Source organism: Salvelinus alpinus, chromosome 30 (genome assembly GCF_045679555.1).
Source record: "Salvelinus alpinus chromosome 30, SLU_Salpinus.1, whole genome shotgun sequence".
Lineage (NCBI taxonomy): Eukaryota > Metazoa > Chordata > Actinopteri > Salmoniformes > Salmonidae > Salvelinus > Salvelinus alpinus.
Window position 1 is genome coordinate 9,802,348 of NC_092115.1, and position 118,695 is coordinate 9,921,042.

Sequence of the window (118,695 nt, forward strand, 5' to 3'; positions counted from 1 at the left end):
CACTCTGATATTTGTGGAAATGTGAATTGAATGTAGGAGAATATAACACCATAGATCTGGTAGAAGACAATACAAGGAAATAAACATACGTTTTCTGTTTTTATTGTTGTTGCATCATCTTTCAACTGAACAAGAACAGGCAAACATTCAGATATTATGCTGGGGATAATTTTGATGCAGAACATAAGATGGCAACAGTATTAGAAAAAAGTTTCAAAAAGATATCTTCAGGAACGAGTGAGCTACATGACATTGAGCATGTAGTCACCCAGGTGTCCCACACAAGTTGCCCAAATGTACCCAAGTGGCCAAATTGGTACAGTGATACATTTTGAAGTAAATTACTATATACAAAATACTAAAATGCTATTCTAACACACACCCCAACAAAAAATAATAATAATATGAAAATTTGAAAAATAAATAAATAACAAGGGTAACTATTTACACACATTCAATGTATAATATACAATATTGTGAAGACCCTCAGTCCTCTACATAATATTGTTCTGCTGATGCCATGCCCAATAGCAGTCTCTTTCTGCTGTAAAGCAGAGGGTTACTGAACAGGTGGTGCAGGTGATGGGGCATTTCCTGTGACAAAGCACACATCGACGCCTCCCCACTGTGCCCTTTTTGCCCTGAGGCACATTCATGCCTGCAGAGATGAATCTGGGCAGGTGAACAGCACTGGTTGGAGCAGAAGGGGCAGAGGTAGAGGGGGCATAAGTAGAGGGGGCAGAGGTAGAGGGAACAGAGGTAGAGGGGACAGAAGGTGCTGCAGTAGACTTGCTGTAGCAAGCAAGCTCCTGGATGAGCAGCTCTCGGAAGGCTAGCTGTGAGATGTGGGGCTGTCCACAGCTCTTAGCCATTTCCTTCTGGAGGATGAAGGAATTCACCACAGCAATGTCAATGAAGTGATAGAAAAATGTCTTGTACCATTTCATTGTCTTGTGGAGCACATTGTAGTAGCCAATCAGTGCATCTGACAGGTCCACACCTCCCATGCTCTTGTTGTAGTCCTTGATAGCTAAAGGAATGGAGCCATTTTTGGTGGTCCATGCCCCGGCATCACACGCCTGATGACATGATCCCCACTGAAGGACTTGTGGATAGTGGAGCACATGACCACCTCTCTGGTATCCATCCACTTCACAAACAGCAGGCCGTCTTGGCGAATCCATCTCATGGTCCCCCGCTCAGCACGCTTAGGCATGTCGTTCACCTTTGTCTTCGGAAAGCCCACTCTGTTGGTCCGAATGGTGCCACAAGCCCACACTTCCAGCTTCCTCAGGTCTGCAAACAGGGTAGAGCTAGTGTAGAAGTTATCCACAAAAGGTTTGTAGCCCTTCCCTAGCAGCTGAAAATCTAATAACTGCATAACGGAATCATAACTGAGTCCCTTACCGGTCGCAAAACTGCTCTTCCCCTCATAGACAAAAAAATTGCACGTGTATGCACACACAGAATCAGCCAAAACAAACAGCTTGTAACCCCACTTAGTTGGTTTGTTACGCATGTATTGTTTTAGGAAAATTCTGGCCTTTGAGGCTACCATCCTCTCATCGATGGACAGGTTCTGGGCAGGCTGAAAATAAGTCTTGCATGCCTCAACGATGCTGGGGTAGAGAGGTTTTATTTTGCAAAGCTTATCAAACCTTGCTGTGCCTCTCTTCTTCTCGTTGTCCTCATCAACTTCTGGGTCACTGATGTGAAGCGCCCGTGAGATTGTCAGAAACCTTTTGCATGACATGACAGTGGAGGGGAAAGGCAGTTGATAGAGGGGAGCAGTTTTCCAGTAGTCTTTCAGGGTTTTCAGCTACACAAGACCCATGTAAATGACCATTGACAGGTAACAAAAAAGATCTGACATGGAAATGGGCTTCCATCCCTCTTTCTTGCCTGCCTGCTTCCCTGTTCAACACCAGGGAATCAACAACAGATGAGGTGAAAAACAGCTGAAAAAGTTGCATGGGGCTGTACTTGGATGTCATATCCAGCTGAGGGCCTGATGGCCTCTTTGGTCTGAATAATGGAGGTGGAGGCGCCACATCCTCCTCCAGCACAGAGTGCCAACGACCCTCCTCCTCTCTGATTGCAGGTGTATCTCTTCCCCATCTCCGCTTCTTTGTCACAGACTTCACACCTGGCAGGGCGGGGGTAGATGTGGAGCCTGGAGACAGCAGGGGTCCGGCTAGATGAACGAGCTCCCCTGGGGGATGGGCAACTTGGCAGTGGGGGCTCCCAATCAGAATCGGAGGGACTGTGAAATAAAGACACAGACACACAGATTATATATAGAGTAGTGAAACAAAATCATTTTGGGGATCTGTGGTTCTATTCCATATTTAGATAAAATACATGTAAAAAATATCTCATATATACAGACACACAGATTATATATAGAGTAGGGAAACTAAATCATTTTGGTATTATTTTCAAACAACGGCATGAGAGTTACTTACCAATCGAGAATTGCGTCTTCTCCATACAAAAACATATCCTCAAATTGGGAGTCCAAACTTGACACACAATCTGATACATCTTCTTGTAAATCTGTGTCACTTTCTCTATCAATCTCGTCAATAATTGCATGTAGATCTGTATAGCTGGACTTTGTCTTCGATTTTACAGATTTACTCGCCATAATTCTTTCAATAAAATAACGGAAAATGATCTCTACTCAATACTGCTACGCGCAAACAAAGTGGCTCCTTCAGGTAGAAATTTCAATGGCGAATGTCTGCGTAACGCACGACTTTCGTTCAAGACCGGGTCTTCCCGGATATAACCATTAGATATTGGCATTTACCTCAGCTCATTGGCTCTCTACCAAGCTAGATTTCAAGACGATCAGTGGTCATTGTGCCAAAATACAGTCAATCAAAGAAGCACTGGTCATATCATTGGCGCGCAATGAGGTCATTGTTTGATGTGTTCAAATCAGTTCCTTTCGGTCAATATGTCCCGTAAAAATAACCATCAGGTATGGTTGTGTTACTAACAAACAGAGGATTGCAATGAAACCCACCATGACTAGATACACGTACATTTAGTGTGAGTAATTACATCGACTATTTCGTCGAAAGTTGAAGGAGTCGGAACTCATGACACAAGCCGTTTACAAAATGTGTCGTGTTATGCTATAAAAATGGATTTAATCGAACAAAACGACCATTTATTGTGAAGATTGGACCTTTTGTATTGCCAAAAGAAGAAGATCTTCAAAGGTAATTGATTATGTTATTGCTATTTCTGACTTTTGTGACGCTACTGCTTGGTTGGAAAATGCTAGTTATACTTGTGTGTGTGGCGCGCTGTCGTCAGATTATCGTAAGGTATGCTTTCGCCGAAAAGCCTTATTGAAATCTGACACCACGGTTGGATTAAGAAGTATATAAGCTTTTAAATGATGTTAGATACATGTATTTACAAGAACGTTTAATACTACGAATGGTGTATTTAGAATCTTTGCGCTATGCTATTTCAGCGTCCCACCTAGCCTAGAGAAGTTAACAAACTAGTTTTGGCAAGTCGGTTAGGACATCTACTTTGTGCATGACACAAGTCACTTTTCCAACAATTGTTTACAGACAGATTATTTCACTCATAATTCACTGTATCACAATTCCAGTGGGTCAGAACTTTACATACACTAACTTGACTGTGCCTTTAAACCGCTTGGAAAATTCCAGAAAATTATGTCATGGCTTTAGAAGCTTCTGATAGGCTAATTGACATAATTTGAGTCAATTGAAGGTGTACCTGTGGATGTAGTTCAAGGCCTAGCTTCAAACTCAGTGCATCTTTGCTTGACATCATGGAAAAATCTAAAGAAATCAGCCAAGACCTCAGAAAAAATATTGTAGACCTCCACAAGTCTGGTTCATCCTTGGGAGCAATTTACAAATGCCTGAAGGTACCACGTTTATCTGTACAAACAATAGTATGCAAGTATAAACACCATGGGACCACGCAGCCATCATACCACTCAGGAAGGAGACGCGTTCTGTCTCCTAGAGATGAACGTACTTTGGTGCGAAAAGTGCAAATCAATCCCAGAACAACAGCAAAGGACCTTGTGTAGATGTTGGAGGAAACAGGTACAAAAGTATCTATATCCACAGTAAAACAAGTCCTATATCGACATAACCGAAAGGCCACTCGGCAAGAAAGATGCCACTGCTCCAAAACCACCATAAAAAAGCCAGACTATGGTTTGCAACTGCACATGGGGACAAAGATCATACTTTTTGGAGAAATGTCCTCTGTTCTGATGAAACAAAAATAGAACTGTTTGGCCATAATGACCATCGTTATGTTTGGAGGAAAAGGGGAAGCTTTCAAGCCGAAGAACACCATCCCAACCGTGAAGCACGGGGGTGGCAGCATCATGTTGTGGGGGTGCTTTGCTACAGCAGTGACTGGTGCACTTCACAAAATATATGGCATCATGAGAAAGGAAAATTATGTGGATATATTGAAGCAACATCTCAAGACATCAGTCAGGAAGTTAAGGCTTGGTCGCAAATGGATCTTCCAAATGGACAATGACCCCAAGCGTACTTCCAAAGTTATGGCTTAAGGACAACAAAGTCATGGTATTGGAGTGGCCATCACAAAGCCCTGACCTCCACCCTATAGAAAATTTGTGGGCAGAACTGAAAAAGCGTGTGCGAGCAAGGAGGCCTACAAACCTGACTCAGTTACACCAGCTCTGTCAGGAGGAATGGGCCACAATTCATCCAATTTATTGTAGTAAGCTTGTGGAAGGCTAGGATTAAATGTCAGGAATTGTGAGAGAAAAAAACTGAGTTGAAATATATTTGGCTAAGGTGTATGTAAACTTCTGACTTCAACTGTATATATTTTACAGTAATATAATTGCCCAGAGAAAGAGATTGTGTACTACATTTCTTTTCTCAAAAGATAGGATGTCAAAATTATTGGCACCTCTGTTTTCAATACCTTTCAATACCTCACCTTGTGAGGATAACAGCACTGAGCCTTTTTCAGAAATGTTTTATGAGATTGGAGAACACATTGGAAATTCACCATGTGAAGAAGGTGGATCTTTTGACTTTTATAGCAATAGTGGTAAATGAAACCGCTCAAGTTGAAAAGAAGACAAGAAAGATTGACATCGTTGTTTCTATTGTTTCTGCTGTTGAACGGTTCCTTGGATTAAAATATTGAATGTACTTTCTCGAGCGGCCCTATCCTCTCATGCCCCAGAGTAGGGGGTTACGGAGGTTTTGACATTTGTTACGTATAAAAATAAATGTTTTATTAGTGTGTGTGGATTAATGACTTTTTTTCCCATATCTGTAATGGAATGTATACATTTTTGTTTTACCCCCATCCAGTTGGTGGCGGGAATACAACATTAGTTTTGGTCGCTACACCATAAAACCTTAGAGAAGAAGACTGGAACTGAATCCGTTCGTCGACAGGGCTGCCTGAGGAATGTAACCTATTCGGAAGATGGCGGAGGCGGATGTTTTGTTTGAATCAGATGGCGCGTTGAGTGGATACAAGTGAGAAGGAATGGATTACAGTGGCAAATAAAAAAGGAAACAAGAGAAGGAAAGTGGTCGTGGAGTCTAGTAAATCCAAGCCTAGTTTTGACTGTTCTTTAGTCTGAGTTTTGGATCAAAAGAGAAACCTGGGAGATCTGTTTTGAAGTCTCGACGAAAATCATAGATGCGTTAGATGAGGTGGCGTCAGTGAAAATAACAAGAAATATAAATATATATTTTTTTGTATGTCCAAGGAGCAGAAGGAGTGTGCTTTGCACCTGAAAAAGATATTGGATTTGAATGTGTTCCATGTGGATCTGCGATGCAGGGCACCTATCAAGTGGGTTATCTCTGGAGTGGTGCTAGAAGTGAGTTCAAAGGATGTAACTGAAGAAATAGATGCAGTGGTTGTTGCACGCCAACTGACCCGTATGGTGGATGGAGTGAGGAAGCCCAGTGGTTGGTGCAGGCCGACTGACCCGTATGGTGGATGGAGTGAGGAAGCCCAGTGGTTGGTGCAGGCTGACTGACCCGTATGGTGGATGGAGTGAGGAAGCCCAGTGGTTGGTGCAGGCAGACTGACCCGTATGGTGGATGGAGTGAGGAAGCCCAGTGGTTGGTGCAGGCTGACTGACCCGTATGGTGGATGGAGTGAGGAAGCCCAGTGGTTGGTGCAGGCCGACTGACCCGTATGGTGGATGGAGTGAGGAAGCCCAGTGGTTGGTGCAGGCTGACTGACCCGTATGGTGGATGGAGTGAGGAAGCCCAGTGGTTGTTGCAGGCCGACTGACCCGTATGGTGGATGGAGTGAGGAAGCCCAGTCCATCTAGTATTTTGTTCTTTGAAGAACATGTGTATATTTGGGTTATGTGAAATATCTTGTAAGAGCCTTCGTGCCCAAACCCCCTGCAGTGTGATAAATGTAAACTGTTTGGACATGTCAAGTGTATGTAGATGGGAGGAGCATGCACCAGAATTCATGAAGTGCCCTGTTAGGGTAAAGGAGACCGAGGTGGCAAGAATTAGTCCTGCGTGTCTCCTATCCGGAGGTGGTCAGAAGAGTGGAAGAAGGGAGTAACGTTGAAGAAACCATGGTAGTTAGATTAGAGACTGTCGTGGAAATATTGAATCAAATATTTCTCAGATATCAGAGCTTGTGAATTCAAATAGACTTTATTACAAAAAGTAACAAAGCCGAGCAATTCCATGGAAGAACTGCCTTCTCTTGTTACAGACCTCAGGCTTTTATAGGTTTCCACTTTCAGATAACACACATGGTCACTCCCCTTTATGTAGATGATTAACACCCCTTGGACTCTTGCCACCATTATCTTTCTGTCTCAATTCATGCTTATTTACAGATTATATTGGTGGCGTAACCATAGCAATGATACAAAAAAACAAGACGCACGTAATGCAGGTGTCTGTCTAATGATACTCATAGGATTACATAATGCCTTCCCTAAGTCTGTAATGGCACAGACATACATATATAATACAATCATATGCCTGAAAGCCAGTCACAGGACCAGGCATTGACTTCCCTCAGGCCTACAACTGCACAGGCATATATTTTCTACTTGTGTTCTGTTTTTACATGTCTCGTGATTAACTCCATGTCGACCCAGCTCTGTTCAACTGAGTGCAGCCTTTATTCTGGTGGCACATGTTTATTAATTAATCTTATGTTGATTCTGCTTACTACTTCTGGGAGAACAGTCTAGATACTGGAAAATCACCCCTAGTCATGAATTTTCTCCTGCAAGACCTCAGTAAATGTTGCTCGCCAACCGGATCCTGACACAATGCATGTTAAAAAAAAGGTGGACTTTGTATTGTTTATTGCATTGGTTATAAACTGTACAGCGCAAACAAATAAGACATCTGGGAAAACAGGCATTGTGAGTGCGGCTGAATGTTTTTTAATTTATTTTACAGCAGAGGTATTACAAGGAATCTTGTCTATGAATGCTCTGTCTACACAGGCCCCTGTCTAGGGATGTGATTTGTTTTATCACTGAAGGAGTGCGGTGGGCCTTTTTTAAAATAAATGTTATTTTTGTATTGTATATGATTGTGGTATTATAACCCCCCCTTTCCCGCAATGGATTTTTTTTCTTCCGTTCACTACCCGTACAGTAGGTGGCGGCAATAAACCAATAGGTGTAGTCTGCCGTAAAAGAACAAGAGAAGCCTGCGTCATCACGTAATTCTGAAGTGAAAAATAATGGCGGCTCTTGTTATGGGATGGGATAGTGCATGCATGAGATAAGTCTTCAAAACATTTTTGTGATAAATCTTTCCGGGGAAAAAAAATCCGTTAGAATAACCAAGGTGTCAACGTAACAAGTCAGAATGGCTCACCGATACCTCCGCTTGTCAAGAGGTGGCAGGAATCTATTCAAAATGTTGCTGCCTTCAAACGTCAGGACATCTAACGTTAGCTGTGCACGACTGGTGAGTTGCAATCTAGCTAACGACGTTACAACATCAAAACAAACCGTGCTAGTCGATTCTTATTGCGTGACAAGGCATTACGAGTTTGTTTTGGGAATAGGCAGTCTTTACATGTCGTCTGTTTGTTGAAAATCTAGATACTGTCCTAATCCAACATTATTTTGCCCAACAAAACAACCTGTCATTCTAGCTAGCGTAACAGGCCTGCGAATGACATTGCCGTGGTTCGATAACACAGGGCGAGATTACATCATGAATTCAATTGTTATTTAACGTTAACTAGTCAACTATCGCGTGTTAAACCAACGCTACAACATGTCTAGCTATTTTAGGTAACGTTATGTATGCACGTGTAGTGACTTTGTATTTGCCAATGTTAAAATACGGACTACGCCGGGCACGCACGCATGGTGATTGTGTCCTTCCACACCAGATGCGATCAAGACACGCAGGTGGAAAGATCACAAAGAACTCTGAACGAATTCATTTAATTTGGGGACAGGTCGAAACGCATATGAAACATTCATGGACATTTAACTAGCTAACTTGCTGTTGGTAACTAATTTGTCCTGGGATATAAACATTGGGTTGTTATTTTACTTGAAATGTACAAGGTCCTTTTTCTTGCTGGATCTTTGTAGAATATCAACCCATTTTGAGTCACACAAAAGTGTGTGTTCTCTACTCCTACAATTAATCCACAGACAAAAGGGGAACAACAGTTAGTTAAAAAGTGATCTCTCCTAGTAAGGTCTTCTTTCTATTTTATGTGGTGTTGGCAACCTGCTGGACTGTGGACCTCGTTCATCTTTAATTAAATCACCTAAGCGGGTTTATGCTCCTAAAAACCAATGAGAGGAGGCAGGACTTGCAGCGCATCAAGCGTACCAAGTTCTATTTTAGCGCCTGGCTATGCAGATGCTCACGAGCAATTTGGATGAAATGATTGAATAACATGTATGTGTACATTTATTTTTGCAATGCAGCCAGTGTGGTCAGGATGTTGTTCAACTTGACAGTTCAGTGAATTTTTAAGATTTCAGAGCGATCATTAAACTAGCTTAATTAATGACGCTTCAGTTTTTTTAATCTCCACCTATTTTATGTTGTAGTGTTACTCTGAGAAATGACAGTAGGCGCACCAACAAAAAAATATAATGGTGCAATATTTCTGAAGTGTATTCCATGACCTTTTCACATGCACTTGGTTTCTATACCTAGTACTCAAGTAAAGACAAGTGTTTCTCATCTTTTTAATTGTATTTATTTCATGGTATCCAATTGGTAGTTACATTCCTGTCCCGTCACTACAACTCCCATACGGACTCGGGAGAGGTTTGTCCTCGCAGCCGGCTGCGACAGAGTCTGGAATCGAACCAGGGTTCTCTAGTGACACAGCTAGCAACTGCGATGCAGTGCCTTAGACCACTGCGCCACTCGGGAGGCCCGTGTTTCTCAATTCTAACTATTCCAACACTACTACTACTTAGATACGCCAATGGTTTAAAAACTAGACCTAGTTGAGCAGTTGAAAGTGTGCTGCTGTTTTGAATCGATCAAAACGTTTAAAAGGACGGTGGTGCCCACGGATGGAGTTGAGGAAAAAGTGTATTTATTTAGTGCACCATTGCTTTTTTCCAAGGATTCTGGTTCTGTATGGCTCAGTTGATAGGGCATGGCGCTTGCAACACCAGTGTTGTGGGTTCGAAGAAGCCCTGGATCGTCCATACGTAAAATGAATTGCATACATGACTAAGTAGCTTTGGATAAAAGCGTCTACTAAATGGCATATGTTATGTTGATTGTCATCTTTCATTTTCAAGGTCTCCAGCCAAGCAGACAGCCAGATAGTACTTGAAAGGAGGACTCTGTTTGAACATGTGTTAGGTGCCTATCAAAGACTCTGCTCCAAACCACCAAAAGGTATGTACCTCAACGTTCACTGTATTCATCTAGCAGATTCCCATTCTTTCTGATTATGTATAACACAAAGCATAATGTATGTATGGGTCATTAAAATGAGAAGTTTTTCATGCTCATTTATGATTTTGTGCGCTCTAAAGTTTGGTGTTCTTACGTCAGGATTTGAAAAATATTTCCCCAATGGTCCGAAAAATGAGCCGAAGAGCAGTGAATCCAACCCAACCAGTGGAGAAGCCAAAGGTAATTTAGACCACTGACTAAATATACTTTCCCGTCCTATGTTGTTAGCTGGCTAAGACCTACTGAACACTACAGTGCATTTGGGAAAGTATTCAGACCCCTTCCCTTTTTCCACATTCTGTGACGTTACAGCCTTATATTAAAATCTATTAAATAAAAAAACAATCCTCTTAAAAATAAACAAGGAGTGCCCCATAATGACATCCCAATACCCCATAATGACATCCCAATACCCCATAATGACATCCCAATACCCCATAATGACATCCCAATACCCCATAATGACATCCCAATACCCCATAATGACATCCCAATAACCCATAATGACAAAGCAAAAACAGGTTTTTAGACATTTTTGCACATGTATTAATGTATTCAGACCCTTTGCTATGAGACTCAATTGAGCTCTGGTGCATCCTGTTTGCGTTGATCATCCTTGAGATGTTTCTACAACTTCATTGGAGTGGTACGTTCAATTGATTGGACATGATTTGGAAAGGCTGTCTATATAAAGTTCCACAGTTGACAGTGAATGTCAGAGCAAATCTGGGGATGGTTTATCTAAACATTTCTGCAGCATTGAAGGTCCCCAAGAACAGTGGCCTCCATCATTCTTAAATGGAAGAAGTTTGGAACCACCTCTTCCTAGAGCTGGCTGCCTGGACAAACTGGGCAATTGGGGGAGAAGGACCTTGGTCAGGGAGTTGACCAAGAACCTGATGGTCATGCTGACAGAGCTCCAGAGTTCCTTTGTGGAGATGGGAGAACCTTCCAGAAGGACAACCATCTCTGCAGCACTCCACCAATCAGGGCTTAATGGTAGAGTGGCCAGACGGAAGCCACTCCTCAGTAAAAGGCACATGGCAGCCCGCTCGGAGTTTGCCAAAAGGCACCTAAAGACTCTCAGACCATGAGAAACAAGATTCTCTGGTCTGATGAAATCAAGATTGAACTCTTTGGCCTGAATGCCAAGTGTCACGTCTGGAGGAAACCTGGCACCATCCCTACGGTGAAGCATGGTGGTGGCAGCATCATGCTGTGGGGATGTTTTTCAGCGGCAGGGACTGGGAGACTAGTCAAGGTCGAGGGAAAGTAGGAAAGTACAGAGAGGTCCTTAATGAAAACCTGCTACGGAGTGCTCAGGACCACAGACTGGGGGCGAAGGTTCACTTTCCAACAACAACGACCCTAAGCGTACAGCCAAGACAACGCAGGAGTGGCTTCGGGACAAGTCTGTCCTTGAGTGGCCCATCGAGAGCCCGATCGAAACATCTCTGGAGAGACCTGAAAATAGCTGTGCAGCGACACTCCCCCTCCAACCTGACAGAGCTTGAGAGGATCTGCAGAGAAGAATGGGAGAAACTCAAGACTGGGGGTATTGTGTGTAGATTGAGGGGGGAAAAAACAATTTAATCAATTTTAGAATAAGGCTGTAACGTAACAAGATGGTGAAAAAGTCAAGGGGTCTGAATACTTTCCAGAATGCACTGTATGTGGTGATTAACAAAATGTTAACTTTTCCAGTATTTAGATGAGCTATGTCATCATGTAAACGATATCTATGGAAGCCTCTGTGAACTACTGCACTACACCAATTCCATGTTCTAAACAGAGGGTTGACTTCGGTTTTAGGCTGAAAACTGATGTGTCTATCTGCCTTCTCAGAGGCCAAGCCAACTACCAATGCACAGAAGGCCACTGGTAGATCTAGTGGAGGAGGAGGAGGAGGTGGTGCCTCAGGCGGAGGAGGAAAACGAGGAGGCAGGAAGGATGAGTCCCATTGGTATAGCCGGCTACAAAAGGTGAGAATCGACACCTGAAACCTGGTCGGAAGTTGACTTAATGATTTGGGTATTTGGAGCATGCTAACCAAGGTCTTACCACTCGTACCATTATTTTTGCACTACTATTAGCATCATGTCAAACTGTTGTAAACAAAACCCAACAAGACAATACAGTGCACAGAGCAAACAGAGCAAATGAGACAAAACGATACAATGAAATCGGTTGTTATTTCGAATTCTTCCGCAACGTGTTTATCCTTAGGGTGATGTGCCATGGGACGATAAGGAGTTCCGTATGTACTTCCTGAGTGGTGCTGCGTTTTGGACCATGGTTACGTACTTCTTTTTTTTACGGGAAGGCGGGAGAGAGGTCACTTGGAAAGACTTTGTCAATAACTACCTCTCGAAAGACGTCGTAAGTACTCTATTAGTATCATTGATAGGGAAAATGGTGTGTAATTTTTTTAACAATATAAAAAATCGTGTGTCAGACTCGAGGTTAGGTGTTCGTTTGCTTGATGTATGGTGTGATGATGATGATCTGATGATTTGTCCACTGCTGTTGACCATCTCACATTCGGGGACTTGAATTTGGATCTTTCTTTTTCTCTCTAGGTTGACAGATTGGAGGTAATAAACAAACGCTATGTGAAAGTGGTTTTTACACCCGGAAAGACTCCAGTTGATGGAGTAAGTTAAATATTTATACCCATATAAAAAATATAAAAAAAGTATGCTTGTGTTCTCTTCTTCACTTGTTAGAACAAAGGTAGTAATGAGTGGTTATCAAAAAGAAAGGAGGACCAAGGCACTCTTCATATAATTCATTAAAATGCCTTTATTAGTATGGCATGTTCAATAGAAACAGTTTTTTTAAAAATCTGACGCGTTTCGGATTTTTTAAAACCTTGTTTCTATTGAACATGCCATACTCATAAAGGCATTTTAATTAATTATATGAAGAGTGCCTTGGTCCTCCTTTCTTTTTGATGACCAATTTACCCCTTTTCCCAAAGAGCACCTTCTGTCTACCAACATGTACTATAGTGTACCTTAGTAGCGCTTCCCTTCCTCCTCTTTCTAGTAGTAATGAGTGGTTTGTGTTTTGGTACCCAGCAGTACGTGTGGTTCAACATTGGCAGCGTGGACACGTTTGAGCGGAACCTAGAGACAGCTCAGTATGAGATGGGTATCGAGGGGGAGAACCGTCTGCCAGTGGTGTACTCCGCTGAAAGCGACGGGTAAGTTGGACACCAAATGGACTGAAATGGGAAGAGATCGCCTTAATAAGAAATGCTCCTTTTCCGTTAGGAACACGGCCCAGCTCTAATCCCAGTAGCACATCTGTCTTCTCCCCGCAGGTCGTTTCTGCTCAGCATGCTGCCCACCGTGCTCATCATCGGCTTCCTGCTCTTCATGCTGCGACGGGGGCCAGCGGGAGCTGGCCGACCGGGCGGCCGGGGCATGGGAGGACTATTCAGTGTCAGCGAGACAACGGCCAAGGTGTTGCGCGATGAGATCGACGTGAAGTTCAAGGACGTGGCAGGCTGTGAAGAGGCCAAGCTGGAGATCATGGAGTTTGTCAATTTCCTCAAGAACCCCAAACAGTACCAGGACCTGGGTGCCAAGATCCCCAAGGTGAGACAGCAGGAGAGACCTTTACTTATAAGGATAAAGAATATGTGAAAATTCCACTTAGCCTATCGTAGGGCAAGGTGGAGCTACCCCCATATTGCCTATACATATAAAAAATCTGATATCATCAGGGGATAGGGGCAGGGGGTTATTTCTAGGAGTAAGTAAGCAATGAGCATGTTCCAGAGGGTCGATATGTTATAGCAGTCTTCTGGGATATGCACAGCATGACTGCAAAACCGACATCCTGGAACACCACCAAAGTCATACTCTTCTATGTCACAGGGGGCCATCCTGACGGGACCCCCTGGCACAGGGAAGACCCTGCTGGCCAAGGCCACCGCCGGAGAAGCCGACGTCCCCTTTATCACCGTAAATGGCTCAGAGTTCCTGGAGATGTTTGTGGGCGTGGGCCCCGCCAGGGTAAGTGACAACACTGTGGATCTTGGTGTCAGTATACTTTGGGTTGATGGACATTTCTGATTGATTGCACAATGTATTGTTCATTTTACCATGTCAACTTTTTTTTTTTTTTTTTTTCTTCATCAAAGCTTAACTGTGTTCCAACACTCTTTCATTTGAATATCCACCTGACAAAGGGAAAGGACAGCTATCCAATTCTTTCACATCTACCTGCCCTGTCGAGTCCCGCCCAGTAGTGCCTCACCCTGCTGTTAAAGGAATTTTGATTCCTGTTTATCAACCAATTCAATTAAAACATTCTGCCCATAAATAAGAATTTGTAAGATAATTATCAGCCAAATGGACAGAAAACCAGTCTTAAAATCAATCAATCAATAGCGTTTATTCTCGAGAGTACTGATCATAATACATTTTACATCAGGTTATATAATAAGAATGATGTCATAGGTTTTAATGTCCAACCTCCTCGGATACAATGGCAATACAGTTCGAGTTCTCATTACTGTCTGCCACCTGTTCAACTATCTACAACCAACTCAAGGTCTTTCCCCTCCCTGGGTAGAGACAGAATGTCCTGTAAGGAACACAGCATTCCAGCCTGTCTGAAGATAACTCCATTCTTTCTAATAAGGAACATATTACACTCAGAATTATGATTATAATAAGTTTCATTCATACAGTAACGTCTAAGTCAAATGTATACATATTTTAGTCATTAAACACAAAAATCCCGTAACACCTGCCCAGTAGTGCCCCGTCCTGTCAGCCTTGCCAAGTGGAGCCATGTCCTAATGTTCATACTCACAATTCTTGACAGTTGCGTCTTGCTCTCGATTGGAAGATTTCTGAAGCAGGACTCCAGTTTTAAAAGCAATATCAGTGATAGGCTTGTGCGGTATCCAGAGTATAATACCTGCATACTGACCTTTATACCATCCCAGTATATTGGGTGATACCGGCACTGAACACAAGGGGCGATTTTTATTTTTTTACATTTAATTTAAAAAAAAAAATTATCCGAAGGTTAGCAATGCAAACAAGTACATGTAAAATACCATAGCGAATGCTAGTTAAATGCTAACAAACGCATGTGAACATTTTATATAGTCTCTTGCAACTATTTGCAGGACAGACATCCCAGCTCATAAAGGTAAACGAGTAACAAAATTTTTTTAGCGTTTTTCTGCATGCACAAAACAAATATTAGACAGTATGGCTCTTGATCCAGGAAGGGTTTCTCTGCTGTTACCAATAGAGGAGCTTGTTAGCAGGAAGCTAACCACGTAGCTAGATAACTAGGTACTAAGTTGGGCAAACCAAATGCACGACTGCAGAGCATCTAGCACATTTTAGAAAGTTAACTTATTAGTTCTAAGATATCTAGCTGGCACACATTTAGTTGTGAATTCCATTTTGTAACTAGATAACCATAGTGCGTGCTGCACAATGGTGAGTGACTCCCGAGGCTCTGGTCTTTCGTCGTTGTGTACTTGTAAACAAGCAACATGTGACTGGGGGCTACCGGTCAGCTTCATAATGTGGCAGGTGAAATGAAGAACGCGATCTGCTTTATCTCCTAACGTATTGCACAAGTTGACTGCAGGTATTTACTTAATAAAAAGTAGCTACAAATATTAAGATTTATTGAACTTTTTAAATAAATAGTTTCAACAGTATTGAAAAATCCCGTGGCTAATTCCAAATACCCCGGTATATACGGTATATACGGTGTACCACCCAAGCCTATACGCGGTGTAACGCCAAAGCCTAATGTACTCTGGTTTTTATTCTCTCCCTGCTTTGTGCTTTCCAGGTTCGAGATTTGTTTGTCATGGCCCGTAAGAACGCCCCCTGCATCCTCTTCATTGACGAGATTGACGCAGTAGGGCGCAAGCGAGGCAGAGGGAACTTTGGTGGTCAGAGCGAGCAGGAAAACACCCTCAATCAGCTGCTGGTCGAGATGGATGGTGTGTATCGCTCAGGGTCAAATGAACTGAAGGCTCAAGGCAAAACATGTATAGTTCATCAAATCCAGCCCAACATTTTGCAATGACTGGGGCAATAAATGCCCCAGCAAAATACGTAGTCCACTCATTTTGCGAGGTCTGTCTCTACACAGACCACCGCAGTAGGGATGGACACGGCTATTTGAATATCCGAACATACTTTAGTATTCAATTACTTGGGACAGTATTCATTTTTGAGAAAATAGGAAGTGAAAGTGGGGAGATTTTATTCAATGCAAGAATGGAATTCAAATTACGGAATTAAGTTGGCTACAATGATCAACCAACATTCAGACTGTTGTTTCATATGAATGGAGTTGTAGACATTGGACAGGGAGCGCAGTAAAATGGCCTCAATTAGCCATGCTACTTTAGCTGGCTACCTGAGCTGGCTGGCTGGCTGGCTAACTTGGCTGGCTGGCTAACTTGGCTGGCTGGCTAACTTGGCTGGCTGGCTAACTTGGCTGGCTGGCTAACTTGGCTGGCTGGCTGACTTGGCTGGCTGGCTGACTTGGCTGGCTGGCTGACTAACTTGGCTGGCTGACTAACTTGGCTGGCTGACTAACTTGGCTGGCTGACTAACTTGGCTGGCTAACTTGGCTGGCTGGCTGGCTGGCTAACTTGGCTGGCTGGCTGGCTAACTTGGCTGGCTGGCTGGCTAACTTGGCTGGCTGGCTGGCTAACTTGGCTGGCTGGCTGGCTAACTTGGCTGGCTGGCTGGCTAACTTGGCTGGCTGGCTGGCTAACTTGGCTGGCTGGCTGGCTAACTTGGCTGGCTGGCTGGCTAACTTGGCTGGCTGGCTGGCTAACTTGGCTGGCTGGCTGGCTAACTTGGCTGGCTGGCTGGCTAACTTGGCTGGCTGGCTGGCTAACTTGGCTGGCTGGCTGGCTAACTTGGCTGGCTGGCTGGCTAACTTGGCTGGCTGGCTGGCTAACTTGGCTGGCTGGCTGGCTAACTTGGCTGGCTGGCTGGCTAACTTGGCTGGCTGGCTGGCTAACTTGGCTGGCTACTGATTGAAATTATAATTAGACAAGTGTTTCTTAATCCTGGTCCGGTAGACCCAAAGGGGTCCACATTGTTTTTAGTTTTTGCCCTAGTACTACACACCCGATTCCACTAATCAAAGGTTTGATCGTTGATTCAGTGTTTCCCCTGGTATTGGGCGTGGCCAATTCCACGTTCTCCAACCAACATTTTTATCGGCCACCCTCTTGGCTACAGAGACATTTTGCGGTTTAATGCTAATTTCCTGCAATTCTACACATCTTTTCATGGGGCTGGGAGAATGTAATGTCATTTTTAAAGCTACTTTCCTGCAATTCTCTTTGTTCGTATGCTATCTGAGTGACTCAAACATTATAACGAAATAACTGGGGGCCCCCATGCCAAATTTTTGATTCTCTCTCAAAGTATTTTTGTTAGTTCTCTAAGATGATCTTATAAAAAAATAAATATATAGGTTTATCTTTTCTACATACTTTTATGTACATCTACAGATTGGTGTCTGTTTGGAAGCACACCACTGGTGGGAAAATGCACATTTTCTTTATGATTTTTTGAATATTCTGTCACCAGTTGGATGGGAACCTAGCTACTGACAATAGCTAGGCCCGCTGTTGCTAAATGAATATAGGGGAAACACTGATAATGGAATCAGGTGTGTGTGTTGCTAGGGTATGCAGCCCTTTGGGGTCGACCAGGATAAAGAAACACTGATTTAAACAGAAAACGTATGACACTGCCATCTACCTTTTCCCCTCTGTTTCCAGGGTTCAACACAGCAACCAATGTAGTAGTGCTAGCAGGTACTAATAGACCTGACATCCTGGACCCTGCACTGATGAGGCCCGGACGCTTCGACAGACAGATTTACATCGGTACGAGCCCATCGTTTTATTTTATCATATGCCCCCTGACTGCTTGGGTTTCCTCCTGTTCTGGATTAATGTAGTTGTTGGATATGGTAAAAAAGAAAATATGAATCCACTGTAATAAAGGAACATTTAAGTTGTACTATGGTTATCTGTTAATGAACCACAGTGTAATGATGATCCTATTACCACAACATGTCACACATCATTACCTATCCAGAAGCCTGAAATTGTTTTGTTTTTAGTAGTAATTGGTCAACCTTTAGTTGATGCTAAAACAAATGACTGACCAAGTTAGGAAACTGTGGAAAAAGCTTTTAAACATTGGTAACATTGTTTTCGCAGGTCATCCTGACATTAAAGGCAGATCGTCCATATTTAAAGTGCACTTGAGGCCTTTGAAAATGGATGCAGAGATGGACAAAGAAGCTCTCGCCAGGAAAATGGCTGCCCTCACCCCAGGCTTCTCAGGTAGGTTTTTGAGGCACACTGAGGATGCCATCCTAGACAATGGTGTCAGAACTGCCATCATTGGGTTAATAGGCCTAGTTAAAATGATCAAACTGTTACCATATGGTTGACAAACCATATTCAGAATGTCATATACTGCATACCAGGGTTTAAGTTAGCTGGTAATAACCAGCTTTTGCCCATTAAAAAAATGAATTAAAGCTACAATATGTCACTTTTTGGGCGACATGATCAAATCCACATTGACAGATCTACAATTCAAATGTCTTTCTCATTGAAATCAAGTCTAAGAAGTGGTAGATCTGTTCTATGTAAATGTTTTTTTAATTTCGGATTTGTGCACTAGCTGAAAATACAATATTTTTGGTTATGGAAAAGATTTTTCACAGGGGTACAATGATTCTCTACACTGTACTTGCTTTTATAATAAAATAAAAAACTTACACTGAAATTAGGTAAACTATTAGAATTTTAGCAACCAGGAAATGGCGAAGCGATTTCTGCACGGTACATCTTTAAAAGCCGATAAATAAAACTGTAGCAGGCCAAATTTTGCATATCATGCATCCCGATTGCTCGCTTCAGCACCTTCCTCTCACTCTGTGCGCGCTGACTTAGGTGCATGCTGCTGTAAGAGGATGGGATGCCTTTTTCATTGAAGTAAAACGAAAATGAGAGAGTATGCCTACAGTGAAAAGCCTACAAGGGGAATTTCCTTAAAGATACGTTTTTAATACTGTAGTGAACAAAGATGGGAAGAATGTTGGCACGGCCAAATCCAGGCTACTGTGCGACTCGCTATTCCGGTAGGATGCAATTTAACTTATTTTTTCTTCGTATTTATAATTTTGTATTACTATTGCTGTATATCATTGTTATTATTGTAGACCTATTTATTAATTAAAACCAGTCTTTAAATATGCACAGTGGGTTTTGTTTCATTCTGTTGAGACAATTTCCTTGGCTAAATTAAACTTAATCAGTTTTTTCTTTATTTTGTGCTCTGTATTTAGGTTAAGATGGGTTGTAAAGTAGGCCTGTTGTCAAATGAGTAGGCCTGTTGTCAAATGAGTAGGCCTGTTGTCAAATAAATATTAGCATATTACTGTCATTTGTTGGGTACGGTAGGCACTAACTAGCCTTTCTTGGTAATTGCTAATTGCCTGTTCAATACTTTTGTGAAGGTTTATTAAACCAGTTCGTAAATGTTTTGTTTCAATCTGAGCCATTTTCTTTGGCCAAATTTAAGTTCCAACTGTAATGTTTGCCGCAATATAATATCCTACTCGTATTTTTCCTATAAACAATGGCTTGACTCACCCTAATAAAGTTTAGAAACATTTGTGAAGGTGTGGCTCTTAGCCTGTTATACTGCAGTCCTATGATATGAAGGCCATTGCACACCGTCGCACCAATTGACTCCCGACAGTTGAACTTGAGGTGAGGAATGTTTTAGTTACACCAAAATCTTAAAATATAATGCTTATCTTCATTAAAAAAAATAGATTAATTTGCGAAGTAGCCTCCTGTACACCTATATCTGTATGACAGGCGCAGCAGTCGTATGTCGGTGTCGTAGCATGCCGCAGACATATATCTCTCTCTCTCTGGTGCTAGGTCTAAGCTTCTCTTCCTTTTTTATATTTATTTGTTAAATATCAATATCCTACAGTGGACTCCTAAGTCTGTATGCAATGCCCTGCTGCATTTAGCGTTCAAATATCCGACAGCTGAACCTTGAGGTGGAAAATTGTTATTTTAGGAAAGAAAAAAACAATAACGCAATAGGCTAAACATTTTGTAATGCTGCACATCGAAAACACAAGGAATAGTGTTTTTGATAATGGCTGTTTTTAAGGACACGTAATTATCTGTTTTGCGCTGGCTGCGTGGGTGGACGCCCTAGTTAGTGCATTACAGATCCAATGCTTATGGATGACCAGTAAAGTGCTCAAATGTCAGTTAATTAAAACATTTCCCGGTCACTTGTCCGGCGAAAACCCTGCTGCTTACATACATACACACTGTATAATGTTGCATTTTCCCTGTACATTTTCATATTGATATTTGTATACAAAAATAAAATACGAATTTGTGAGGTCTTTCTTACAATGCTCATATAGATATATTTTTTGCCTTTCAATTTTAATATGCTCGTTGAAAACTGCTCTGGATGAGGCTTAACTATAAAAAAAAAAAAAATAATATCAATTTAAATTCTATTCTGTTTTGTTAGGTGCTGATATTGCCAATGTGTGCAATGAAGCCGCGCTGATTGCTGCTCGCCACCTAGCGGACTCAATCAACCAGAAGCACTTTGAGCAGGCCATCGAACGCGTGATCGGAGGTGAGCGCATACATATACAAATGAACACATCCTGATTTTGCTACATACCGTATTAAGCCACTCGGGTCTCCCAAGTGGCGCAGCGGTCTAATGGCACTGAATCTCAGTGCTAGAGGTGTCACTACAGACCCTGGTTCGATTCCAGGCTGTATCACAACCGGCCGTGATCGGGAGTCCCGTAGGGAGGCGCACAATTGGCCCAGCGTATTATCATTTTTTACTCCTTTTTCGTAGTATCCAATTGGTAGTAACAGTCTTGTCTCATCGCTGTAACTCCCGTACGGACTCGGGAGAGGTGAAGGTCGAGAGCCGTGCGTCCTCTGAAACACAACCCAGCCAAGCCGCACTGCTTCTTGACATAATGTCCACTTAACCCAGAAGTCAGCCGCACCAATGTGTCGGAGGAAACACTGTACAACTAGACCGTGTCAGCGTGCGCCAGGCCCGCCACAGGAGTCGCTAGAGCGTGATGGGACAAGAACATCCCTGCCGGCCAAACCCTCCCCTAACTACGCTGGGCCAATTGTGCGCCGCCCCATGGGTCTCCCGGTTGCGGCCGGCTGTAACAGAGCCTGGACTCGAACCAAGATCTCTTGTGGCACAGCTAGCACTGCGATGCAGTGCCTTAGACCACTGCGCCACTCGGGAGGCCTAACTTGCCTAGTTAAATAAAATAAAAATGTGTAACATGTATTGGCTACTTACAAGCTGTGTTGTCAAGACCAGCAAACCATAGAGATGCAAGGAGCTCTAATATGACTTCTCTGTCAATTGTAATGTGATTTATTAAATTTCACCTGAAATTTATTCAACTGAAAGTACAATGTATTCTAATCTATATGATCTAATTGAACTAGTGTGGCTTGATACATCGACTGGACTTTTTACACAGCAACAAAGATCAAACGTCATTGATTACTCACTCCTTCTGTTCTACCTTCTTCATTCAACCTTTCCATATGAATTTGGGTACCTTCTTTGTCATGCAGATTGTTTTGATAGTCGCACAGGTAAGTCAAGTACTTTCTGTTGTTGAATGTACAGGTCTGGAGAAGAAGACTCAGGTCCTGCAGCCTGAGGAGAAAAAGACTGTAGCTTACCACGAGGCAGGGCACGCTGTGGCAGGCTGGTACCTGGAGCATGCTGACCCTCTGCTCAAGGTAGATTCTAGTCACTACCAATATTCTACCTGCCCCTCTATACTGGTAAATCCTAGTCACTACCAATATTCTACCTGCCCCTCTATACTGGTAGATCCTAGTCACTACCAACATTCTACCTGCCTCTCTATACAGGTAGATTCTAGTCACTACCAACATTCTACCTGCCTCTCTATACTGGTAGATTCTAGTCACTACCAACATTCTACCTGCCCCTCTATACAGGTAGATCCTAGTCACTACCAATATTCTACCTGCCCCTCTATACTGGTAGATCCTAGTCACTACCAATATTCTACCTGCCCCTCTATACAGGTAGATTCTAGTCACTACCAATATTCTACATGCCCCTCTATACAGGTCATTGTTTTGACCCAGTCGTTAAAGCTAATCATTCTATTCATGCGATGTTACTATACTAAACAAATCATTATCATGTACCTAGCTAGCAGAGATTCAATGAGGATGAACTTGAATAAATAATGATTTAATAAATAGGCCGCACTGTGCTGGTTAATTAATTAACGGAGTTCTGAGTGTTTACGGTTTCCATGATGAATTATTCGTTTTACGTTCATTCTTGGGCTACTGGCATGGGAGATATTACATTTGTAAAATTATACATTGTTGCACAGGTTATATGTAGATCTACGTACAACCGCCAACTGTTGCAAACCAAATGGTGGCGTGGACAAATGTGTAGATGCCCCCGAGATAGATGAAGTTTATGAATTCCCTGCCTGGGCTGCGGGACAGTGGAATTATGACATTTAATACATGGTCATGGTATTTTGTGGGAGTTGTCCAACCAATCAACATCCAGGATCCAAAAAACACTGTTTTTATAATATTTACGCTACACCGGCTGGCTTTGGTGAGTTGGATGGTCTTTACCATGCATCCTTAGAAAAAGTGTTATGTTAATATTGACGGCTTTGTAAAACATCAGTCGGACTAGCTCTAGAGAATATATGCATACTTTGCAAGATATTAAAGGGATAGTTCACCTTTTTTTTTTGTTGACATTTTAAGCCCATATCAGCCAGATTTAATACTGGGTGACCAATAAGTGCCAGGCTCAACTTACCACTGACATTTTGTCCTCTCTCCAGGTATCCATCATCCCCAGAGGCAAAGGGTTGGGCTATGCCCAGTACCTACCTAAGGAGCAGTACCTATACACCAAGGAGCAGCTGCTGGACAGGATGTGCATGACGCTGGGTGGCCGCGTGTCTGAGGAGATCTTCTTCGGTCGCATCACCACGGGGGCCCAGGACGACCTCAGGAAGGTCACCCAGAGTGCATACGCCCAGGTCTGTCCGTCCCCGTCCGTCCCCACCGCCAGATTTGTTAGCGTTTTATCTGTGTTTTTCACAGGGCTAGTACACAATGGGTTTATGATTGGGTAAGACGGTTGTACTAATCTCATGAAGGTGTGTGTGTGTCACATTCCAGTTATTTTTGTTGTTGAAGTAGAGTGGATTATCATATGACATTTTGCATTTTATTGAGACAGTAATGAAATGAGAGAGATACATTCAAGTGGGAGAGTCTGTGAGAGGGGAGGACATGAGGATGGACCTCAAGTTTCCGGTGGGGAGAAGCATACACTGAGTGTACAAAACATTAGGAACACCTGGTCATTCTATGATATAGACTGACCAGGTGAAAAGCTATGATCTCTTCTTGACGTCACTTGTTAAATCCACTTCAATCAGTGTAGATGAAGAGGAGGAGACATGTTAATGAAGGATTATATGTGTATGTGTGCCATTCAGAGGGTGAATGGGCAAGACAAAATATTTAAGTGCCTTTGAACAGGGAATGGTAGTAGGTGTCAGGCGCACCGGGTTGAGAGGTGTGAAGAACTGCAATGTTACTGGGTTTTTCACGCTCAACAGTTTCCTTGTGTGTGTCAAGAATGGTCCACCAACCCTGGTCTTTTGGGTTGTGAACATGTACCCAGACCATGGTGCCTGCACACATTATATATATTTGTTTAATTAATTGAATATACTGAAAATCTCAGTCTGTGGTATTAGGACATTCCAATAAAGTGTTACTCTGTTTCTATACCATTGTTTATACAGATCGTGCAGTTTGGCATGAATGACAAGGTGGGCCAGGTGTCCTTCGACTTGCCCCGGCAGGGCGAGATGACCCTCGAGAAGCCCTACAGCGAGGCCACGGCGCGCCTCATCGACACGGAGGTGCGCAATCTCATCCGAGAGGCGTACGAGCGTACCCACACCCTACTGGCTGAGAGGAAAGACGATGTGGAGAAGGTACGTGTGGGAGCAGGTGTGGTGGTAGGACATAAAAACACTTACTCGTAAGGCTTACACTGTCTCACACAGACACAAGTACAAATAATACATTTACCTTCAATGGTTGCCTGGTCAGGTGGCGCAGCGTCTGCTGGAGAGGGAGGTGCTGGACAAGAAGGACATGGTGGAGCTCCTGGGGGTGCGGCCGTTCGCTGAGAAGTCCACCTACGAGGAGTTTGTGGAGGGCACGGGGGGCATGGATGAGGACACATCCCTGCCTGAGGGCCTCAAGGACTGGAACAAGGAGCGCGACAAGGAGGAAAGCACCGAGGAACAGGTGGCCCGACAGATCTCCGGAGGAATGCCCTTCTAACTGGGACTGCTTGGCCTCACCGAGGGTTGTTTTTAGTATGAGGCTGTACTGAGATTAGAACAGGATGGTGGAAGGATGTCAGTAAGCCCCACCTAAACGTTACCTGACTGAACCATGCCCAGGATCCCTCTGATTGGTCAGTTGCATCCTTTGCAATGGTCTGGGGGGTGTATTCAGCGAGATGAAACATTCTGAACGTTGCAGATAAAAATGTCACACAGGAGTTAAAAGTACTGTCATGGTTAGAGTAAACAAAATATATCAAATCTTGTGGGTGGGAGGGGGGGTTATTTTGGGTAAAGACACTAGGCCACACATCTAAAACTAAAAACTATGTACAAAATATAATAGACCCATTTTTTTTTTAATAACTTACCTGTTTCTGGCCCTCAAAATTGATTTTGACTAACAAATGGTCATAATAAAATAAAATCTGTGCAGCCCTCAGTTGAATTTCAAAATCCCAATGTGGCCCTTGAGCCAAAAAGTTTTGCCGCCAAATCTAAGAACGACGTAAATTGCAGTCATGATTTTTTTATTTTTGTGTGATTTAACCTGTCATTAATAAAGCTATGTATTCCCTGTTCAACATGGAGGAATAAGCATATCTGTTCACCACCAGAATATTTGAGCAGAGTTGAGCAGTTGGAAATCCCACTCATCGCTCACAGATACAAAAATAATGTGTTTCTCTCATCTCTTGATGATCAGGTAGGCTACTTCAGTTGTAACTGTGGCTCTGTAGTGCTCACATTTTACAGTTGATGGACAAATCTAACACTGTTACACGGAATCCTTTTGTTTTCTTTATAAAAATCTATAACATCTCTGTTGCTACTACATGAGCTCATTCGTTGTCTTGCCATCAATTACACAGTCGACTCATATCCACATCTCTGAGCATTAGTAGTGGAGGTAGGCTAAAGAAATACATAAGAATAGGCCTAATTTTAAATAAGTCATGAAGGACATTTTTTAAATGCTGCCCAGAGCTCGTGGCTGAGCGGTACCGGAGCGAAATTGGAGAGAGTGAGAGAGAAGTTCCCGACTTTTATTTTATTTTTTATTTTTTTAGATCCGCTGCTTGCTCCAGCCAAATTACGCACGTTCTGCTCCTCCCTCCACTCTGCTCACATCCTCTGTTTTACAAAGTACATTTCTGTCTAACTCCACCCAGCCGGAACAGGCCCCAGAGAGACTGACTAAAATGCAATTTTTCCAGGGATTGGATGGGAGCACTGCCCTTGATCTTCATGCCTTGAGGCCCCCTTGAGTATAAGGCATGCTGTGTGGGACACTGGAGGAGTGGGTCTTTAGAAGAGTGGGAGGGGAGACTTAAGTTTTTATATAGTATTTAACTATGGATTACTTCAATGACCAAAAGAAATCTAGAATCCGTCTGGCTTTCTAAAGAACGTTCACAGAAGTGTAGCTTGGGGTTGTTCCCTTGTTTGGAAAAGAGGATTGTACATGAGATATTAAAGCCAAGGTTGCTTGTATAGATTTTGAGTAGATGGCAAAATGACTGAAATACTCCAGTAGTACATGAAATGTAGAAGAACAAATTATGTTCAGGAAATAAAGAAATTATGCTTTCAATCCCCCCCCATGAATCTTTACTTCTGTGAAGTGGAGTCAAACTCAAACTAATTGATATATGTGAAGATTAATGTCTATTCACTTTAATCCAATTCGTATTCTTACCGAAAAAACTGACCAGGGCGATGGGTGAGTGATTCATATAAGCCTAGTTCAGTTGTTTCGTATTTCAAATAGGCTGCAGTAAACTAAACTACTACCTTGCATTCAGTAATTTAATTATTCCCGAATTTTCTCCCCAAACAAAATTTTAAGCCAGTTTATATTTTCACAAGACTATCCACATGAAGACCACCTATTAATTAGAATATTCAGACTCCTACATTTTTACCTATTAATTAGAATATTCAGACTCCTACATTTTTACCTATTAATTAGAATATTCAGACTCCTACATTTTTACCTATTAATTAGAATATTCAGACTCCTACATTTTTACCTATTAATTAGAATATTCAGACTCCTACGTTTTTACCTATTAATTAGAATATTCAGACTCCTACATTTTTACCTATTAATTAGAATATTCAGACTCCTACATTTTTACCTATTAATTAGAATATTCAGGCTCCTACATTTTTACCTATTAATTAGAATAATCAGGCTCCTACGTTTTTACCTATTAATTAGAATATTCAGACTCCTACGTTTTTACCTATTAATTAGAATATTCAGACTCCTACGTTTTTACCTATTAATTAGAATATTCAGACTCCTACGTTTTTACCTATTAATTAGAATATTCAGACTCCTACGTTTTTACCTATTAATTAGAATATTCAGACTCCTACATTTTTACCAATTAGAATATTCAGACTCCTAAATTTTTACCTATTAATTAGAATATTCAGACTCCTACGTTTTTACCTATTAATTAGAATATTCAGACTCCTACATTTTTACCTATTAATTAGAATATTCAGACTCCTACGTTTTTACATAGAAAAATGTAAGCGTCGTTGAGACCACCTCCATTTAATTTAGGATCAAACTGTGTTGGGTACATTGTTTGATATAATTTAAGACTCTTAATAAGTTTCAGGAAGTGGCCATTAGTAGCCAACTTCTTGAGGGGGAAGTTGACTGCCCCGTCCCGGACCTCCTCTCTACCCAACCTTAGGCCTACAGCAGCACCACAGTCAGAAAATCCTAAGGAGAGCATGATTGTACATTTGCAACATATTTCCAGTTAGCTACTGGAAATTAATTTGCACTCATTTGTATAGGGTTTTCACTTTGTTTTTAAAAGGGTAAGTTCATCAAATGTATGTTTGGGTCGAACTTAAGTTAATCTTAACTGAATGAACATTTACCCTTTTAATGTAGTCAGTCCAGTTTAGATCATAAAAGCATATCATGGACACATTCATCCAAAAACACAATCAAGATTGCTTTCACTTTTTAATTACCAAGTACTCATAAGTCTGTAGCATACCATTCCTACTGAGGCAGTTTTCGGCAAAACAATCACAGGTGTCGCATGTGCGCTGTTGTGGGGTATACAAGGCCGCCGGGGCTGCGCTGAAGTGGTACTCCTAAAAAATTACGGTTGGCAGGTCTGCATCACATCATACGTACCTCAGTGCTGCTTGTAATCATCAAATGTTATACAACTATTGGTGAACACTTCTCCAGCAATATTCATGAACGCCAAAAGCTATCCATATTTATGCCACCACAGTGCAATGCTACATAGTCGTGTCTGTCGTTCTGTTTTTGTTGTTGGTGTGGGCCGTTGGACATTATGGAATATTATCAGTAATCAGCCAAGACAGCCTTGTTATTGTCGCTCAAACTCTCATTGTAGGGTTATCTAATGTGTAATGTGTACATTTTGTATTTTGCTCAAATTTTTTTTTTTGATGCAGTGTGAACATGACAATTATATACTGATCAAAAATATAAACCCAACATGTAAAGTGTTGGTCCCATGTTTCATGAGCTGAAATAAAAGATCACAGAAATGTTACATACGCACATCTTATTTCTCTCAAATTTTTAACACATTTGTTTACATCCCTGTTAGTGAGCATTTCTCCTTTTGCCAAGATAATCCATCCACCTGACAGGTGTAGCATATCAAAAAGTACACAACACAATGCCACAGATGACTCAAGTTTTGAGGGAGTGTGCAATTGGCATGTTGACTGCAGGAATATCAACCAGAGCTGTTGACAGATAATTTTATATTAATTTCTCTTCCATAAGCCACCAACGTTGTTTTAGAGAATTTGGCAGTATGTCTAATCGGCTGCACAACCGCAGACCACGTTTAACCACGCCAGCCCAGGACCTCCACATCCGGCTTCTTCACCTGCGGGATCATCTGAGACCAGCCATTCCGACAGCTGATGAAACTGTAGGTTTGAACAACCTTAGAATTTCTACACAAACTCTCACCAGGGTTTTGACCTGACTGCAGTTCGACGTTGTAACCGACTTCAGGGGGTTATGTGTCGCGCTGCATGAGGCAAATGGTGGTCACATCTGATACTGACTGGTTTTCTGATCCACGCACCTACCTTTTTTAAAGGTATCTGTGACCAACAGATGCATATCTGTATTCCCAGTCATGTGAAATCCCATAGATTATATTTTTGTTCAGTATATTTAATCACAACATGCAACAATTTCAAAAGATTTTACAGAGTTACAGTTCATATAAGGAAATAAATTAGGCCCTAATCTATGAATTTCACATGACTGGGAATACAGATATGCATCTGTTGGTCACACATACCATTAAAAAAGGTAGGTGTGTGGATCAGAAAACCAGTCAGTATATTGTGTGACCACCATTTGCCTCATGCAGCGCAACACATCTCCTTCACATAGAGTTGATCGTGGCCTGTGGAATGTTGTCCCACTCGTCTTCAATTGCTGTCCGAAGTTGCTGGATATTGGCGGGAACTGGAACACGCTGTCGTACACGTCAATCCAGAGCATCCCGAACATGCTCAATGGGTGACATGTCTGAGTGTGCAGGCCATGGAAGAACCGTGCCATTTTATCAAGTTCAAATTAAATGGAAACCCTCTAGAAATGTTGAGTGCAAATGATTATATCACTTTGTTTTTAAAATAATGATCATTTAAAAATGGATATACAATTGAACAATTACCCTTAACGTGTCCGGTTTAGATCATAAAAGTATATCATGGACACAACTTCATCCAAAAACACAATCAAGATTGCTTTCACTTTTGGGACGAATGTATTTATTTAAATTAACTGATTTCCTGATATGAACTGTAACTCTGTAAAATCTTTGAAATGGTTCAGTTTTAAATATACTGAAAGCAAAGATTTTACAGAGTTACAGTTCATATCAGGAAATCAGTTAATTTAAATAAATAAATTCGTCCCAAAAGTGAAAGCAATCTTGATTGTGTTTTTGGATGAATGTGTCCATGATATGCTTTTATGATCTAAACTGGACTGACTACATTAAAAAGGGTAAATGTTCATTCAGTTAAGATTAACTTAATTTTGACCCAAACATAAATTTGATGAACTTACACTTTTAAAAACAAAGTGAAAACCCTATAAAAAATGAGTGCAAATTATTTATTTCATTTGAACTTGATTTTACATTTTAACCAAGTCTTAGAATTGCTTTCTCTCTGATATTAGCAGGATACGGCACATCATTTGTGGTGGAAAACAGTGAAGGACAGCCATGATATAATGGCATCTCAAAGTGCGATGATGGCTCCAGCCCCTTTAATTCAGGATGTCATGATTGGACAAATGACTTAAGACAAAGCAAATAATCTACTCATATTCAATCAGAACAAAAAACTAAAAAGTTATATATTTTTGGGAGATGAGGGCTATACTGAATTCTCAACCAGATACAATTCTAATGTCATGCATTTCACTAACAAGGCTGCAAATTAGACAAAATGGACCCATAGCGCCAACTGATCTAAAGTCAATGGTGTCAGGATATATTATCTTGGAAGAAACGCCAAATAACAACAGTCTGAAGATTGCGAACCTATTTTAAAAAAACGAGGTAAAAACGAGAAAAATATAAAAAATATAAACAATTTTACACTTCATCAAAAAAAAATATAGAAAAGTTTGAATAAAATCTCAAAGTAAACTATATTTCCCCCAAAAATGAACATAAAAAAAAGATTCACTAAAAACTATTACTTCTAACAGTCAGGGAAAATCACATTCAAAGCAGTTTTTTTTGCATGGAGGAAGGCATGATTCTTCATATTTACCATTTGAATATGCTCTGTCTACATCTGGAGTGTCAGTGGGGCACATACTGTACTGTGCTATCACTTAAAGGCTAATAACAAATGGTGTTTATGAGAGGCTACTCCTGTCATCTACTCTAGCATTTCCCTGATTGTTTATAGTATCCATTTACATTCAAATGGACGGTTGATTAATTACATCATCCATTCCTGTTGGGAAGTCACAGTAAATTTCCAGGTCTCTACAATCTGTGAGAGAAGTATCTTGTCTGGGAAGGAGGCCTCCACGTCAGGCAGGACTTCTACTTCTTTGCGGTCCATGTATCCAGCCAACGTCTCTTTGACACTAACAAGGTAGATTGAGAGAGAGAGAGGAAAAGTCTTGTGATTTCAGACCTCAGACTATTTATTTTATTTCACCTTTATTTAACCAGGTAGGCTAGTTGAGAACAAGTTCTCATTTACAACTGCAACCTGGCCAAGATAAAGCAAAGCAGTGCGACAGAAACAACAACACAGTGTTACACATGGAATAAACAAACGTTCAGTCAATAACACAATAGAAACAAAGAAAGTCTATATACAGTGTGTGCAAATGGCATGAGGTGGTAAGGCAATAAATAGGCCATAGTAGCAAAGTAATTACAATTTAGCAGATTAACACTGGAGTGATAGATGAGCAGATGATGATGAGCAGATGAAGGTGTGTAAGTAGTGATACTGTTGTGCAAAAGAGCAGCAAAGTAAATAAAAACAATATGGGGGATGAGGTAGGTAGATTGGATGGGCTTTTTACAGATGGACTATGTACAGCTGCAGCGATCGGTTAGCTGCTCTGATAGCTGATGTTTAAAGTTAGTGAGGGAAATGTAAGCTCCAGCTTCAGTGATTTTTGCAATTCGTTCCAGTCACTGGCAGCAGAGAACTGGAAGGAAAGGCGGCCAAAGGGGGTGTTGGCTTTGGGGATGACCAGTGAGATATACCTGCTGGAGCGCGTGCTACGGTTGGGTGTTGCCATCGTGACCAGTGAACTGAGATAAGGCGGAGCTTTACCTAGCATAGACTTATAGATGACCTGGTGCCAGTGGGTCTGGCGACGAATATGTAGCGAGGGCCAACCGACTAGAGCATACAGGTCGCAGTGGTGGGTGGTATAAGGGGCTTTGATAACAAAACGGATGGCACTGTGAGAGACTACATCCAATTTGCTAAGTAGAGTATTGGAACAGTTTTTACCCCCAAGCCATAAGACCCCTGAACAGGTAACCAAATGGTTACCCGAACTATTTGCATTGTGTGCCCCCCAACCCCTTTTTTTACGCTGCTGCTACTCTCTGTTTATCATATATGCATAGTCACTTTAACTATACATTCATGTACATACTACCTCAATTGGCCCGACCAACCTGTGCTCCCGCTCATTGGCTAACCGGGCTATCTGCATTGTGTCCCGCCACCCGCCAACCCCTCTTTTTACGCTACTGCTACTCTCTGTTCATCATATATGCATAGTCACTTTAACCATACCCATATGTACATACTACCTCAATAAGCCTGACTAACCGGTGTCTGTATATAGCCTTGCTACTCTTATTTTCAGATGTCTTTTTACTTTTGTTTTATTTCTTTACTTACCTACACACACACAAACCTTTTTTTCTTCATACCATTGGTTAGAGCCTGTAAGTAAGCATTTCACTGTAAGGTCTACACCTGTTGTATTAAGTATTTCACTGTAAGGTCTACACCTGTTGTATTCGGCGCACGTGACAAATAAACTTTGATTTGATTGGAAGCTATTTTGTAGATGACATCGCCGAAGTCGAGGATCGGTAGGATAGTCAGTTTTACTAGGGTAAGTTTGGCGGCAGAGTGAAGGAGGCTTTGTTGCAAAATAGAAAGCCGATTTTAGATTTGATTTTGGATTGGAGATGTTTGATATGAGTCTGGAAGGAGAGTTTACCGTCTAGCCAGACACCTAGGTATTTGTAGTTGTCCACATATTCTATCAGAACCGTCCAGAGTAGTGATGCTATTCGGGGGCGGGCGGGTGCGGGCAGCGAACGGTTGAAAAGCACTATATTGTTTAGGGCTTAGGCCCATTAATTAGACTAATGCATACATGCACAAAATAATTATACTTTTCCCCTTTTTTATAAAATTAGTGAAAGTTCATTTTTGGAAGTTAATAATTATACTTTTCCCCTTTTTTAGAAAATGAGTGAAAGTTCATTTTTGGAAGTTTTAACTTATTTTCAACTTTCCCAGGGTGCTGTAGCTTCCTTCAAAATAAAAAAAGTTATTTAGCTGGTGTCTTTGTGCTAACAGACGCAAGCCGTTTCTACTAGCATTGCTACCATAGACATTTGAAATAAGAATGAACAGAAAGGGTGTCTCCTTTTTAAGTCAATGATGCCATAATGGGTGGACTGGCAGCCATTTTGAGTGTACCCATGACAGGAAGTAAAAGCAGTAAGTGTGCCCTTCAATCTGTTCTGTGATTTATTGAGTCAACTCAACTGACAATAACTGGTCGTTTGGATCCTGGATGCTGAGTGGACGAGCAGCTTCAAGCCGTGCTGTATTGGCCATCACAGACACACCTATGCCTGCTAACAGTTCCATCTGAAAATGATCACTGTGCCTCCTTAAAAATATCTTGTTCATGTTGCTGTCCCAATCATCTCCTGTATTTATCAACTTCCTGCCTAGCATTTAGCTTGGTACAACGGGAGTTAACCTCTAGAAGTCTAAGCAGTTGGGGCGGTCATACCATGGATTATTTAGCAGTTTGATTTTTAGTTTTAGGACCCATTTAGGTATAAAAGAAAATCGAAATACATTTTTAAAAATCAAATATTGGCCTTTACTACTATAGTCCATAGAAATGCATTGAATAACACATTCATAAATGTTAAAAAAATACAGTCCAAAAAGGAATAAGATTTTGAAGTGTCTAAGATATATAGGATATATAAGAAAGCTCAGGAATTCTGAAAAAATGTTGGACATTTTTGTCGTCACAAAACTACTTCCATTTGTTTGTATGGGTTACCTTGAGACGAGTCCTGTGACACTTATGGGGGTCGTAGAGCTAAACGGAAAACAACATCGTGTTCATGAGAATCTCCCCTTTTCAATGAGTGGTCATAACCATTCAGAGCGTACAGACGTTTTCGTGAGAAAACCGATTTTCGGGATGTCTCATGGTCTGACAAACACAGCTGTATCTCGATCACCTTCCACTACAGAAGCGGAAGGCCGACATAGGTGGATACAGTGGATTGAGACACAGCCCATGCAAATCAGGTATCTCAAGCTTAAACTGAGGAATTTTGATGGGGATATTTTTTATTATGTTACTTAGATTGATGCACCGGTGCGTCAATAGACTCCCTTAGGGATTAATATAAGCCTCACTGTCTGCCTGTCCAACCTCGGAAACAATGTTTTGATCTCTGTAGTACCATACATAGCTAGCTAGCGACAAGAACGTTGTCCAGCCTGCATAGCAACCATTTTGTTTAGAACGGACGACCAGTCCTTTTGTATAGCAACTACGCAAAAAATAATTAACGACTGGTTGTTAGTTATTTTAGCCATGTTGCCACCAATTAACGACTGGTTGTTAGTGATTTTAGCCATGTTGCTACAGACGCGAGTCTGTAGCAACATGGCTAAAATAACTAACAACCAGATTTTTGTCCGGACTTTATCTTCTGGTGAAAGAATGAAATTGTATGACTTGACCTTTCAAAATAAAATGTATGAAAATATGTAATTCATTGTTATTTGAATATGATGGTCACAGTTTTATAAGAGCTATCGTGCCGTGGCTGAGATATTTGCGGGCTATACTCGGTCTTATCTCAGGATGGTAAGTTGGTGGTTGAAAATATCTTTCTAGTGGTGTGGGGGCTGTGCTTTGTCAAAGTGGGTGGGGTTATATCCTGCCTGTTTGGCCCTGTCCAGGGGTATCGTCGGATGGGGCTACAGTGTCTCCCAATCCCTCCTGTCTCAGCCTTCAGTATTTATGCTGCAGTAGTTTATGTGTCGGGGGCTAGGGTCAGTCTGTTATATCTGGAGTATTTTTCCTGTCTTATCCGGTGTCCTGTGTGAATTAAGTATACTCGCTCTGATTCTCTCTTTCTTTCCTTCTTTCTCTCTCTCGGAGGACCTGAGCCCTAGGACCATGCCTCAGGACTACCTGGCCTGATGACTCCTTCCTGTCCCCAGTCCACCTGCCCGTGCTGCTGCTCCAGTTTCAACTGTTCTGCCTGCGGCTATGGAACCCTGACCTGTTCACCGGACATGCTACCTGTCCCAGACCTGCTGTTTTCAACTCTCTAGAGACAGCAGGAGCGGTAGAGATACTCTGAATGATCGGCTATGAAAAGTCAACTGACATTTACTCCTGAGGTGCTGACCTGTTGCACCCTCTACAACCACTATGATTATTATTATTTGACCCAGCTGGTCATCTATGAACATTTGAACATCTTGGCCATGTTCTGTTATAATCTCCACTCGGCACAGCCAGAAGAGGACTGGCCACCCCTCATTGCCTGGTTCCTCTCTAGGTTTCTTCCTAGGTTCTTGCCTTTCTAGGGAGTTTTTCCTAGCCACCGTGCTTCTACACCTGCATTGCTTGCTGTTTGGGGTTTTAGGCTGGGTTTCTGTACAGCACTTTGAGATATCAGCTAATGTAAGAAGGGCTTTATAAATACATTTGATTTGATTTATCGCGCCGGGTCGAACGCCGCCATTTACCCGTGACTGTATTCATGATACAGCACGGCCACTTGTGCCTTATTGCTTAAATTACAAAAAATACATTCCATTGCATGAGCCACATCAGTTAGCATCATTTGATAGAACATTCCAAAATACACAAATTATTGCATCACAATACCAGGCAGCCATTGCAAGTGTACCCATGAGTTTACCAATCAATTGCCAGGGTTAAAGCTTCCAAGTCCGTTCTGTTCATTCTTATTTCTATGATTGCTACATACTCGAAAAAATGTTAGCCACAAAACAAGCCAAACTAGATAAGTGAACTATCCCTTAAAAAAGTTAGAATGAGTGAATATCGTTGCATGGTTTGGAACCTATGATTTGACCCAGAGTTCCTCCATGGTTGCCATTTGACCTCACCTCCAGTTTGGTTTGTAGGTGTCTGAGACATGTGGTTTCCCCAGATTCAGCAGGAGGAACTCGTGCATCTCCAGCAGCCAGGTGTCAACGTGACCCTTGGAGATGAATCCTTGGAGCAGTCTCTTCTGTTCCTCCTCCAGAGGCTGCTGGTACTCTGCAGACACCCCAGAGAAAGGGTCCTTGAAGAGGAGAGAGGGAGGAAACTCTCTCAGCTGTACAAATACTAACTTAACATTTTACAATGTAATACGTTTGAATTTAAAACATTGAACCCTCTCTCAGAAAGAGCTCACACAATTGACACAGTCACGTTGTTTTGTGGATGATTGTGTCATGTTTTGTGGATGATTGTGTCATGTTTTGTGAATGATTGTGTCATGTTTTGTGGATGATTGTGTAATGTTTTGTGGATGATTGTGTCATGTTCTGTATCTCGTTGGTTGGTCTGAACGTGTCTTACCCTCTTCAGACTCTTCAGCATGTTCTCTGATTTGAGGGAAGAGAGGAGCTGCCACAGAGCCACACAGTGCTTCAGACTGCACCTGCCCAGAGCCTACAGAAACGGGACCGCATAGAACACACGTTACGAACATTGAAAACAATTCACCACTTGCATTTAAGGTAGAATTAGCGATGCAGAAAATAAATAAAAAAACAGCAATATCTGGTTGATTTCTAAACAACTAAGAGCGTTGAAGTGCGAGGGCTAAACCTCTCTGCTGTTTTGGTTCACGTTGTAGCAGAGTGAATCGCACAGCCGTGCACATGCACAGATACTCTGTGTGACTGTGAGAGAGAGAAGTATCGCATCACGTTCATCTCAATGTCTGCAGTGCTGTTTGTGACATCATCCTGTTGCCGAGTCTCAGTTTAAGTTGATATTGACCAAACCAAGTCATGTGTTTCATGTAATATCATAAATGGTGTGGCGGGGCTGTGTCACCTTTAGGATGTTAGAGTCCATCTGCTCGCCCATCTTCAGCATGTTCTCCAGGTAGCAGACCAGGGGCATCTGGGAATCTCCCCCAGTCATGGACAGGAAGCCCAGAGCCAGCTCCACAGCCTTCAGGGCTTCACACACCTCACTGTACGACTGCAGATCCCTGGACAGGGCTGTGAGGGTCAGGGATGGCAGATGCTCCTAGAAGAAACAACATTTTAATATTTTAATATTTTTTGTAAAGTGAAGTGAATAATTACATGCCATATTAAGAGTATAAACAGAAACAAGTTTGATGATGAAGAACAACTTGCCTGAGACACATTTCCTTTCACCATTTTGAAAATGATGTCATAATCTCTCTCGTGTCTGGTGACCAGAGTGGGGATTCCCTGAAAGTCAACACATTGGTTCAGTCAGTGAGTGCCATGTTACCTTCCACTAATAGTCCAATATTCCACTCAGATCTGTGAACACTGAAAGGGTAGGAAACTATAGAAAGTGACTAGGGACTGAAATGGAACCAAGCCCTGGACTTACAGTCAGTGTGATGAGAGGCTTGCCCTGCAGGAAGCGGGTAAGAACCTGCTGCTGGATCTTGGGCAGGTCGTACTCAGACAGGGTCTCCTTGCCACGCTCCAGGCTGTACTGACAGTTAGACAGCACCAGGGGCAGCAGGTCCTTCTCCAGCTCATAGCGGATCACATGCAGCTCTGTCAGCTCTGACAGGCTCACCTTGTAGCTGTCGATGCAGAAAGTAACCACCTATTCAGTCAATGGGCTTTAACCTATTTCATTTATACTGTTCATTGCTTTATTAATTGCTTCCCATATTTTGATCATTAGTCCACTGTTAATACAATCCCCAATTTTTCAATATTAAGCACTTTTCAGTGCAGAGCGAAAACTGTGGTGATGATACAAATGGTCATTTGAACAAATGAACAAAATCCTAACATATCGTTTTGAGTAAACAATCTAATTGAAATCAAATGTATTTATAAAGCCCTTTTTACATCAGCAGATGTAGTACTTATACAGAAACCTAGCCTAAAACCCAAAACATCAAGCAATGCAGATGTAGAAGCACGTTGGCTAGGGGAAAACTCCCTAGAAATGCGGGAACCTAGGAAGAAACCTAGAGAGGAACCAGGCTCTCAGGGGTAGCCAGTCCTCTTCTGGCTGTGCCCGGTGGAGATTATAACAGTAGATGGCCATTTAAAAATGTCTCTTTAAGTAAGTGTTCGGTGGAACTATCTCTCATTCTTCATTAGTGTACCTGGTGTCTTCCCCAGTGTGGCGGTCCACAGAGTGCACAAGCTCATTGTGAAGGGCCACCAGGTGGCTTAGCAGAGCCGTGGAACACAAGCCTGGACCCTGGCGCCGCGGCAGGAGGTACTGGAGGTCACTGTCCAGGTCCAAATCCTCCTTCCAGAAGTCCTCTGGGATCTTTATCTCATCTGCACACACACACACACACACACACACACACACACACACACACACACACACACACACACACACACACACACACACACACACACACACACACACACACACACACACACACACACACACACACAATGACAACGTTCATTATTCACAGACAGGAGCTGTTAAAAACACACACTAAACAGTATATTCTTGTTTTTGACTATTCCTTCTGGTCATAAGGGCAACCTGCCATGTTTTATAGAGGACAGGGTAACTCACTGGTGGCTACAGATACTCTGAGCAGGTTCCATGTGTTCAGAAATATCTGGACTCGCTTCTCGTACCACACTCTCATTGGTCCTGTTAGAAGATAAACATTTATTGAGAACAGTTTTTAAGGAAATCTATATGAAATTGGGCAAATCGTCAATAACTCGGCTGGTAACTGTGTTGCATAGTACCAAGGATGGATTGTTACGATGCAGTTACCTGACTGTCTTTGGATGAACTCTCTGATGGAGACATCCATCAGGTCTGATGAGTTCTGGAACTTGTTCACCAGACTCTTCTGTAGGGCCAGGATATCAGGAAGGAACTTGACCAGCCGAAACTCCGCCTCCTGTTAAATCACCAAATGAATAAAGCAGCCGATCATGTGATTTAAAAATGTCCCAGAATCACAAAGAAACCATTAAAATATGCTGTTGACATTTTACCACATACAATAGCAAGAAAGAGCACATATTTCATAATAATAATAATACATACTTACAGAGCGTTTACGAAAAACCCAAAGACACTTCATGACTGTTTACCTTCTGTAGGAACCTCCAGAGTAATGGCAGCTTGTCCTTTCCGTCATTCTGCTCTACGATGTGGGTGAGGCTGAGTAGGGACACCCTCTCTCTGCAGCTCCAAACCCCTGAACAGTGGACCTGGGAGCCCTGAGGCAGGGAGGACAACGGACACTCGTCCCCAAATGTCACCCTCATGACGAAGTTAGAGGAGACACGGGAGTCGTCTCTGATGGTGGCGTTCACCTCCCTCAGCTGCTGGTCAAGGTTCTGTGATGACACACACAAATGGTTGTCATTGTCCTTGTCAAAGCTGGAATAGAATATCTTTAAATCACGCTGTACAGTACTAGCCAACTGAAAATATTATCCAAAAAGATTCACCTTCAACTGAGGAGTGATGATGTCAGTAGCAACAGTTGTCTCCCAGGTATTTCTGGCCTCTTTAGTTGAGAGTTGGGGATCATTGTCAGCCGGCACTAGAAACAAAGACACGACGAGTCAATGATGGGGCTACTAGTGTGCTATATAGTCTTTTTTTTTTTATAGCTTTCATAATTGTAAACAGCAGAGTTCAGCAGGTACTCGCACTTAAGCCATAAAAAGGAACAAAATATATACTAAAACATAAAAATAAAGCTATTTTGTTACTTTACAACGGCACTTTGTGTTTTCTTTCCAGCATGGGTTTAAATTAAGTATATTTTACATCCCGGCCGTCTTGTTTTTTTTCTCCTTTTTATGGCTTGAGTGTGAGTACCTGCCAAACTCAAACAATTCCCTTTGAAATGAACGTCCTTACAGTGATTGGTCGGTGGTGGTTCCAGAATGGATCTGACTATCAGGTGGACGGTGGTGACCGTGTCATCAGTTCCCTTCCCCAGGGCTTTGGTCAGCTGATCCATGTCTTTCAGCAGGTGACAAATCAGAAATGCGCAGGCGTCCTGGACTGGAGGCTGTATGATCTGCTGGATGAACTAGAAAGAAAACGGGGAGATTATTGCAGGAAAGAATACAAGAGGGTGAAAGTGCAAGGTGCTGTAAAAACAAACCCCCAAAAAAAGGAGAATACGCTTCAGCCTTTAGTTAAAAAGTTCTACCCGATGACATCATCAAAAGTTAATCACTGTTTTAGAAAATGTTTTTTTTTTTTTCAAACACTATGAGATTCGCGGTGACGTGGAGAGCATGAAAACACACCGGCTCTGGATAGAAACTTGTTGCAGGTTTTGAAAATCACTGTTTTAAAAAAAAAACTTTTAATCCTACCCTGTGATGTCACAGAGAAGTATTATTTTAGGACCTCCTTATCTTTTGAACCACAGATCATAGAAATTGTGCTATTTTCACATATTGTAGATGTTGGTTAGGTGCTGGAGATAACGAATGAGGTTTAAACGTGGCATAAATGTCCTTTAATACTAATTAAGTATATTAGCATACATTGGTTAGGTGCTGGAGATAATGGATGAGGTTGAAAAGTGGCATAAATGTCCTTTAATACTAATTAAGTATATTATCGTACATCTCGGCCACGTTGGGTCTTTCCTTTTTGTGGTTTTAAAGTGCGAGTACCTTTTGAACTCTCTAGATATTTTTTCTCCTACGTACCAGCCACCTTTCATTCTAGCCTGAGCGCAAACCTTCATACTGACTTTCGTGGAGAATATTATTGTGAAATACTGCCTTCTATAAACTTCTTTGGATTTCATTACAATAGAACATTTGAAATTAGTCAAATAAAACTAACAAGCTGACTGATGCTACATCTACACAGGTCTTATTGTGAGCTATATAACTGAGTAAACAATGGTACACAATTTCAATTTACTTAAGGTAGGTTGTCCAATCAAAAACGCATATTTTGACCAACGGGTAAAATAATATGTTAATTGTGAGGATCGGTGCTGTTCAAGATGAGGAGGACGATATTTTTTTTTTATGACCATGGCCTTATTTCTATTACAGCGTATTGGATGAATGTCATTCGTTTTCCATTCACCCAGTTCAATGTAACATCGATTGGTTTAGGCTGCTACATGATACTCGATTTTCCCTATACCCATCATGAGGTTGCTACAACCTAGCCTATGAATGAAATTTTACAGCGTAGGTGCAAAGGTCGAGAGAAACAATTTGAGTAATGAAGGTGACAGTCAGTGACACATTCAATACCACCTTGCACTCTTGCCTGCATCTAGCTAATCTAGAGTGTAATCATTAGTCCAACATTTGCAAACAAGAGTTTCTATTGGACAAATTTAGGTATGTTTATCCCCATTTCGTTCCTTATGCTTCCATTTAAGAAATGTTTTTCAACAGAATCTGTTGAATGAATACACCCCTGATCACACGCAAACACAGTTCACTTACATAGCAGCCACATTCAAACAGCATAATTCCTTCTCGCATCGACGCACTCTCCTCCTCTCACCTTTTCCCTTCGCTTGTGGACTTCAGTGCACAACACATCAGCTGTCTGGGACCTTTACAAGCCAAACCTTCATATCCTAACTGCTAAACACAGCCTACATCGTTGTCACCATATTAGCTAACGTCATAGTCAACATAGCTACGAGAACTAACGCGTTAGTAAACCCGCTACAATCTTGCTGTACAGTGTACAGTCAGCAAGCAGTTTAGCAGTTACACCGGCGGGCCCTGGTGGCAATACATATATAAAACCAAAAGCTTACCTTGACTTGGAAAAGTTTGAGCCGGGTGTTTGAGTAGGCTAAACTAGCTAGCTAAGTAATTGGAAGAAAAAAATACAACGAAATCTCTCTATCTCCTTCATTTTTTAAGAAATGAATTTGTTCAAAACTGTTCAACTATTCTCTTTATCACTCTTTGAGTCAACTACTCACCACATTTTACGCACTGCAGTGCTAGCTAGCTGTAGCTTATGCTTTCAGTACGAGATTCATTTTCTGATCCTTTGATTGGGTAGACAGTTCATGCTGCAAGAGCTCTGATAGGTTGGAGGATGTCCTCCGGAAGTTGCCATAATTACCGTGTAAATCTATGGAAGGAGGTGAGAACGGTGCGCCTCCTAGTTTTTATATTGTAGTCAATGTATCCAGAGGAGGATGGAAAATACCTGTCCTCCGGCTACACCATGGTGCTACCCTACAGAGTGCTGTTGAGGCTACTGTAGACCTTCATTGCAAAACAGTGTGTTTTAATAAATTATTTGGAGACGTAAAAATATTTAGTATAGTTTTATCTAAAGGATAACTTTTTTAATGTTTCACTATTTTTATGGAATTCACTGAAGAAGATGGTCCTCCCTTTCATGCTCTGGTATAGATACTCCTCTAAGAAAACCAGTGGTCCAAACCTCATGTCTCGATCACAATCTGTTAAGAAGTTAATGGAGTTTTTACCCTTGTTGGAAGGCCAGAATTAGGGGGACTAAATCAAATGGGTCCAGAGAGAAAAAAAGTGGTCAGAAATGTTGAACATTGTATTGTGTCAGCTGGGCTGGATTCTGTGCAAGAATTAAGCCTGACAGGCTCACTTTCCTGTTGAACTCGTTCTTTCTTCTCGAACCCACAGGACATTAAAAAATTGTGAGGTAAGATAGATATCGATTTTGAGACAAATTATTTAATGTTCTTTTTCAAATATTTCTCACAAAAACAAGCGTATCTCTGAAATGTCAACTGAGCACTGAGCGTATACCAAGCTTTTTATTTTCAAAGCCTTTTACATTTAATTCAGCTCGTCATGCAAATTTTGCTTTTAGCGACCTGCAGAAACAACTTTGAAGGCGAATACCCCAAAAATATAAAATCCTCAAAAGTTATTACTAGAAACCTGCAGAGCTCGATAAATCAGATTTATAATGTTATGAAATCCGACTTTAATGTTGATGATAAGTTCAAGAAAGAACCCACTGAACAATTAATAACATGAATTATCATATTTCTATTGGTAAAATGTATTTTATAATACAAGGAAGTGGAATTTCATCACCAAAGCAATCACTCTGGGCAGCGTGGGTGGACTCCCTACTTAGTTAAGGCACTGTTCTTTCACACACTGGACCCATTAAGCTAGAAAGAGTTGGCAGCCTTTGGCAGACAAGATGGCCTACCTGTGGCTGCTCTGAGGCCCCTCTCAGCATGCCCAGGTGGGTGAGCAGTCTGACCAGGATGAAGGGGGTGAGGGACATGTTTTTGGTGTCCAGGGTGTCTGGGTTGTCCCTCCTCTGAGGGTCTCCCAGGATGTGGCCAGTCCTTGTGAGATCTCCCCTAAGAGGACACGTTCAGTTATTAGTCATGACATGTGATCTGGAGCCATGTATCAAACGTATCAGAAAACACTCTTAGAAAAAAAGAGTTCCAAAAGGGTTCTTGTCTTCATAGGAGAACCCTTTGAATAACCTTTTTGTTGTTGTTCCAGGTAGAACCCGTTTTGGTTCCAGACAGAACCCTTTGGGGTTCCCTTTAGAACCCTCTGTGGAAAGAGTTGTACATGGAACCAAAAGGGTTCTACCTGGAACCATAAAGGGTTCTTCAAAGAGTTATCCTATGGGGCTAGATGAAGAACCCTTTTTCTAAGAGTGTGGGAGTGCTGATCTAGGATCAGGTCCCTCCTGTCCATATACTTTAGTTTAATTTTAAAGGCCAAACTGATCTTAGATCAGCACTCCTACTCTGATGCTTTGTCAGTAATATCAATGTTGGGCCCTTAGAGAGCTGACTTACTGCTGTAGCTCCATCTTCTGGAAACCAGTCAAGGGAACATGGTTCTCCCCTCCAATCTCCGCCCCACACTCTAGACATTTTGCCTTATGGGTGGGTTGACCACACTGCAATAGAGTGGGTAAATCAGTTGGCTGTTTGCTTAGCTAATGAACATAAAATATTAAACTAACGTAATTTTACATGAAGAACTTTGCTTACCTTATCCACAACACAGGGGTGACCATTCGGACAAGCTGTTGAGATTTGAGTCAAAACTGAGCTTATACAGAAATGTCATTGTTTTTGACCTAAAATTATATTAGCTGAATCTGAAAATAACAATCCATTTCCAACAGTAGATATCCATAACACAGTTACTGTCTATATGCTTCCGGTAGCACGATGTTAACAAATAACATTTCACAGAGGTGTACCTCCGATGATTTACTCATAATTCAAGTTACAGTACAAGCGCATCTCAGGTTAGGATTCAACATGTCTGTACTTACAGTACCAGGAGAGTCCATAATCCACTTTATTCTGTGTTATAAGGCTTTGAGCGACAGCCAGCATGTCCTCAGGCATTGTGGGTAGAAATGCACTCTGTTGGGGTAGACATAACCAGATAAAGACAACTCTCACAGTCAATAAGGATAAGGAGAAAGTCAATGTAAGGAGAAATAACAAGGAGAAAGTCAATGTAAGATATTGACAGGTGCTGATGAGAATCATACCAGCATATTGTTGGGAGACAGGCCAAGCTGCTGTAGTGGTGTGAGCAGCCCTTCAGTCCCAGTGAGCAGCACAGCAGACATGTGGACAGCCAGCTCTATAAGGGTGTGCTCCACACTGGACCGGTCTGCCAGGACACTCAGTCCTCCCATCCTGTTGTGAACCAATTCTTTGGCAAAGTCCCTCACTTCCCTGCGATTTAGGTACCTTGATCCCTCGATGAAGTCCTCAAGTGCTTTGCATTGCTGGAGGAGTAAAACAAGACAAGCCATTTTGGATAAGTGTAATTGGGATTTTCTGAAGTCTACAAAAGTCAATATAATTCAAAGTATAACTATTATAACATCGAAATCGGGAATAGTTTGCCAACTCTATTGTTAGTTTTGGGCTAACAGTTTTCCCTCTGATGTGGAGTTGAAGGAGATGGAGGCTTGTGTTCCTACCTTAGGGGCGGGGTAGAGACTGTGTTCCTACCTTAGGGGCGGGGTAGAGGCCTGTGTTCCTACCTTAAGGGTGGGGTAGAGGCCTGTGTTCCTACCTTAGGGGTGGGGTAGAGGCTGTGTTCCTACCTTAGGGGCGGGGTAGAGGCCTGTGTTCCTACCTTAGGGGCGGGGTAGAGGCCTGTGTTCCTACCTTAGGGGCGGGGTAGAGGCCTGTGTTCCTACCTTAGGGGCGGGGTAGAGGCCCGTGTTCCTACCTTAGGGGTGGGGTAGAAGCCTGTGTTCCTACCTTAGGGGCGGGGTAGAGGCCTGTGTTCCTACCTTAGGGGCGGGGTAGAGGCCTGTGTTCCTACCTTAGGGGCGGGGTAGAGGCCCGTGTTCCTACCTTAGGGGCGGGGTAGAGGCCCGTGTTCCTACCTTAGGGGCGGGGTAGAGGCCCGTGTTCCTACCTTAGGGGCGGGGTAGAGGCCCGTGTTCCTACCTTAGGGGTGGGGTAGAAGCCTGTGTTCCTATCTTAGGGGCGGGGTAGAGGCCTGTGTTCCTACCTTAGGGGCGGGGTAGAGGCCTGTGTTCCTACCTTAGGGGCGGGGTAGAGGCCTGTGTTCCTACCTTAGGGGCGGGGTAGAGGCCCGTGTTCCTACCTTAGGGGTGGGGTAGAAGCCTGTGTTCCTACCTTAAGGGCGGAGTAGAAGCCTGTGTTCCTACCTTAGGGGCGGGGTAGAGACCTGTGTTCCTACCTTAGGGGCGGGGTAGAGACCTGTGTTCCTACCTTAGGGGCGGGGTAGAGGCCCGTGTTCCTAACTTAGGGGCGGGGTAGAGGCCCGTGTTCCTACCTTAAGGGTGGGGTGGAGGCCTGTGTTCCTACCTTAGGGGCGGGGTAGAGGCCCGTGTCCCTACCTTAGGAGCGGGGTAGAGGCCCGCGTTCCTACCTTAAGGGCGGGGTAGAGGCCCGCGTTCCTACCTTAGGGGTGGGGTAGAGGCCTGTGTTCCTACCTTAGGGGTGGGGTAGAGGCCTGTGTTCCTACCTTAGGGGCGGGGTAGAGGCCTGTGTTCCTACCTTAGGGGCGGGGTAGAGACCCGTCTTCCTACCTTAGGGGCGGGGTAGAGGCCTGTGTTCCTACCTTAAGGGTGGGGTGGAGGCCTGTGTTCCTACCTTAGGGGCGGGGTAGAGGCCCGTGTTCCTACCTTAGGGGCAGGGTAGAGACCCGTCTTCCTACCTTAGGGGCGGGGTAGAGGCCTGTGTTCCTACCTTAGGGGCGGGGTAGAGGCCCGTGTTCCTACCTTAGGGGCGGGGTAGAAGCCTGTGTTCCTACCTTAGGGGCGGGGTAGAGACCTGTGTTCCTACCTTAGGGGCGGGGTAGAGGCCTGTGTTCCTACCTTAAGGGCGGGGTAGAGGCCTGTGTTCCTACCTTAAGGGCGGGGTAGAGGCCCGTGTTCCTACCTTAAGGGTGGGGTAGAGGCCTATGTTCCTACCTTAGGGGCGGGGTAGAGGCCTGTGTTCCTACCTTAGGGGCGGGGTAGAGGCTGTGTTCCTACCTTAGGGGTGGGGTAGAGGCCTGTGTTCCTACCTTAGGGGCGGGGTAGAGGCCTGTGTTCCTACCTTAGGGGCGGGGTAGAGGCCTGTGTTCCTACCTTAGGGGCGGGGTAGAGACCCGTCTTCCTACCTTAGGGGCGGGGTAGAGGCCTGTGTTCCTACCTTAAGGGTGGGGTGGAGGCCTGTGTTCCTACCTTAGGGGCGGGGTAGAGGCCCGTGTTCCTACCTTAGGGGCAGGGTAGAGACCCGTCTTCCTACCTTAGGGGCGGGGTAGAAGCCTGTGTTCCTACCTTAGGAGCGGGGTAGAGGCCTGTGTTCCTACCTTAGGGGCGGGGTAGAGACCCGTCTTCCTACCTTAGGGGCGGGGTAGAAGCCTGTGTTCCTACCTTAGGGGCGGGGTAGAGGCCTGTGTTCCTACCTTAGGGGCGGGGTAGAGGCCCGTGTTCCTACCTTAGGGGCGGGGTAGAAGCCTGTGTTCCTACCTTAGGGGCGGGGTAGAGACCTGTGTTCCTACCTTAGGGGCGGGGTAGAGGCCTGTGTTCCTACCTTAAGGGCGGGGTAGAGGCCTGTGTTCCTACCTTAAGGGCGGGGTAGAGGCCCGTGTTCCTACCTTAAGGGTGGGGTAGAGGCCTATGCTCCTACCTTAGGGGCGGGGTAGAGGCCTGTGTTCCTACCTTAGGGGCGGGGTAGAGGCTGTGTTCCTACCTTAGGGGCGGGGTAGAGGCCTGTGTTCCTACCTTAAGGGCGGGGTAGAGGCCTGTGTTGTCCTACCTTAGGGGTGGGGTAGAGGCCTGTGTTCCTACCTTAAGGGTGGGGTGGAGGCCTGTGTTCCTACCTTAGGGGCGGGGTAGAGGCCTGTGTTCCTACCTTAGGGGCGGGGTAGAGGCTGTGTTCCTACCTTAGGGGTGGGGTAGAGGCCTGTGTTCCTACCTTAGGGGCGGGGTAGAGGCCTGTGTTGTCCTACCTTAGGGGCGGGGTAGAGGCCTGTGTTCCTACCTTAAGGGCGGGGTAGAGGCCTGTCTTCCTACCTTAAGGGTGGGGTGGAGGCCTGTGTTGGCTGCTCGGTACAGACTGGTGACTTCTCTGAAAAGAGCCAGCAGGATATACAAGGTCCGCCTCCTTGCAGGTGCAGTACATCTCTACAACAAAACAACACACAAAGCTGAGGACAAATTCACCAAACATCCATAAACTCTTAGGTTAGAAATAGTTTTAATAAAACTAATACACACACATTACATACAGTGGTATTGAGTTTAGTGGAGTTAAAGTAATACCTGGCAGGTATCCTCAATCTCCTGCACACTGTCCTCTAGTACTGCTTTGGCAACAGCCTCGCGGATATCCTGGTAATCGTCTCCATAGACGAGATACTGGTCCATCTGGCCAACATCTTCATTCTGCATACAAGACGATGGAAGACCCTGATATCTATAACATCGTCCTTCACAGTACTAGCTAGGAAAATACACATATGTTGTATCTAACCCGCTCAGGTCCTCTTTAGAAACATGTTTGTAAACACTAAGAGGACAGAAAACAGGACCAATGGGTGTTTTCAACAGTTTAAAAAAAAATGGGGTTGTATGAAACGTTTCATGAAACCCTGTGATGTACCTGTTGCTGCACCTCTTCAGGAAAAAGCCACCCGTACTTCTCTGTATCCTTCAGCATCCTCTGGACATACTCTACACCTTGCTGGCTGCTGATGTTGCGGATCAGATAAACCCGGTACCAGTCGTTCTTACTCTCCTTACACAGGCTCCTAACAGCACACAGGAACTCCTCGACCGCATCCTGAGGATTTTCACATTCCCCTGCACACAATGTGAGGAATCGAGGTCAGATCTTGGATCAGTCAGTCAAAGAGATTGCAAGTGTTCCTTATAAAACATTCCTTATGAAAAAAACAACATATAATTCATTTACACCAACAAGCACAATTTTTAAAGCAACAAGGATCAGAATTCGTGACGCCATATTGACTGAGTGTTTTTTACCAGACTGTGTGCTATGGAGCAGGTGTGCAGCCGTGTCCAGGCATAGACGGACCCTCGCGATCTGTTGCAGGTACTCTATTGTGACAGTCTCAGCCGACGCAGTGACAGAGTCCAGGAAGTGACTCAAGAACTCAGTTTCTTTCTGCAGGTAGGCCTGCTGATCTGCAGGCTTCTGGCATTCATGTGGCTTTCTGTCGAACATGGAGTCCTGCAGAAAAACAGTTATAAACATCTCTTCTATTTATTTAACCTTTATTTATCCAGAAAGTTCCGTTGAGGTTAGAAGACCTCTTTTACAAATAGAATAGTGATAGCACTCCATTGATTTAGGGTGAAATCCTGTCAGATCCTACCTCAAGGCAGTTGATGTAGAGCGCATAAAGTTCATTTTTATCCTCAGCCTCTAGAATGTTGCTCTCTTCTATCAATGTCAAATACTGCTGCAGATATTCTTTGACTTCATCAAAGCTAAAAACACAACAACAAAAAAATAGTTAATTTACCAAATGTTTGATAACATCTGAAACAAACTGAATTGCGTTGCTGGTTACAGCAGCATTGCAGTGATACACTACATGATGAAAAGTATGTGGACACCTGCTCGTCAAAAACATCTCATTCCAAAATCATTGCACTTAATATGGAGTTGGTCCCCCCTTTGCTGCTATAACAGCCTCCACTCTTCTGGGAAGGCTTTCCACAAAATGTTGGAACATTGCAGCGGGGACTTGCTTCCATTCAGCCACAAGAGCATTAGTGAGATTGGGTACTGATGTTGGGCAATTAGGCTTGGCTCGCAGTCGGCATTCAAATTCATCCCAAAGGTGTTCGATGGGGTTGAGGTCAGGTCTCTGTGTAGGCCAATCAAGTTCTTCCACACCGATCTTGACAAACAATTTCTGTATGGACCTCGCTTTGTGCACAGGCGCATTGTCATGCTGAAACAGGAAAGGTCCTTCCCCAAACTGTTGCCACAAAGTTGGAAGCACAGATTCGTCTATAATGTCATTGTATGCTGTAGTGTTAAGATTTCCCTTCACTGGAACTAAGGTGCCGAGCCCGAACCATGAAAAACAGCCCCAGACCATTATTCTGCTTCCACCAAACTTTACAGTTGGCACTTTGCATTGGAGCAGGTAGCATTCTCCTGGTATCCGCCAAACCCAGATTCGTCCGTCAGACTGCCAGATGATGAAGCGTGATTCATCACTCCAGAGAACACGTTTCCACTGCTCCAGAGTCCAAGCTTTACACCACTCCAGCCGACGCTTGGCATTGCGCATGGTGATCTTAGGCTTGTGTGCGGAATGCTCGGCCATGGAAACCCATTTCATGAAGCTCCCGACAAACAGTCCTTGTGCTGACGTTGCTTCCAGAGACAGTTTGGAACTCGGTAGTGGAGTGTTGCAAACAAGGACAGACGATTTTTACGCGGTACGGGCTTCAGCACTCAACGGTTCAGTTCTGTGAGCTTTTGTGGCCTACCACTTCGCAGCTGAGCCATTGTTGCTCCTAGACGTTTCCACTACACAATGATAGCACTTACAGTTGACCGGGGCAGCTCCAACAAGGCAAACATTTTACGAACTCACTTGTTGGAAAGGTGGTATCCTATGACAGTGCCGCGTTGAAAGTCACTGAGCTCTTTAGTGAGGCCATTCTACTGCCAATGTTCGTCTATGGAGATCGCATTGCTGTGTGCTCGATTTTATACACCTGTCAGCAACGGGTGTGGCTGAAATAGCCGAATCCACTCATTTGAAGGGGTGTCCATATACTTTTGTATATATATATAGTGTATAAACAACACTTTTTTTTCTGGTTCACTCACGTGTACTTGAGCAGAAGCTTGAGTATCACTGATCGCACCACAGGATTCTTGTCCATAGACTCATCAAATGGTGAGAAATCTTTGGTGTGTATCTGACTTTGTGCTGGTACAAATATAATACAAATCAGAACACAGATAAAAACATTTTACTGAGCCACAATCTTCCCTCCGGTCTGTTTAAATGCTTAAAATGTCAAAAAGAATACAGGAACAAACGGAATCTAAACTCTATATTTTTGACTAGTGTGTTTGTGTGTGTGTGTGTGTGTGTGTGTGTTATTGCATGTGTGTGTTGAGGGTACCTCTGATGAGTGGGATGGGTTCTGTCTCGACCATGAGGAAGGACAACAGGTGCAGGATGACACCTTTTGATGGGGGGATGTTGTCCTTGAAGCACACAGTAGTGACCAGGTCTATGAAAAACGCATTGCAACTCTGCCTGAACTGGGCGTTTAGGGTGATGCAAGCTCTGCAAAACCATAATAGACAGATTTATACAGATAAGACGGTTACAGGGAAAGACATGTCCTTTATCATTGGCTATCCAGTTTTTTTTTTTAAAGGGTAAAACACACCCACCTTATGTCCTCAGACACTTTGACCTGGAAGTCATCTGGGAGTTCGTGTTTGCACATGGGGCAGTACATTTGGCCTGTGTTGAGACATCCTCTGACACAGGTCAGACAGAAGATGTGGTGACAGGGCAGGTCCACCGGGTCTTGTGGTTCCCCCATGCACACACGGCACTGGAAACCAAACCTAAGAAAAAAAATAGCTGGCGTCATTAAACATCAAATTCTGTATACAGCTTATCAGCCACAGCGAATAATGTAGACATATAATATGAATAGCTTTTTACACTAAATAAATTATATCAAATAGACTTACTTGCAAATCAGATCACTTGCTTTTTGCTTGCAAGTCTTCAGTACTGTGATGATGGCCGCAAATGGTTCCTCCGATTTTACGTCTGAGTTTTTTGCCAGAATCTGCCACACGAGATAATTAGCAGTCACATATTAGTTAAAATGACATCCAACCAATTGAGTTGATTTCAGTCCAAAAAATATATAATAATTATTACACAGTTGTCGCCCATTACTCCCATTGGTTTTCAGCTAGTGGTGTCAAAAGTTAGCTGAAGTTCCAGGGTTAGGAACAGTTTAAACATTCACTTGTAAAATACTGAATTTATCCTTTAAGCAAAAAGTTCAATGTAATGAGAAAATTGCAATACGTTAACATAGTTCAAGAGTTCAGGTTCACATATACATAGTTTAAGTCTGACGGGTGCTAAACCTGAAATATGGGATGGAAATAAATATACAAGTATAAACAAAGCACAAAATGTAAATCGGTGGCATGTTGACTTAAATAACAAAAATATATTATGTGAACTCACTTTGCCTAAGGTACGAGTGTGATCAAGGACCAGAGGCTTGAGCTCCCTCTCCTCAGACTCAAAGCCCAGCAGCATGTGTTCCACAAACAGAAAGACGATGCAGATACGGTTCCAATGATTACTAAAAACACAAAACAAACAAGGACAAATCTTTACTTATTCTGGAGGAATTAGCCATATCTGGGAGAAAGTTAATTCAGACAAACAATTACTTAGCTTATATATTATATATATATATTATTATATAAATATATCAGTACCAGTCAAAAGTTTAGACACACCGACTTATTCAAGGGTTTTTTCTTTAGTTTTACTATTTTCTACATTGTATCAAAACACAAACACAGACATCAAAACTATGAAACAACACATATGGAATCATGTAGTAACCAAAAAAAGTGTTAATTCAAAATATATTTTATATTTGAGATTCTTCAAAGTAGCCACCCTTTGCCTTCATGACAGCTTTGCACACACTTGGCATTCTTTCAACCAGCTTCATGAGGTAGTCACCTGGAATGCATTTCAATTAGAGTTACCTCGCTACAGAGGATACGTTCATTAGAGAGTTAACTGCACTTCAGATTGCAGCCCAAATAAATGCTTCACAGAGTTCAAGAGACACATCTCAACATCAACTGTTCAGAGGATACAGCATGAATCAGGCCTTCATGGTCGAATTGCTGCAAAGAAACCACTACTAGAGGAGACCAACAAGAAGAAGAGACTTGCTTGGACCAAGAAACATGAGCAATGTTCATTAGACCGGTGGAAATCTGTCCTTGTCTTTGTTTGACGCAGAGTAGGTGAAGAGATGATCTCCGGGTGTGTGGTTCCCACCGTGAAGCATGGAGGAGGAGGTGTGAAGGTGTGGGGGTGCATTGCTGGTAACACTGTCAGTGATTTATTTAGAATTCAAGGCACACTTAACCAGCATGGCTACCGCAGCATTCTGCAGCAATACGCCATCCCATCTGGTTTGTGCTTAGTGGGACTATCATTTGTTTTTCAACATGACAATGAACCAACACACCTCCAGGCTGTGTAAGGGTTATTTGACCAAGAAGGAGAGTGATGGAGTACTTTATCAAATGACCTGGCCTCCACAATCACCCGACCTCAACCCAATTGAGATGGTTTGGGATGAGTTGGACCGCAGAGTGAAGGAAAAGCAGCCAACAAGTGCTCAGCATATGTGGGAACTCCTTCAAGACTGTTGGAAAAGCATTACAGGTGAAGCTGGTTGAGGGAATGCCAAGAGTGTACAAAGATGTCATCAAGGCAAAGGGTGGCTACTTTGAAGAATCTAAAATATATTTTGATTTGTTTAACACTCATTTGGTTATTACATGATTTCATATGTGTTATTTCATAGTTTTTATACTACAATGTAGAAAATAGTAAAAAGAAAAACCCTTCAATGAGTAGGTGTCCAAATTTTTGACTGATACTGTATATTTTTTGTTATTGCTTTTTGAATATCATGGATATGCTTGCTTTACTACTTCATTCCAACATGTGTGGATGGACTAGCACCTTGAATTCAGAACTTTATACAGTGAAGGTTTTCACCTCTTTCGCAATGCATATTGACTTTCTTAAAAAAAAAATTGAACAAAGAAAGTCAAATGGCCCTCTGTAGTCTTTCAAAGAGACATTTCCCTCACCAGATGTAGTCAAACAGTTCCCGGCTCCTCTCTCCATACTGCTTCAGGCTTCTCTGGGAGCAGACCAGCTCCATAGACCCCTTCAGTCTTTTCACCTGCTTCAGCCAGTCCTGGCACTGGGCATCAGAGTCCAATGCAGGGGGTTCCAGGAGCTCAACACAGGCAACTGCTGCATAGACATCCATAACCTGGCAGAGGAGTGAGACAGACACATGGTATAGTTACTGGCATGTTTACTATGACATTTCTATCAGCATGTTGGCAGTACAGTATATACTGTACTACTAGAAAGAGGAAGAAGGGAAGCACTACTAAGGTACACAATAGTACATGTTGGTAGACAGAAGGTGCTCTTTGGTAAAAGGGGTGAAGTAGTCATCAAAAAGAAAGGAGGACCAAGGCACTCTTCATATAATTAATTAAAATGCCTTCATTTGTATGGCATGTTCAATAGAAACAAGGTTTTAAAAATCTGATGCGTTTCGGCTGCATGGCCTTCGTCAGGGAGTACTCCCTTTGATGACAGTACATACTGTAGATAACCTGGTAAAAGTTCAACTACCATATATACTGTATGTTCAACTACTATCATACATTCATATATACTCTATACAAACATTTGGCACATAAAAAACATGATTTCTCATAACTAAATGTGGCAGTGTGTAGAAAATATATGCACTTAGCATCTCTGGGCTGTCTTTCACTAGTGTGATTCTTACTCTGTGCTGTCCTTCACTAGTGTGATCCTTACCATCTCTGGGCTGTCCTTCACTAGTGTGATTCTTACTCTGGGCTGTCCTTCACTAGTGTGATCCTTAGCATCTCTGGGCTGTCCTTCACTAGTGTGATTCTTACTCTGGGCTGTCCTTCACTAGTGTGATTCTTACTCTGGGCTGTCCTTCACTAGTGTGATTCTTACTCTGGGCTGTCCTTCACTAGTGTGATTCTTACTCTGGGCTGTCCTTCACTAGTGTGATTCTTACCATCTCTGGGCTGTCCTTCACTAGTGTGATTCTCTGCAAGTGATGAACCACCTGTGGTTGCAACGACATCATCCTGGTGAGGTTGTGCAGACGGGTACGGTACATGTTGTAGGCAGTGTGGATCAGGGGCAGGGAGGGAATCTCTTCACTTGGAGCTTTTCGTCGCCTCTGGAGCTCATTCACACAGCAGCTCAGGGCTTCACACAGATGCTGGGAAAATAGTATTACATGTATTCATTAGGATCACCTAATTGATGGGTAGCCATATTATTATCATATTTGACAGTAAATAAAAAGGACCTTTCTATAAATGGAACCTAATTGTTTTACTATTTGTATGTATTGAAAACATGATGATGTTGCAAAGGCATACCTTTAACTCCGCCTCCGAAGCCACTTTCATCGTCATGGCAATGAAGTCTTGCAGGTACCTTTGGAAAAATTCCCTCTGCAGTTTCTCACCCGATGTAGCCAGATACTGACCAAGGGGGATTTTCTCAAAGAACACCTCGACACGTCCTACCAAGAAAAAAAAATGTAAAAGATTGAGTTTATACAACTAAATACTGTAAGTAGTCCCACATGAGAGTTAAGAAATACACATTTTTACAAATAATGTATTACATTTGCATAAGCTATACAATTGTTATCTAAATGTATCTTTCATTTATTTTTTTAAAGTTTGAATTAAAGCATTAAATTATTTACCTCTGGTCTGCTGAGTTTGAATCAATAGTTCATCCAGGATATCTCTGATCCTCCAGCTAAAGGGCATAGTGCAGCACATGGTCCTCTCAGCTGTGACATGGCTCTGCACCAGGATGGTCTTAGACTCAGAACTGTGGGAAATGGGGAGTTTGTGAGCAGTGACATCTACCTGTTCCACTGAGACACAACACAGGCTACATAAAACCTTACACATCATACAAGGACTCCAGGCAGTCCAGTCGGTTTCTTAATCCAGTATGTGTATCATCACACATAAATCACTCACTTGAGATCAACGTTAGGAATATCAAGCATCTCGTTACTGCCGAATATCTTCAGCCACAGGTTTCTGACTTCCTCCCCACTGTTGCTGTCCAGCAGAAGGTCAAGATTACAGTCCCTGTCGATGACTGAGATCAACTGGGCCAAGAGGGGTGTGACCACTGCTTGGATTTTCTTCCATAGAGTTTGTCTGTGGAACAAATACAGTATGAACTGACTATACTTCTGAACAATGACAAGACCAAATAACCATTTGAAAATGAATGAAATTATAGATATTCCATATGCAGAGTAGTGCAGTATCATTGATTAACATACGTGAAGGTTCCCCCCTCCTGAAGAGCATCGATGTTGGATGCCTCCGTTAACACCCAGTACTTGGGGGAGGGGATGTTTCTCTCACGGTTCTCCAGAAGAGAGTGAAGACGGCTTCTCAGGGTTGTCAGGAACGTAGCTTAAGGGCACAATACAGAGATCAAGCATATAAATTCATGTAAAAGCCAGTTACCTTTAGTTACAGTATTTACTTGCTGTTACAATCTGAGATAATTGTTCGTCACAGACGTTCTATTTTTTGATTTAGAGCCCCTTTATAATAAAAAGTACTATAGTATTCACTGTAGTATTTTTGCGGATTTGACTGTAGTATACCGCAGTATTTACAGCTAAATATAGTATAAATTACTGTAGTAAAAGAAAAACTGTAGTAAATACTAGAGTAATGAATGTAGTATACTGTAGTATTTACTGTAGTGTTTTTACAGACATAAAAAAGTGTTTTTGCTTACTTTACTGTAGTATTTACAGTTAACTATAGTATAAATCCTGTAGTATAAGAAAACTGTAGTATATAGTAAAGTATTTAATGAAGCGGATTCCACGCTTCAAGAAAGCTTTGATCACGTGGACTGGGATATGTTCCGCATTGCAGCAAACAACAACATTGATGAATACGCTGATCCGGTGAGCGGGTTTATTAGCAAGTGCATCGGCGATGTCGTACCCACAGCGTCTATTAAAACATTCCCAAACCAGAAACTGTGGATTGATGGCAGCATTCGCGCAAAACTGAAAGCACGAACCACTGCTTTTAATCAGGGCAAGGTGACCGGAAACATGACCGAATACAAACAGTTTAGCTATTCCCTCCGCAAGGTAATCAAACAAGCTAAGCGTCAGTATAGAGACAAAGTAGAGTCGCAATTCAACGGCTCAGACACGAGAGGTATGTGGCAGGGTCTACAGTCAATCACGGACTATAAAAGGAAAATCAGCCCCGTCGCGGACCAGGTTGTCTTGCTCCCAGACAGACTAAACAACTTCTTTGCTCGCTCTGAGGACAATACAGTGCCACTGACACGGCCCGCTACCAAAACCTGCGGGCTCTCCTTCACTGCAGCCGACGTGAGCAAAACATTTAAACGTGTTAACCCTCGCAAGGCTGCAGGCCCAGACGGCATTCCCAGCCGCGTCCTCAGAGCATGCGCAGACCAGCTGGCTGGTGTGTTTATGGACATATTGAATCAATCCTTATCCCAGTCTGCTGTCCCCACATGCTTCAAGAGGGCCGCCATTGTTCCTGTTCCCAAGAAAGCTAAGGTAACTGAGCTAAATGACTACCGCCCCGTAGCACTCACTTCCGTCATCATGAAGTGCTTTGAGAGACTAGTAAAGGACCATATCACCTCCACCCTACCTGACACCCTAGACCCACTCCAATTTGCTTACCGCCCCAATAGGTCCACAGACGACGCAATCGCAATCACACTGCACACTGCCCTAACCCATCTGGACAAGAGGAATACCTATGTGAGAATGCTGTTCATTGACTACAGCTCAGCATTTAACACCATTGTACCCTCCAAACTCGTCATCAAGCTCGAGACCCTGGGAACTGGGTCCTGGACTTCCTGACGGGCCGCCCCCAGGTGGTGAGGGTAGGTAACAACATCTCCACCCCGCTGATCCTCAACACTGGGGCCCCACAAGGGTGCGTTCTCAGCCCTCTCCTGTACTCTCTGTTCACCCACGACTGCGTTGCCATGCACACCTCCAACTCAATCATCAAGTTTGCAGACGACACTACAGTGGTAGGCTTGATTACCAATGACGAGACTGTCTACAGGGAGAAGTTGAGGGCCCTCGGAGTTTGATGTCAGGAAAACTCAACGTCAACAAAACAAAAGGAGATGATCGTGGACTTCAGGAAACAGCAGAGGGAGCACCCCCCTATCCACATCGATGGGACAGTAGTGGAGAGGGTAGAAAGTTTTAAGTTCCTCGGCGTACACATCACGGACAAACTGAAATGGTCCAACCACACAGACAGTGTGGTGAAGAAGGCGCAGCAGCGCCTCTTCAACGTCAGAAGGCTGAAGAACTATGGCTTGTCACCAAAAACACTCAAACTTTTACAGATGCACAATCGAGAGCATCCTGTCGGGCTGTATCACCGCCTGGTACGGCAACTGCTCCGCCCATAACCGTAAGGCTCTCCAGAGGGTAGTGAGGTCTGCACAACGCATCACCGGGGGCAAACTACCTCCCCTCCAGGACACCTACACCACCTGATGTCACAGGAAGGCCAAAAAGATCATCAAGGACAACAACCACCCGAGCCACTGCCTGTTCACCCCTCTATCATCCAGAAGCGAGGTCAGTACAGATGCATCAAAGCAGGGACCGAGAGACTGAAAAACAGCTTCTATCTCAAGGCCATCAGACTGTTAAACAGCCATCACTTACACTGAGTGGCTGCTGCCAACATACTGACTCAACTCCAGCCACTTTAATAATGGAAAAATGTATGTAATAAATGTATCACTAGCCACTTTAAACAATGCCACTTCATATAATGTTTACATACCCTACATTACTCATCTCATATGTATATACTGTACTCTATACCATCCACTGCATCTTGCCTATGCCGTTCTATACCATCACTCATTCATATATTTTTTTATGTACATATTCTTATTCATTCCTTTACACTTGTGTGTATAAGGTAATTGTTGTGAAATTGTTAGGTTAGATTACTCGTTGGATATTACTGCATTGTCGGAACTAGAAGCACAAGCATTTCGCTACACTCGCATTAACATCTGCTAACCATGTGTATGTGACAAATAAAATGTGATTTTGCGGATTGTAGTATACTGTAGTATTTGCTGTAGTGCTTTTGCAGACTAATATTGTGTCGTGTTTTTTGCAAACATTACGGTAGTATTTACTACAGTGTTTTTGTTTTACTATCTTTGACATAGAGGTGCAGGCTTTCTCCTTGAGGAAACCTACTGGAGAAATACTAAAAGATTACATTATCCATAACCTGCAGGTAGGTAGGACTGGGGTCTGAACGGATAGTTCAGAGATTCTGCTCTTTTGTATAACCTGTAAGGAACACAAAATATGGTATATACTTGGCATGCAGGTTTCCAACTTATGGGTGGCACAAATTGGGATATGGGGATGGGAATGGGCAGGGTATATGCAAATTAAATACAGTAGTATTTACTATACGTTTTTTTTTTAAGTGTTGTGTTTTTGCAGACATTACTGTACTATTTACTACAGTGTGTTTTGTGTGTAAAATCCTCTAGTATTTACTATAGTTTTCTACAACATTCGATAGTAAGTACTACACATGATCGAGGGATACTACAGTGTGTAATATAGTTATTCTACATTATACTACAGTATTGTTGAATACTTGTTTCTGATTGGCTAGAAGGGCATTCTAGAATGGGCATTAAAACCAGATAATGGACAGTTGGAAAATATACATCGGGACACCTACACATGCAGACCGTACTTGCTACAAAGTTACAGAAAGTTAAACCAACAACCACACAAACCAAAATAGGATACATTGTAAACACAGGTCTAACAAGGAAAAACTCAGCTAGTTAGCTACTTTTTTTGGAGCATCTGATGACCTAACATGATGAGTGATGAACATTAATTTCTCTCGTCCCTACTGTTGCAGTCATGATGCAAGTGGCGCTATGCTGTCATATCCTCCCACGTTTCTAGTTTAGTGGTGCTATGCTGTCATATCCTCCCACATGTTTCTAGTTTAGTGGCTCTATGCTGTCATATCCTCCCACGTTTCTAGTTTGACCAGCTGTTTTCAGCAATTGCTATTTTTTTATTTACAGGTTCAACAAATTATTTAGCTAGGTTCTAGCCCAGTGTTTGATACGTAATGCAATCTCCTTGTAAAGAACAGTGTCAAGTGTCCTGACAAGAAGGCAAACGTTTCTAGCTATGCCAGGCAAAATCAGGCATCATCAGATTGATATGGATGTATCCAAATGAATGTCAATAGAGAACAGCTTAAACAAACGCAAATGCAGCTACTTCGCTGTTATTCTGGCTGCAGAGGTCGTAACTGCGTTAGCCGTAGCTATTTGGCTAGTTAGCAAAAGAGGATAAGAACGTTGCCAGTGAAAATATCGAAGGAACACATATAGAACCATCAATATCAAACTAATCGAACAAACGACTGGGTCGCGTCTCTAGCAACCAAAAGATGAGGAAGTACGAATTTGTTTTTATAAACATTTAAATATCAACTTTTTTTTGTTCTACCGTTAAAATGTGTGCTTTAATATTATTTTCTTTGGCAACTAATGATATAAGCGGAATAAACGCCTCCTTTCTTCACATTACATTGGAAAAACGAATTCCGCAAGAGGACTCGGCTCTGCCTTGTGCCGCTGCCTCGTCCATTATTTCCAAGGTAATGTACAGAACGTTGGCGTTTATCCCTTACACATAATACAACATAAGCACTACACGATCGAGGGATACTACAGTGTGTAGCATACTGTTCTAGTTTATTACAGAATTCTATAGCAAGTACTGTAATATTTTATAGTGAACTGTAGTATTTGTTTTTCAAGTGAGAGGGTTCTAGGTCTTGTCTTTAACCACTGCAACTACAGTAACACACTGGAAATATTGTGGTTCCGTAACCTTTCATGTCCTTGTTATCACTGAAATTACGGTAAAACACAGGATATATTGTTGGTTAGTAACCTTTCGGGTCCTCGTTATCACTGAAATTACGGTAAAACACAGGAAATATTGTTGGTTAGTAACCTTTCAGGTCCTTGCTATCACTGAAATTACGGTATCACACTGGAAATATTGTGGGTTATGAACCTTTCATGTCCTCGTTATCACTGAAACTACAGTAACACACTGGAAATATTGTGGGTCAGTAACCTTTCAGGTCCTCGCTATCGTCCAGAAGTGTCAGCAGGATCTCAACCCTCCTGGTGCTGAGAGCTCCACTGTCCTCCTGATCTCTGAGCATGCTCACTGCACTCTGCACACAGCTTCGCATCAGATCTGTGGCATCAAACTCAGCCTGAAACAACAACATGCTCACATGAAAAACACACCTCATACCTTGTTAGGTTTACAGAAGCCAGAAGCACCTGCATATCATAATTAAGAACTGCAATACAAACTTTTATACAATATGTAGTATACATTACTTACAGAGTGCTCTACCCCATGTGCCTCGATGTATGTGTCATCTGTTTGCATTGCTGGAACAAGAAAGAAAACTATGAAAAAACGAATTATCTAGGATTATTTACAGTCAATTCTCAACTATGGCATTTGTGCTACTGTGCAAAATAACAGTTGGTAAAGCATGGCACTTGCAATGAAAGGGTCATGGGTTCTCTTCCTACTGGGGCTGGCCATAAAAAAATTGTATTTAAGTAATTTTGGATATTTATCATTTATAATTCAAGTAAAATGTACCCTCGGACGGCTCTTCAATTTTCTCAAAAAGTTGGCTGATGGGTAGCTTTCTCAAGGACTGGACGTCTGATACAAACTCTTTGGATTTTCTAAGGTCGTCAATGTGAACTGATTTCCAGGGTCCTTTGCAAAGAAAAAGAGGATGGAAAATTGCATACCGGTAAATATTAAAGAGAAACCCGGCATACTGCTATTGCTAGTATCACTGTTCTTTATTAAACTTTACGCATCGCGCCTCAAGGCCTTTTGTCAAAGCTCTGACGATACTATAAGCTTGATAAAGAACAGTGACGCTAGCAAGAGCTGTATGCTGCTCTCTCTTTTCTTTCATGTTATTCAATTTTTACCATGCACCTACAAAAAAAGATTGCTCACATGTGCAAGTGCCTTTTTTGTATTTTGAATACCGGTAAATATTGAAAGCATTTCAGAACAGATCATTTCTTTGTGGTATGCTAGATCATACCATTAAATCAGCCTGTTGTATAGCTTTTAACACAAACTCACCTCCATGAAATCCAACATAGGAGGTTCCACCTTTAATTCGGGGCAGTTTGGTAACAAAGTATACAAACACCCTTCCATTGTCACCTTCTTTTGATTTGTTTATTTCATTTATGGATGAATATCTGAGGAGATTCAAAGATCAAACATTTAAATGAAAAAAATACAACAAGTGTAACCTAATACTTCAGTACTTTAGTTCTCTCCAATAGTTGTGACGACAAATCTAAATGAGAATCACTCACTTGGCAGATGCCAGAATGTTCATGCTCTGGGAGTCCTCATCATAGTCTGTTTGGATGATGAGGACTTTGTCGGCAGATGTGGAGTCAAGAAATTGCCTAGAGAGAACACAGTTATTTTCCTAATCCTGTACCATTCTTATGAATGATCTACAAGGTGACACACACAAGTGATACAATTAGGGTTGCAAAAATTCTGGTAACTTTCCCAGAATTCCCAGAAATCCTGATTGGAAAACGCCTGGAATCAGAACGGAATAAGCAGGAAATCCAGGAATCTTCCAACCAGGAATACTGGGAAACATTTTGGGATAGTAATTGGAATTGTGCAACCCTATATACTGAGCTTCTCTTCAAAATGTTAAGCAGACCTGATTTCTTTGAGGAAGGAATGCTCCGTGTCAAACTGTTGCAGCGAGAGAAGCTTGAAGTCGCAACGCTCTGTGATGTTCTGCAGCTGATGGATATCTGCTGCTGTCAATAGCCGGGAAAATGTTGTGACCTTCAAAAAGAGCAAAAAAACGATTTATGAGCAATATAAGATGCATTCTATTCAAGGTATATTCTTAAAAAGATAAGATTCAAGTGAATTACCTCTGTAAAGTAGTAATGCAACCATTCCTCCTCTTGTGTGTGAGAGGCAATGAAGTCTGCCAGGGAATGATGATTCTGCTCCTCAAAATAGACTTGCGTCAGGTTCTCGGTCTCATCATCAGATAATTTAGTCCCGTCAAGTCGAATGACAGAATCTGGAGTTGCACAGTTCAACATGATAAGTTTGGCTTCATCCAGGACTCTCCTCTGAGTGTCAGATTCGTCAGACTCAGTTTTCATCTTCTCAGTCACTTGCAGGACCACAGAGGAGCATGTGTCTGAGTGGTAACCAATGAAGACATCATGTGGCTTGTAGCGGTCTGTTTTGGACTGTTGACTTTTCAAGGAGACAAAGTGTTTGACCCATTCCTTTAGTTGTTCGACAATCTCCTTCTGGTCCTTCTTGAGAACAGTGTTGATGTCCAGGTAGTGCTTTTCCAGACGGTTTATCAGGGGAATTGGGAACTGCTTGTAGACCACCTCTTTCTCTTCAATGACAATTAGCCGGAAGTCTTTGTGAACTCTGCACTTCACACGATGGGTTCCCAATCCAAGATCAACATACTTCTGACCCCCAAGTGAAACATAGTATTGGTTGAGAGCGTCGTAGAGACTTTCGTACAGATTCTGAAGGTTCAGAAGCACAACAGTCTGGCCAGTTTCCATGCAGATCTTCACTCGGTTGATATTTCTGCAGATCTGAGTGTACTCTTGATCCTTTGGGAAGCTGGAACCAAAGATGATCTCTGGGTGGTTGTGGTCTGAGAAGAATGTCTGCTGGAGAATCTGGAGGGCCGCATAGTTTTTGGTGAGGACAAGGAGATATCGGCACTCCTCATCTTGGTAAATGGAAACAATGTTTTGTTTCACCAGATCAATAGTGCTGATGCCATCCAAATCAGGTTGAATGAATTGGCCCGGCAGCTCTTTGGTGAATATACGCACTGCGTCCACATCATCTCTACCACTGAAGTTCCTTAGGACTGCTTCAATGATATTACCTGTACTGGGGCTCTGCTTAGAGGCCTTGGTGATGGCGAACATCATCTTCACCAGACTATAGTAATCTCGTAGACCGAAAAACCCTTTGCCTTTCTTGCAAGTCGTCATATATGCTTGGGAGAAAGGTGTGAAGAGGTGCTTAACCTTCTCCAGAATCATCTTGTCAGATGAGCATATGCCTTTCGCACTCTCAAGTAGCTCATTTTGGTCTGGGTCACCACGGGACACAAAGAGGCCTCTGTTCATCTTGGCAGGGTCCAAGGCCCAATTGGAGATGCCAATGAATCCTACTCTCTTATGAGGCAGTGGCTCATCATCAATGCAGCCTTCCTCCAGTAAAGGGTGCAATGTTTTCAGAGGCATTTTTGGGGAGTCCTCTGCCAATCCAATCTCATCTAGCACAACAACAGAGATGTACTCCTCCAAATTCTTGCTCTCTTGGAAGCGGGCACATTGTCTGAAAGTGTTGATGATGCCCTCTGGCGTGGAGTGAGGGCTGCACTGGAAGGACACCAGGTGAACCTGTTTCAGTCTTTTGTACAGTTCAGAATGTGCAGCTTGGCCCTGCATGGCATCTGCAACCAGAGTTTTAGACAGAGATTTGGAGCTCCCAGGCTTGCCAACCAAAAACAGGGGGATTCGTAACTCGATACAGATCACCATCATGAAGACATTCTCTTTCAAAGCCTTGTTTCTTGCTATTGTCTCTCCCATTGGGACACCGCTTAGGAGAAGATCCTGCATGACTGAGATTTCCTGCTTCATCTGCTTTGGGGTGACTTGGGGAAAGAATTTGCAGATTGCGGTCTGGTATTCACCTTTTTTTTTTTCTAGACAGGCTTGATAACATACACCAACAGACATCAACAGTGACCAAACAACTGGATCACTGGCAGGTGAGTGTAGCTGGTCACTCCTGCTCCTCTCCTCCTGGGGTTGTTTCTGGAGGAATGCTTTTAACTCATCCTGAAACAGTGAGTGGTTGTTGTAGAACCACACAAATACTTGCATGCAGCGCTCCACATCCCTGAGACTGACAAAGCTGCATTCGTCTTTCCTCTCTCTCATAAATCCCTGTGATGACGACAGCACATCAGTGATCATCCTGATGGATCCTCTGTTGATTGAATTTGTTTCCACAACTCTCTGTACAATCTGCTGGATGTACATTTTCTCTGTGTGATCACTGAGTTGCCCAAAGTCCCACACCAGAGGGATCATGCTCGGGGGCAACACTTGGACCCTATACACCAGCTGACGAAGAGGGATTGATCCAAGTCTTTCTTCAGTCTCTTCAGCTCGGACCCTGTACCCCAAACCAGCTGCCTCCAGCCTCTTGATCATCTCATCTGTGTGTTTCCTGTAAGGATTGCACGCAGCAATGATTTGCAGGCCAGTTTGGGAGCTGAGTTGTTGTCCTTGCGCAGTGTTGTCACATAGGATCTCCTTAATGCTGCTTATTGCTTCAGTGGTATTAGCTTCATCGAAGAAAAGAACAGAATCAAAATCGTGTTTCTCTTTATTGGCAACCGCAATCTTCTCTGCCTCCCGCACCTTGTTGTAGATCATGTCAGATGTAGTTCCACCGTGAACTTTTACGAGTTTCATGTTCTCCGTGGGCGCCCCACTCCTTCTCAACTCACACAGGAACTTGATGAGCCGTGTCTTCCCACAGCCAGTCTCCCCCATTATGATGACTGGAATGCCACACCTGAACCTCATGTGAATGGCCATCATCTTAAGTATGTTGTCGGTGGTGAGCTCATACGTTTCATCAGGGTCTGTTGGCCACTTGGTCCCCAGCACACTACATAGACGCTCAATCTTATCTGCTCGAGAAAGTTGGTCAAAGTCGATGTTAAAGGGAACTCTTTGATGTCTGAGGCCATTGTACAGGTTTTTGGTCATAATGTTTCTCTTGATTACCGCATTTGTTAATGGATTGATGGCGTCAACCCCATTTTGCTCGTTCAGCCGTAGGTGAAATCCAATGAAGGTCATGGACACATGGTCATCATTGAAGAAGATGTATGGATGAGGTTCTGATTCCCATCTCTTCCTGATGAGGAACGGGGCTAGATCTCTTTCGTTGAGTTCAGTGTCCATCGGCTGCTTCCCATGGCTCTGGTCAGCGATGCAGAGAGATGGAGTGGCAAAGTCCTTGGCCATCAAGATCATGAAGTCAACCACAAAGTTTCTGAATCCCCTAAGAGTGTCTCCAACAAACTCAAAGTTGCAGAAATCCGATGTCTCACAGTCTAGCAACTGAAGATTGAGGAATCCAGCAAAGTTCTTCAACTCTGCCCAGGATGGATCAATAATACCACAGTAGATGAAGAGCATTTGAAGACACTCTGCATGAGTTCCTTCAACTCTTTGGTAGTTGAAGCTGTCGAGATTCTCACCCCTATGGAACCGTGTTAGATACTGGTATGGTCTTTGAAAGGTCTCACTCCTAAAACACTGGTCATCCATGAGTGGGTCCTCAGTGTCCAGTACTGGATCGTCGCCATTTCTCGCTTCCAACCCCATAACCTCTTTTGGTGGACGGCAGAAGACCTTAGGAAAGACCTCAAAGAGAGGAAAGTGTCCCTTTGGATCCTAAACAGACAAATACATGTCGTATTAAGTATTTTGACAAACACTACCTCCATGACTAAAATGAGTTGTCTAACAGAAAAAGTATTTAAAGATATATTTATTAAATATTGTTGTATTTTGTTCATTAGTCCACTGTTGATATGACCCCCAAAAAAGTGTGCATGTCAACAATAAAAGTATTAAGATAAAAGCATTTTATGGACAAAGCAAAAAGTGTGATGATGAAAAATGCATCATATGAAGCTAAACGCAATGCTAACCGCAAATCACTGTAGCCTAGTAAACAAAGTCAAATCTTGGGTTGCTGACTCCACCCCACGGACTACTTTCAAGGTAGAAAAGGTCATGTTTTTTCATGTGAAAAGGTCTATCCCCTTTAATAATACACTGCTCAAAAAAATAAAGGGAACACTAAAATAACACATCCTAGATCTGAATGAATGAAATATTCTTATTAAATACTTTTTCTTTACATAGTTGAATGTGCTGACAACAAAATCACACAAAAATGATCAATGTAAATCAAATTTATCAACCCATGGAGGTCTGGATTTGGAGTCACACTCAAAATTAAAGTGGAAAACCACATTACTGGCTGGTCCAACTTTGATGTAATGTCCTTAGAACAAGTCAAAATGAGACTCAGTAGTGTGTGTGGCCTCCACGTGCCTGTATGACCTCCCTACAACGCCTGGGCATGCTCCTGATGAGGTGGCGGATGGTCTCCTGAGGGATCTCCTCCCAGACCTGGACTAAAGCATCTGCCAACTCCTGGACAGTCTGTGGTGCAACGTGGCGTTGGTGGATGGAGCGAGACATGATGTCCCAGATGTGCTCAATTGGATTCAGGTCTGGGGAACGGGCGGGCCAGTCCATAGCATCAATGCCTTCCTCTTGCAGGAACTGCTGACACACTCCAGCCACATGAGGTCTAGCATTGTCTTGCATTAGGAGGAACCCAGGGCCAACCGCACCAGCATATGGTCTCACAAGGGGTCTGAGGATCTCATCTCGGTACCGAATGGCAGTCAGGCTACCTCTGGCGAGCACATGGAGGGCTGTGCGGCCCCCCAAAGAAATGCCACCCCACACCATGACTGACCCACCGCCAAACCGGTCATGCTGGAGGATGTTGCAGGCAGCAGAACGTTCTCCACGGCATCTCCAGACTCTGTCACGTCTGTCACATGTGCTCAGTGTGAACCTGCTTTCATCTGTGAAGAGCACAGGGCGCCAGTGGCGAATTTGCCAATCTTGGTGTTCTCTGGCAAATGCCAAACGTCCTGGACGGTGTTGGGCTGTAAGCACAACCCCCACCTGTGGACGTCGGGCTCTCATACCACCCTCATGGAGTCTGTTTCTGACCGTTTGAGCAGACACATGCACATTTGTGGCCTGCTGGAGGTCATTTTGCAGGGCTCTGGCAGTGCTCCACCTGCTCCTCCTTGCACAAAGGCGGAGGTAGCGGTCCTGCTGCTGGGTTGTTGCCCTCCTACGGCCTCCTTCACGTCTCCTGATGTACTGGCCTGTCTCCTGGTAGCGCCTCCATGCTCTGGACACTACGCTGACAGACACAGCAAACCTTCTTGCCACAGCTCGCATTGATGTGCCATCCTGGATGAGCTGCACTACCTGAGCCACTTGTGTGGGTTGTAGACTCCGTCTCATGCTACCACTAGAGTGAAAGCACCGCCAGCATTCAAAAGTGACCAAAACATCAGCCAGTAAGCATAGGAACTGAGAAGTGGTCTGTGGTCACCACCTGCAGAACCACTCCTTTATTGGGGGTGTCTTGCTAATTGCCTATAATTTCTACCTTTTGTCTATTCCATTTGCACAACAGCATGTGACATTTATTGTCAATCAGTGTTGCTTCCTAAGTGGACAGTTTGATTTCACAGAAGTGTGATTGACTTGGAGTTACATTGTGTTGTTTAAGTGTTCCCTTTATTTTTTTGAGCAGTGTATATATTTCCTGCTCATAGGAATATATATATTTCCTGCTCATAGTAATATATATATATATATATTTCCTGCTCATAGTTGGTTAAAATTACATGATGCACACTAGATGATGTCATCAGTGTTTTCAGATAATGACATCGGAAAACACTGATCTTCCTCTATCTCTTTTGACCACAAAAAAAATTCAATTTAACACGCTAGCAGCTAGCCACTGGTCTGAGTTTGGTAGGGCTATTTAACACTATACTTCAAACCGTTTCACGTGACATGACAAAAAAAATTAAATAAAGATTGACACTTACAGATCTTGAAGCATGTCTGAGCGGTTCATTGGTGGATTGTAGTGTCTCAATCACATACAAGTGCTTGTTGCTGCATTTCCACATCAGTCCATCGGAATCCGTCAGGTAACGCAGGAAGAACAGTTTGAATAGAAATTCATGCAGGCCTTTCTGTACCTGGAGCACATCAAAAGCACGCATGTAAATCTCCTGTCACAGAAAAACATCAACTTTTTTCAATATCTTGTTATTTACTATGAATATTTACCGAGGATGTGACATCAAAATGAAAGACTTTGTGTTCCTTGCTCTCTGGCGTTTCAAACAAGGACTGAAGAATGATATGCTCATCGACCTTGGGCTCAATTAAGCGAATGCATTTACGGAATGTGGTTCCCATTGTCACAGTCCCCTCCAGTTTTTCATACAACCTCTGTATGTACAGAGATTTTCCTACAAATAAATAACACATTTGATTCAGCTCTACAAAGACCTAGGTCAAATGGCATTGAATCATTTCTACTTAAATAACTCATATATGTGTTGAGAGTATAAACTATTAGTATTCCTGAAACTCAAGACTTGCAACTGAAATTAAAAACGCACGTAAAAAATAAAAAAAAACACATTCGTAATATTAAATATACCAGGGTTACATTTGAAAACCCATGTTTGGCTCTGTGGGACTATATGAAGTGAAAATAATTCAGTATGGTATGACTTACCAACTCCAGCTCTCTGGGAAGACACAATTCCAACAAAGTGTCGACCTTTGAACACAGATGCCGCACTGGTCTGGTGTGAGGGGACAGTGTAATGCCTGGACAGGTATCTCTGAATCCTCTCAAGAGACTCCTGTGGCACCATGTTCCGTTTGAACTGACTGAAGGCAGCGGGGATGTAGGTGTGCTCTCTTTCTGCGCTGCAGATGATCACCAGCCTGTAGTTGCTCCTGGAACTTGAACTCAGTTTCTGAAATAACTTCTCCACTGCGTAGCTCACCTCATAGCTCAGCTGGTCAGCGAAGAGCAGGGTATAGATCTTCTCACCCAAGTAGCCTTGTGTGAGACATCGGCGGAAGAAAAGCTCCACCTGCTCATAGGACGTGGCAGGGGTACACAGTAGGACTTCATCGTAGGTAGGCAGCTGCTCATAATCACTGGTCATATACAAGCAGATGCTTGAAGTCAAGATTTCATCTTGTGGGCAGATTATGAGATTAGGTTGACAATTGAAGAGGCCTTTTGGGAGCTTTCTCCGGACTGTATTCTCACTTGGTTCTAAAAACATGGGTTCTTCATCATCTTCTTCCTGGTTCTCTTTGTTGGCCAACATCTCTAGCAATCTACCAAAGCTTCTGGTGTCTAATGAGTCCTGGAGAATACTCCTCATATCTTTCATGTAAGCATCCCAGACCAGATCCAGTTTTCGTACACCAACAGCCTGATCCAGAAGGCTCTGCAGAACATCAATGGCACATTTTCCCTCATCAGCAAAAGAAGAATCAAAGTCTTCCATGTCATTATGAAGGTCAATGAATGTCTGAAATCTGGTGTCATCATCTTGCTCAGTTTCTGTCATGTTGTTCTGAAAAGTCATCCACGTCTCCCACACATCTGACACGGAGCAGTCAGGTTTGATGAAAGAGAGCATCATCAACACTTTTTCATCCAACTTAGTGTTCAAATTCTTCTCTGTCAAAACATTACAAAGGTAGACTATCTGCTCTGCGGTGTAATAGTTGAGGTAATAGTGCTGAGATCTTTGTTTGTCCATGAATCTGTTCCAGTCATCCAAACACACCTCTATCTTCCTGCACAGGTCTGTAAGATGGTCCATTGCATTGCCCTCCACCATTATGTTTTGTAGAATGTTGCCAAGGTTGAATTCCATTACGATACCAGTATCACTTTGAGTATTACAGTGAATCTTGGCTTCCCAACACCTAAAAAGTGGGTTCCCAGCTGCATAAAGATCTACAAACGCTACAGCTAGCCTCTGGACACTGTCAAAAACCTGAGAAGATAAAGCAAGTTATTGTTTAAAACTTTAGTTTCTGTACATAAAATCATATATTACAAATAAAATATATAAATCTCAGGTATGTTCATTTAAAGATTCTGTGATAGCATGATATTTTCAGTAATTATTATTTCAGGTGTGTGATGATCCTCAAGGTCCCCAATCACATTACCTCAGTAAAGTGATCCACCTCAATCTGGCTTTGTTCCCCCTTTCCAGACATCAGCATTAACTTGTTCTGCAGATCTCTCAGGTCTTCTAAGGAGTAGTTGCGCATCTGATCTTCCTCCTGCTGCTCTGGAATCTGCAGCTTCAGGGCAGTGTCTAAACACAGCTATTGAAGAAAACAAAAAATGGACAAGACCCAATATAAGAAGCATCCATCTACTTATGCGGGTATTCAGGAAAGTGCTTACAGATATTTGTTAAACAATAGCAGAAAGAAATTTAAGACCTCGTATGAGTACAAACATAGACAGCAGTGCTGAGCGATTAGTGCCTTCTGAGGTCGGTAATCGCTCAACACTACTAGACGGTAACTCCTTAACAAAGATACATCTTCCAACAAAACTAATATAAACTAATATTTCAGTTGTTTATAAACACAGTAACCTTCCTAATTTTATTGAACATACCTTCTTCTGGTTTTGTGCACTGATAATGTAGATGCCTCTTGTGTTGATGGACTTGGCCAGAGAAAGAGAAGAGAGTTCCACAGAACCATGGCTGTCCTTCACCGTTTTCAGCCACTCCAAATGGCGTGCAGTATCCCGCTGCAATCAGAGAGGAAACAATTGTGAATATGGGTTTTCAAGCATTATTTCTGTAGCTCAGTCTGTAGAGCATGGCACTTGCAATGACAGGATAGTGCGTTCGATTACCGGGTCCACCCGTAAGTAAAAAATGAATGGACGCACGACTGAGTCGCTTTGGATAAAGCTATCTGCTAAATATATTACATTATATACTATATCATGTCTGGTAAATGGTGCTCTGCAAATAAAACACAATTCTGAAAGTGTAGTGCTGAAAATCCATTATCTACAATGTTGAAATACAGGCCTCAGTCCTTCAGGTTTGACAAGTTTTCCCAAAATGTTAAATATGTCATAATTATCATAACATCTAACCAGCTTATTTGGTATGTTGCTGTCATTTCCAAGCGCCTTCCACAGTTTTGTCAAAGCCTCCTTGAAGGCATGAAAGTCGGCATCTGGTGGGAGCCCATAGAGCATGGAGGAGTAACCAAGCACAGCATCGTGGAAACAGGCTACACGGTCCACATCCAAGTCGTTCTCTCCGGCGGAGATGGAGGCCAGGTCGACAAACACTTTCAGCTCGTTGATGTCTGCAACAGCAAAGAAAAAACTGTTTTAAGTTCCGTTATGGGAAACCCTAACTAGTTGGCTACTACTGATGCTGCTCTTTCTCTGCCTTGCCTTCTGGTATGACCTCACCTTCAAGAGCTTCTTTCACCCATTTGACAAAGTTTCTCCTCAGTCCGAGCTCTCGAAGACACTGTCTGCGAGATTCTGTGATGTCCTCAAGATCCTTCTTGATCTCCAGCAAATTGTCATCAATGCGATTCAGACTCTCTTCCTTAAAGTCCTCAGTGTTCTGGAAACACCATAATAATTTATATGAATAGACGATAGTAATGCTACACTCTTAGAAAACAGGCTTACAAAATGGTTCTTCGCTGTCCCCATAGGAGAACCCTTTTTGGGTTCCAGGTAGAACCCTTTTTGGGTTCCAGGTAGAACCCTCTGTGGAAAGGGTTCTACATTGAATCCAAAAGGGTTCTGTAAAGGGTTATCATTTGGGAAAAGCCGAATAACCCTTTAAGGTTCTAGATAGCACCTTTTTGTTTTCTAAGAGTGTAGAAATGCTTAATATATTGAACCAAGATCACTTTTGTGAAGTGATAATTCACCATATCTAGTGATAACTCACCATATCTAGCAGTGTCTGTAGCACTTTGAAGTCCCCCTGAGGACAGACAGTCTCTCTGACATCCATAATGACCTTGGCTGATTCCAATGCTAGATGAAGGTCATGGTATTGTTGGATTTGCTGGACCCTGCTCTTGATCCATCTTCCATCATCAGCTGAGTTGATCCTGCACATTATCTTCAGATCTTTTTCCATGTCTTTGTACTTGTCTTTGTAGGCTTCAAAGATGCGATCCACCTCCTCCAATGGTATCGTACCAGATTTCAAACTCTCATAGATCCTCGTGTAATTATCGTTGCAACTCTGGAATATTTCGCTGTGGATCAGATCGAGAGTGTACACTTCTGTCTCCCTCTCAGGCTTTGCTTCTGTCTCATCTGTGTCAAGTTGGTTGTGTGAAAGCTCTTTGGCTTGGTTCTCCCAACACATAGTGAAAATGTAGCTGTCCCTGATAGCACGTAGGCTAGATGCCATCTGCCTGGTGTCGTCACACAGGTTGAAGTACGTGACCACCCCAGTTACATTAGAGGAGTCACGGTCAAGTCTGTGAACTTCCATGAAATCATCCAGCGTCATCTGATCTATGTTCTCTTGGTTTTTGCGCTGCAGCTCTCTCACGTCGACTGTGGATTAATATGGCATTTATGAGAACCTTAACCATGTCAAGTCATAGGGCTACAATTTCCTCAAGCAAAGAAACACACGCAATGAACAAAATAACTATAACAATCCAAAATTCATGGTGATTTGTGCATTCTATAACTGAATCACACAGTTTACTTAAACTGTGGTTAAATATATCGTCTCCTTCTCAGGGAAATAATTTGCAAATAATTTGCACATATCGGTCACTCGCGTAGCACACAGCCCCCACAAGGCAGGGGGGCCCACGAGATTAAAATGTATTTAATCTTTATTTAACTAGGCAAGTCAGTTAAGAACACATTCTTATTTTCAATGACGGCCTAGGAACGAGGCAGAACGACAGATTTTTAACCTTGTCAGCTCGGGGGATCCAATCTTGCAACCATACAGTTAACTAGTCCAATGCTCTAACACCTGATTACATTGCACTTCACGAGGAGCCTGCCTGTTACGCGAATGCAGTAAGCTAAGGTAAGTTGCTAGCTAGCATTAAACTTATCTTATAAAAAACAATCAATCAATGACTGTCATTGCTCCAATGTGTACTTAACCATAAAAATCAATGCCTTTCTTAAAATCAATACACAAGTATATATTTTTAAACCTGCATATTTAGCTAAAATAAATCCAGGTTAGCAGGCAATATTAACCAGGTGAAATTGTGTCATTTCTCTTGCGTTCATTGCACGCAGAGTCAGGGTATATGCAACAGTTTGGGCCGTCTGGCTCTTTGCGAACTAATTTGCCAGATTTTTACGTAATTATGACATAACATTGAAGGTTGTGCAATGTAACAGGAATATTTAGACTCATGGATGCCACATGTTAGATAAAATACGTAACGGAATAAACGTTTTGTTTTCGAGGTGATAGTTTCCGGATTAGTCAAAGGTATATGGTTTAGAGAGAAATAGTCGAAGCGTTATAATTCCTGTAATAACTTGCGGCTGAACTTGAAAGGGGTTCCTTCGTTATTTTACCGTTCATGTCTTCCATAGAGAATGTCTTGATCTACTTCAAATAAGGTCTGTGTTTCGCGGAGGAGCAGACTGACAGGGGACCATGCAGACAAGCTCTGCTCATGTTATTTGAAACTAAGTTGATTTATGTATTATATTAAGTTAAAATAAAAGTGTTCATTGTTCATTCAGTATTGTTGCAATTGTCATTATTACAAAAATGTGTGTGTGTGTATGATATACACTGCTCAAAAAAATAAAGGGAACACTTAAACAACACAATGTAACTCCAAGTCAATCACACTTCTGTGAAATCAAACTGTCCACTTAGGAAGCAACACTGATTGACAATAAATGTCACATGCTGTTGTGCAAATGGAATAGACAAAAGGTGGAAATTATAGGCAATTAGCAAGACACCCCCAATAAAGGAGTGATTCTGCAGGTGGTGACCACAGACCACTTCTCAGTTCCTATGCTTCCTGGCTGATGTTTTGGTCACTTTTGAATGCTGGCGGTGCTCTCACTCTAGTGGTAGCATGAGACGGAGTCTACAACCCACACAAGTGGCTCAGGTAGTGCAGCTCATCCAGGATGGCACATCAATGCGAGCTGTGGCAAGAAGGTTTGCTGTGTCTGTCAGCGTAGTGTCCAGAGCATGGAGGCGCTACCAGGAGACAGGCCAGTACATCAGATGACGTGGAGGAGGCCGTAGGAGGGCAACAACCCAGCAGCAGGACCAACCACCATATATATATTTTTATATATATATATAATTTATTTTTTAATCGGCCGATTAATCGGTATCGGCTTTTTTTGTCCTCCAATAATCGGTATCGGTATCTGCGTTGAAAAATCATAAATCGGTCAACCTCTAATTTGTACGACATTTTTTAAATAATCTAATGTTTGAATTAAACAATCAAGGCCTTTAAACACTTGCTGGACAATGAGTGTAAAAATGTCATGCCTGACAGTTGACATAAATCCAGATTAGTTGCATTTTATGAAAAAAAATATACAGTATATAAATAGGTTGTTCCTTTACATGGTGTATTAGTTGATACTTTGGTCTATCAAATATATATTTCAAATGTTGTTCATATTAAGACAAATATTTGTGGAAAGAAAGTTTAGTTTTACTAGTTTTTTAAGAATCCCTGAGCTCTAAAACAGCAACATTGTTTCTCAGCCTCATGGCAAAATTTGTAAAATAGCATGAGATTAATTTTCCCTGGTGGACATTCCTGCAGTCAGCATGCCAATTGCATGCTCCCTCAAAACTTGAGACATCTGTGACAAAACTGCACATTTTAGAGTGGCCTTTTATTGCCCCCAGCACAAGGTGCACCTGTGTAATGATCATGTTGTTTAATCAGCTTCTTGATATGCCACACCTGTCCGGTGGAAATGAGAAATGTTCACTAATAGGGATGTAAACAAATTTGTGCACAACATTTGAGAGAAATAAGCTTTTTGTGCTTATGTAAAATTTCTGGGATCTTTTATTTCAGCTCATGATACATGGGACCAATACTTTACACGTTGCATGTTCAGACCGTGCGATATGCCACTGTTGTTTTGCGTGAGGAAATTGTTGCAAATACTTAAACAAATATCATAAGCTCTTAAGAAATATATACAGTGTTGAAAACATTGAACTCACTTTTGAGATGTTCCTGGAGTTTGTGGCAAAATATGAGAAGGCTGTCAACCATCTTCTTGTCATTGACGATAGCCTCCACTTCCTCCTCTCTCCATCTCAGTAATCGTTTCATGGCGTCCCTGTCCTGACAACGACCATCGTCACACAGGTCATCTGTTTTGGAAAAATACTGACGTCAACACACATCCTACAGTTTGAGATGTTCTTTTTCCATCTGGAGTGAAACAATATTAACTATATATTTTTGTTTTATTGTTGACTATTTCCCAGAACAATCACCTATCTTCAGCAACTCAGTGAATTCTATTTTTCTTTCAAGGATTTGATTGAGAGTCTTAATCTGGATTTTCCCGTTGATGAATTTCTTTGCGACAGAACAGAACGCAGAGCTTGCCACTGCCATCCGCTCTTTAGCTTCATCTGTCAACCGGTTAATCAATGCTCCATTTGCACCTGAAAGTAGACAAAAGTGTCAATTGTGGGTAGAAAGAAATGGGGGATAATATGATCTTACTCAAACACAAGGCTCTGAATGCAAAGGCTCAAGATACAATAAAGGCAGGTATGTGTTATTTTCATTTTTGTATGTGTTGCAATGTATGTATAATATATGCACCTTGTACTCGAAAGATGCTTATGGCCATAGGCCAGCTGAGAAGGTGCTCCATCACCAACTCCTCGCCCTCGATGTACTGTCCATCGTCATTTTTGCGCCAGGACTTCAGGACTATCACAGACATCAGCTTCTCAAACTTGTTGAAGTCATGTTTCTTCAACAGCTCACGAAGATCAGATTTGTTCTGATAATGAAAAGTGGTAAGACACAATCCAACATCAAAACCATTCCAACTTTTTCAAATAGGATGAAGCATTTACTGTCATACGCACTTCAAATACATTTTATAATTCGAGGTACATACAGTATCATAAAAAAATTTAATCTTGCCTGGCAAATGGCGGTGACTGCCTCCAAGGCACATTTCTCCAGAGAGTTACACAAAGAGGGACTTGTCTTGCCCACTTCTTCGATCTTGTCACAGTAGATTTGAATCTGATGCATGGGCTTCTCCTGATGGACACACACGATCAACAGTTTTCTCTTTCACAGTAGTACAAATGGCTATTATTTTGTTCAAGGGGCAATCGAAAACTACAAAGCGGTCACCCCGCCACGTGTTTTGGTAAACAGCTGAAGTGTGGGGCTGGAGAAATATAACCACTTTTAATTTCATAGACAGGTCCATCAATGAGATCAAAATCATAGTTTTAACTATGTTTGAATCTATACTTTTTTTTACAATTACATTGTCTACAAGATTATATTTTTTGGTTCTGATGGAGAATGACAGTTGAACTAAGCGTATGATTAAAGGGAAAGGTCAGTCGTACAACTGAATGCATTCAACTGAAATCTGTCTTCCGCATTTAACCCAACACCTCTGAATCAGAGAGGTGCGGGAGGGGGGGGGGGGGGGGACTGCCATAATTGACATCCACAGTGCCCGAGGAACAGTGGGTTAACTGCCTTGCTCAGTGGCAGAATGACAGATTTTTACCTTGTCAGCTCGGCGATTCGATCTATCAACCTTTCACTTAGTGGCCCAACGCTCTATCCACTAGGCTACCTGCCTCCCCATTAATTATTTGAAAAAGTATGTACCAATCCCGGATTTAAATATGTTTAAAAATGTATTTAAAGCATAATCAATACCTTTTTTAGTTTTCCTTCAAAATCATTCAAGAAAGTACTTCTCCATCGTTCAGTGAGTTCTTCATTCCCAAACGTGACTGAGATCAACCTTTTCCAGACCTAGAGAAAATAACCTTCATGATTAATTTCTCTGATTGTGAAACAATCACTGTACACATCAAAATGCTATGCAATGTTAAATCCTTTTGACTGATTCTTCTAACGAGGATTTAAAACTGCACAGATTATTGCTTGGACTTTAACTTCAAACCCTGTCGTGGAAAATTGCAAGGTGATGTTATAATGCTTGTAAGATGATGTTATAATACTTGTATTACATTATAATATCTTGTTACATTCGACAGAATAGAGTATTGTGTGTGTGTTCAACTGAGGATGGGCCTCTATGAGATAGCACTGACAGAGGAGATTTACGATGTCTTTGGGTGATAAAACCTAAAGAGCATTCCAGATAACATGAGGTAATGGTTCTGTGCTATGAAGTACCAAGAACGAGATTAGAATCTCGTTTTAGAGACCAAACTGAGTGATAATTTATAGCGAATGTTATCTGGCTAAGGGATACTCCTTTCTCAAGAAAAAGTATTTCTTTGTGAACAGTTCCTAAGATCTGTGATTCGTCATGTAAGTTGAGAGGGGTGTATCTTGGCTATAAAAGATCTTTGTACTTTTCTGGTGGCACTCTCAATGGTTCATTATAGATAGTGAATTGTTGAAATTAAAATGCTATTGCAAAGCTTAATTATTATTAAAGTTGTAGTTTAAGTATAACTCTGACTGGTGTGTGAAGTTTGTCTCTCTCTCCTCATTTGGTAATACAGAAAAATGCAACCACAGCCCAACATTCCTACCTTAATCTCATTCTTTGAGGTAAAATGGTTAACCGATTTGCTTGGGAATGCTTTTCGCCGCCAGTCCCTCATTGTTTGAAGTGTCTCCTTCAGAACTTCGTTTTCCGTACTTTTCACTGACTGGAAACCAAGACATTGATCAAATTGAGTTATTAATAATATAATAATAGTAATATTATAATTATGCAGAACAGCACTCGTATTTTTCTCTGATACCTAATTTAAAATGTATTTGCATTTCAACCACTTTTACTAAGAATTGTGCTCAATAAAGCAATAGAAAAATATTTGAATATGAACAAGTTGAGAATTACTGAAATATCCATTATGTCATTTGAATTAGTCTAACAGAAATATTGTGTTGTATTGTACTCAATCACATGGACATGAACAGCAAAAGATATTCAGAACTGCCAGATATTCAGAAAGCAAAATGTTTTCCATTCACATAGGGTGTACCTGTGGATGGGAGCTTCCGGCAGTTTCTGCAATCAGACTGACCAGACGCAGGCAGTTCAGTGGAAGCTCACAGCGGTCTGAATCAGTGTCTTTACAGATTGTCCCCAGAACACTCACAGCTGTTTTCAAGCAGCATTCTCCATATCTGTTATCACTGATAACAAAAAAGGTTTTATTAATGTGTGAGGTTAAGGAACATTACAGGATGTTCTGTAACGGCATGTTCTGTAACTGCATGAAGATCAAATTATTTATAATACAATATATTAAGGAATGTAATTTTCAATTGTTGGATGTTCTCTAGATATAACATAGGTCTCTATAGTAAAAAATATAATTCCTTTACCTGAAGTGTTGTCCAGTGATTTTGTCAATGAGATGTGACAGTAACTTTCCCACTGGTTCCTAGATAAATTATATATTGTTGTTATGTACAGTATATCACAACTTAATCTTTAACAAACTCTGAATAGCATTGTTAAGGAGAACATCACCATTCTCACTTTGAGCAAAAGTTGAATTCAACCGAGGACACATACCACATAATCAGAGTAATACATTCCAGACTTGACTGGAAGACTGAACTGGAGTTGCTGAAGGGTGTCCAAGACACCCACATGGATGACTGATTTAAAGCTCATCAAGTCTCCCAACTCTAGCAGACACATCCAGGAGCACACAAGTAGATGATCCACCTCCACCAGGTGTTTGTGTTCTGTCATGACCTTCATCAGGCCCCTGGATTCAGAGTCAGAGTCTCATTAAGATTGTAAGACATTGACATAAGCAACAAAATAATTAGTGAGAAAAAAGGTATCCTGATGTGAAATCAGAAATCATCAAAAAATTGTTGTAATCAAATTCCATTTGAACTCCAAGTAAACTAACCAACAAACTAAAAATCTACAACAACAAGAAAGACATTCCTTCAATCCATACCGTGTGTCTCTGTAATTGTCTTTTATTTTGATCCCTTTAAGCCCTGCCCAGGTGGCAAACGGTGGATCCATGGTGGGTGGAATGGGCTCAAAGGGCTTGCTGTCCCCTCTAAGCAGATGCAGGAGAGGGATGACCAAGATCCAGCTCACAACATTCCACTCTCTTGCAACGTTGCATAGTGTTTCAACTATGTCTGCAACACTAAAGGTGAGATTAGTTAGTGCCCATGCTCAATTCTAAAAAGATTTAAGAGGAAAAGTTCCTACTTAAAAACATAGAAATCATGGGGTAATTGAAATTGGAAGTTGTTGATGTACCCAGTTTCATTTGGTAGGCCTTTGGTGAAGTCTGTCCAGTAGTCAAGGAAATCTTCTCTTGGCTTTCTAGGCAGGCAGAGCAGCTGACACAGAAGAGCGAGCTGATCTCTGATGTTTTCTTTTAATCCATACTTGTTGTACACAAGTAGGATAATAATTCCTGCTTTCAGTGGGTCTGAGATTAAAACTTTTTCACTGCTCTTTTGGGACTGAGGAACTATGTTTTCCTTCATGAACTCTTTCAGGAGACTTCTCACCTGACAAAATGTATAGAAGTTTGGACATAATTACTTTCTCTGACCTCACAGATTTGAGGTTATGAAGTCAGTTTGAGTTTGAGTGCAATTGAAATATCAAACATGTTCTACAATATGTTTTGACGTTTGTAAGCTTTAAGAAGCTTACAAACAAATTCAGTAAAAAGTAAATGTACCTCTTGTACTCCAAATGTTAAATCCCATGATTTTGTCATTCCATCATGGACACAGGGACAGCTGTATGTGGAGTAGAACTGCTGGAGCTGAGAAAAAAAGTTTCTCACATTCACTTTACTCCAGGTTCTCAGAAGATCAAAGATGGTGTTTAGCATCACCTCTCCAGCTAGCCGTCTTCCACCAACCACGTAGTCGTTAGTGCTACCCCAAACATTATACCAGTGTTTCTTCAGTTCTGGATATATGACATCATCATACTGGTGCCATTCTCCTTAAGATGAAAGAACGTAAATGTTTGGTAAAAATGAATCTTCTTTAGTAAAATGTTAAATTTATAGTTTCATTTATATAAATAGTTTTTCCCCCCTTTTGTTACAAATAGTAACAGTATTATAACTATAAAAAGCACCACATTTGAATATCTGTTAATACCCCTAACCTCTTTACAAAATATCCTTACAACTAACCTCTTTACAATACTGTACTATAAAGGATAATAAGGGACTTATCCTTCTACTGTACCTTCATGGGTCAAAAGATCATGCTTGATGGAAAGACACCGGTTGATAATTTGCTTTGAGTTTGTCTGGTAGATCTGCTCAAATGTGCCTTCATAAAAATTCCCATTCCACTTATAAACAAAGTATTTATAGGGTATGGAGCAAATTTCATTCTTATTCAAGTTGAAAGAAACCTTTGCTGCAACAAGGAATCGATCTTTTCCTAAAACCCTGTGTAAGCAAAGAAAGGCAACTAAAATTTAATGTCAAACAAGTTGTAATCAGTTAATCCATCTGTAAATTATCAATTCAATAACAGTGGAAAGTCAGTCATATGTTTAGTATTTATCTTTGCAATATTACCAAATTGTATATTTTCTTACACACACACACACACACACACACACACACACACACACACACACACACACACACACACACACACACACACACACACACACACATTTGATTGTGCAATAAAAAAAAATCAAGTAGTTCTTACTGGGTGATATTCATTTCCACACCCTTTTCCCAATCTCCAAACAGGCTTCCAGATTTCAAGTGAATCCTGTCTTTTGCCGGGTCCAATTTGAAGTCTTTGGATATGATGGCATGGAAGTATACGGTGACGCCATCACTGCCAGGGAACTGTTGTGGGTTTTGTGATCTATTTGGATGACAAAAAGTGACAATCAAATGTTAATTTAATTTCTAATTTCAAATTGATACGGAATATGATTTTTTACAATATTATATCGACTCTATGATTCCAAGTATCGATTCTTAAAAATAAACAAATAATTTGCTAGGTAGTTAACGTTAGCTAGCGCTAGTCAGCTGTACCTGCGGCAAAACTGTTATTTTTTCCTTCTCTAGCTTGTTCTCCTTTTTAAAATGGGGAGCCAACATGTTTTCAGCACTTTAATTTCCATGACTGATCAAAACTAGTTCTCATGGCTCTCTCTTGTCCCTCTGCAGCAGACATATCTTGAGCAATATGTTTGGAACATCGATTCACAATAAAATCGCAGTCTTGAGTCACAATACATATAGGATAGTGAGACAAATGAGAATCACAATACATATCGTATCCGCACCTAAGTATGGTGATAATATCGTATCGTGAGATGTCTGGCAATTCCCAGCGCTAGACGGGACAGAGTCATATATATACTGCATTCGGAAAGTATTCAGGCCCCTTGACTTTTTCCACCTTTTGTTAGCTTACAGCTTTATTCTAAAACGTATTAAATTGTTTTTTCCCTCATCAATCTACACACAATACTCCATAATGACAAAGGAAAAATAGGTTGAGAGAAATTTCTGCAAATATATTCAAAATAAAAAACTGAAATATGACATTTACATACAGTTGAAGTCAGTAGTTTACATACACCTTAGCCAATTACATTTAAACTCAGTTTTTTCACAATTCCTGACATTTAATCCTAATAAAAATTCCCTGTCTTAGGTCAGTTAGGATCACCACTTTATTTTAAGAATGTGAAATGTCAGAATAATAGTAGAGAGAGTGATTTATTTCAGCTTTTATTTCTTTCATCACATTCCCAGTGGGTCAGAAGTTTACATACACTCAATTAGTATTTGGTAGCATTGCCTTTAAATTGTTTAACTTTGGTTAGGGTTAGGATTACTGATGACTGATGTCTTGAGATGTTGCTTCAATATATCCACATCATTTTTCTTCCTCATGATGCCAGCTATTTTGTGAAGTGCACCAGTCCCTCCTGCAGCAAAGCACCCCAACAACATGATGCTGCCACTCCCGTGCTTCACGGTTGGGATGGTGTTCTTCGGCTTGCAAGCCTCCCCCTTTTTCCACCAAACATAACGATGGTCATTATGGCCAAACAGTTCTATTTTTGTTTCATCAGACCTGAGGACATTTCTCCAAAAAGTACTATCTTTGTCCCCATGTGCAGTTGCAAACCGTAGTCTGGCATTTTTATGGCGGTTTTGGAGCAGTGGCTTCTTCCTTGCTGAGCGGCCTTTCAGATTATGTCGATATAGGACTCGTTTTACTGTGGATATAGATATTTTTGTACCGGTTCCCTCCAGCATCTTCACAAGGTCCTTTGCTGTTGTTCTGGGATCGATTTGCACTTTTCGCACCAAAGTACGTTCATCTCTAGGAGACAGAATACGTCTCCTTCCTGAGCGGTTTGTGTGGTCCCATGGTGTTTATACTTGTGTATTATTGTTTGTACAGATGAACGTGGTACCTTCAGGCATTTGGAAATTGCTCCCAAGGATGAAACAGACTTGTGGAGGTCTACAAATTTTTTTTCTGTGGTCTTGGCTGATTTCTTTTGATTTTCCCATGATGTCAAGCAAAGCACTGAGTTTTAATGTAGGCCTAGACTACATCCACAGGTACACCTTCAATTGACTCAAATGATGTCAATTAGCCTATCAGAAGCTTCTAAAGCCATTACATAATTTTCTGGAGTTTTCCAAGCTGTTTAAAGGCACAGTCAACTTAGTGTATGTAAACTTCTGACCCACTGGAAATGTGAAACAGTGAATTATAAGTGAAATAATCTGTCTGTAAACAATTGTTGGAAAAATGACTTGTGTCATGCACAAAGTAGATGTCCTAACCGACTTGCCAAAACTATAGTTGGTTAACAAGAAATTTGTGGAGTGGTTGAAAAACGAGTTTTAGTGACTCCAACATAAGTGTATGTAAACTTCCGACTTCAACTTTAAGTATTCAGACCCTTTACTCAGTACTTTGTTGAAGCACCTTTGGCAGCGATTACAGCCTCGAGTCTTCTTGGGTATGACGCTACAAGCTTAGCACACCTATATTTGGGGACTTTCTCCCATTCTTCTCTGCAGATCCTCTCATGCTCTGGCAGGTTGAATGGGGAGCGTTGAGGCACAGTAATTCAGGTCTCTCCAGAGATGTTCGATCAGGTTCAAGTCCGAGTTCTGGCTGGGCTACTCAAGGACATTTAGTGACATATCCCAAAGCCACTCCTGCATTGTCTTGGCTGTGTGCTTAGGGTCGATGTCCTGTTGGAAGGTGAACCTTCACGCCAGTCGGAGGTCCTGAGCACTCTGGAGCAGGTTTTCATAAATTGTCATTACTCTGTTCATCTTTCCCTCGATCTACCAGTCCCTGCCACTGAAAAACATCCCCACAGCATGATTCTGCCACCACCATGCTTCACCGTAGGGATGGTGCCAGGTTTCCTACAGAAGGGACGCTTGGCATTCAGGCCAAAGAGTTCAATCTTGGTTTCATCAGACCAGAGAATCTTGTTTCTCATGGTCTGAGAGTCTTTAGGTGCCTTTTGTCAAACTCCAAGTGGGCTGTCATGTGCCTTTTACTGAAGAGTGGCTTCTGTCTGGCCACTCTACCATTAAGGCCTGATTGGTGGAGTGCTGCAGAGATGGTTGTCCTTCTGGAAGGTTCTCCCATCTCCACAGAGGAACTCTGGAGCTCTGTTAGAATGACCATCGGGTTCTTGGTCACCTCCCGGGCCAAGACACAACCCTGTCTTGGAGCTCTACGGACAACTTCCTTTGACCTCATGGCTTGGTTTTTGCTCTGACATGCACTGTCAAACTATGGGACCTTATATAGACAGGTGTGTGCCTTTCCAAATCATGTCCAATCAATTGAATTTACCCCAGGTGGACTCCAATCAAGTTGTAGAAACATCAAGGATGATCAATGGAAACAGGATGCACCTGAGCTCAATTTCGAGTCTCATAGCAAAGGGTCTGAATACTTACGTAAATAAGGTATTTCAGTTTTATAAAATGTATACGTTTGCAAAAATTTCTACAAACCGGTTTTCACATTGTCATTATGGGGTGTTGCGTATAGATTGATGAGGAAAACATTATTCTAAAATTGATTAAATTATGGCTGTAACGTAACAAAATGTGGAAAATGTCAAGGGCTCTGAATACTTTCCATATGCACTGTATATGCGCTGAACTTACGACTGAGGCAGTGGCTGCTTTTCATTTGCTGACACCTGCTGGAATCTATCTTCATTGCATTGGTTCGGGTGCGGATCTGTATCTGCAGGTGGGGAGTCAACAGTAGATGACTTGGAGGTATCACCACCACCTGTATTACTCAGCTTCTCTGGTTCCTTGTTTGGCTTGGAAGCCGTTTGTCTTGATTCTTGAGGCTTGTCACTAGCCTAATTAACCACAAAAATGTTAATACAAAAACACAGTTCATTCCACATGCTGAATAATAACAGAATAGAAATATATGTATTACCTCTGCCTTGTGGGATCCAAAAACAAAGTTCTGTGAGTTTGCTTCATTTTTCCTGCTCTGGTCTCTGTGGTTACTGGCGCCAACCCCTTGCCTTCTGGACAGATCTCCCGTCTCCTGAGAGGTCCCCACCAGAGCGTCTTTATATGAGAACTGCCCTACTGATTGACTTGGAACTGAGGCAGGTTCTGTTTTGTTCTGATCTTTTCTCTTAGATGTCTTCTCAGGCACCTCCTGTGTTACTGAGAGCGTTGGACTAGCAGGTTGTGTTTGACTAGTGTTTGGCTCATCTGTTGGGTCAGAACCCCTCTGATCACCAAGGGATACTTGCGATTGGTCAACACACTTCTTTGAGTTTGCTTCATTTGTGATGTTCTCGTCGGTCTGGTTACTAGAGGACTTCCGTTCATTCACAACTGTAACCTCTGTGTTACGTTCACCATCAAGGCTTTTTGATGGCTCCCTTGACCCGTGTGATGTACCCTTCAGGACTTCCTCATCCAAGAGTTGACTTGCTGGTTGAGTTGGGTCTGAGGCAGGTGTGTGTTCTGTGTTCTGGTCAGCTGTCTCGGGTGTGGATGAGGCCTGTGTGACTGATGTAGGACTAAGTTGGTTTGGCTCATTCATTGGTGCGCCTCCGTTTACCTTCGATGGACCCTTGGTCTGGTCTTCTGGCAGTGTCTGGTGGGAGGATGGGTTTGGAGAGGCTGTAGGTATGGTTGGAGGGCCAGCAGGTGTGGCAGTGTTGACAGGAGGGCCAGCAGGGGTGGCAGTGTTGACAGGAGGGCCAGCAGGGGTGGCAGTGTTGACAGGAGGGCCAGCAGGGGTGGCAGTGTTGACAGGAGGGCCAGCAGGTGTGGCAGTGTTGACAGGAGGGCCAGCAGGTGTGGCAGTGTTGACAGGAGGGCCAGCAGGTGTGGCAGTGTTGACAGGAGGGCCAGAAGGTGTGGCGGTGTTGACAGGGGAAGGGCCAGCAGGGGTGGCAGTGTTGACAGGAGGGCCAGCAGGGGTGGCAGTGTTGACAGGAGGGCCAGCAGGGGTGGCAGTGTTGACACGGGAAGGGCCAGCAGGTGTGGCAGTGTTGACAGGAGGGCCAGCAGGTGTGGCGGTGTTGACAGGAGGGCCAGCAGGTGTGGCAGTGTTGACAGGAGGGCCAGTAGGTGTGGCGGTGTTGACAGGAGGGCCAGCAGGTGTGGCAGTGTTGACAGGAGGGCCAGCAGGTGTGGCGGTGTTGACAGGGGAAGGGCCAGTAGGTGTGGCGGTGTTGACAGGTGGGCCAGCAGGTGTGGCGGTGTTGACAGGGGAAGGGCCAGCAGGTGTGGCAGTGTTGACAGGAGGGCCAGTAGGTGTGGCAGTGTTGACAGGAGGGCCAGCAGGTGTGGCGGTGTTGACAGGAGGGCCAGCAGGTGTGGCGGTGTTGACAGGGGAAGGGCCAGCAGGTGTGGCAGTGTTGACAGGAGGGCCAGCAGGTGTGGCAGTGTTGACAGGAGGGCCAGCAGGTGTGGCAGTGTTGACAGGAGGCGGGGCAGCAGGGGTGGCGGTGTTGACAGGAGGGCCAGCCACCGCTGAAGTAGGCGTAGAGCTCTCACTGCCAGACAACTCATCTTTTTCTTGACGTGTGTCGGTGCTCAGCTCAGTAGCGCTGGAAGAGCCTCCACTCTATGAACAATGTATACCAAAATGAAGCCTTTTAACACATTATAAATCATTAAGGATCAGCATTTCTGATTCATAAGCCCTGCCCATTAAAGCATTCCCATTCCATGCTAATTTCACTGGGTTCCCCTGATGTAAAACCCACGTCTGGTCACATCCTAACGGCACAAGGTGAAAGTATGACTGGTTCTGTTAAAAATATATATAATTGTAAATCTCTTATCGTCTCATAATAATGATACTCTGACTTAATGACAGCTGTTGAGTCATTTAGGAGGGTTCATAAATAAAATATTAGAAGCCTTTTAATAAGATTACATTATAAAGGCTTATGAATGCTCATAACAGGAAATAAAACATTATACCTGTCTGCTTTGAGTAAAATGTTACCGAATTTTGAACTATGTAAAACAATCCTGACTCTGTATATACTCTATATTCTAGTGGAGATTGTGACCTTTTTCTTGACATTGCCCCCTGGTTCTTCCCTGGAGTGTTTCATAGGTGCGTCGGTCTTTTTCCCTGATGATGTCACTGGTGCATCCTCCATCTGGGGGTCTGCTTCACGGACCACAGATGTTTGATGCTCTGAAGTGGTCCCATCTGACATGAAGGGCAAGTCATTTAGATCAACATTAACTACATGATAGAGACATGCAACCATTCTGACCTTTAAAAAAAAAAAAACGATTTTACTGATTTGCTTCCTTGTCCTGGACAATAGTGTATACATAGGGTCTTTCTGGATAAGGTCACGTGATCAGAAGCAGCTCCTGCATGGGTGTGCATACTGAAACGGGATCCTTGGGGCTTCCAATTCTGACGTCACCCCATTAAACTTGAAATGCAAAAAGGTTAAGGTGATATTCTAACTTAATGGCAGCTATTGCAAGTCATTTAAAAACAAGTTTAGGGTAAAGTTTAGGGTAGGGACATCCCAAGGATACCGGATGCATACTCCTGGCAGCAGTGATTCTCAAACTCATGGCCGGCATTATGGGTGGGCCTTAGGGGGCCTGGACCGCCCTATCTACCTCCTGGCCCATCCCAAAAAATGTATAATAATAATTAGATATATGTTTAGCTATAACACTGATTTATGTATGGTATAGGCCATTTAATGTTTAAATTACCTCAAAAAAATAATTGTATTGTTAAATTAAATATGGCTCAGGTAATTATGACAGACAGGGTTTAAGATCTATGATATCCATCATGAAGTCATGTCTCTTTTTACCGGCAGTTCAAATTAGCAGCGGGTGGAGCGTTAGTTAAATACAACAGTGTGCCTCAGTGATCAGTAACCTTGGCTACCTTCAAAATGGATATTAGGCATTGGTTTAAAAAGAATGCATCATCTTCTGCAACAAGTGGCGCTGAAACTCCACTCGTCCAAACCACTGCTACAGTTGCTGGCGATCATGGCAATGTGGCTAGCCCTCAGAGTTCATTTTATTAGTACCATAATGTTTCTTAGGACAAATTAATAACGGATTTCTTTGTGATTGCGTATATTCAATGGATTTATTAAAATAACTGGTAAGCGCACGGTGTGATAAATAGCACTTTTTTGACAGCGGTTCTACACATTCGGTGACACTCAAGTTATTTCTATGTTATTCTGTTGTATTCCGCTATATGATTGTATTCCATTATATTAAATATTACTATATGGGTGTGTTGACTGTGATCAGCGCAGGGGAATGTAAGTGTGTATAGTCAGTTTAATGAACAAAATAACAACTATTGATTTAATTTGCATGGCACAGCCATGTAGCCTAGACAAGCAACATATTTGAACTCAAAATATTCCCCATTTTTATTTTATATTCAGTCTTATGTTTCAACGGACCTGCCTAAACTAAAGAATAACGGGTTTCTTTGTGATAGTGGCAGGCGTGCGTAAAAATGGTGGTAGGTGCACGAAACGATGAGTAAACTGGTGACGTCGAGTTGCGGAGAGGGGGAACGGGAGTAGACGTGACAGTACCCCCTCTCTAACGCGCGGCTCCAGCCAGAGGAACGGTCCCGGGGACCAGGCCGGTCGCCTCTATTGAGGCGCGGGAGCCTGTCGAACCAGCTGAGGATTGGAAGCCTGATGGGCTGGCTTAGGCATTCCAGGTAGTTTCGATAATGGAAGCCTGACGAGCCAACCGAGGCTTGAGAACCTGACGACCCAGCTGAGGCATCCCCGATTGCCTCGACAGTGGCCCTAGTTTCAAATAAATCCCTGTTGCTTCCATTTGTTGAGGCAGTATTGTGTAACGTATTCGCTTGTGTAACGTATTCATAGGAAAAAAATGCAAACGCAAACAGTGGGCATATTAAAAAGCGAAATGGTTCCAATCGTTTTTCCACCGTTCACTTTTCCCATGTTGGATTTTGGAAGCACTTAAAGGCCTATGTTTCATGTAGGCTAACATTGGCGTGATGTTTTGATAAACATGTAAATCTCTTTCGGAAACGGTGACGTTTATCAATATATCCCAAGACAGTTCACAGAATTGTAAATGTAAAGAAATGTAGCCAATTTCTTCATTATTACATTTAGCAAGCATTAGATAGTCAATCCAGACATTTTTACCTTTACCTCAATTTGACAGTCTTGTCCAGATCATCATGGCATTTGTAATTCTTTATGATAGCCACATTAGCAGCTGATTAGCAGTTCATTTGTTGGGGCTAAATACAGGCAAATATATTGATAAAAGTCATCTTGTCCATGAGAGATTTACACGATTATCAAATAGTCACGCCAGGGTAAGCCTTCATGAAAAACAGCCCTTATGTTTGGCGTTTCTAAAATCCCTCTTGGGAAAAATGAATGGTGGAAAATGATTGGAGCCATTTCCCTGTTTGACTGCTAGGTTTTATGGGTAAAAAATGACTCATACTGTGGTACTCTATTTGGCTGCCAGAGCCAGTCTACCCCTGAAAATAACATATAGTCCTTGGACCTTAACGAGCAACGGTAGGCTCCTTATGAGTATATCTTGGGCTAAGTGTAAACATCCAAATATGATAGCTTCATTCCCCGCAATTCATATATTACATTCTTGAAAATAGTTTAAAAAAACAATATATATATTACCTGTGGTGCAAATTTGAGCAGCTAACCTCAATCCGCATTCACTGCAAAATTTTGACGATTTTGTCGCTTGGTGACCACAGTCAGGACACTTCATCTTGATGTAGCCGATCTGTTTGCAATCATAAACACGCCATCATTACAAACCATTCATATGATTCAGAAGCCTGATCAGCATGCTTTCACTTTCAATTTGCCTTATTTGCCAACGCCTCATCGAAAGATATGGTTGGGCTCATGACTTTCCAAAGTATGAATATTGAATACAATGAATATTGAGGTAACTGTGATTTGGAATTTATTTCTACGACCTGCAAAACTGTATAAAACAGTTTCTCACTTTTCTATCGAGACAAGGAGGATTTGACCAAACTAAGACTACTTGTGAACAATGATTTGTTTTTGATCATCAGTTTTACCCCCAATATAATAATCAACGAGTCATTTTAACACCTGCTACGCCACAACTTTAACATAATTTCGACAAAACACAAAACAATTTAAATATTTTGCCCAATAATATTGAAACGTACAGAAAGACACATTCACCTTTTACATGTTAGTTTGTTCGATAGTCACCTAATAGGCATCGTCTTACCGTTTTGTCGACTCTTCTTCACGCTGTCAATTCTCTGTCTGTGTCAATACTGAAAGTCTATCGAAGATATGGAGATGTTGTACTGTACATTCGGATAACTTTCGTTTTCCTGAGAAAGGGTGGAAACTTTCCTTCCGTGTACGAATATAGATATCCACACGGCGCATAATTTTTTTGACAAAGTGGAATAATAGGCTAGTACTTCTAAACATGTTTTGTCATGTAACTTTTCACGTTTGCCTAGTAGTTTTCAAACTGTGGACCGTTTTTTTTTGTTCTAACAAAATGAATAACAGTTGGGGGTTTTAATGGTATTAAATACATTTTACATTACGTTGCACAATGCAAATTATTAATAATAATAAGTCTTTAATGTCTTATATTCACTGCTAAAATTGACCAAATTTGACCGCCAAGTTTTCATGCTAAAAACATTCCGCGAATAGCTGTCAAGAGGTTTTGACAGAGATTTGGTGGTCCCAGGAATGGAACAGGTTGGGAACCACTGACTTTGCCTACTTTAAGGCACCATCCAATTTTATTTGACACATTTACTGACAGCCATCATTTGATGCGTGGGTGTGGTTGGCAGGTGGTTGCTTAGGAGTGATTTCAGTGCCAACAGAAATTGTATTTTAATTCCATAAGCTTGAATTTGTCATGCACAAATTGAATATGTATTTCATTATTTGAGGCCAAGATTAATTTGAATATTCAAATGTTATATTTAGTTTCAATATGGTAGATATTGGAGTCATTGTCTACAAACCTTCAGTTCAAGATGACCAAAATTATATTCAACTTCTCAGATGCATTTACATTAATGCCAGTTTGGAGTGACCGACTGGGAAGTTTCACTTTAACGAACCTCCAAGTCGGAAGATGAGAAAATGTTATGGCAGTTGACAGTTTCACCACCGACCTTTGAACCATAAGGTCTGTTTTTTTTTACACTTACAAACTTATTGTGGATAATGTAGATAGTTTGACCATATTGTCAATGTTAAGCAAGCTAACCTTTATCAGCAAGTTAGCCAGCTCAAGTAGAACTGGTTGAAGTACTGCTCAGACTTCTAAAGCACTTTAACACAATCATGTTGGACTTATGGGGAAGTTACTTCACTTCTGACTAGCACGTGAATGCCCAATTAGTGAATTAGTGTTCAAATTATGTTCTCTAAATCAAAGATGTATTATGTTGACAATATATAGTCAACTGACAGCTCTAACAATGGGAAATACATTGTATAACATTTACTATAATGTATAGATTTATGTTTCACTCTTTATGCGGTGCACACTGCACAGAACACAGGAAGAATTATTACTGAATTATCAGTGTAACGTGTAAATTAATCCTGTAAGGGATGGGTTGCCAACTGACGACACGAAAATAAAATGTTATTCATTCATTCAGTCCCAGACAGTCCTAGCAAAATTCTTGAGAAATTCCTCTTTGCTATGAAGCTATTTTTCTTTGACCACTTAATTGTTACCCAGAAATGATTTGATATTGAGACAAAAAAATAGCTGCATTAGACTTTTAAAGAAAATTAAGCCCTTGTTTCACTCAATGGCATGTTTCCAGTTGCAATACTGCTTCATCATAAAATGAGTCAACAGTCGCAGATGACGAAGGAAACAAAAAGCCAATACCCATCAGCCTTTAACGAGTTTTCTAACGTCACTCCTAAGAAAACAAGTACTGTTTTTTCTCCCCATTGTAAAGGCGACATGGGTATTTGTCCAGTATCACCCGATTGGGCTTATTGTTTGAAAGTTAAATGACGAGACAGAGGCATTGATGCGAGTAACCAGTCTTGTTCAGTACATCACAATACATCCGGGTATCTCAAGCACCCCGGTAAAACACATGAGTTGCAGTAATGAACATTTACCAACAGATGGCATCACTGTGCCATCTTACACCCATAACATCTTCCCTTTAATAAAATAGGACAGGAGGTGTCAATTCACTAACAAAACAAACCTAGTAATAATAATTTCCAACATAAACAGTTGAGTATTTTTATTTTTAAAAAATTCTCAGGTAACAACAACACATTTTGATACTCTCTTCACTTTTATCTCTGTCTGTCAACAATCCCTGATGGGAAACCTACAGATTAAGTATTTTTGGTGGCTGGGACAGAAGCCCGCAGCGTGAAAAGACAGGGGGCTTGTCTGCGAGGACTGCGGGTTTCCGCACAGGCGTGTCACCTGACTGTCTAAGGGGAGTATTGATGGGCGAGGGAGCGGCCGACCTGTGATCCCCTGGCTCTTCGCCCAGTGCCTCAGGCCCCATGTGACTTGACCTGTGATCCCCTGGCTCTTCGCCCAGTGCCTCAGGCCCCATGTGACTTGCTGGGGTTCCGTCTTTTGTCATGCGACCCCTTTGACCATCAGGGTTCTGAGTAGGTGCTGGCTCAGCAATCCGAAGGTCAACCCTGTTGCGACGGTACAGTCATCCATTCACTTCGACCAAGTAGGAGCGTGGTGCCACTCTCTGTACACAGGATCCGAGTCTCCAGAGGCCCGTCCGGTCCCCTGGTAGTGGCTTCATTCGCACCGTTTCACCCACCCTGAGCTCAGGTAAGTCTTTTGCTGATTTGTCGTAGATGAACTTGGAGACCTGTCTTCTGTGACGTAGCTTCACCAGCACGTCTGACACCACACATGGCTCCAGGAGAGTGCTGGCTACTGGCAGAGCTGCTTTTAAGCGCCGTGCCATGAGGCGCTGGGCCGGGCTGCTATCCATGCCTTCTGTCGGGGTATTGCGCCACAGCATGATTGCTTTCCAGACATCTTTGCCCTCTCGCAGAGTCTTTTTGCAGAGGTTCTTTGCGATTTTTACTGCGGACTCCGCCTTCCCATTAGCTTTTGGGTGTCGTGGTGATGAAGTGACGTGTTCGAATTCCCATCCTGCAGCAAATTTTCGGAACTCAACTCCGGAGAATTGGGGTCCATTGTCTGAAATTACCCTATCTGGCTGGCCATAGCGGGCAAACTGAGCCTTGCAGCGTTTGATCGTTGTCTCTGCTGAGAGGTCGGGGAGGAGGTCAATCTCCCAGAAGTCTGAGTAATGATCGACTACCAGCAGAAAGTCTTTGCCACTGTGCTGGAAGAGATCTAGACTTACTATCTGCCAGGGGCGCATTGGTAGCTCGTGGGACATCATCGTCTCTCTCTGTTGCTCACTGGCATATTCATTGCAGATTGTGCATTTACTGACATAGTCTTTGATTTCACTCTGCATTCCTGGCCAATACAGTGTGTCACGTGCTTGTCTGTAACAGGCCTCACCTCCTATGTGACTTGAGTGCACACGCGCCAACATCTCAGGGCACAGAGACCGGGGAATAATGACTCTCTGACACTTGAATATTACTCCGTTTTGAACACTGAGCTCCTCTTTGACTGGCCAATATTCTCTGACGGCTAAAGCAGTTTCTTCCTTGCAGTCGGGCCAGCCCATCAGAATCACAGACCTCAATGCCTGGAGTTGTCCGTCCCTGTCTGTGTGCTGTCTGATTTGTATAAGTCGCTTGTCCGTAACATTGAGGTAGTCAGCCTGGTTGATGTGTTCAACATCCACTTGCTCTGTTTGTAAGCTGCACACTGCGTGTTGTTCATGCATGGAGCGTGTGTAAGTGCCTGATGCAGTAGCCCTGCTGAGCGTGTCACTCACATACATCTCTGGCCCTGGCTTATACACCACCTTGAGGTTGTAGTTTTGTAGGGCCAGTAGCATGCTCTGCAGTCGTTTTGGGGCATTCAGAAGAGGCTTGCTGAATATAGCAATAAGGGGCTTGTGATCTGTCTCTGCGGTAATATTGTCACGCCCGTACAGGTAGTGGTGGAAGCGTTGGCATGCAAACACAATGCTGAGGCACTCCTTCTCTATCTGGGCATAGTTCTGCTCTGTTGGGGTGAGTGCCCTAGAGGCGAATGCCACAGGCTGGCCCTCCTGCATGAGGCAACAGCCAAGTCCATACTGGCTTGAGTCACTCTGAATCGTGACAGGTTTTGACACATTGTAGTATCGCAGTACAGGTGTCTGGGTGACCAGTTGTTTTATTTCCCTCACCGCTGCGTCATGTTTTGGGAGCCAATGCCAGGTGGCGTCCTTGTCCATGAGCCTCCTTAGTGGCTCACACGCTTCAGAGAGCCGCGGTAGGAATTTGGCCAGGTGGGTGACGAATCCGACGAAGCGCTGCACTCCCTTCACGTCAGATGTGGTGGGGCATTTCCAAGACAGCCTTCACTTTTTCAGGATCCGCCTTCAATACGGTGGAGGACAAGATGTGCCCATGAAAGCGGACCTCTGGCACTTTAAACTGAAGCTTTTTTATGCTTAGCCTTAGCTTGACCTGTCTGCATCTGACCATCAGGGCCAGCAGCTTGGCGTCATGGTCACATTCTGCCTCCTCATCACTGTCCCCACAGCGAGGATGTCATCTGCTATGGGTTCCACGCCACTGAGTCCCATCAACAGCTCGTGCTGTTTCCGCTGATACACCTCTGGAGCCACGGAGACACCAAACGGAAGCTTCAACCACCTCTTCCTGCCCCAGGGTGTCCAAAAGGTGGTCATGTAGCTGCTGGGCTCGTCGAGCTTGCACTGCAGGAAGGCATCTCTGGCATCCACGAGCGTGAAGACTCTGGCCTTTGGGAGCTTGTAAAGAACATCCTCCAACGTGGGCATAATGTAATGTGAACGTCGCAGAGCCCGGTTGAGGTGTTTAGGATCAATGCATATCCGTAGCTTGTCTGGTTTCTTGACGATAATCATATTACTTATCCAGTCTGTAGGCTCAGTGACGGATATCATGTGGCCATCTGCTTCGTATTTGTCAAGCTGAGCCTTCGTAGCTGCTTTCATGGCCACTGGTACATTGCGGGGTGCACACTGGACAGGTTGGATTGCTGCGTCCAACTCAAAGTGGACTTCCCCGGGAACTGACTCGACCGGTGCGTTGAAGACATCATCATACTTGCTTAGGAGTGTCTCCTTGCTCAGGGGCCCAGCCTGGACTTTATCTATAATGTTAAGATCAGCTGGGATGGTGAAGTTAATAAGCCCGAGGCACTCGCATGTAGAACCTGACAGTAATGGCTGTTGACTAGCCTCAACTATTTCAAACTCAAGGGTGTGTTTCTGGCCACGTAAAACAAACTCTGTCACAAACAGGCCTAAAGAGGTCATGAACTGGCCTGAATACAGTTTCAGCTTGGTGCTACTCTGTGTGAGTTTGTCTCTGGGCGCGAGCCTCCTTTTGTCTTTAAGGCTCATAACGTTGCATGTGGCCCCTGTATCTAGCTGGTATTGCTGTGGTTTATTATTAAGTAGCAGAGTGACAAACCACTTTTGTCCTTTTGCCCTCACTGCCCCTATGCACTCGCTAGCATATGTATCCTCTGTGCTGTTGTTCCCTTCATCTGAATCACTACCTCATCGTCCTTTTCCAGAAGTCCCGTTGCTAGCGCATAGTCCTCCCATTCACCTCTAAACGTATCCCAGTTCGTGCTCCAATCCCCGCTGAGCTTCATAACGGCGGGAGGGGGAATGTTCGCTGCCATGTCTAACCGGTGCTAACAACACTGAAGCTAACTAGCAAACTCACTCTAGCAAAGGCCAATTCAGGCGAAATTTTACTCAAATAAGCATTTGTTTGGTAAACGAGACCAGGTGACTCAAATTTGCGAAAAGTGTGGTTAGTTATCCCACTTCTGACACCATGTTTGAATGTTAAATGACACAGCCAAGATCCTCCGGTACCGTGTTGAGGGTTGGTTGATGCGCCGGTCCAAACGTACAGCTAGCTGGTAGTGCTAGCAGTAGCATGTAAGCTAGCTTGCAGTGGTGACAGCTGAGGTAGAGCCCGGGCTAGTTTCTAGTAAGTGGCGGGCCAGATTCAGTTGAAGCAGCATTGTTGATCCAGAGAATCTGGTGGTTCTTCAACAGACCTATAAAGGTTACTATATTGGCTATATAAAGCTAATCCAACTTTAACTTTAGCTAGTGTGGGAGTAAATGGTACATATAGGGACAGATATAAATTTGTACATCAGACCACAGGAGGAGAAGGCGACACATATGCGCATAGGACAGCTGGACACACTAATGTTAGAGGGACACATAGTCTGCTGATCATAAGGGCAAACATACCAAAGAGCACACCAAGCTAAACATTAGTACGAAGGCCAAAGACATAGGACCATAGGATAGATGGACATATATTATTTTTAGGATAAGAAGGGGTCCTGCCACCATTATAACCTAACTGAAAGCAGATATGGGCGTGAACAAGCAGGAAGCTTAAACTGAAAGATAATGGTGGCAGATGGACTAAGGGAAGGAACTTCATTTGCATGTGGGATGGACTCATTTGATGTATGTGTATAAGAACAGAGCCAGTGCTTATGGAAGTTGGTCTTTTCCGCGGACTGACACGGCTTCTGATATTTTGTATTAAAAGCCCTTATTGAATTCACAAGTTCTTGTAAGTGTTATATTTGTAATACGATTTTCCATAATTTTTTTTTATGGACATGAGCAAGAAAAAACCCACAACACAAATATTTCAAGCAACATCTTTTACTTCAACAAACAGGGAAGGATTCCAAACTAATTGAGCTGTCAACAAATTGTTTTGTTTCAACTTACGGTAGGTATTTAAGAGGGTCATGCTCTACTTAACCACTGTCACTGCATGCAGGCTAGTCAAGAGTTAGGGTCCGAACTCAAGAAGCACAAAATATGGGACCAAATTACGCACACACATCAAGTACATCACACCACTTAAGTTTTAAAAGAAGATGATGATCCCGAAGACACATTGTGGGTCGAACCATTGTTCTAGTTACAGTAGAAAAGGAGGGGCATAGACCATTGAGCAGGTTTGTTCCAAGAACAGAAACAGAAAAATACACAATATTATCCGTCCTTGCACGTGAGAGCAGTGGTCAGTCTGGTTTTAATAGCTAGGCTAGAAATGTGCATGTTTTAAGTGTAATATAAGGTCAAAAGATTAAATGTACCATACAGAATCTAACTATTGGTGGACATAATAATAACAATAGTTGTAGTATGTTGAGTATTTTACAATGTATCAACATTGTTCTGTTGGTTCATGTCAGCCCACTCTAATTGAGTATTGGTGCATCACACTAATGTCAAATATTGTCTTTCATTTTCTTTGTAAAATAATACTAATTTAGTGGGGGGAAAGTAGTAAGAACAGCATTGATCCATCCGAGTTATGACCCAGAGTGAATTAAGTAAAATTAAAAATGATATCAAAAGAGTCAAACGTGTATTACCATACAGAATACATAGATTTACATTTTAGTCATTTAGCAGATGCTTCCGATGCAGAGCAACTTACAGGAGCAATTACTCATACATAAGAGTCTACCGCCATTCTCTTGATTAATGGTTAAACCGGTTTACTCAAACTGGTGACATCTATGAAAAATTCCAAGTAATATACAAGAATAAGTAGGAACAGGAGTAATACTTAGACATGTACATGAACATTTACCTATGAGGTTTTAAAAAGGCATGCTTACCAGGCCTCTAGACTGGCTGGTGAACAAGAATAAGTAAAATAATACAACTCCTTTTTAACAAGGGTAGGCTAAATAATAAATTACTTTAACTACTCACATAAATATCTATTTCACATAATTAAGAAAGTATTTACACATTGTTTTCTAAAAACCTTTCCTTATTTTGTCAATATTAACAAAATCAAGGATTTATTGTAGTCGGTATCAACCACCCAGAAATGTTTGCTTTAAAAAATAAGCTTAAACCTGAATGTTACAATTGTGGATCACCCAAAAGTCTGCAGTCCCACCGTTTCTGTCACAAGACATGAATGCTTTATAAATCATCCATAAACTATTATTAGGTGGCGTAACACCTTGTGAGGTGTTTCAGTTACACATGTTTTAAACAAGTTCGTAAATAATTTATAAACCTGATGTATGTGTGCCATGTTTGTGAAGGCTTTATCAAAGGATCATGCAGGCTTTTTGACGTGCAATTCATTAAAAGGTGTGACCAACTTTAATTATACTGAACGAAAATATAAAACGCAACATGTAAAGTGTTGGTCCCATGTTTCATGAGCTGAAATAAAAGATCCCAGACATTTTCCATACACACAAAAAGCTTATTTCTTTCAAATTGTGTGCACAAATGTGTTTACATCCCTGTTGGTGAGCATTTCTCCTTTGCTAAGATATTCCATCCACCAGACAGGTGTGACATATCAAGAAGCTGATTAAACAGCATGATCATTACACAGGTGCAACTTGTGCTGGGGACAATAAAAAGGCCACTCTAAAATGTGCAGTTTAGTCAAACAACACAATGCCACAGATGTCTCAAGTTGAGGGAGCGTGCAATTGGCACGCTGACTCCAGGAATGTCCACCAGAGCTGTTGACAGAAAATGTTATGTAAATTTCTCTACCATAAGACAATTTGGCAGTACGTCTAACGGGCCTGCCAAACGCAGCCCTCTTGTAACCACGGCAACCCAGGACCTCCCGGCTTCTTCACCAGCGGGATCGTCTGAGATCAGCCACCCGGACAGTTGATGAAATTGAGGGCTATTTCTGTCTGTAATAAATCCCTTTTATGGGGAAATACTCATTTCTGATTGGCTGGGCCTGGCTCCCAAGTGGGTGAGTCTATGCCCTCCCAGGCCCACTCATGGCTGCACCCCTGCCCAGTCATGTGAAATCCATAGATTAGGGCCTAATTTATTTATTACAATTGACTGATTTCGTTATTTGAGCTGTAAATCAGTAAAATCGTAGAAATGGACCGGTTTATATTTTTGTTCAGTAATACAAAGTTAATGTGCCAGATTTGCACTTTTCACTAAAAATAATTGGCTTTTAAAATACACAAAGTGCTACAAATGTTATGGAGATTCTATAGCGATCACTTAGTGCAAATTATATTGTAGGCACTAGGCAGTTTCATTGTGAAAAGAGACTACACTAAACAGTGCACCTATACAGCCTAACAGAACGAGCCCAGCCTTTGCCATAATTAAGGTGTACTACAGGTCATCTAAAAAGGACATTTTTGTTTATTCTAGGTAATAAATGCAACAACAATAATAATAAAAAAACATGTGGAATGTTCTAAGCGTGTCTAACACGGTTTAAAGCCTATGTCGAACACCCCTGACATATGTATAACATGTCAAATGTCAGCTAATGACAACTGATGTCACACTGACCCCAACCTCTCGAAGATCTCTTACTTCACAGTTTAACTAAAACAACCTCAAAACATGCCTCTATACGAGTTCTACATCCGAGTTGGGTTCATACATATTTGAAGCGACACACGACTACTCTATTTAAAAACACCTTTGATAGCAAAAACAAAAATCTGTCACTTCAGTCCAAGGCATAGTATAACTTGAAATCTGCCCTGACAACCTCGTAACACGGGCACGTAACTTCAAAGTAGAGGAAATTAGTTAAATGTAACAAAGAAACGAAACTTGCCCCCTAAAAAGCATTCCTCAGTCAAGAGCTACATTATAATTTTTTTACCTTCCTCCAAAGTGTGCAACCCCCCCCCCCCCCCCCATTTAAAAGGATGGACTGGTGTCAGAAATACGGTGAAAACACCCTCCAGCTATGTTGCACCAATCCAATACTTTTAAATTGCATGAGGCGGGATGAACGAGTGCACACTTCTGGAAAAGTGTAGAGAATCGGTAACCTCGAACACCAGAAGGTTGTACAACAGAAGGGTAGAGAATCGGTAACCTCGTACAACCATCCGGAAGTCTCGCAAGCTTACATTCTGTTTCGCTACACGGATTCCGCAGCGGTAATCAGTTTGGTAATACGAGGCTAGGGAATCGCAACCTAGCCAAAGACAAATTATTGCACCAAGGACTACTAGCATCACTTTTATCCTTCAACTTCATTGGCTTGATGACGTTTCACAGACCCATATGAGAAAATCCATGTGCCTAAATCTGGGTCAAATTTGGGCTTGGTTAAAGTCAATGTCTATAAATGTGATTTTAAGGGCATAAATGTAATCTTGAAATACTGTTGGACTCACCAGTGACTGAAACTGTTTAAAGTAATTGTTTAAACAAAAGCAATGAGTTTGATTTGTCAACTGTAATATATATATATATATATATATATATATTCCAATATAACAAAGACAAGAAAAGTGTAAGTACTACCAGGGGAATCAACCAGTGTCCATTTAACTGGTCAACCACAAGTCACCCTGAATAAACGTGGTTGCAATTAACCCGTTCTCATATCTGTCCCAACAAACTGATTGTCCACCAACAGCACACTGGTCAGCTTATTCTTTTGCTGTCTCATTGTGATTCGTCAACTGCCTGGTCACGTCCTAAGAGTAACATGGGAGACGTAGGGCAGATCTGAGATCCAGCAGGGGCTGTGGTCAATTTTAATTGAAGGCAGACAATTCAGGAAATTTAAAAAACACTAGAAATAAATAGCTTCTACTCCTCAGTTTATTGAAAAGTAATTGAAAATTGTTTAAAATTGTTATTCAAATTTACTTTCTGAATTGACCGCCTACAATTCGAATTGACCGCCTTCAATTCAAATTGACCACAGCCCTGAAGATCAGTTTACCTTACACTGCCGAACAACAACACTCCCCTAGATTGGTTCTCAGCCTTACACAGGCCCAAAGCTAGCAACACTCCAGAGATTGGCACGGGCTGAAGTGCCCCCTAGAGGTAGGAGCCTGCCTGTGCAGACAGAACTGACATCCCAGCAGTCGCTCACGCACACACTTCAAATTATATATATATATATAAAAACTGAATTAAGTTGTGTGTCAACATTCAGGGAGAGGAAAAATATAAGCAAACTATGCTTTTATAAGATACCTCAGAGTGGGTGTGTTAGTATATGGTGGGTGTGTGAGTGTACTGCGGGTGTATATTTGCTTCAGATTACAAATATGTGCCGGTATGTATTTGTATCTATTCTCAAATGTGTGTGTGCTTGTACGAGCGTAACCAAACAGAAGTACGTGCATAAGGATATCAGAGTAGCTGTGTGCACTTGAGGAGGCAGAGAGAGTAAGGGGGGCTATTGAACGTGACAAGGTGGTGTGGCTATCCTGTTCTGTAAAGAGCCATGTCATTGCGAAATACTCTGCCACCAGAGGTTTCTCAGGCAAAAAGCAAGTATAGCTTTAAAAAAATTAAAAAAACATCACCTCTCCTCTTTCTATAGAGCTAATCTAACTTTACTGTATATAAGAATATATGACGTGTGTGAATAGTACTTTTGTTGTGTCTTGGTGTCTTACACACACACACACACACACACACACACACACACACACACACACACACACACACACACACACACACACACACACACACACACACACACACACACACACACACACACACACACACACACACACACACACACACCTCTTTCATTGTTATTCTGAATTTAATGTAATATCTTATATTCTTGTCTTACTGCTCTGTACTTTAATGTATTTGTACGTTTTATGTGGACCCCAGGAAAAGTAGCTGCTGCATGTGCAGTAGCTAAACGGGATCCCAATAAAGTAAACTCAGCGAGGGGGGGGTGGGGGGGGGGCTATTGAACGTGACTACAAGGTGGTGTGACTTCACTCCTGACTCCCAAACAGCTGTAGGAGGAAGAAGAAGATGTAGACCACATCCATGTAAAGACACATCGCTCCGAACACGTGCTCCTCCGGACTCAGGGAGTACCTCCGGTTGCCCATCAGCAGCTGCACGTCAAAGGCCAAGAACTACAGAAGAGAGGGGGAGGAAAGAGGGAGAGCGAGAAGGAGAGAGAAAGAACAAGGGATGGGGGAGAAAGGAGAGAGACCATTACTCAAGGTCCTAGAACACTAAGTTGTCACTAACATTCACATGTGGCTTTTTAGAAGTACACCACATGACCAAAAGTATGTAGACACCTGCTCGTCGAACATCTCATTCCAAAATCATGGGCATTAATATGGCGTTGGAACTAAGGGACCTAGACCGAACCATGAAAAACAGCCCCAGACCATTATTTATAATTCACCAAACTTTACAGTTGGCACTAGACATTGGGGCAGGTAGCGTTCTCCTGGCATCTGCCGAACCCAGATGGTGAAGCATGATTCATCACTCCAGAGAACACGTTTCCACTGCTCCAGTCGAAGCTTGGCATTGCGCATGGTGATCTTAGGCTTGTGTGTGGCTGCTCGGCCATGGAAACCCATTTCATGAAGCTCCCGACGGACAGTTATTGTGCTGACGTTGTTTCCAGAGGCAGTTTGGAACTCGGTAGTGAGTGTTGCAACCGAGGACAGATGATTTTTTACGCACTGCACACTTCAGCGCTCTGCGTTCCTGTTCTGTGAGCTTGTCTGGCATACCACTTCACAGCTGAACCGTTGTTGCACCTAGACGTTTCCACTTCACAATAACAGCATTTACAGTTGACCAGGGCGAGCTCTAGCAGGGCAGAAATTTGATGAACTGACTTGTTGGAAAGGTGGCATCCTATGACGGTGCCACATTGAAAGTCACTGATCTCTTCAGTAAGGCCATTCTAATGCCAATGTTTTTCTAAATATATATATGCATATTATTATTCCATCCCCTTACATTGTGTGTTTACGGTAGTTGTGTGAATTTGTTCGATTACTTGTTAGATATTACTGCACTGTCGGAACTAGAAGCACAAGAATTTTCGGAACACTCGCATTTACATCTGCTAACCATGTGTATGTGACCTATACAATTTGATTTGATTCATGGAGATTGCATGGCTGTGTGCTCGATTTTATACACCTGTCAGCAACGGGTGTGGCTGAAATTGCCTAATCCACTCATTTGAAGGGGTGTCCACATACTTTTGTATAAATATATATATAGTGTACATTCAGCCTAATATTTATACAGGTGATTCATTGCATTTAGATCAGAAAGACATTTTACAAGAGAAGAGACACCTGTCCCAACACCGCAGCAATCATACACTCATTAAGTGGTGATTCAATGATAGATGATTAAGTACCAACGTGAAGACAAGGGCACCCAGTCCAGCATACGCTGTCTGCAACCAAGGTATCTGTGAAAGACAAACGAGGTCAGAAAAACACAGCATAAAGAGAGACAGCCAGTCACAAATGAGAGGAAACGGTCCTGTCCAACAAGGTACAAACTCTTGTCGACCTTTCAGGTAAAATCACAAAAAAGGTCAGTGGTGGAGTTGTGAGAAAGTTCCAAGTTCGTGATTATCCCTCCGGATAGGCTGTGGACACACAGAGACGTATGAAAAAGAATATTCATTGAAACACTGTTCAACCGTTTGTTTATTTTTTCCGTCAACAGTCAACCCATCTCTACTTCTTTTGGACGAGTTGCACACGCACAAAAAGCGGACAGATTTTTGTACGGACACAAAATCTCTGTGTAGCCTTAACCTTAAGGACTTAAAGCTACAGTCTGTGATAAAATAACACATCAACCCCACCACCTGTTTTGTTAAACAGCTGAGGGATGGGAGAAAAAAAAAAATGACATGGCCGGTGGTCCATGGGCTGTTCTTTTTAAATTTACAATTTCTCTGTTATACTAATCTATAATGAGCTCCCCCCCCTCCTTACCAAGATGGGCCCGGCACTGTTGTCTGATAGGCTGAGCCGAGGTCATGCAAACTCACGTTCAAAGTCAAACAAGGCATCAGCAAATTGACCTGCTCCGAATCTGTCATCAGTTAGACACAGCCAAGATCATGGATCGTAAAAGACGGAAAGTTGGGAGCCGATAAACTTAGAAAAGAAAAGAGCACATTCTACATCGTCACCCCACTCAAAATGTAAAACATTTGTTTTAGGGGGGGGGGTGGCTAAAACCATGATTTATGGTCCCGTGTGGCTCAATGGTCCCGTGTGGCTCAGTTGGTAGAGCATGGCGCTTGCAACGCCAGGGTTGTGGGTTCATTCCCCACGGGGGGACCAGGATGAATATGTATGAACTTTCCAATTTGTAAGTCGCTCTGGATAAGAGCGTCTGCTAAATGACTTCAATGTAAATGTAATGATTTGGTCAAACAGTAAAGTTCTTTACCCTCGTGCTTCCTGTAATGAACGTGTCTACCCTGAAGCTCATCAAGCATTTAGGACTTAGAACCTTCAATGTTCAATGAGTATAAGTCTCTGACTATATTGTGCAATACATGTCCTTTTTAAATGTTTTTATTTTATTTTTATGGATAAATAAAATCAATCAAGTCAAAAAAATGAATGTACCTATCACAGACTGTAGCTTTAAGAGGCGTGCTGCTTACATATCCGAAGGGTGCGGTGAAGAGGAGCAGCAGTCCCGTCACCATCAGCACCATCATGAGAGAGAAGAGCAGACCGTGACACGACGTAAAATCAACCTGGAACACAACGTCAAGACAAGACCGAAAACCAGGGGGCCGCGTTCAGCAGGGAAACATAGCAAATAGAAATGTACTGAAAGAGAGCAGAAATGATTCATTATTTTTTACATGTCTGAACGTTTTGCTCTGAACGTTTTGCTCTGATGAACTAAGCATAACATGACGTCCAGTCAACAGAGTTAAATGATCAAAATGACGTCCAGTCAACCGAGTTAAATGATCAAAATGACGTCAAGTCAACCGAGTTAAATGATCAAAATGCCACTACTTTCACACAACAGAATGATTTAACTTGACAAGAGAAACACAGATTGTGCTGTTAGCCATCTGCTTGTAAAAGCTCACCTTGGTCTGGAAACAGAAGAGCGTGATGAACAGACACACCATGGCGGTGATGCCCACACACAGCATCACCACTTTAGTGTTGTGGTAGCTATGGACACAGAGGAAGGATAACCAAGTTACTACCACCTCTGGTACACACTCAAACACAAAGTCATAGACTCAACAAAAAAAAAGTCGCTAGACAGCATTTTCACACATGTAGAAAAAGAGTGGACAGTCTACATTCACACACACAATTTACCTAGCCAGCATTCCTGCCATGTAAGACATTGCCAAAGTCTGGAGACAAGAAGAGGATCACAAACACAAAAATATTACAGAGTAGTATGTATAGTATGAATTGCGCCTCACATCATTTGGAGTACCACAGTGTCAGTAAAATGGTCATAATATCATACCACTAACTATCAAGCAGAGATGCTGTACCTCTGACTGATACTTACAAATATCCCCAAGAGAATGAGGTTGGTGGGATACTGTCGCCTGTAAAAAAAAAAAAAGACAATGGGATACAATGACAACATTTTAGTATGAACAGAGCACCAATTCATGAGTTAAGACTTGAGAAGCATAGCCAGATAAAACCTTTTCACACAACTTTCATTCAAAAATTTATTTATTTATTTAAAAATCAAATAGTCATCAACGAAAAATAGATCATTGTTAAAGTCAAGTGCCTCCATCTTTTAGTTATGAAAGTATGAATTGAGAATGTTGTAAAGAAAAACAATAAAAGGTGAAGAAAGTGGTAGAAATCCAAAAATAATAGTAAAAGTAAAGCTGGTAGTATTGACTAAAAAGTTGGCTTCTTACCGGGCACTTGTGCTGCACACTAGCACCAGGTATGCCCCCATGAAGGTGATGCTGGAACAGGAACAGTTATGTGGTCAGCAGTTATGACGGTTGGCTCAGAGTGCCATATCAGTGCGTCTAAATCCAATGACGACAACACCACATCTAAAATGGTGGCACTACCACCGAAATAACAACATTCACCGAAGGATCAACACCAGTGGTTGCCAAACTTTTCTGAGTTAAGATCCCTTTCTGAGTCAAAAATGCAAGGCAGGATCTACTGCTCAGATTTCTTTTAAACATGAACATTAAGTCTATGCAACATTAACCAATTAAAAACAGATCTGTAGCAATGAGGTTTGTGCAGTAGGCTATAGGCCCAATACATTATCACTGCATATTGGTTATACTTGAATTGCCCTGCCAATGTTGTTCTTCCGAGACCATTTTGAAATTATATTTACAAAATGTAGGTCTATGATCACACTGGTAATAGATCATTTGTTGTATTACTTGTGAGGCACAGCTGAGTGAGGGTAATAATTGGCTTTTTTTTTTTTTTTTTCCTGGACTGATGGCCTGCATCTGCTAGTCAGTCTGTGGGGAGGGAGCAGCGGTAAGGCGGCCTCTCACCCATCTCACCATCCTTCCTCTCTCCCTCCCTCCGCTGACAAAAGGGGACATGGTCTTGCAGCTGATGGCGAAACTTAAGTCGCACTGCATTACTTCTGCCTCATGCACCTCATGTTTACTCCAATGACCAGAGAAAGTGAAATATTCCTTGCTATTAAATAAGACACAAGCCACTAATAATAACAACACAAGTGTAACGGAACACTTTGCTATAGTCATTCATTGCAGCTACAGAGCATTCGATGGTTTATTAAAAAAAAGTGTTGAACAATGTATTGACAGCGTTGAATAACAACCTAAACATGAACTAACTCATTAAAACACCATCTCTCTGTTGTATTCGTTGAGTCTCTCTCTAGTCATGGTTTCAATGGTTTTTAAATCTCAAAGTATAAACTCTGCTGAGCGTCCGAGGCATCTTTTATTTTTTTTTAATAGTCTATGGCGTGAGGAAACTGTACAGGCACGGTGATCTGAGCTATCTGATTGGCCAGACGTAGGCCTATAGGTGCACTTGATTTGCTCTCTGGGTCTGCCAGGTAGGCCGAGTTCTACCTTCAGACATATGAAATGGTTCAAAATGGAAACACTTTGCCTTCCCGGCGCTAGGGCTGCTGAATCAAGTGCACCTACAGCGTGAAATGATTTTTTTTTTTTAATTGAACGCAAGGGCTTTATCGTTAAAAAAAAAAGAAAAAAAAAATGTTTGGAGATCGACTAGGAATGCCTTGAAGATCGACCCGTCGATCGCAACTGACCGGTTGGTGACCAATGATCTACACAATAAATGGACAAGTTGCTGCTTTCAAGGTAAGAAAATGTCTTAACTTTAAATACTCAACTTCGACTTCGAGGTGAACATTGGGATGAAGAATCATCCTTACCTTTAAGTCATTTTATGATATGCATTAAGTCTATTTGACCAGTTTGGCATTGGTAGACAGCACATGAAGTTGAAGATACTCACTATGAGGCAAGGTAGAGGATTCGATTGTACTGCACAAACTGCCGTACTGGTTCACTGTAAAGTTGAGTGAGAATACATTAGTTTTTAACAACTTGGATGGGCACCCATTTTTCAGCTTCAGATATATACAGTATATATATTTTTTACTTAGCCTCATCTTTATCAAACCATCCAGTGAGAAGCACACAGCATGCAATGAGTGTACAAAACATTATGAACACCTGCTCTTTCCATGACAGACTGACCAGGTGAAAGCTATGATCCCTTATAGAGGTCACTTGTTAAATCCACTTCAATCAGCGTAGATGAAGGAATGGGAGGAGACAGGTTAAAGAAGGATTTTTAAGCCTTGAGACAATTGAGAATGTATGCCATTCAGAGGGTGAATGGGCAATACAAAACATTTGTGCCTTTGAGCGGGTTATGGTAGTAGGTGCCAGGCGTACCAGTTTGTGTCAAGAACTGCAACGCCGCTGAGTTTTTCCACACTCAACAGTTTCCCATGTGTATCAAGAATAGTCCACCACCCAAAGGAACCAGCCAACTTGACACAAATGTGGGAAGCATTGGAGTCAACATGGGCCAGCATCCCTGTGGAATGCTTTCGACACCTTGTATAGTCCATGCCCTGATGAATTGAGGCTGTTTTGAGGGCAAAGGTGGTGGCAATGCAATATTAGGAATCTGTTCTTAATGTTCTGTACACTCAGTATATATTAGGTGAGAATACATTTTTGACAGCATTTTCTAATGACACGTTTGTACAAGTGCAAAGTTTGCACATGTTAAGGTGTTTGGGGTTTATTACATTCGGAAAATAACCAGAGTTTGCGAGTGCAAAAAAAATAAAACACTTTGTAAAATTGGGCTCTCAAATGTTTTCTGGGGTGTGGATTCGTGTTAGTGGCCCTCACCAAAATGTGAAGAGAGCCACGATACCAAAGGTCACCAACAGTTGGACCATGAGGATGGAGAAAACCTGAGGATAGAAATAAGACCGGTTAGAGAGTCTCTCACAAGAGGCCAGCTGTGAGAACTACACAGTACTGAGAGGCTAGCTGAGAGAACTACACAGTACTGAGAGGCTAGCTGAGAGAACTACACAGTACTGAGACAGAAAACAATATTGGGCTTTACACAGTACTAAGACAGACAACACTATTGGGCTTTACACAGTACTGAGGCGAATCGAGCCGAGCCAGACCAAGCTGCACTGAACTGGCCTGGTAACCATCCAACATAGTTGCCGAAGAAGATCATGTAAAAGTGACAGCGCAGTTTAGTTCAGGTCGGCACGATAGAAGATAGCATAGTGTGAAACAATCTACCAGAACAGATTGATCTACGTTTCTATGGTAACGTCTAGTGCTGTACTGATGAAATACCACTCACTGTGGGCTCATGATTTCACGTTCTGACGGTAGTCTTTTGACAGTGATGTAAAGAGCGTTAAAAAACACAATAGGACAGTGTCAGATGAGGATCAGAGTTAATGAAAGACTAAATGGGTCACAATTTTATTTATTTTTATTTAACCTTTATTTAAACAAGGCAAGTCAGTTAAGAACAATGACGGCCTACCAAAAGACATCCTGCGGGGATGCGGGCCTGGGATTAAAACACATTTTTAAAAGAAATACAATATACAGTGGGGAGAACAAGTATTTGATACACTGCCAATTTTGCAGGTTTTCCTACTTACAAAGCATGTAGAGGTCTGTAATTTTTATCATAGGTACACTTCAACTGTGAGAGGCGGAATCTTAAACAAAAATCCAGAAAATCACATTGTATGATTTTTAAGTAATTAATTTGCATTTTATTGCATGACATAAGTATTTGATACATCCGAAAAGCAGAACTTAATATTTGGTACAGAAGCCTTTGTTTGCAATTACAGAGATCATACGTTTCCTGTAGTTCTTGACCAGGTTTGCACACACTGCAGCAGGGATTTTGGCCCACTCCTCCATACAGATCTTCTCCAGATCCTTCAGGTTTCGGGGCTGTCGCTGGGCAATACGGACTTTCAGCTCCCTCCAAAGATTTTCTATTGGGTTCAGGTCTGGAGACTGGCTAGGCCACTCCAGGACCTTGAGATGCTTCTTACAGAGCCACTCCTTAGTTGCCCTGGCTGTGTGTTTCGGGTTGTTGTCATGCTGGAAGACCCAGCCACGACCCATCTTCAATGCTTTTACTGAGGGAAGGAGGTTGTTGGCCAAGATCTCGCGATACATGGCCCCATCCATCCTCCCCTCAATACGGTGCAGTCGTCCTGTCCCCTTTGCAGAAAAGCATCCCCAAAGAATGATGTTTCCACGTCCAGGCTTCACGGTTGGGATGGTGTTCTTGGGGTTGTACTCATCCTTCTTCTTCCTCCAAACACGGCGAGTGGAGTTTAGACCAAAAAGCTCTATTTTTGTCTCATCAGACCACATGACCTTCTCCCATTCCTCCTCTGGATCATCCAGATGGTCATTGGCAATTTTCAGACGGGCCTGGACATGCGCTGGCTTGAGCAGGGGGACCTTGCGTGCACTGCAGGATTTTAATCCATGACGGCGTAGTGTGTTACTAATGGTTTACTTTGAGACTGTGGTCCCAGCTCTCTTCAGGTCATTGACCAGGTCCTGCCGTGTAGTTCTGGGCTAATCCCTCACCTTCCTCATGATCATTGATGCCCCACGAGGTGAGATCTTGCATGGAGCCCCAGACCGAGGGTGATTGACCGTCATCTTGAACTTCTTCCATTTTCTAATAATTGCGCCAACAGTTGTTGCCTTCTCACCAAGCTGCTTGCCTATTGTCCTGTAGCCCATCCCAGCCTTGTGCAGGTCTACAATTTTATCCCTGATGTCCTTACACAGCTCTCTGGTCTTGGCCATTGTGGAGAGGTTGGAGTCTGTTTGATTGAGTGTGTGGACAGGTGTCTTTTTTACAGGTAACGAGTTCAAACAGGTGCAGTTAATACAGGTAATGAGTGGAGAACAGGAGGGCTTCTTAAAGAAAAACTAACAGGTCTGTGAGAGCCGGAATTCTTACTGGTTGGTAGGTGATCAAATACTTATGTCATGCAATAAAATGCAAATTAATTACTTAAAAATCATACAATGTGATTTTCTGGATTTTTGTTTTAGATTCCGTCTCTCACAGTTGAAGTGTACCTATGATAAAAATTACAGACCTCTACATGTTTTGTAAGTAGGAAAACCTGCAAAATTGGCAGTGTATCAAATACTTGTTCTCCCCACTGTAAATATAGGACTAAACACACATCACAACAAGAGAGAAACAACACTACATAAAGAGAGACCTAAGACAACAACATAACAAGGCAGCAAAACATGACAACACAGCATGGTAGCAACACAAGGTGACAACAACATGGTAGCAACACAACATGGTACAAACATTATTGGGCAAAGTCAACAGCACAAAGGGCATTAAGGTAGAAACAACAATACATCATACAAAGCAGCCACAACTGTCAGTAAGTGTCTATGACTGAGTCTTTGAATGAAGAGATTGAGATTAAACTGTCCAGTTTGAGTGTTTGTTGCAGCTCGTTCCAGTCACTAATTGCAGCGAACTGAAAAGACGAGCGACCCAGGGATGTGTGTGCTTTGGGGACCTTTAACAGAATGTGACTGGCAGAACGGGTGTTGTAGTAGATATCTCAGATAAGGGGGAGTGAGGCCTAAGAGGGTTTTGTAAATAAGCATCAACCTGCGGGTCTTAAGACAGGTATACAGAGATGACCAGTTTACAGAGGAGTATAGAGTGCAGTGATGTGTCCTATAAGGAGCATTGTTGGCAAATCTGATGGCCGAATGGTAAAGAACATCTAGCCGCTCGAGAGCACCCTTACCTGCCGATCTATACATTTAGTCTCCGTGATAAAGGAATTTATATGTTTAAAGTAATGACTAAAGGATTCCACCCTGAAATCATATGATTTCAGTATGAAATGTGTTAGTCATAATTCCATAATGTGTGTGACTAGACCATTGTGTTACTAATTCGCAATATGAGCTGGGTAGAGTTGAGACATTCAAGGCCAACTGAACTGTCGACTTGTGATAACTCTGAAACCAAATAACAGGAAAGAGGCCTCCCCAACTTAGGTAAGGGGGAGCAACTGTTAGGAATGGCTAGGCTTGTAGAAGATAATGAGAAATTGTGTGTCTGTGTGTGTGTGTCCGTAGGTGGGGGGTGAGAGTTATAAAATGACTATGTATGCATTTTTGACTTCAGAACGTTCTCTGAATAAAGGATTGATTTATTGTCTTTGAATAATTATTTATTAACCAGGGCATTACAACCTCTGGGAATTATTTAAAGCATGAGTGATAGTTGAGTTCAACAATTGGGATAAAAATTCTCGTGACACTAATCTAGCATGGGTAGGATGGTCATCTGAATCAGGGTTAGTTTGGCAGCTGGGGTGAAAGAGGAGCAATTACAATAGAGGAAACCAAGTCTAGATTTTACTTTAGCCTGCAGGTTTGATATGTGCTGAGAGAAGGACAGTGAACCATCTAGCCATACTCCCAAGTCCCCATTTAGTTTTCTATTCAGAGACATGGGGTTTGGACTACTGTTTTTCTGACGTCATTTTCTATTGAATGGACATTTGTATAAACCTTGAATTAATTCATCCTTTCATGGGTGAACATTATATCAAGCACTAGGTGTAAATATAGGAAAGCAACGCAGAGAAGTTTGGAAGAAAGTTGTCCAGAGAACTTATTAGAAATTGATGGCAGATCGATCCAAAGTGCTTGGCTATTCCATGAATGGCTTATTTCTCTGATCATTGTCTTGTAATCAGAAACACCTGTAAATTATACAAACCACCATTAATAGCATACAGCAGAGAATTTTAACATGAACCGAACCAAAACATCATCCCCCACCTCTTGAACGTGGTATGGCGGTGAGCCTTTGTCAATAAAAAATGATGTTGACAAAAGAAAAAGGACACTAGAACCTCTCACCTTGCGAATGAACATGCGTCGGATATTCTTGTCCTCCCAGTTGCTTCCATCCAAGCTGTCGCTGGTGCTGGGGTCGGAGAAGGGAGAGGACATGTCGGAAGTGTAGGGGTTGGTGTAGCCCGGGCCTAACAGAGGCAGAAAAAGAGAATTTAGAAGGGGAGAGGAAAACTGGGCAAATAAAGTGGCGCTCATCTCATTTCAGAACAGACCGTGTCATTATAAAAAATCAGCTCAGAACTTATTGCAACAACGAAAAGGTTGGGATGCAACAGATCTGGAGATTGTATTGCAAATCCACACTCGTTTTACATGTATAGGCTAAAAAGCTATTTTCTGGACATTGTACAATGAAGTACTTGAAGTTTGTGACCTGGTCTCTTTTAACGTGATCATTTTGCAGCGATACAATTGGGCCCAGAGGGGGGGGAATGAAAGGACAATACTCTTGGGAATAACAGCAGTCACGCACTGACTATACCAAGACAGTTCTGATGAACAAGCAAGGCTAAAATCTGTGTCCATAAAACGGGATTAGGTATTCTGGTATTTTTTTGGGATCCCCATTAGCTGTTGCAAAAGCAGCAGCTACTCTTCCTGGGGTCCACACAAAACATGAAACATTACATAATACAGAACATGAATAGACAAGAACAACTCAAGAACAGAACTACATAAACATTTTAAAAAGGCACACGTAGCCTACATATCAATGCATACACAGACTATCTAGGTCAGGGAGATTAGGGAGAACATTATAAAACAGCATACAAAAAAGGGGTTAGTTAGGACATAGCAATTCCATTTCTATAAGATAAGGAGGTAGACCATGTTGCCCCTTGACTCACTGGGACTGGGGTGCACGTAGGCCCAGCTGGTGTGGATGGGCACCGATGGAGGGGGCATGGGGGGCAGGTTGTCACTGTAGGGGGGCATTGCAACCATCACTCCACCGTACGTCTGCTCCTTGTCCCCTGCCATGGCTTCAGCGTAACTGGGCGGGGCGGCCGGTAGACTCATGGGTGAGGTGAGGCAGTCTGTGTGGGGAAAAGCTGAGGATGACAAAGGACGTTGAGACTTAAACAATCTTTAACTTCTTTCCCCTCAACTGCACTCTTTCGACGTTTGCAGATCAGAAGGAACCGGATAGACCTGAGCAGTGTGTCAGAAACCAAACTCTCCATAGCCATTAGGCTGCACGTCTCCTGGCTGTCCGTTCAGAACTGCAAACATTGAAGGGGTAAACGTAGGGCAGGGGTGCCAATCCTCCTCTCAGAGAAATGCTGCATTTGCAGGCTTTTGCTCCAGCCCTGCATAAACACACTTAATTCAACACCGAGGAGAAGTTGATTAGTCAGGTATGTTAGACTGGGGCTGGAACAAAATCCTGCACGAGAGACCATGGCACGAGAGACCATGGCATGAGAGGTAGCTAGCTGTTCTTAGAGAAAATGTGTTGGCTAGTTAGCTAGCTACTAACGTTAGTGTTTACTAGCTCTCACAAGGTGAAAATATTGATTCTGCGCGTAGCAACACAACAGGTGGCTAACTCAACTCTAGCTAGCAAGCTATTAGCCGAGGCTCTATAGAAGTCTAAAATATTAGCTAGCATTACACAAAAATGCATTAAAACGCATAATCTGTAATGTTACAATTGACACTATTTGCCATCGTTGCTAAAACGAGAAGGAACAGCTAAATTAGCTAGCTAGTTACTGTAGCTAGCTGTAAGCTTGCTAGCTAACGAGTATCACATCCACTTTTGTACTATTAGCCATGTAACATTATGTCTGTTATTTTTACATGTTATTGCTGGACTGCAGATATCCAATAATTTCATGTTGTCGTACACTAGTTAAATGTCAATGAAACAATGATTTTACCTGTTACACAGTTGCCAATCGCTCAATGACCCAAATAATAACGCGCATAGAAAGCTTAATGCAATCCGGGATCCTTGAGACGTCCCTACCCTAAAGGCTGGTTCAGACTTTGTCTATCGACATGTCTGTAGACAATCTGTTTCACAGACAGATTTTTTTTAAATCAACTTTGACCCTGTCGCTGCGTCCGTTGTCATGGTTACCTGACAGCTAGCAATGAGAGACAGCGCACAAATTCTAAAATCCTTTGGTAGAAATTGGTGCGTTCATGACAACTGGGAGCTTTGAAAAAAAATAAATAAGAGGTCAAATCATGACGTCCGTGATCTTCAGGTCGGAAAGTCTGAACTCTACAGAGAGGCCCGAGTTCCCAAGTTGGAATTCCGAGTTGGATGACCATTCAAATCGATTTTTCCCATTCAGTGCTAGTTTTTTCCCCCCAAGTTCCCAGTTATTTTGAACGCACTATAGTCAGAAGTCGAAGATTTCCCGAGTGCCCAGTTCCGAGTTCCCAGTTGTTTGAACGTGGCATAAGTCCTGCTTTTATTTCGTTACACCAGGGGAGGCTGGTGGGAGGGGCTATAAGAGGACGGGCTCATTGTAAAGGCTAGAACAGAGTCAATGTGGTTTCCATATGTATGATACCATTCCATTGATTCCATTCCAGCCTTTATAATGAGCTGGCCCTCCTATAGCTCCTCCCACCAGCCACCACTGCTTCACACTCACAAATATAAGCTATTTTCTGTAAATAACTTTCAATTAACATGTAGTTAAATAATTATCTTGTTGTGAGTTTATTTTCCTGTAATAATTAATAAAAAAAAAAATAAGTTGTCAGTTATGCTCTGGTCATAATTTGAACTGGCTAGGCCGCTAGCTAGCTAACAAGATGGAAACTAACCAAAATATTGTTTAGAAAGTTGATTGTAGATGCCTGGCTTTACTAAATTTGTTTTTAAAGGATGGGTTTATTGATGTTAACAGTGGCTACCCGTCATTCAGGGCAGTATGTTATTTTGGCATTAATACATGTCACATATCAGTTTATAAACCATGTAAAAAAATATATCATTGAGTTAATAAAGCTGCATGCAAACATGGTCTGTCAGGTGTTTCAACCTAGCTAAGTGCTTTCTGTGGTGGTGGGGCAAACCAGCACAAAATTTGGAGTGTTGCGCCGTGATTGGCTCAGTGTTCTGTCACTCATGGGGACACTACGTCACCGCCAAGTCTTAAGGGTAGAGCTAGAAAATTCTAGCCCCTTGGGTGCTGCCATAGAGTTACATTAGAAGTGCCCATCCAAGAAGGCTCGAGGTCATTGGCCACAGATAAAATGAAGTAAAATCACGTTATACGTACAGTAGCTTTGATTGGACTGATCATGTCAACATCATACTTTCAAAAGTATGTCTTAGCTAGCAGTCATCATGAATCAAGTTGACAATCTATTGGCAAATACTTTTTAATCCTTGTCATGTGAAGAGAAATAATGAAGAGAAATTATAGATAAAACGTATCAGTGCTCATTGGCTATTGGACATAAACATTACACAAGTTGGAAATCGCAAATTCAACAATGAGTTGTTTGAAAGTAATCGGTGACAGTGGCTAACTGCAAGAATTGCAAAGCAATCACTAGCCTGCTATTCAGTGGAGTCGCTGTGTGGTCCCAAATCTGGGATTAAGGGTCTCTTTTCCAAGTTTAAGATGAAAAACATTCAACATTGGCCATGCTGTCAATGAAGCAGGATTTGTGCCGCGCCCAAAACAACTGTTAACTCGAAACTGTGAAAACTTGACTTTAGTGAGTTCAAGACAACTGGGAAGTCGAGAATAAATGAGCTCCGACTGGGAAAATACGCTTTGAACGGTCATCCAACTCTGAATTTTAAATCCGGCCTTTCTAGAGCCATGACCTGAAGATAGATCAATGACGTCAACATGATTCAACCTTGTTTTTGTCTGAGTTCCCAGTTGTTTTGAAAGCACCATAAATCCAGAGAATGCCAGACTTTGGTGACAAAATTTGCCCACGAAGGACCGCCGCGCCACCTTCCTGTTCAAGTGAGCACAGCACAACAAGGTGAGTCCAAAAATGTATTGTATGCTGCTGCATAAATGATGTAATATGCCAGGTAGCTTTATATACCGTAGCTAAGAAAGTAATACTAAGTGTATGTTGTGTAGTAAGATGTTAGTAGCCAATGTGCCTCACCATAATAATTTGGTATATTTACCAATCTTCATTTTACTTACTGTTCTGACTTGGTGGTGCACATGTAGCCTATAATCTGTTTTAGAAATGTAATCATCGAATATTGTAAGAGTTTTCATTGTCTGCTTAAATGCCCCCTTTATTTATCCTACGATTCTGACTTTGTGTACAGGGAGAACATTGTAAGAACAGCCTACATTCTGAATTCTGTCGCTGTACATTTCAAAAGTGCTGAACAAATAGTTATATTGACTACGTCTGTCTTAGCTCGCTCATTAATGTCTTAATCGGAATTGCGGATTGCCTCTTATCTGCTTGTTGCTCCCTTATTCCATAGTTTGTAAATCTTTTGTCTATCGACGTGTCTGTAGACAATTCACATGCGACAAATTTCAGATTGCCTATTATCCTCTTGTTGTCCCCTTATGTCATAGTTTGTAAATCTCAATTGTTTGTTTACGAAAGTCAGCCATGTTTTTTTAAAGGCAGTATTTACTGCAAAGCCACAACACTAAGCAATACATTAATTATCCTATAACGGTGCCCACAAACTGTTAGGGCCTACATAAAGCTGTCCCAACTGGTTTAGTGATGTGATTTGTAGTGGCTTTGCTGGCATGCATCCCACCAAGATACATATAAACATATACACACACAGTATATCAGCTGCGACTGGAAAATTTGTTTTGAATGGTTATCCAACTTGGAATTCCAACTCAGGAACTCGGGTCTCATTCTAGAGCTTTTTTTTCTCTTTTTTCTAGAGCTCTGCCTTTCGGACCTGAAGATATGACGTCATGATTTGACCTCGTATTTTTTCCGAGTTACATTTACATTTAAGTCATTTAGCAGACGCTCTTATCCAGAGCGACTTACAAATTGGTGCATTCACCTTATGATATCCAGTGGAACAACCACTTTACAATAGTGCATCTAACTCTTTTAAGGGGGGGGGGGTTCCCAGTTCCCAGTTGTTTCGAACGCGGCATTAAACCCCTACAGTAACCATTTTAAATGTCAACTCCAATGGAGTAACGTCGGGGTTGGGACGTCCCAAGGATGCCAAGTAGCAAGGACGTTCATAGAAAACACACCACTAAAGGATTTTCCGATTTCTGCCTTCAAAATAAAAGCCCCTACACCAGAGATATTACAGAAAGGAGATGGGAATCCCGTTTTCAAAAAGCGAGCAATAGTAATGGCGTCTTTTTGTAGGCCCCAATTCCGACATGGTTCGTTCGTTGGGAAAAGCCTATGGCACGTGTCAAACTCATTCCACGTAGGGTACACCCTTGTACTTGATGGATGAATTAAGGTCACTAATTAGTCAGTGGTGTAAATTACTTAAGTAAAAATACTTTAAAGTCGTTTTTTGGGTTATCTGTACTTTACTATTTATACAACTTTTACTTTCACTACATAAAAAAAAAGTACTTTTTACTCCATACATTTTCCCTGACACCCAATAGTACTCGTTACATTTTGAATGCAGGCAGGACAGAAATGGTCCAATTCACGCAAAGGTTCAAGTGAACATCCCTGGTCATCTCTACTGCCTCTCACCTGTCACGGGGTGACTTTCATTTTACTTTTATTCAAGTATGAGAATCGGGTACTTTTCCCACCACTGTAATTAGTAAGGAACTCCCTTCACCTGGTTGTCTAGGTCTTAATTGGAAAAACAAAAACCCGCAGCCCCTTGGCCTTCCATGGAATGAGTTTGACACCCCTGATTGTACTTTGGCCATAGGCCAGGGGTGTCAAACTCATTCCACGGAAGGCCTACCCTATCTTCTGCTTGTCTGTTTTTTCCTTTCAATTAAGACCTAAGCTGTGTTCGAATACTCATACTAACTGTACTATTTGTGACGTAAATTGAGTATGTAGTATGCTTATTGGTCATACAGTTAGTATGCCAAAAGTTCCAGGATGTTGTACATTTGCCAAAATACAAAGTATACAAGCAGTGGACACTATTTCTATGGTTTAAGGGCCCATAATGCAATTATTCAGAAAATGGGAGTGGCTTCACAACATTTTAAAATTTGAAGAAAATGGCAGAAAATATGCAGCCGAAGTCCGACGAGCGGATACAAATGTTAAGCAATGTAATAAAGTAATGACCTCTCAAATAAGTTAATTTGAAAAGTCAATAAGCATACTCAATTTACATCACAAATAGCACAGTTAGTATGAGTATTCGAACATTGCTTAGGTCTTAATTGAAAGGGAAAAAAACAAGTTATATATTACAGAGAACAAGTAAATGATCTCACAATATTTGTAGTACACAAAATTAATTTGTTGCGCCCAATTGATTCCCATTCACTACTTGGAGTGCTTTACTTTCCCCCAGAATGCAATTGACGACACATAGGCAACGTACACAATGGCCATATATTGGAATTGTATTTCCTCAAGTGTCTCTGCCCATATTTGACAAAAGATCGATCCCTCTAGCCATAACTG

General features: G+C 42.3%; 3 protein-coding genes across 4 annotated transcripts; 1 reads left to right on the plus strand and 2 right to left on the minus strand.

Moving 5' to 3' along the window:
- Window positions 1-7,715: 7,715 nt before the first annotated feature.
- LOC139560481 (mitochondrial inner membrane m-AAA protease component AFG3L2-like) lies at window positions 7,716-28,045 on the plus strand. 2 transcript variants are annotated; one of them, XM_071377297.1, is made up of 17 exons: window positions 7,716-7,976; window positions 9,800-9,899; window positions 10,059-10,139; window positions 11,805-11,941; window positions 12,186-12,338; window positions 12,539-12,613; window positions 13,040-13,164; window positions 13,285-13,561; window positions 13,844-13,981; window positions 15,795-15,948; window positions 17,758-17,865; window positions 18,205-18,330; window positions 20,567-20,677; window positions 21,722-21,837; window positions 22,950-23,150; window positions 23,928-24,122; window positions 24,241-28,045. In XM_071377297.1, the coding sequence occupies exons 1-17, from the start codon at window positions 7,875-7,877 to the stop codon at window positions 24,475-24,477; spliced, it is 2,436 nt and encodes an 811-aa protein (XP_071233398.1). In that variant the 5' UTR covers window positions 7,716-7,874; the 3' UTR covers window positions 24,478-28,045. The 2 variants fall into 2 exon arrangements, with proteins under 2 accessions (XP_071233398.1, XP_071233399.1); XM_071377298.1 differs by having other exon boundaries at window positions 13,043-13,164.
- Window positions 28,046-29,771: 1,726 nt separating this feature from the next.
- On the minus strand, window positions 29,772-90,036 carry LOC139559487 (E3 ubiquitin-protein ligase rnf213-alpha-like). Its single transcript, XM_071375524.1, has 67 exons — window positions 89,921-90,036; window positions 89,326-89,434; window positions 86,692-86,837; window positions 84,582-86,237; window positions 84,293-84,498; window positions 80,817-80,981; window positions 80,337-80,545; window positions 79,814-80,085; window positions 79,381-79,637; window positions 79,064-79,264; window positions 78,664-78,862; window positions 78,471-78,529; window positions 78,125-78,278; window positions 77,666-77,785; window positions 76,815-76,913; window positions 76,050-76,172; window positions 75,720-75,903; window positions 75,383-75,556; window positions 75,104-75,256; window positions 71,834-72,456; window positions 71,338-71,497; window positions 71,011-71,228; window positions 70,516-70,653; window positions 70,053-70,214; window positions 68,584-69,874; window positions 68,127-68,311; window positions 67,880-68,035; window positions 62,010-65,612; window positions 61,787-61,917; window positions 61,419-61,514; window positions 61,177-61,298; window positions 60,670-60,792; window positions 60,400-60,449; window positions 60,121-60,265; window positions 55,207-55,342; window positions 54,893-55,078; window positions 54,607-54,737; window positions 54,272-54,417; window positions 53,899-54,108; window positions 52,913-53,100; window positions 51,246-51,366; window positions 50,732-50,832; window positions 50,423-50,602; window positions 50,146-50,312; window positions 49,844-49,946; window positions 48,366-48,480; window positions 48,013-48,220; window positions 47,630-47,829; window positions 47,290-47,412; window positions 47,041-47,151; window positions 44,041-44,283; window positions 43,816-43,909; window positions 43,526-43,560; window positions 43,328-43,431; window positions 42,715-42,871; window positions 39,418-39,592; window positions 39,000-39,094; window positions 38,637-38,885; window positions 38,311-38,440; window positions 38,101-38,181; window positions 37,667-37,847; window positions 36,928-37,129; window positions 36,702-36,779; window positions 36,391-36,588; window positions 35,908-36,000; window positions 35,448-35,626; window positions 29,772-30,636 (listed from the first exon to the last, which is right to left on the minus strand). The coding sequence occupies exons 2-67, from the start codon at window positions 89,417-89,419 to the stop codon at window positions 30,486-30,488; spliced, it is 16,545 nt and encodes a 5,514-aa protein (XP_071231625.1). The 5' UTR covers window positions 89,420-89,434; window positions 89,921-90,036; the 3' UTR covers window positions 29,772-30,485.
- Window positions 90,037-96,502: 6,466 nt separating this feature from the next.
- On the minus strand, window positions 96,503-114,477 carry faim2a (Fas apoptotic inhibitory molecule 2a). The gene is made up of 12 exons (XM_071377393.1): window positions 114,009-114,477; window positions 112,974-113,177; window positions 112,129-112,253; window positions 108,046-108,110; window positions 107,132-107,185; window positions 105,550-105,600; window positions 105,180-105,219; window positions 104,978-105,015; window positions 104,737-104,824; window positions 104,293-104,388; window positions 103,018-103,071; window positions 96,503-101,755 (listed from the first exon to the last, which is right to left on the minus strand). The coding sequence occupies exons 2-12, from the start codon at window positions 113,143-113,145 to the stop codon at window positions 101,609-101,611; spliced, it is 930 nt and encodes a 309-aa protein (XP_071233494.1). The 5' UTR covers window positions 113,146-113,177; window positions 114,009-114,477; the 3' UTR covers window positions 96,503-101,608.
- Window positions 114,478-118,695: the final 4,218 nt, after the last annotated feature.

Excerpts from the sequence above, each read along its gene's own strand:
- LOC139560481 (XM_071377297.1), top strand. The coding sequence starts at position 7,875 with ATGGCTCACCGATACCTCCGCTTGTCAAGAGGTGGCAGGAATCTATTC. Across the intron at positions 12,339-12,538 it reads ACTACCTCTCGAAAGACGTC|GTTGACAGATTGGAGGTAAT; the intron begins GTAAGTACTCTA and ends TTTTCTCTCTAG. Across the intron at positions 12,614-13,039 it reads GAAAGACTCCAGTTGATGGA|CAGTACGTGTGGTTCAACAT; the intron begins GTAAGTTAAATA and ends TTTGGTACCCAG.
- LOC139559487 (XM_071375524.1), bottom strand. The coding sequence starts at position 89,419 with ATGAAGTGTCCTGACTGTGGTCACCAAGCGACAAAATCGTCAAAATTT. Across the intron at positions 86,238-86,691 it reads GGGGCAATGTCAAGAAAAAG|AGTGGAGGCTCTTCCAGCGC; the intron begins GTCACAATCTCC and ends CATTGTTCATAG. Across the intron at positions 47,830-48,012 it reads GCTCCATAGCACACAGTCTG|GGGAATGTGAAAATCCTCAG; the intron begins GTAAAAAACACT and ends CATTGTGTGCAG.
- faim2a (XM_071377393.1), bottom strand. The coding sequence starts at position 113,145 with ATGAGTCTACCGGCCGCCCCGCCCAGTTACGCTGAAGCCATGGCAGGG. Across the intron at positions 112,254-112,973 it reads CTACGTGCACCCCAGTCCCA|GCCCGGGCTACACCAACCCC; the intron begins GTGAGTCAAGGG and ends TGCCTCTGTTAG. Across the intron at positions 105,601-107,131 it reads ATCCTCTACCTTGCCTCATA|CATCACCTTCATGGGGGCAT; the intron begins GTGAGTATCTTC and ends TTCCTGTTCCAG.